Raw genomic sequence first — 144,179 nt, 5'->3', positions numbered from 1 at the left:
AGTAGATTTTTGGTGAATATGAGTCAGAGCAAGCTCGGCTAAATAGATTTTTGGTGACTATGACTCAATGGAAGCTTGCCTGAATAGATTTTTGGTGAATATGAGTCAGAGCAAGCTTGCCTAAGTAGATTTTTGGGGAATATGAGTCACAGCATGCTCGGCTAAGCAGATTTTTGGTGAATATGCGTCAAATCAAGCTCGACTAAGTAGATTTTTTGTGAATATGAGTCAGAGCAAGTTCGGCTAAGTAGATTTTTGGTGAATATGAGTCAGAGCAAGCTGGGGTAAGTATATTTTTTGTGAATATGAGTCAATGCAAGCTTGCCTGAGTAGATGTTCGGTGAATATAAGTCAGAGCAAGCTCAGCTCATAATATGTTTGGTGAATATGTGTCAGAACAAGCTCGGCTAAGTAGACTTTTGGTGAATATGACTCAGTGCATGGTCGCCAGAGTACATTTCTGGTTATTATGACTCCATACAAGCTCACCTGATTACAATTTTGATGAATATGAATCAGAGGAAGCTCGGCTAAGTATATTTTTGGTGAATTTGAGTCAAAGCAAGCTCAGCTGAGTAGAATTTTGGTGCATATGGCTCGGTTCAAGCTTGCCTAAGTATAGTTTTCATAAATATAAGTTAGAGTAAGCTCAGCTGAGTACAATTTTGGTGAATATGAGTCAGAGGAAGCTCCCCTCAGTGGAATTTTGAAGAATATGAGTCAAAGCTCGGCTAAGTAGATTTTTGGTGAATATGAGTCAGAGAACGCTCAGCTTAGCAGATTTTTGGTCAGTATGACTCAGAGCAAGCTCGGCTAAGTAGATTTTTGGTGAATAAGGCTCAGTGCAAGCACAGCTATGTAAATTTTTGGTAAATATGACTCAGTGCATGCTCGCTAGAGTAGAATTTTCATGAAAATGAGTCCGAGCAAGCTCACCTGAGCAGAATTTTGATCAATATGAGTCAGAGCAAGCTCGGCTAAGTAGATTTTTGGTGAATATGAGTCAGAGCATGCTCGACTAAACAGATTTTTGGTGAATCTGAGTCAGAGCAAGCTCGGCTTAGTATATTTTTGGTGAATATGAGTCAAAGCAAGCTCGGCTAAATAGATTTTTGGTGATTATGACTGAATGGAAGCTCACCTGAGTAGAATTGTGATGAATATGAGGCAGAGCAAGCTCGGCTAAGTAAATTTTTGGATAATATAAATCAGAGCAAGCTCAGCTGAGTAGACTTTTGGTGAATATGACTCGGTTCAAGCTCGCCTAAGTATAGTTTTCATGAATATAAGTCAGAGTAAGCTCACCTGAGTACAATTTTGGTGAATATGACTCAGAGGAAGCTCGCCTCAGTAGAATTGTGATGAATACGAGTCAAGCTCGGCTAAGTAGATTTGTGGTGAATATGAGTCAGAGAACGCTAAGCTTAGCAGATTTTTGGTCAATATGACTCAGTTCAAGCTCGCTTGAGTATAATTTTGATCAATATAAGTCAGAGCAAGCTCAGCTGAGTAGAATTTTAGTGAATATGAGTCAGAGCAAGCTCGCCTAAGCAGATTTTTGGTGATTATGACTCAATGCAAGCTTCCCTGAGTAGAATTTTGATGAATATCGGTCAGAGCAAGCTAGGCTGAGTATATTTTTGGTGAATATGAGTCAGAGCAAGCTCGGCTAAGTAGATTCTTGGTGAGTATGAGTCAAAGCAAGCTCGACTAAGTAGATTTTTGGTGAATATGGACCAGAGCAAGCTCGGCTAAGTTGATTTTTCGTGAATAAGGCTCAGTGCAAGCTTGCCTAAGTAGATTTTTGGTGAATATGAGTCAGAGCATGCTCGGCTACGCAGATTTTTGGTGAATATGAGTCAGAGAACGCTCAGCTTAGCAGATTTTTGGTGAATATGACTCAGTTCAAGCTCGCTTGAGTATAAATTTGATGAACATAAGTCAGAGCAAGCACAGCTGAGTAGAATTTTGGTGAATATTAGTCTGAGCAAGCTCGCCTAAGTAGATTTTCGGTTATTATGACTCAATGCAAGCTTGCCTGAGTAGAATTTTCATAAATATCAGCCAGAGCAAGCTAGGCTGAGTAGATGTTTGGTGAATATGAGTCAGAGCAAGCTCGGCTAAGTAGATTTTTGGTGAATATGAGTCAAAGCAAGCTCGACTAAGTAGATTTTTGGTGAATATGAGTCAGGGCAAGCTCGGCTAAGTAGATTTTCGGTGAATATGAGTCAGAACAAGCTCGGCTAAGTAGATTTTTGGTGAATATGAGTCAAAGCAAGCTCGACTAAGTAGATGTTTGGTGAATATGAGTCAGAGCAAGCTCGGCTAAGTAGATTTTTGGTGAATATGACTCAGTGCAAGCTCGCCAAAGTATAGTTTTCATAAATATAAGTTAGAGTAGGCTCAGATGAGTACAATTTTGGTGAATATGAGTCAGAGAACGCTCAGCTTAGCAGATTTTTGGTGAATATGACTCAGTTCAAGCTCTCTTGAGTATAATTTTGATGAATATAGGTCAGAGCAAGCTCAGCTGCGTAGATTTTTGGTGAATATGAGTCAGAGCAAGCTCGCCTAAGTAGATTTATGGTGATTATGACTCAATGCAAGCTTGCCTGAGTAGAATTTTGATGAATATGAGTCAGAGCAAGCTCGGCTAAGTAGATATTTGGTGAATAAGGCTCAGTACAAGCATGGCTATGTAAATTTTTGGTAAATATGACTCAGTGCATGCTCGCTAGTGTCGAATTTTCAAGAAAATGAGTCCGAGCAAGCTCACCTGAGCAGAATTTTGATGAATAGGAGTCAGAGCAAGCTCGGCTAAGTAGATTTTTGGTGAATATGAGTCAGAGCATGCTCGACTAAACACATTTTTGGTGAATATGAGTCAGAGCAAGCTCGGCTATGTATATTTTTGGTGAATATGTGTCAGAACAAGCTCGGCTAAGCAGATTTTTGGTGAATATGAGTCAGAACAAGCTCGGTTACAAAGATTATTGGTGAATATGACTCTGTGTTTGCTTTCCAGGGTAGATTTTTCGTGAATTTGAGTCAAAGCAAGCTTGACTAAGTAGATTTTTCGTGAGTATGAGTGAGAGCAAGCTTGGCTAAGTAGATTTTTGGAGAATATGAGTCAGAGCAAGCTCGGCTAAGTAGATTTTTTATGAGTATGGCTCAGTGCACGCTTGACTGAGTAGAATTTTGGTGAATGAGTCAGAGCAAGCTCGGCTATGTAGATTTTTGTTGAATATGACTCAGTGCAAGCTCGCCTGAGTAGAATTTGAATGAATAAGAGTCAGGGCAAGCTCGGCTAAGTAGATTTTTGGTGAATACGACTCAGTGCAAGCTCGCCTAAGTAGAATTTTGATTAATATATCTAGCAGCAAGCTCAGCTGAGTAGAACTTTGGTGAATATGAGTCAGAGCAAGCTCGGCTAAGTAGATTTTTCGTGAATATGACTCAATGCAAGCTTGCCTGTGTAGAGTTTTGATGAATATGAGTCAGAGCAAGCTCGGCTAAGTAGATTTTTGGTGAATATGAGTGAGAGCAAGCTCGGCTAAGTAGATTTTTGGTGACTATGACTCAGTGAAAGCTCACGAGAGTAGTATTTTGATGAATGTGTCAGCGCAAGCTCGGCTAAGTAGAATTTTGACGAATATGAGTCAGAGCAAATTCGGCTATGTAGATTTTTGGTGAATATGAGTCAATGCAAGCTGGATTAAGTAGATTTTTGGTGAATATGATTCAATGCAAACTTGCCTGAGTAGAATTTTGGTGAATATTAGTCAGAGGAAGCTCGGCTATGTAGATTTTTGGGGAATATGACTCAATGCAAGCTTGACTGATTAGAATTTTGATGCGTATGAGTCAGAACAAGCTCAGCGAAGTAGATTGTTGGTGAATATGACTCAGTGCAAGCTCGCCTGAGTAGAATTTTGATGAATATAAGACACAGCAAGCTCAGCTGAGTACAATTTTGGTGAATATGAGTCAGAGCAAGCTCGGGTAAGAACTAAAAAAAGAACTTCATAGTTATTTTTTTCCTTTTGCAATTTGCAAGACTTTTGATAGCCTAAATTCAAAATGCACTACTTATAGTTACTAGTATTTTAAATGCTTTGTTCCTAATGCAACAATACTAATATCGGTGCAACGTTTGCCGAGAAAAGCGATTTCTGCGCGTCCACGTATTTCGATACAGAAACTCCCGAGCTTTAAGTTTCCTCAAGCTTAAACCTGAAAAGATATGCTCAAGTCGTGTACGTAACTTAGACTTGTTTCAAGCACCAGCCAAACACCTGTTCAGTTTTTTAAACATTTTTCTTTATTTCAAAACTCAGTTGCGTATGCCATGTCTTTGGCGGAGTAGACAGGAAACAAGCCCAGATTCAAGGCTTGTGCAGCCCGTAGTACAGTTCAAGCCGCGCACCTTCTTTAATCATTCTCTTAACGGCATCCTCCGCCGTTATCGTAGCAGGGAGTAGAACTACCTCGCCCGACTCGTTGGCCGCATATATGCGGTACATTGGTAATCGCTGGTCATTACGATTCACGCTGTCTGGAGAAAGACGACGTCTGAGGTGCGAGGCGACATCCTGCATCGTGATCTGCGCCGTCATTCTCAAACGCAGCGTCGGGGACTCGGCATTTTCCAAGAAAGTGGGGAGGTGCGGCTTCAGCATCATCGTTATTACGTAGTCGCGCATACGGCGTGGCGCGAGGGCCGTGCTGGATGATTCGCAGTCAGCAGCGGCGGTAGGCATGGCGTCAGCATCGGCTGCTGATTTGCTTCTCGCGTCTCCAGGCGTCTGACCGGTGTCTGCGCAGTAATCCTTCGATTGAGTCGGCTCGCTACGTTGTGCCGAAGTCACGCGGCTTGCCTCTTCACTCGTATCTGTTGCATCGTGGTCAACCTGCGCCGGCGAAGCCGCGGACAAGGCGTTGGACGCGGACCGCCGCGCTATCCCGGCGAATGCGACGCTTGGAGGTGGCAGGGGACGTACACCTTCTCCGAGAACCTTGGCATCAACACGGCGAGCGCCAGTGTTCGGCTCCTGGGGCCCCTCGGCGCGTCGCGAGGTCAACCCGTAGTCCGATCCCTTACGAGCGACGCCGTCGGCACCTGCCGCGAACGCCTGTGATGCACGGCCTACCTGCCGAGGCTGCTGGAATACGTACAAACACCTTCGCTGTGCCGTTGGCGAAGTCAGTGGCGATACTTTCGGAACGTTTGCTTTCACTTCGACACAACCCGTGTTAGCCGTCGTCGGAGCCAAATCGTTCCCAATCGCCGTCGACATCGTCTCGCAGCGAGCCTTCTTAACGCAGTGCTTCTGGCCAACGTCACTGTCTTTGACGATGCTCTGCTCACATGCTTGCTTTGGAACACCGCGTTTCACGCCTTCGCGAAGCTGGCCGCCTTGCGAAGCAGTCGCGCGCTCGGCTGACGACGCGCCGTCTTCGTCGTAGTTGGGGAGAAGCGCGGCGATCATGGCATCCATGCGGTAGTCACGCCGCAGCGACCGCTTCGAGACGAGCTTACGACGACACGTCGGGCATTCCTTGTTGCACCTGCGCAGCGACGTGGTGATGCACTCCTCGCAAAAGCGGTGAAGGCAGTCCGTCGCCACAGTTTTCCTGAACAAGCCTAAGCAGATGGGGCACGTGAAATCCGGGACATAGCTTTCTTCGCCAACGATTACCTCCGTATCGTCTGTGACCAACTTGTGGGGGAGTCGTTGGAGTTCGTAAGCGCTCAGTTGCCAGTTCTTGCTCAAGTTCGAAGACGTCATCGCGAATACAAGGCGCAGTGCGTCCTTTGTACGTTGCAACAGCGTTTAGGCTCACAAATTCTTCTCTATTACGCGCAAACACAATGGCGTAGCGTTGCTGAGTTAGAGGGGGGTGATTTCTGGCGATTCTGCCGTAGTCGCAGCCGTAGCCAGAGCCTGTGGCTCTACAGAAACGAACCTGAAACTTGGCTACGGTGGCTAGATGGGTAGGTGTGCCGACCGAGCGTAGTTAGCACTTCTCCGCATCATGACGCAGAAGTGGCGCTGCGGACAGTAGAACGGCTGAGCTGCGCGCAACGTCGGCTGCGCTGTGTAGACGAGCAGCGTGTTTGATAGTATCGCTGCCTCGGCTCTAGCTTTGAAGTACGCGTTATACAATTTCGTTTCGAGCAGAGTAAGCAAAGCCAGAATGGGGAATTTGTTACTGTCGTCTACTCAGAAGACGCGATATGCTGAAGTAAATTTTCTAGCTTGGCGATTGGTCACATATATTTATTGGTACAAATGCGGCGCTCCAGCCCATTGCATTAAATACGTAGATACATTTTTTTCCATGCATAAAACAAAACTTCAGTGGTTTTTATACGGTATATGGAAACGTGTTTACGTGATATTTAGTGAGTTCTAAAGTTTCAATTTCGAGAAATCCAGCCATTGTGTTTATTGCTGCCTCAGTTGCGGTATTTAAATTGTTACTAGACGAATTGTGTTGGTAAGTGCATATGGTTCACTGTTTGGTTGCAATAAAAATAAAGCAATATGTCTTGGGCTAGATTCATGAATATATTTAAAATACAAGAAACGCTCTCATAACTTGACGCACCAACATAAATAGCCTAGCGCCAGCAAGGCCGCAACAACGTTGGTCCACCACATCACAACATTATTCACAGCACACGCCTCCGCTTCAGGTGATTCCTCTTCTCCCTGTTGCTTTCACGCGCCATGTTCTTGCCCTTGACAAGAAAGTAAAGGCGTATAATTGAATAGAACTACACAACATCGTTTGTGAGCTGTTTCTTGTGCCGCTCACAGCCGATCAAATTCGGAAGATTCAGCTGCAGAAAGAATGTAAAGTTGGCGATACTGTTCCTTCGTAACTCATTTAAACTGAAGCACAGCTTGAAGGCGTCTTCGAGCGATGCTACCAGATTTTTTTTAGTGCTTCAAAAGGGAGCAACAGCCCTGACCTACTCATTCTGTTGAATTCAGCAATGTCCCTGAGCAATCGGAGCACTTGGTTCTTTGCAGGAACTTCCTTGCTACATAGCCTGCTATATAGATTATAAGCCTAGAGTCACTTTTCTTTTCCCTGTAGCAGCGCAGCGTTAAATTCGAACGGAAATGACTATTCGGCATCGTACAGTATATGAATGACACTTGCGCGCGCGCGCGCGCGCGCACGCACACACACACACACACACACACACACACACACACACACACACACACACACACACATATATATATATATATATATATATATATATATATATATATATATATATAAAATATGATTTTGCTTGCTATGCATATTATTGCTGCGACTGAGAGTTTTATTTCCAGTATTCACTAATAAGTGTGTTTGTTACCGCAAACACGTGCGCTTATTCCGGTGGGGAGTTCTCACTTTTTCAATTATTGCATTTAGAATATTTGTTCTTTTTCCCTTACCTATATATATATATATATATATATATATATATATATATATATATGGCTATGTACCCTCTGATTTAATAACCTAGAAATACATTGGTCATTCTTCGCGCCACGCAGGTAATAAACCTGGTTTATTTCACTCTAATATTGTTTTCTTCGATCATTGTCCCTGATCAATATCCACCAACAAGAAGCGCGTGTAAAATGACACGGTATCAATAATAAAATTTTCTTACGTAGCCTTCATCGTGCCGAGATACCAGTTACTTTTAAAGGACAGTGGTAAAAACAGCAGTTCACCTGGCTAAAACTACATTTGGCACCGGCCGTCAAGAGGCATGGGAGCACCGAAGCAACTAAACCATTAAAAAATGTACTGCACAGAGGTTCTGCGAGAAAAACTGGGCGTCCGCCAGCGTCCGCGTAGCGAATGCGCGCTCGCTAGCAGACGACGCGCTTGACAACGACAGCAAAATTGAAGACGTCGTGTTGTATAATCTATGCCTCAAATATACATGTTTGGCAAAATGGTTTAAACATAAATTTGCAGTTGAAATAAAGCGCTATTTTAATAGCGTACTATGCGCATTCGGCCTCGGCGCCCGCAGAGAAAGTAGGTTGAATATGCCGCGGAGCGCGTCTCCGCCCCAATCCAGTTCGCTCGCAGCGCCCTCGCACTATTTTCCCACACGCGGCGCTTCAGCGGCAGAGCGCTGTTCGGCCCACTCGACCATTGTCTAGTACTCCCTACTCTAGAGGGAAAGCTGGGCCGAAAAGGAGGAACCAGTAGGGCGCCGCCATCTTGTCGGCGCCCTCTTGTAACGCGTCAATGTGGCCAGCGTAATTACTTTTGATAGATGAAAACAACTATAGTTCGCCTTATGTTGTGTCATAAAAAAAGAATACTTGATGGCTTTATGAAGGTGATGTGTGGATATTAAGATTACAGGAAGCGCTTGCTAACGTAATTTATGCAATTCACGATGTACTCATTCATTCAATAATGCGAGTTTCGGTTTGGGATATTTTTTATTTTTGTTTTCGGATGCGTGGTAGTTTCGTTATGGGTGTCTGTGGTTTCGTTTGGTATAGTTTAGCTCTGACATGTGATCGCGCGACGACATCGGTTGACGCGATGGCACCTTCGTAGCTTTTGTGCAAGACTAAAGCTCTAAATGGCTCTGGCATTTCCCTTCACACGTAGGTAAACGACTTGTTCAGAACATCACGCGAGTAGACAACTTTCGTGATTCATCGCAATCGTTCGAAAAGCATCACAGTACAGCATTTTTTCGTTTTACCTATTGCTCGTCAAGTGACACTTGCGACAGCAAACAGGGAAGCTTTAACAGCTATGCGGTATTTTCGCTAGTGCGTGACCGTTGAAAACCACATACCGCCGGAAATTTTAACAGGGTCATCCTTGGGTTGCGTAAATGCCAGCTGCACGGCCAACACCTCCCACACCCACGCGCCCACCGCTGCACACACACTACAAGTTATAGGTTGCCAGATTAAAACTGATTACTAGCGCCAAATCTAGCAAGCGTTTCAGGAGCGTTTCAGGAGCAACAATCAAAAGGTACATCCCAACTGAATGGATGGCGACAATCACCACCAAGCCCTTGTCCCGAAACACGAAGCCGGAGAAAAATGATGGCAGGAGAGAAGCCAAAGCTCAGGCGATTAATACCAAAATGCGGCGGTTGGAGGGAGTCCTATACGTGGATGCGTCCCTCGTCAAGGGCAGCAGCAGAGCAGCGGCGGTGGTAACCGACGGGGAACGGTTGATAAACAGCGCTGCAGTGAACACCAGAGAGTCAGCGACAGCAGAGGAAGTGGCCATAGCCCTGGCACTCGTCCAACCGGGCGCCAGGGTAGTGGTTACCGACTCCAAAAGAGCTTACGGCGGCTACCGGAAAGGGGTGATCTCCTCAGAGGCAGCCGCGGTATTAACGAAGAAAAGGGCACCGGAGCGAGCCGTAGAGCTCGTATGGGTGCCTGCCCACACAGAGGTAGCCGGCAACGTCCTAGCCGATTACCATGCCCGAGCGATGACCCTCCTGGCAGGGCAGGACGCCGACACCACCAACCCGGTGCTCACGTACAGAGAGATTACCTCCGAGTATGGGGAGGATCGGCGCACCTTTCCCGAGCCGCACCGCACCCTGAGCAGGGAACAACAAACACTCATCAGGCGCATTCAGGCGGGTTCACTTACCCACCCTGCCCTGATGAATAAATTCTACCCAGAAACCGAAGTGGACATTTGTACATTTTGCAAAAACAACACAGGCACCCTCGCACACATCCTGATGGAGTCCACTTCACTCAAATCCCCTATACCCCCCATCCCCCCTCCGTCCCCCACTACTCCACCCCATGAGCGATGGGAGACCTTACGGTCCAGCCCCGCCCTGTCGATCCAGCTCACGCTGGCGGCTAGGGGCCAGGAGCTGCTGGTAGTATATGGGTCCCGAAACCAGGGAACCACCCCGTCCGACGTCTGAGAAGACGCCGTCATTTGAGCTGAATAAATGTTTTTTTTCTCTCTCTCTCTTATTGAAAGAACAAAGTGCAGACGTTTTCAAAACTAAGTACAATGTCACTTTGCACGAGAAAAAAAAAAAAACCAAGCACAATAGGCACGGAGAAGTTATATACCTTAAACAATACAATTAAAATATAACAACCAAGAACAAAAAACAAAAACAAAAAAAACAAAAGCCGGCAGATCCCACGCCCTGCGGGAATCGGTGTTATGCGAAGCAGTGTGCCTACCAAGTTAACGAAACGACCATGAGAGCACCAAGACGTAGGCGGCTGTTTCATGACCTACGTGACACGCATGTCATGACATATCATTTATGTTCGTCATACACTCTTGTCATACTATGCCAATTTTTGTACATACCGAGGTAACGAAACGACCATGAGAGCACCAAGACGTAGGCGGATAGATAGGTACTCTCGAAGTGGTATATTATCGCGATAAAATGATTCGCATTTAAAAAGTATCTATGCACATCATGTCCGCTACAAGTCGGTACATACAATAACCAAAGAAACTACTAGACCAACCGTTGCTGCCACATTCACTAAATAATAATCATTAAAAAAACAGTTTGCACTACACAAACTACACAATTGCACCGTGTGACCCCGCACATATCTACAATAGGCGACGTGGTTTCTTGGTTCACGTCATATAGGTTTACTAGGGTTTGGTGCATAATTCATATATATATATATATATATATATATATATATATATATATATAACACAACCCACTACAGGGGTTGAATCGGGCGACAGTGGGTAAAAAAGGGAAGAATACTTAAATAAGCTTTTCCTATTTAAGAATGAGATATGAAATGAATTATAATCGTTAATATCAATTTTCATGACATATTATCTTAAAATTTGAAGTTAATATTTTTGTTTTCATGTAGGCTGGGTCCACAAACTGGAAATATTCATCCTTTTCTTCGTCTGTTGCGGTCCGAATATTGGGGATACTAGGAGCTTCGATAGAAATTTTCATCAGCGCGTCGACATGGGCCGGCGTCATGTGAGTGAGTGAGTGAGTGAAATAACTTTTATTACAGGTCCGGCGAGGACGCGAACTCGTCGCGCACCCGGCTAGTCCCACGTCGGGACCGGCAGGTCTAGCCCACCAGCCCGGTCGCGGGCACACCGGACAGCCAGGATTTGCTTGTCTAGAGCGGGGCTACGCAGAAGCGAGTCCCACTCATCCTTGCTGAACTTGGGGTATCTCGACCCGCACTCCCAGAGCATGTGTGCTAGAGTGGAGGTCTGCCAACAGGGTGGGCAGGCGTCGTCACGATATACGTCAGGGTAAACTTCGTGCAGAACGGCCAGACACGGATATGTGCCGGTCTGTAAAAGTCTAAGCGAAACAGCTTGCGCCCTATTCAATTTGGGGTGAGGGGGTGGAAAGACCCTTCTGGACATGTAGAAAAATTTTGTCACCTCGTTGTGAGTAGCGGGAGCATCCCTGTGGCCGTAGGGGGGAGGGGTGTCGGCTCTCCTTACAGAGGAAGCGCGGTCGGTGAGGTCGCGCGCAGCCTCGTGAGCAGACTCATTGAGGTTCGGGGGAGCACCCTCGACCGACCCTACGTGAGCGGGAAACCAGTGAATCGAATGATGCGTGAGAGCATCCGGATTGGAGACGCTAAGAAGACGAGCAGCCTGCTCGGCGATGCGACCCTTCTGAAAAGCCCTAACTGCCGTTTTGGAATCGCTGTAGATCTCAGACCCACGACCGTCTAGCAGGGCGAGGGCGATGGCGGCTTGCTCGGCGACTTCGGGGTCTGAAGTGCGAATTGAAGCGCTGTCATGTGACATCTATCTGATGTTAAGAGCCTGTCCATGGTGGAAAAGCTTCTTTCAACGGCTGCAATTCTTACGGGAAGGAGCAGCATCTTCATTGCAGCTGACCACAAAGCAGGGAACATTCTTTTTCTCTCGACCTCGCACGCAACAGTGCTTGCTGTGAATCCAGCTCTCCAGGATACCGCCTGCAAATTCTACTCATTCCCCAGTCTATTCGTTCGGAGCTTAACGATAACGAGAGCAATCTGTCACATTAAAAATTTTACGACTAAGCACAGGGATAGTGCTCGTACGGTACGCATTGTGCATACGAGTGCGTTGACATATACGTGGAAGAACAGAAAGACCAAACATGAATCTCGCATCTCATTCACGCGCAAGCGTCTACCGCGACCTGAAGGATTCTCCGCTCCCTGCAGGTCGCAGTGTAGCAGTGTCGTCTGCGCGCTGAACGTCAAAACTGGACCTCAAAATGAAGGCCACGTAGCGCCCACCTCCGCAAAGAGTAAATAATCTTTAAAGCGATTACCACACTGCATGGGTTAAGCGTAATTTTTTTCCAGGATGAGTGCCTGTCGCAAAGTGGGGAGGGGGGGGGGAGGGGTTGGTCGGGAATAATTTTTGAGGGGATGTCCAGATCCTCCTCTGGGGGTGTTGGGGAGGTGTTAGGGGTGTGTGTATAAATCCCTGTGTGAAAGTGTGCCCGATGCAATAAGTGACTCAATTCATTAAGGCTCTCTTTATTTTTGTTAAGGGTTTTCTTCCGTTGAACGTGCTTATGCTGCTCTAGTGTGAGCAGTACAAATGCGTGAGCTTTACAACGAAGTGTCCTGTATAATGAAAGGTTTAAGAGGTCCCGAGCGCTTCGTTATAAAGGCGTTTGACTGCACCTTGATTTACCTGTGTTCACCAGATGCATAAATTAAATTGTGGAGCCCCCATATCGCGAGTTTTATACTTACGAGCAAGCTTTAGCTCAGGGCCAACTGCGATTGTAACAACGGCTGGACCGATTTGAATTCAATTTGTCGGATGCAGAATTTTGATTTGTGGCCTGATACTATTTACAAAATTTTCGGAAGTCGTGGCAAGGTTAAGAAAGAATTGAGAAGTTTGCAAATCAATGCTCTGCATACAAACCAGATCGCCGTTCTGTCAACTGCACCTTTAGACCATATGAAGCGGACAAATATGATGTACGAATTCCCACCATACGGGATATTATTAAAATACTTTAGAGAGGGTCGCGAAAGTACTGTTCACAAATTAGCGGTATATTTAAGAGCACTATATAGTACTTCTGTTGTGTCCCCTTCAGAAGCCTATAATAGGCGCAATTTACATAACTGCTACATCATTATTATCAAGTTAGAGACCCAACAACTTGATTAGTAGTTTTTTTTTTACTTCTGCAATTTTGAAAACTTCATAAATTTTTGATAGCCTAAATTCAAAATGCACTACCTAGAGTTACTAGATTTTAAATGCTTGCTTTTAATGCAGCAATCCTAACTAAAATCGGTGCAGCGTTTGCAGAGAAAAGCGATTTCTGCTCGTCCACGTATTTAGATACAGAAACTACAGAGCTATAAGCTTCCTCAAGCTTAAACCTGAAAAAAAATTACTCCATCTCCCGCTAAAGGAAACCATGTGTGGATGCGAAGCGGGGGGGGGGGGGGTCAGCTTGAGCGGGAGATGGTTTCGCGGCAGCGGCCCGAGCGCTCATCGCGGCGCTGCACAGGAGAGAGAATAAGGCGCGCGCGCTCCGTCATTTTCATACCGCGGATCTACCGTGGCGCCCCTAGCGTAGTAGTATGCAGCTGTCGCACCCCCTGTCGAGCGCGCCGCTCCGGATTCCTAGAGGAGAGAAAGGAGGGAGCGTAGGAGAGGAAAGAGAGGGGGAGGGGACGCGCATGCGCTGTGAGGGTGTGGCACGCGGCGCCGCTCCGTAGAGTATTCCTAGAGAAGAGAAAGGGGGGAGAGTAGGGGAGGATATGGAGGGGGAGGGGAAGCGCATGCGCTGTGTGGGTGTGGGTACGCGGGCGCCGCTCTGTACAGGATTCCTAGAGGAGAGAAAGGGGGAGCGTAGGAGAGGAGAGAGAGGGGGAGGAGACGAGCATGCGCTGTGGGGGTGTGGGACGCGGGACGACAGAGCCGCCGGCAAGAAATGCTTCGCATTTAATATGCTCAGGTCGTGTACGTAACTTAGACTTGTTTCAAGCACCAGCCAAACACCTGTTCAGTTTTTTTATGTTTTTCTTTATTATAAAACTTAGTTGCGTATGCCATGTCTTTGGCGGAGTACATAAGAAACAAGGCCAGATTCAAGGCTTGTGCAGTGCATAGTACATTTCTAGCCGCGCACCGACTTTAATCATTCTCTTAACGGCATCCTCCGCCGTCATCGTATCAGGGAGTACAACTATCTCGCCCCACTCGTTGGTCGCGTATATGCGGTACATTGGTAATCGCTGGTCGTTACGATTCACGCTGTCAGGAGAAAGACGACGTCTGAGGTACGCGGCGACACACTGCATCGTGATGTGCGCCGTCATTCTCACACGCAGCGTCGGGGACTCGGCGTTTCCCAAGAAAGTGTCGAGGTGCGGCTTCAGCGTCATCGTTATTGAGTAGTCGTGGATACGCCGTGGCGCGAGGGCCGTGCTGGATGATTCGCGGTCAGCAGCGGCGGTAGGCATGGCGTCAGCATCGGCTGCTGATTTGCCTCTCGCGTCTCCGGGCGTCTGACCGGTGTCTGCGCAGAAATCCTTCGACTGAGTCGGCTCGCGGCTTGCCTCTTCACTCGTATCCGTTGCGTCGTGGTCAACCTGCGCCGGCGAAGCCGCGGACACGGCGTTGGACGCCGACCGCCGCGCTACCCCGGCGAATGCGACGCTTGGAGGTGGCAGGGGACGGACACCTTCTCCGAGAACCTTGGCATCAACACGGCGAGCGCCAGCGTTCGGCTCCTGGGGCCCCTCGGCGCGTCGCGAGGTCAACCCGTAGTCCGATCCCTTACGAGCGACGCCGTCTGCGCCCGCCGCGAACGCCTGTGATACACGGCCTACCTGCCGAGGCTGCTGGAATACGTACAAACACCTTCGCTGTGCCGTTGGTGAAGTCAGTGCCGATACTTGCGGAACGTTTGCTTTCACTTCGACACAACCCGCGTCAGCCGTCGTCGGAGCCAAATCGTTCCCAATCGCCGTCGAGATCGGCTCATCGCGAGCCTTCTTAACAGAACGCTTCGGGCCAACGTCACTGTCTTTGACGATGCTCTTCTCACATGCTTGCTTTAGAACACCGGGTTTCACGCCTTCGCGAAGCTGGGCGCCTTGCGAAGCAGTCGCGCGCTCGGCCGGTGACGCGCCGTCTTCGTCGTAGTTGGGGAGAAGCGCGGCTATCATGGCATCCATGCGGTAGTCACGCCGCAGCGACCGCTTCGAGACGAGCTTACGACGACACGTCGGGCATTCCTTGTTGCACCTGCGCAGCGACGTGGTGATGCACTCCTCGCAAAAGCGGTGAAGGCAATCCGTCGTCGCCACAGCTTTCCTGAACAAGCCGAAGCAGATGGGGCACGTGAAATCCGGGCCGTAGCGTTCCTCGCCAACGATTACCTCCGTATCGTCTGTGACCAATTTGTGGGGGAGTCGTTGGAGTTCGTAAGCGCTCAGTTGCCAGTTCTCGCTCCAGTTCGAAGACGTCATCGCGAATACAAGGCGCAGTGCGTCCTTTGCTCTTTGCAACAGCGTTTTGACTCAGGAATTCTTCGTGCTTACGCGCGAACACAATGGCGTAGCGTTGCTCAGTTTGAGGCGGTAAGGGGAGGAGGGTGATTTCTGTCGAATGTGCCGTAGTCGCAGCCGTAGCCAGAGCCTCTGGCTCTGCATAAACGAACCGGAAACTCGGCGTCTTGGCTTTGAATGTTGCTTTCGCACCGAACCAACCAAATTCGCCTCAGGAAATGCTAAAAGAGCTGTTATGCACACGCGTACAACGCCTCTGTGGACGCTGGTGTTTCGTGAAGACGAAATCACGAAATTCTTCGTCCAATAGCATGGACGACGGTATACGTCTAATGTGTTTGAGGATACCGTCTCTTATCACTTCGGAGCATGCTGCTTCCTCTAGCATTATACAATGTATGCAGCGCTGTTCGTAGGAATTCCAGTTCGGCTATCGTCTCGTTTCTTCCCGTCATGAGCTCTACACGAAACGATGGCAGATAACCGTTACAGTGGTACAAAATAGCAGCGCTGCGCTGTAATTTTGCCAGAGCTATTTTGCTGACTGGCCTACGTGTTATTATACTATTGCCACTTCAAAAGCAATCGGCGAATGGGAGTCCACGAACTGTGGCTGTTTTATTATGTTGCACCTATTCTTCCTTTAAAGGGGCCTTGAACCACCCATCTGGCTTGGTGAAATAACATAGTCCGCGGGTAGCCCATATATACGTATTATCGTTAATAACAGTTGCACTTGAAGAAACTTCGTCTGACCTCGAAGGATTGTTCACTGAAGTGACGGCCTTATTAGTATTAGCAACACCTCATCGTAAAAGACACTTCAATTTCATAGCCTGAGTTCCCTCGCACCGCCAAGAGACTGACGCCTCTCGGATGAGCCATGCGACAAGCCGATTCAGTTAAACACGTTATGGAGATAGGTGTTTTGTGCGTATTAGGTAATAGACATGAATGAAAAAGCCATCTAACGCCTTGTAAAATTTTTAATACACAAAGATACAGTCAAGAGATATTTTACTCACGAATGCTCAGTTGAGAAGATGACATAAGATATATAAAAAATTACACGATATATAATAATTTGTGAACACGACTTATGGCTAGAATTATTAGCGCAAAGCAATATGATTCCATAAGGCAATACTTTCATTACTTGTCAAAGACTGCGGGCGGTATAAAGGATTACAGAGTAATACATTATCAGGTGCAAAAGTAAAGAAACATATTAATAAATGCCTTGCCTTGAAGAAGACAAGTCCACTTGTCGAAACGTTGGCTCCTGCTCTCACCTTGTTCTCGTGTTACTCATTGCCGCAAGATAGCGGGATCTCATATACTGCTCCGGTGGCACATGTTATGCACGGCTTGGTGTGCTTTTTTTCTACAACCACGTTTCTTGCTCCCATCAGAAAGTATTCGTGGGCACAGCTGGGTGAGCTTGCGTCTCCAATCTTCGTCAGGTTGTGGTTGACGCGGTGCATAAAAGGCAAGACCTGAGGCCTTACTTTTCTCTGCGTTTCCTCGGCCCTTCTCCTGTGTTCGTCGCTGTTCAATTTCTGGAAAAGGGACTCGGCAACGGCAGCAATGAACACGCGGGGAAACCCAGATGATGCAAGTCCATGCAATTGATTTTGGAAGCTCGTCTGCATTGCGTGAGGACACGACCGTACAAGAGCGGACTCAAGGCAAAGTTTAGCCATGGCCTTCCTAACAGTCCAGGGATGCGCCGGCTCATATGGCAGCAATTCCTTTGTTCTCCGGGGCGAGTAAATTTAGCAGGCGTGACCTCCCTCTGCAAGGTGATGGTACCCACCGCGGTCGCGGCTATGGTGTTGTGCTGCTAAGCACGAGGTCGCGGGATAGAATTCCGGCCGCGGCAGCCGCATTTCAATGGGGGCGAAATGCAAAAACGACCGTGTCCCGTGCATTGGGGGCACGTTAAAGATCCCCTGGTGGTCAAAATTAATCCCGAGTACTACGGCGTACCTCATAATCGAATCGTTGTTTTGGCACGTAAAACCCCAGAATTCATTCAAGGTGATGTTGACATCTAAAAATTGCCAAGAATTGCGGGAAGGTAACTCGTGAGTGAGTGAGTGAGTGAGTGAGTGAGTGAGTGAGTGAGTGAGTGAGTGAGTGAGTGAGTGAGTGAGTGAGTGAGTGAGTGAGTGAGTGAGTGAGTGAGTGAAACAACTTTATTCGGTCCACAATAGACGCGAGTAAACTCAACGTCACCTGGCTAGGCCCACTCGGGGACCATCAGGTGAAACCTGACGGCCCTCTCGCGGGCCCTCTGGACTGCCAGGATTTGGGAGATTTGATCCTGGGCCTTAATGAGCTTCATCATTTCCTCTTGGGTGAAAGGGGGACCGGCATAGGTGCAGCCCCACAAGACATGCTCGAAGTCCACATAACCACCGCATAGGGGGCAGTCCGTGCTTGGGAACCGGTCGGGGTACATTGTGTGCAGTGCTGCAGGACTCGGGTAAGTGCTTGTTTGTAGAACTCTGAGAGTGGCTGCCTGGGCCCTGCACAGCGAGGAGTGCGGCAGAGGCAGGAGTCTTCTTGGTAGATAATTTTGTTTGCAGATCTCGTTGTACCAGCAGAGAGGCTCGGGTCGCCCAGGAGAGGACGCATTACCCGGCGCACGTTCAGTCAAACCTCGTGCAGCCGAGTGTGCCTACTCGTTGGGGTTGAGCGAGGCACCCTCAATCGTTCCAAGGTGCGCAGTGAACCAGGCCAATGAGTGGTGTTTGAGGTCTTTAGCATTTCGGATGATACGGAGGGCCTGGGGCGCCACCATTCCCATCTGAAATGCCCTGATAGCAGTCTTGGAGTCGGAATAAATCTTGTCATGTACACCGTACGTCCGTTAATGCAAGAGCAATGGCAACCTGTTCTGCAACGCTGGAACTAGAAGTGCGGATGGTAGCGCAGCTGATGACTTTGGAATCACAGTTGATTACCACTGAGGAGAAGGCGTGTCTTGAGCGTACGAAACAGCGTCTACGAAGCATGTTCGATTCTTGTCCAAGCGGGCACTGGCGAGAAGAGCTTTACACCTGGCTCGTCTTCGTCCTTCGTTGTAGGTCGGATGCATATTGCCTGGCATACAGTGTATGGAAATATTAGATCTTAAGTCGTTGGGCAGCTTCACAGCGTCGGGACCGACGAGCGTGGGGTTACGTCCCAGCATGCCTAGTATGGCTCGGCCCGCTGGGGTGCCAGAGGGTCTGACAAACTGAGAAAACTCTTGGGCTTCAACAATTTCTTCAACCGTGTTGTGGATTCCCAACTTGAGGAGGTTTTCTGTGTGCGTTCGGACGGGAAGGCCAAGGGCAAGCTTGAATACTCTTCTGATTAGGGCATTGAGCTTGTTGCCCTCTGATACGAGCCAGTTGTACATAGCCGCCGAATAAGCGAAGTGGTATAGCACGAATGCGTGGATAATCGGGATCAGATTGTCCTCCCTGATTCCGCGGTACCTGTCCGAGGACGCTTTCGGTCTTGAACCAAATGCGTTTGGCGGCGGCACCATTGACCCCGTTAGACTCGATAAACATTCCTATGACCCTGATAGTGTCCACCCGCGGAACTGGGGAGCCGTTACCAGCGAATAACGTAATGTGGCTCTCCGTTGCTGGCTTCCAGGACCGGTGAGAACCGCCTCTGGGCCTCTTCTAGAGTAAGAGCTCGGATTTAGCGGGCGAGCACCTTAGCCCGGTAGGGATGAGATACAGCTCCGTCACATCGATGGCCTCTTGCAAAGCACCCTCGACCTGACCCTCACATCCGCTGGGGCACCAGATGGTCATGTCGTCCGCGTAGATCGTGTAGTTAATGTTCGGGATCTTGTTCAAGCCCCTCGACCGGTTGATCATGGAGATGTTGAACAGCTTCGGGAAGGACACCACCCCCTGAGGCCCAAGCTGAATTTCGTGGGTCAAAAGCTCGTCAGTCTTGAGTCTAGTGGACCTCGAGGAAAGGAAGGAGCGCACGAAATTGTACGCCCGCTTTCCGACGTGAAGCTCTGTCAGGCTCTTGAGAATAAAGGCGTGCGATATGTTGTTGTAAAACCCATGCCCTTCCCGAGACGGCAAAAGGCCGCTAAAGCTTTGTCAACAATGGGCTGATATGAGGCAATGAATTGTTGCTTTAAAGAAATTGAAAATCATCAACATATATAAATACCTTGATTGACTGATTGTCCTCACAGCGTAGGTATTCACATCGCGCTTGTGATTCAAAGAACGGTGGTCTTAACAGGCTTCACATAGTGCTTACATAACGCTTTTTTCACGAAACCGATTTGTATGGGTCTTAATGCTGCAGGTTTTGCAGTTTCACTAAATACGTTCGTGCGAAGAACGTTGGAAACCATAGCAGTAAATTAATTTACAAGAACTAATTGCGATAAAGTGTATGGTGAAATTTAGAAAGCAGCAGGTACATAATCAGTCAGATCGATGGTAGGAAGGCGTACATTTCGAAGCAGCTGGGCTCGTTCATGCGAATCTGAATGCACCGCTTCCGTTTCTCACTGCTTTCGCATAAACCACTACCGTACGAAGCTTTTAAGCGAACCAAAGAGCGGAAGCATGGTACTTGACCTGCCCAAACATCACGCGATTGTCATCGCCATGTTAACAGCATACGACCAAGGGTGTATCGAATAATTTTGTTCTTCTTTGACGAGCACCGAGAAGTTCAAAATTTGTAGGTATATTACGGTCCAAGTGCCGTAATTTTTTATGCTAAGACAATCAGGTTAGCAACGTTTTTTTAAATCATTCTGAAATCGCAACTGTGCAGCCTAAAGGTAAACATAGTATTTCCGTTTGATTCTTCCGTTGTCATTTGAAACAAAATTTAATTATGGGTTTTCACATGCCAAAACCACGATTTGATTATGATGCACATTGTAGTGGCTGTTGTGCAGATATATTAGTAAAATAACCCTATGCACCCTGCCGGTAAGGTTACCGTTTATTCCTCACAAGCACGGACACTACGAAAGCTGCACGGACGACCAGCTGGCAAGACAAGAACGGCGTGGATTGCGGATTACGCTCAGTTCAGCCACGCATAGCCGACAAAGCAGTCAAGTCAAGGCTGCCTCCCCTGGCCTGAATTTACTTACACGCACAAACTGATTATGCATTGATAATATATGTTCAGACAGGTGACCTATGAGTGAAAATTTTAACACAGTTTTGGTGCTGGGTATGCAAATAAAGAAATATAATGCTGATTATTTGCTTTTGTAATTTAGCCGCTTTATAGCCGACAGAATACAGACCTCAAGACGTTTGCACTTTCGGCCTGAAAGATTTTAGCTCAATCGCATGCATTAGATTGATTTATATTTTTTAATTAGTTTCGAAGTGTTTACATCGCAGTGCGTAGTGTAGCCTGTACCACTGTCAGGTCCAGGACACCCAAACGGCGCAGGCTCTATTTAGATCCATTCTTTGATGGGGAGGAGCTGCCGAGATCAACGCAGTACAGGGCGTGTCGCCCCGTGGAAAACACCCGCGAAGTGCAAAGCGTGATGTCGGACGCTGTTCATCATCGTAAAAACTTTATTATATAGACTGAGGAGTTTGGAGCACGCAAGCTCCAGGGCCCCCGCACGACCCCACGGCACTCAAGCGTATATGTTTGTCCGGTCCATAACGCTGGCAGCCCGGTCAGTAGCCATGGTCTGCACGACCGGGTCTCCGGAGCGGAGCAGGGTCTCCCAGTCCTCCCAAGTCTTCGGGTGCTATAGGCCCCGCGGGGGAGGATCCGCCGGGCAATGAGAAAGGAGATGGACAGCAGAAGCGCGAGGTTCCGGACAGAGAGTACAGGCTGAAGTGAGGAAAAGTGGGTGTTAATGAGAAAGAATAAGAGGAGAGGGGAGAGTGTGTGTCTGTAATTGGCACCAAAGGGTTGCTTGTCGATTGCTAAGGGATTCGTGCGGTGGAGGGTACAGCTGACGCGCTGCCTTGGAGGCATGCGTCAGCTCGTTGAAAGTGTGCGCGCGCTCCTTCATGAATCCCGGATCGGAGGCCGCAAGATTCTGGTTTAAAGATCCTCGGGCTAAGAGGTCTGTGGCCTCGTTTCCAGGATTCCCGCAGTGCGCGGGCACCCAAATCAGCTCCACATGATGGGGCGGGGGCGCAGCGGGCGAGTCCAGTATGCAAAAAGCAGGAACGTGGACTCGGCCTCATGCAAAATTTAGGATTGCAGTTTTGGAATCTGATAAAACATGCGCTGTTCCTGCTGCAGACGAACCCGATGGGAATTCACCAGTTCGCGTGTATGACTGGTCACAGGGGGAAGTCGACGAATGCGTCGATGAGGAACGCCTTGTACAGAACGCAAATGAAGATCGTGAAGGTGAAGCTGACGACTTCGGCTCTGATTTCACAGCAGGAGAAATCGTGACCCTAGTAAAGGAATTTGCGGTGAACTTTGATCCACCGCGCACACAAGTAGAACACTTAATGAAGCTAGTGATTTTTTTACTGAAAGGAAATGATCTTCCAGACACAATATTCCTTTTTAAGAAGTTTGCTGGGTTCTCAACTGAAAGCATGGTCTGTCACTTCGGCTGTCTTGAATGCAGCTGCCTTCTTGGCGAATGTGACGCAGACCTCAAAAAAGGGAAAGAAGTGGATGCAACCTGTGGGCAATGCAACCAGCTGTATACCGGAACCGCCTTAAGGCGCAAGGAAGTTTCATTGTCAGTCTTCCCATGGGGCCGCAGCTTGCTTCAATTCTATCATCTGAAGGAATTTCCATGTTACTGAAAAAATCTTTAGATGTACTGTCACTTAGTTCAGAGGCCGCCTGCATGACAGACGTTACAGAGGGAAGTTTCTATCGGCAGCAACGCAGAGATCTCGGTATCGGTGCTATGGGCTTGACCATGACGATAAGCTCCGATTAAAGTCCGGTTTTCAACTCGTCGAAGTTCTTAATACGGTCCGTTCAGCCAATAATTAATGAGTTGCCTCCAGGATTGTAGTAGTAAAATGTTACATTTGCCACGCTGTGGTACGGCCAGTGTCATCCAGATATGACATCGGTGCTGGAGGCATTTGGCAAGCAGATGGACTCGCTTGCTGACACTGGGATCAAGTGGACGTGTGATGGCGAGACCGTTAACTCAAAAGTGAGTAACCATTCCACTTGTTTTAGTAATTTCCTTATAGAAAACATAAAAGCACGTTATCTGTTCCTCCACACAATTCCACAACCAAAATATGAAGAAAAAAGCTATTTAAACAGTGTAAAGGAAAATAAAAATTCAAACTTCTTGTTACACTAGCTTTGTTTTTATTTTTGGAAACGCCATTCGTGTAATCTAATTTTGAATGCTATATAACACGTCAAAAACTAACCGACCTAGAAAATCACTTTTTTTAAGGTCTGTTGCCTGATTAAATTCTAATTCTTTTTTTAAGTTAGGTTATTCCAATGAATAATGTTATTGCTATCAAAAGACCAGTTGTCAACACATAAGCTCTTGAGCCAAGTGTAGTACCAGTGTCACACGGCCGCTTGAGATCGCAATTGAGCCCGATTTGGATCGAAATTCTGAACTGCAATTGGCATCCTTCCGCAGCTTGCACAAAGGAGCCAATTTGGACCGAAAAATTATATCCCGAACGCGCTTGATCACGATCGAAAGTGCACCCTTTGACAACCATATAACGCAGTCCCATTTTTACATACAGACCTTACTTTCCTTTTTTTTTGTCTTTACCGGTCTATTGTTTCACTGGCACGGCTGATGCCCCTGCCAGCACTCCAATGCAGAACACAGTCCAGTATAATGGGTACTTTGTGTGTGGCTGGTGTTTGCACCCTGACAACTGCATTGAAGGTAAGCAAACTCACTTGTAGACGAAAACATCTAGCTAACTACATTTTATCTATGTATGGGCTTTATCATCACTATTTTGCAACTGTAATTTGGTTTGTACATTCTTCTTACATGCTTTACACAAAGTTGTGTTTCAAGCATTCTTCTTGCAAATTTTGCCTCAAGAAAAGGTCAAACAAGCCAGCTTTTTTTTTATTTGTACAATTTTTTGAAAGCTTACCCCCGCATTCAGAAATGCAACTTAAATTGAAACCCATGTTTGACTTGATTTAAATGACGCTTGGCGTGAACGTGCCCAAGAGGCTCATTGCGTTTCATCCGGCGCGTTCGCGATAGGCGTCATATAGATCAAGTCAAGCATCAGCTTCGAGTTAAGATGCATTTATGCATACGGGGGTTAATGTGAACTTCACATAAGCATGCACTGATGCAGTTGTTGGGAGTGCCACACGTATGGCGGAATAGTAATACAAGTTGGAATATTGATTATTCATCGGAGCAAATGTTTCTTTGCATTCACTCCTGAGTTCTGAACTTGATGTGTTTCTTTCATACTTACTTGGCAGGAACAGTCAAGTATCCTGTCAACGCCACAGCTCGGCCTGACAGGACTAAAGAAGGGATGATTAAAGACATTGCTGAAACGCACAGAAGTGGAGTGAATGTTCGGGGAGTGAAGGGGCAGTCCCCTTTGATTAATTTTGGGGGATTCGATGTTGTGTGAAGCTTCAGCCCTGATTGCATGCACTGTGTATTGTTTGGTGTGACCCGTCAGTTTATGGAGTTGTGGTCATCTGGTGTTGGGGTTTCATATTACACCGAATCACCACATTGCATTAGCAAAATTGATGAAAGGCCATGTGCCATAAAGACACGTCAGTGTGTCACACGCCCGCCGAGATCTGTTCTACTGAGAAAGTTTTGGAAGGCGAGTGAGTGGCAGGAGTGGCTTTTATATTTATGCCTTGTGTGTGTTTATGGGATGTTGCCAGGCAACTACAACAAGCACTTCAGCCTGCTGGTAAAAGCAATGTATACCTCCTACTTGAAGATACTCTCAGCCGAAGGCATAAGTCAGAGCACGAAATGCCTCGGGCAATTTGTTCTTAAAGTTCAATTACTTTATTCCAAAAGGGAAATGACATCAAATGTGCATTTATTGCTTCACCTTGCAAAAAGTGCTATAATGCAAGAGCCACATTGGGCACACTCTTGCTTTGTTTTTGAGGTGGAAATAGGCAAGATTAAGAAGTTCATTGCTTCTGTAAAGGGGGTGCCTCATCAAGCGATGAGCAGAGTGCTAATGGCTAACAAAGTTGGTGCACACAAGGCAGCTGCAAGTCGCCAAGTTAAATACTTTTTGTGCTGTGATTTGAGCAAGAAAGAGTTACTAGCCCTTTTGGGCAAACCAAGGCCCGTCAGCGTGCCTTTCGTAGATTAATTTAGGCACAAGCCCCCCAGCAGATCATTGGCCCTGTTGAGGAACATGACAGAGTTTGCATCTCTGGGCACGTGTTCCACAGCGAATAATATCAGAGGCCTGACAGAACTGACTGAACAGCTGAAAGACTGCCAGACATTATCATCATCATCAGCAGCAGCAGCAGCAACAGGCAGTAGCCTATTTTTATGTCCACTGCAGGACCAAGGCCTCTCCCTGCGACCTCCAATTACTCCCTGTCTTGCGCTAGCGTATTCCAACTTGCGCCTGCAAATTTCCTAACTTCCTCACTCCACCTGGTTTTCTGCCGTCCTCTACTGCGCTTAACTTTTCTTGGTACCCATTCTGTAACTCTAATGGTCCACCGGTTATCCATCCTACGCACTACATGGCCTGCCCAGCTCCATTTTTTTCTCTGAATGTCCATTAGAATATCGGCTATCCCAGTTTTCTCTCTGATCCACACCGCTCTCTTCCTGTCTCTTAAAGTTTGGCCTAACATTTTTCGTTCCATCGTTCTTTGTGCGGTCCTTAACTTGTTCTCGAGCTTCTTTGTTAACCTCCAAGTTTCTGCCCCATACGTTAGCAGCGGTAGAAGGCAATGATTGCACACTTTTCTGCCAGATGTAGAGACTGCCAGACAGTATGCATGCGAAGATACAGCATATTGTCTCAGGGAGGTGCAGCGACAGAAAGAGAATTTACTTTGTATCGAAGAGCTATGTTGGTTGTCTGTTTTGGCACAACACACATTTCAAGTGTTCAAAAGTGGGTGGCAGAGAAGGTCATAGAGATTGACAGTAAAGCAGCTACATGCCTTTGGGTTGAATGTGATGGAAGGCAATTTTTTTTGCTATCTCGTCAGTCGTTTCCAGTAATAAATTTTGTACTTAACTTTTGTGTACGTTTTGCTTTTTATGAAATAATTTTATAGGCGCCTTGCAATACTTTTTCTTCATAAGTGTGAACACACTAGAGTAAGTGCGATGTATTTTCATTATTATATTACTGCGCACATTTTTGAATAGAAGACTAAAAATAATGTGATATATATCCTCCTGACTTCCGGGTTGGATTTAGGTTCACAAATTTTCCCGAAACTTTCAAGATATGATGTGTAGACAACAACGATGAAAGTGACGCTTATTATTTTAGTAATGTCCATGGTTTTAGTATGGTATGATGTCCAATATATTGGACACTGGAACTTTATCATGTAAATTGTGTAGTGGGCTTGCAGCAACGCAAAGCTATTTTACAGAAGAAAATTGTTACCAATGCTGGAAGAACCATTTAATTATCAACATTTTACAAATATCGAATAAAATATGAAGAAAAGTGGGACCTAATTTCTGGCCCTAACTGGGCACAGAAGAGCCCGCGGAATCAGCGATAGTGTCATCGTCGCTGTCCGACGAGTCGAGGTCTGACGAGCTGCCCTGGAGTATCTGCTCTATCGTGTCATCCGACACACGAGGCCTGTCCCCTGAACAAAAAAGGAGGCACTTTATCCATGCACACCATAAAAGAAAATTGGGTACAGTGCCCTTGGTAAACTCGGCGTTAATTCAGTTCTACTCAACGTGAAAGCTGGGGAAGTGCGAAGCAGTGATTCACCGGTGTTTGCCTTGTGTTTTCTTTGTGTTTATCCTGTGTTTATCTTGTGTTTAGCAATCCATCATTCGTTTTAACACCTGTGCTAAGGCACAACTAGTGGGAAACCGTCACGCACATGGAGCCAAAGCCTTTGCTGCGCGTGGCCACGATGACATGCAATCAAATTATATGATTTTAATGAATTTCACGAGTTTATTCTAATTATTGGGCTTAATGCTTGATTATTCTGATTCATGTTAGTTTATTTTGAACCGGTTTTGATCAATTCTGCACTTGTTTTGACTGTGTTCTTGCACGTGACCACGACATGACACGCAGACAGCTCGGGCTCCTTGCGTGCTTCGCACTTCAAAGACAAGCAAGCACAAAGAAACGTTGCGTTACACCGAAATGAACGCGCGTTCAACGTACTGCACGTGGCATCCGTACATTCGAAATGACGGTCTTGAGTGCCCGTGTCCAATTTGTTGGACATGCAATATCAAATGACTAGCAGAAAAAAGCGAGCGTACGCGCAACTAAAAATTTCCGTTCAGCATACTCCCTGTATCATTACCTTTACAGTTAATCATAAATAAGACGGTAAAACGGTCAAACAATACCATGAACAACACTTACTTCTCCGGTGGTCGCAGTAGAAGGCCGCTCCGCTGAACGCCGCCATGTTGCCTCGTTTATTTCCGGATCTGTTGGCGCAACTTTGACAAAACTTCATAGATGGCACTAGTAGGTGTCCAAAATATTGGACAACTGGTGTTTACGGGGGAAAATACGCTGAGGACGGCATTGTGATGGAGTATTTGATGTCCAATATATTGGACAAATCTCCATAGCTGGAAGTCAGGAGGATATATATATATATATATATATATATATATATATATATATATATATATATATATATATATATATATATATAAGGAGCGCAGTGTTGACTTTGCTCATTCCTCAACACATTTTCCTCAATTGGGGCGATGCTCGTGGCAGTAGCCTTTCATACTTTTTTTTTCTTTCTTGTATTGCAACCCTTCAAGGTTGGCACTTGGCAAACGTGCTGAAGAGTGACAAAGGAACGGGGACAAGGTGGTTGAGACGCGTTAACAACCTTCCATTTAGCTATAAAAATTGAAGGGGTGCGCACGTTTGCACTGAGTAAATTTTTTTGCAATTAGTCGTTAATGCTTAGTTTGTATTAGGCGGCCTAGAGTGGTGTGTTTACAGGCTGACTGTGAGGCTTAGAACGTTTTATGCCATGCTTAGGAAATGCGTTGCAATTTATGCACTTCCACTCTTTCACCTCGAGTGTGCCACTGCAGCATGAAACTTCAACACTAAGAAACTTAATAACTGGAAGTTATTCAGAACCAATGACCGCGCTTTGTTACTACCTTCTGCCACTCTGACATCAGTGTCACAGTAGTAAAAAATGTTTTATCGTGAGGACTATTTCAAAGGCCACTGTACACTTTCCAGGCCAACTCTTCGATCAAATGTTGAGTGAAAATACAGAATTTACAGTTGTGCTATATTTTCTCTTCCTAGAACTTACATTCTGTATTATTGTTTATTCCCTTTTTACTCCTTTGTATAATAGACTACTTTATTCTGCTCGATCATGTTTGCTTTGTGGGTATTTTGTATGGTTTCTGCATTAATAATATTATTTCGCATTGTTTGCTATTTCATGTATTATTGTTTGTTTCTTTTGTTCGTTTCGTGGCGGTGTAATGATTAGTTTTTCGACTACCTCACAGGTTGTCCCTTTACAGCCCTGTGCTCTGGGACCTCCTCCTGTATCTTCAATTGTAAAACACATATTAGTAGCTCAATAAAACATGATTCTGATTCTGAAAAGCAAGCATATCTCAAGCCGTCCACGTGCATTTCACACTCATGTCAGTGCTGTACTTTCTAAAGATAGTGCTTTTTCTTCTCTCATAGGCTAAACAAATGGAAAAACTTCCCGAAGCGATGCTTGTGTCCATGATAATGTTTTCCCTGAAGCTTTGAGAAACCTCGCACTGCAACCAGTGGCATGAATATCTTTCTTTCCTTCTTTCTTTATTTGTTTCCATTGTTAAACCAAACAATGGCGGGTGCCAAGATAAAAACTTCAGTGAGGCAGCTTGAGGTGCCCTTAGCCGTGGAACACCCTTTAAAACTATTTCCATCATCTTTGTTACCTACTTATATTTTTTTGTAAGTGGTTGTTCTTTGGTATATTATGTTTGCATTGAGCAAAATGTGTTTTGATGGTCTGTTTCTCATGTATGAGCAGTATTTAGGTACCGTTTCTTTCGCATTGTATATTTTTGTATGGCTTTAATCATGTAACCCCTGCTGATGTGCCTTGAGATAAATGAATAAACTATTAGATGAATAAACATTTTATGCTATCATCTAACACGTCACGTACGTTTTTTCTTTCACATATTAAATAGAGAGCCTGAAGCGTTCAATCTCAATGTGCAGACTGCTTCCAATAAACCTCACAAAATTATGTAAGGAAACAGTTTCTCCAAAGAAGTAAACGAGTTGCTAGTTATGAATTGTGCATATCGTACAAAACAAAGATGTGGTGGCACACGTACAAGAACAGACAAAATTACATGTCTTGACAGAGGGCTGGCCCCTTCAGAAATTTGACAGATACCTTGTCTTCGATCAAACTAAAGATATTTGCGCCTGTACTGCTATTCTACTTGCTCCCACAGAATCGAAAGTGCATGCATATATATACAGCGATGACAATGTATGCTGGTTAGCAAATATTAGATACATTTCACACCCTCTTGTTTCGCAATAAAATAATGTGCACTTTTTCTTAATTCGAATATGCTAAAATCACTCAATGACAACTTCCGTAGAGCATGTATCAGTTCCATCTAGATGTATGTGAAGTACTACTTTCATTATAGGAACAACTACTATCCATTCCGAGGTTCATTAATTTGCTCAATAAATTGTTTTCCAGCTACGTCCTGCTCAATAGGTTCATAAAACCATGCTCCAATATGTTTCTACCGAGTTTCCCGCTGGAAAGCACTGTTCCGGTTGCTTTCAATTGTGTACAACAGTAGCCCTCTGTCTACAAAATGAATTTACAGGTTAGCTGCGTCATGTAAACTGGAGATACGATACGCCCAGTTGGCTCCCAACTAAGACCATTAATGGCCCATCTGCATGGTCTGTTGGGACCTGTTGCCCACCTGAAAATTTTGTGACCAGTTGATGTCCAACTCGAACCAGTTTGTTTCTACTCTTTCCTTTCTACCCTATTTTACTCTTTCTATTCCCCCTTTCCCTCCCCCCTAGTGCAGGGTAGCAAACCGGACGCTCTTCTGGTTGACCTCCCTGCCTTTCCTCTCCTTGCTCTCTATCTTGTTTCTACTCTGCCTCCAACTGGAACCAGTTGCTGGCCAACTGGTCTGTACCTGTAAATATCTTGACAATTGGCTCCGAGATGGAACCAGTTGGTTTCCACTGTCTCCAACTGGAACCACTTGCTTCCCAGTAGGCGCCCAGAAGAGACCAGTTGATTACCAGATGGAACCACTTCATACCAGTTGTAACTACTTAAGTTCCCAGTTCAGGATTTTCACTTGGGACAGCGCCTTCGTATATCCTAAATCGCGCAGTAACAAGCATGGCCGGCTTCGCTGCAAGCTCTCTCTCGAAGTAGGCCTACGACACCGAACTGCACTCCGTCGACGACTTCCAAGGCCTACGTGGATAGGCTTCATTTGGGTGAGTGATGTTTTTGCTGTGTAGGCCGGTTTATACTCAATTGTCACGCTTTTAACGTTGCTACTTGACTAAGAATGGATCTTCTGTTGAGTTCGGTCGTCAACATGTAGTGTCAAGATATTGTTTGCGGTGCGACTGTTTGATTTCCTGTAGCTTGAAAAATTACACTGAGGAACGTTACATTGTAAAGAAAAGATGCGAATCATCAGCATATAGCACTTATGGCATAAACAGAAACTAGCAACAGAGTGACATGCAATATTATACGCATTGCGGGAGACCTGAATATCACCAGTGATCTCTAGTTGCCGCAGAGATTCGATTTCATGAAACGGATCCAGTTCGCGAGCGACAGTCAGCGTGATTAACTTGAAGACTGCACCAGATACGCGTGCTTTTCTTAAACCTGAGAACGAGCTTACGCAAGCTATATAAACACTGGCTATTTGCTCTCCCAGCGCTATATTGCCGAGATCCCCGCAAGTTTCTCGCGGTGGTTGAGCGGTCCTGGCACTCGACTGCTGAACACTGGTCACGGGTTTTATTGTCGCAGGCGGCATTCCGATGGTTGCAGAATTCACAAAGCCTTCTCTGTCTTTGCTTTGAGTGAACTTTAGACCCAGGTTTCTAAGATTATTTGGGAGCCAGTACTACGGCGCGTCTCGTAGATGGTTTAGGTGAATTGCTTTGGGAGGCCACACCAGGGCGATGCTTAAACGAAGCCGATAAAGTCTCGTATAGTCGGCTTGTAGGGTCGGACAGCAGACGCCGGGTATACGCAAACGCTAGTAGGTCGCGTCGGCGAAAGTTCGACCACAACCCGCTTGGCAAGTTGCATCTGAACGCTAGGGCAAATGAGAATTAACAAAAGCCGTACGTGAGCTAGGCACTTATGACACATACAACCTGGCAGTTAGTATACACGATGGCCATGAGTTCACTGCTGGTTCGACATGCACCCCTTCTCGCTCGCAGTCGGACATGTCACCACTACAGTGGGCGGAGCTGACGATGACAGCGACGCCGAAGAGTCGAGTCCCGCAAGTGGTGACGAGGAGGAACAGAGCGGGGACTTCGCTGTCCCGCCGAGAGTCCTCGTCACCGTGCCTTCCGAACCACCGTCCACACTCTCTACAATTGGCACCTCGAAATATTAATGGTGGAACACGAGGATCTGCGTTTGCTGTTCAACCATCTATTGGTTGCCAGAAATGCAGATGTGTTCCATAGGCCTCTATAGGCCGCTCGACGCATCTTGCACGGACTGAAACATTAATAAGGGCTGTGGGGGCAGGTATAAGCTTCCATTGCTGCATGCTCGAAGTTATTATTTTTCCTATTTACTTTTTCTTTAGTATTCTTGTGTATTTTTTCGCGGGAGCTTTCGGCGTTGCTGCAGGCAGTCTATGTGTGAAGGCTTCTCTGCTGTGTAAAGCGGAGAGTGGATCGCCAGCATGGCCGCATGGGCTTTCGTTTCAATATTTATCTATTTTGTCGGTCTCAATTTTGTAAACTGTCAGTATAGATAGCTCGTGATGTACTCTCATGTCTTTAATAGGAAAGAGAAAGGCGCCAACTTACAAGCCAAAGCAAACCACCTGACTTAGAAAACGACGCAAAAAGATATAGAAAGGAACGAAGATGGAGTACATAACAGCGCAAGCAGCATGAGTACGCAAAGCATTTGGGTACGCAAAGATGGTTGGTTGTGCTATTTTTAAAACTCCCTAGTCTATCCAATTCTTATTAGCTCCTCAATAACGCGATGCATGGTGTTCTTACTTGCTATCGAATCCTTTCGCGCTTTTTGAAATATCGCTGTCTTACTTATTTATTGATATACAAGTCCACTTGTCGAAACGTTGGCTCCTGCTCTCACCTTGTTCTCGTGTTACTCATCGCCTTGAATCGCCATCTCCCGCATTCCCCATTGTTATCTTGCGGCAAGACATATATCGGTCAGACTGGGCGATGCGTAGGTGAGCGTTCGCGGGAGCATGAGCTGTCACTAAAAGACAAAGGCGGAGCACATTTGCCTAAGCACCGCAACTCGCATCAGTGCGAGCCACGACTGGACAAGATACGGATTCCTGAATAGCAGGGACACCATGGCACGTGAATTGTTAGAGGCGTTTCACATTAAAGAGCGAGATTCTTCATGTGTTAGCGACACTTCAGTTTTACTCTTGTATGCAGAAAAGGTTTTTAACGCGAAAGCGTTAAGGGCCCCGTGTCGCAGAAAGTCCGGCGTCGGTGTCAGCGTCGGCGCCGGCGGAGTTTCCGGGAGCGAAAATTTCCGTATATATAAAGTATATGCCACGCCTTGCTATGTGACATGAGGTATGTGCGGGTTGTATTGCCAGATAATACTACCACTAAAGTTGCTCATACCTTGTCTTACATACTTGACAAAGTTATTCCTCGGAATTTTAAAAATGACAATCCACAAACAAATTTCACGAAACAAAACACCAACAGCACATCCTTTTTACGTCAAAACCTTCTCCGCCTGAAATATTAAAAGCGCGAAACAATCTCAGAAACATGAAAATGATGTAATTCTTTTTTTACTTGGCTGTTCACTACCTCCGGGATCGGCCCACGCAAGAAGCCACGTTTCTACCCGAAAGCTCGTGCATATAGCGTTTACTGCCAGCGTTTCCCAGTAAACATCACGGTTACATAAGCTGCAGTCGCCGGGAAGCGTGAGAAGCAGTCAGGGATCTTTGAGTGCTATCGCATTCCACTCTTAAAGGCGAAGCTTAAGCGTCCTCCAAAGTTTTTGATAGCCGGCTGTGATTGGGGTGTTGCGCGAATGAAGCTATTCGGTTGTTGCGCATTCGCTTGCGTATATATACAGGGTTGTTTCAACGAACACTTTCAAAAATGTTTAAAGGTTGTCTGTGGCAGAAGCACAATTCTAGTTCATGAGCTGGTCTACTCGAAGAAGCAGACATTACTTGTACAAAAAAATTGAAATGCATGATGTACTAATTAACAAAAGTTCACTAATTAAGTTTTAAACTAAATACCTTATGACCTATATTGCAATTTATAAATTCTAGCCATGAAGTCCGCAAGGCGGATCCACTTAGAATGAATTCTCAGGATGACACCTGCTTCGAGATATTAATTCCCGAACTTTTTCGAGAAATGCATTTGCGTTCCAGTTACTTTTGTGCTTCAACGCATAAAATGACGTTTTATTAAGTAACTGGTACGCCAATGCATTTCTCCGCTAAGCTTGGGAATTATTTCTCGAAACTGCAGTCATCTTGAGAATTCGTTCCAAGCGAATCCGCCTTGCGAACTGCCAGACTAGAATTCCCCGGGTCATAAGGTAATTAGTTAACTCTATTTGTGCACTTTTCTTAATAAGTCGATTATGCATTTCAATTATTTGTGCAAGTAATGTCGGCCTCTTCGAGTAGACCAGCTAATGAACTAGAATTGTGCTATCTGCCACAGGCAACCTTTAAAATTTTTTAGTGTTCACTGAAACGCCCTGCAATATTGGATGTAATACAAAATAGAATAAACAGTCGAAAGCTGGCGCTCCCCTAACTTGTCCCCTTCCGTCCTTCCTTGTTTGCGCTAAGCGACCATAATTTTCTTTTGGTCTACTGAGCAATATTAGGCCTGCCCACTCTGCTTTATGACGTCATGCTACATGGACCGAAATTCCCATTGCCAAGCCCGGCGTGGCGAAAGCGGTGACGTCAAAATCAACGCGGCTTACTCGGGAGCATCCCCATTAGATTCTATGACAGTCGGGCAAGGTAGAATGACGTCACGGATCGAAGTGCCCAGGCCTTGTGCTATCTAGGAGGCGTCTTAATGTCTCCGACATGACGTATCCGACTTCACCGGCCGCTGCCTGGTACCCTGGAAGCACCGAACTCGTCGACGGATCTAAGACTGATCAGGCAACTACCGTAGTAAGGGAAGAGGAGTAGCTTTTCCTGCGCCATCGCGGCTTATAGTATTTAAGCCATCTTGAGAAAGCGTTTGGCAAGCAGATCTTTCACGGGTAAGTGACTGCGCTCGTGAAATGTAGCGTGTGCAGTTTTGTCAAGTGCAGTTAGCATAAGCATTGTCTGCTTTCGCTCGTGACATGGCATGGTTTCGAGACAAGTCGTCCCGACTGCATGCAATGCTAAAAACACAACACACAACATTCGCCATGGTAAAACAGAAATTAGCTAAAACATAAGCAAACTTAAACAGCAATCATACAACAGCAACTATTTACAAGGGCAAGCTCTGTCGTCCCTTTTTCACACAGGGAAATAAATGCAATCACTGGCACTATACTGCACCAAACACTTCACTGCATCCACACGGCGTCAGACACATACAGCTTAGTCTGAAGCACGAGGTTGTTCAATCTCGGCAATTGGCCTCAGGTAGGGCTTCAATTTCTCCACATGCACAATGACCGTTCCCATGTTATCGGCGAGTTCAATCTCGTAGTTCCCGGGAGACAGTCTGTTCACTACCTTGTGAGGGCCGTTGTAACATGTGGTCGATTTAACACCTGAGGGTGGAGCCTTAAGAAGCACTACGTTGTCCTCTTTCGAACACAACGTCTTTTCGGTGCTTGTTGAAGTAGTCCTGTTTTTCTTGTGCCAGTCTGATGTACGCCGCCACAAGTTCTCTAGCTTTTTGCAATCTTTCGCTCACTACCCCCCCCCCCCCCCCTCATAACTGGAATCTTTCAGTTCTTCAAGTTCTCGGCGGCTGTAAACAACGTCTAGTGGAAGCACTGTATCTCTACCATAAACTAAGAAGAATGGAGTTGGGCAACATATGGGAGTACATCAGCCCACTTTTCTCCTCCGGCGTTAGTCATGGCAATCATCTGCTTGGTAGTCTTGTTAGCCCTTTCGCACAAGCAATTTGCTGCAGGATGATATGCGGTTGTGGAAGCATGTGTGATGCCACGATGTTTGAGGTAAGCTTCAGTATAGCGTGCCATCATTTGAGTACAGCGGTCTGTAATAAACATGGCCGGGCATCCATGCTTCAAGACAATTCTGCGCTCAATGAACTTTTGAACGGTCGTGACTTCTGTATTCCTCAAGGGTTTTGCCTCAACAAACTTAGTGAGGTAGTTGATGACTACGATGATATATTTATATCCTCTAGAGTTTTTGAATGGTCCTATACTATGGCCATACCAACTGTATGAAAACGGCTGTGCACTTATGTTGGTTGTAGTAATCCATAAGGCAGCGATGTCGACATCTTCATCCTCTGACAAAGGTCGCAGTGACTGACATACCGTTTGACATCCGTATAGAGCTTTGGCCAGTAGTACTTGAACCTCAGTGCTTCGAATGTTCTTCTGATGCCCATGTGGCCACCGTACCTTCCTTTATGCATTTCTCGAAGTGCCTCAGCCTGTCGTTGAGAATGAAGGCAGAGGAGAAATCGACTGCTGACCGCACGTTGATCTCTCCTGTACAACACCTCATTGTGCATCAAAAATTTCTTTTGGGCACGTTTCTGTTGCTTCTTTGTGACTAATGCATCATTAAGCAGATCCAGGACTTTAACGCAAAATGCGCGCTGACACTGTTCTTCACCCATGCTGCCACAGTATCGCAGTGGTGGATAGGATACAGCAAGGATTTGGCCTTTCTCTGGAACAATGGGAGGTGTCCTTGAAATGCAATCTGGTGCGCTGTACAGAATTCCTGATTTGTAGGTGACGTCAAAGTCGAACTCCTGCAAAATCAGCAACCAACGCTGAAGACGTTGGTTACCTTCCTCTGTAGTGCAAAATCCAGCAAAGGGTGTGGTGGTCACTGACAACTTGAAGTTTGAGGTTTATGAAGTATGATCGCAACTGTTCTAATGCTTATTTCACAGAAAGGGCTTCCAGTTCGAAGAATAATTGACCTCTGCGCCTTTAAGTGCCCTGCTCAGGTATAACACTGGGTGATATAGTCGCTCTTCATCTTATTGCAGCAACAGACCTCCTAAGCCGACACGAGATGCGTCTGTGTGTACTTGCACCCTAAATTCTGGCTTCTCCGAGAATAGCTTGAGGACAGGCGGCTGAAAGCGCACTTTAATGTCTCAAAGGCCACTTGCTGATCCTCTTCCCAGGAAAAAGCAGAATTCTTCTTTAGGAGGGATCGTTGAGGTGCAGCGGTAACGCTATAGTTAGGGATAAACTTCCTTAAGTATGACGTAAGCCCTATGAATGACTGGAGATCCTGCACGGTTCAAGGAGGCCGGAACATCTGAACAGCTGCCAGTTTTGTTGGATCAGGACTTACACCATCTTTTGTGACAACATGTCCAAGGTAATTAACAGCAGTGCAGAAGAAGAAACACTTCTGTGGTTTGAACTTCAAAGATGCTTTCTGGAACCTTGAAAAGATGTCCCTCAGACACGTGCGAAACATGGTCTTCAAATGTCTGACTGAATACTACGCAATCATACATGTAGACAAGGGCATTGTCATACTTAATTCCGTCAATGATTGTATCGAATGATCGTTGACAGGTGAAAGGAGCACCTTAAGGCCAAACGGCATCCGTAGAAATTCGTAGAGACCTCAAGGTGTAACAAAAGCCCTCTTCTGTATGTCATTTGGATGCATGGCTGTCTGATAAAAACCAGACACCAAGTACATTACAGAAAAGTACTTGCTTCCGGTGAGCGCCTGCAGGGCATCTTCAATCCTTGGAAAAGGGTAAACAATATCTTCAGTCACTGCGTTGAGTCGCCGATAATCGACGCACATGCGTGTTGTCCCGTCTTTCTTCGTTACTAGGACCAGCGGTGAAGCCCAAGGACTCCGAGAAGGTAGGACTATCTTGGCATCGATGAGGTCCTTGATCAGACTCTTGACGAGGTCACGTTGCGCAGGAGACAATCTGCCAGGTCGTTGGGAGATCACACAATCTTTGTCTCTGGACATGCGATGCCAGTCCACTGGAACTAATTCCGTGATAAAGCAGGTAGTGCTTGCTCCCTAATGAGTTGGCCTTTTTGTAACATCTGAGGAACAGGCACGGTAAAGCTTTGCGAACCCCAGTCGATGATGGCTCTTGAGGCCCGTAGGAAGTTGTCGCCTAGAAGCACTCCGTCATGAGATAACCGCTTAACCACGAGAAATCATGCTGCAATGTTTGGCCGTCGACTGTTACAATAGTTTTGACTTGACCCAAGTTTTCCAAGTGATGGCCGCTTGCTCCTACCAAACGCAGGAACGAAGGCCCAATGGTTAGCTTGAGTCTCTCAACCAGTGGCGCAGTAATCAAACTTTTCACGCACCTGAGTCCAAGATGCCTTTAAACGTTTGTCCGTTGATGATGACAGGAACGGAAAAAATACCCGCTTCTGTAGAACAAGACACCTGCTCAATCATGGATGACACTGTGTGACAAAATGTCCGCTTCTAGAGCAGCTCAAGCACAGTTTACGAATCCTGCAGGTATTCTCTTTGGATCTGTTAAAAACACGCGGTGAACACGCGGATGACTCGGAAGCGGCTACACGTTTACATGTTCCCTTTGAGGCAGGTTTTTTTTTTTTTTGTGGTAGCTGATTCTCTGAGGAACCGCTCGACTCTACGCTCTCCATGCGCTGACGATTTCGCATAGACTTCCGAGACGAACGCTTTCCCAAAACGGGGTGTGCCGCGGTCTGAAGTGTGGGAGGTTCAACCGCAACCAGAACTTTAACGTTTTCCTCGGAATTGCTGATCTTGTCTAAGCGCGGAAAAGAGTCTATCATGTCATCCAGTTTCTCAAAATTCTTGTCTGAAAGCGTAGTCTTGTCTGAAAGCGTAGCCATGATGATCTGACACTTCTCCTTTTGCAATACTGGATAATTGCATTGTTCCATAAGGTCCAACTTGCGGTATGCGAAGTCTGTACTTGACTCTCCAGCTCGTTGTGTAGCCCCGAACATTCGCTGCTTGGAGGTTACATTAAATCTATGTTGTAACGGCGACGGAACGCTGCCTTCACATCAGCTCGAGTAGCGATAGTGGCAACGTGGTGGCACATCCATGTGAAATCCTTAGCTGGGAGCCTGGAGATAATGAAGGCTATCGCGACCTAGCCGTTCATGAACGCTGAAGGTTCTGAACCAAAAATCAACTTGATGAAACCAGGCGATGACATCTTTCCCAAGATGCGATAAGGAGCTAGCCGCGAAACTTGGAAGTCTATCGCGAGCATCTTCACCCGAGCCGTTAGAGATGCATGAAGTAGCTTCGTCTTTAGCTTTGTCAGGTTGCTTTCCCGATCCGCGTAGAGGATTTATCGATGCAGCGCTCGTCTCCGTACTCTTGCAGAATTAGGCTTCCGAGTCCTCAAGCGTTTTCGACTCCAAGCGCTCGACGCGTTCCCCAATCGGAGCGAGTAAGTTGCAATAGAAGTCGTGACTTGCCTGCAACTGCTGGTCAAGAGGTGGCTATGGTGCGTCGACTTCTTTGGCAGTGTCATGTCCCTCCGAAAACATTATTTTCAGACCTTCCGATTCGCGCCGGAGCTGATTCACTTCGGTCCTTAGGGCACCTGCTTCGGGCACAGCTGCCCTGTAGGCTTCCACCCAGGCGGCGTCATCAAACTGTTCGAACACATCGATGGAACACTGGGCGGTCGCCATGTTAGGTATACGGAGCCGACGCTGTCAGTGGTTCGACCAAAGGAGCGCGTAGCGAGCGACGTCCCCACATAAAAAAGGAATAAACGTCTTCGTATACAGCTCACTCTGAGCCGTTGGGCGCCAAGTGTGACGTGCCGTTGTGGCAGTCCCTTCCTGGTCTCCACTTTGTCTGGATGCGTATTGCGCCGCCCCGCAACCCATAGGAACTGACGGCCACAACGGCACGTCACAACGCCTAAACAACTGTTGCCTGATTAACAATAAATACATTTCAGTATCAGGGCCTTCAACCACACTGTCCTAACTTGTCTAAGATTGATGCATTTATTGAATATTGTTTGTTGCCTAGATAAATGGGTTACAAGTGGTTATTATATATAACATGTTTGTTGAGAATTAGAATCAGTTTATTCAAGAGAAAATCGGAGATAATTACATGATTAGTTTATACAGAACGAGGTCCCGTAGTTGGAAAGTGAAATGGGACCTCTTCTATGGTTGCTGAGACAAAAAATATTGCTCAACTGGTTCAAAGAGCACACACATTACCGAAAGATGGGGTGGGGTGATGCTGAGACACAAATTTCCGATCTTACAGGTGAACAAATCCGCTATTCTTGTTGATATAGGAGAAAGCGTTGTGGATTTTTGCAAGGCCGTAAATCGGAAGAGACACTCGTTGCCTGAAGCTTATCCTGCTAGAACAAGCCAGCTTGGTGCGTCTGATGCTGGTTTACAACAGCCTCACTTGCTGGGGAAACCACATAATGGAGCAGGTACAAGCCGAAAACTGCACCCTGCACCAATAAAAAAAATTATGAGTTGGCTATTAATTAATAATGATGCTAGCTCGTCTGTATCAAAAATAGTGCTACATTGACCTCGTTGGTACATATCATAAATAGCTTAAGAGCGGTTGAGACAGTACAAAAGGAAAGAACGGCCGCTCTATTCATCTGTTCCTCAGTTACGCATTTATAAGTATGCTGAAAGCTGCACTTCGTGCTATACAAAGCCAGTGGGATGAATCATTATTGCCCGAAAGACGCTTTCTCTCAAGCTTAACAAGACATTGGTGCATAGTTGATATTGTGCCTAGGCCATATGTGAGGCGAGCAATATGACGAGCTCAGCCACATCTTGAGATTTAGAATAGGCGTCAGCCGTAAAGTGCTAACAGTACACGGGTGTGCGAATATTCAAAATTTGCACTAAGAATACTTTTTTTGCTATTTGAGTGGTGGCCTCCAGTACAACCAAGAATAAGAAAGAGCACACAATACATGCATTTGATCGGACCTTGTCTTATCAGTTCCTTATACCCTGGACAAGCAGCTTAAATTCACGAATTTGATCTTGGAAAAGCAATACCAGGGTTTGACAAAATTTAGGCCAAGCAAACGAAAAAGGCAGGGAGAGTGGCTAACCGGTCCTTACCTTGATGTTCATGTTGCAGATTGACCGAATGGTCCTGGAGAGGCTTAAGGCACACCGCAAGAAAGTCTTGACAAGAACCAGACGAGCCTCAGGAGCTTGCGGCTCTTGAGGGCTCCCCAAGCAGGGACAGCGCCCCGCAGGGAAGCCTGCCAGTAGTATTGTACAGTAAGGGTCCTGTCAGTATTGTACAGTAAGTGGCCTATAGCGGCAAAGTGCCAGCAGGCGTGATCTTAAACATCCAGGCATTGAACGTGCGAGAGAAATGTGTATACAGTGAAATCCGATTCAAATGAACAAGCTTGTGCAGCGCTAAAGCAGTTCATTATATCAGGAAAATTGCTATACCGAAACTCGCTCATAATTACCATTTTTGTGATGCAGTCGCTATATGCATATCTGTTATCTCTAGCGAAAGCAGAACGCATGGAAGGAATCCACCAATCGAAAACTAAACTACGCGTACTAGGCAGTAATTTATTCACACGCCTATCACACACACACACACACACACACACACACACACACACACACACACACACACACACACACACACACACACACACACACACACACACACACACACACACACACACCACACACACACACACACACACACACACACACACACACACACACACACACACACACACACACACACACACACACACACACACACACACACACACACACACACACACACACACACACACACACACACACACACACACACAAACAATTTAACTCCCTCGGGCGTTGTGTTGCCCGCATGCAAGTGGATTTATGGCGGTAGCAGCGGACGCTCCGAGCTGAATATATCCAATGTCCACCTTGTTATGAAGAATTTAATATACATCAGTATTGGGGTAGTAAGTTTAGCGCGTCAAATTTGGAGGATATTTCGCTTTATCCCGGTTCTTTACATTCGGTCATACCTGCCTTGGCGCCCTAGGAAAGAAACCCGTTGCCGCTGGCAGCCGCTGGCGGCCCATGCCCGTAACAAATAAATGGTGCGGATAGGAGTGCATGAATACATTGTAAACGTTGACTGAAAAGTTAGGAACTATGCAGCGTATAGATAAAAGAAGGCCTGGAGTTGCTTTTATGTTTGTACATTTTCAGTGCACAAATGCAACGTGCACGACACCCATGGTTATCAACATTTAGGCCACATGATAGTCCTTATGCGTAGTGAAAAAGTACCCCGGCCACCACCTACCCCTCAAAACGCAGAAGACCACATGCTTGCTCGGCTATTGTGCCAACCATCTCTGAACACCACATAGAATGACATGATAAGTATACCCGCAAAGAAAGAGCGTGCTAAATTATTTAGGCCTAGGCTACAGACTTGTAAAGAAGCAAAGCTGCAGCATAGGCATTAAACTCAATGCAGCATAGAATCGGCATATGCCATAATTGGACTAAGCTCTAAGGAGGGCAACCAATAGATAGCGTTTCTGCATCAAGCTTGGTCATCCCCAAAGCTTCTAAAAAGAAATTCCAGTGAAAGGACATTAAGCATATTACCAAATTAGCATAGCTAACAATCATTTTCAATAAATAGAGCAGTTCAGCGCCTCTTCAAGAAGCTTTTCCTAACTTGGCTCTATCGTCAGCAGCACCACACAATTTTGCAATGCCACAAGTTAGTGGTGTGCAAACACTTCACAGGTTGCAAGGAATAAAATCCAGGTTTCAGAGGGCCGAGGCTTCACCTAGAGTGGCGTTCTAGGAATCCCGGGGAGGTGCACGCCTCCGGCACCCGTGCGCTTGAGGAAGGCGGCCTCCGAAGCGGAGCCAAATACACCGCCTACCAGATGCCGTGTTGGATAAGAATGTGGCACATGCTGCTGTTTGTTGTTGTTGCCTGAAGGAGCACAGCCGCGTGGTAGAGAAGCAATAATGGTGGCTGGGAATAATTCTGGGCTTGCGGTGGCGCGTGCTGCTGCCAGCAGGTCTTGTAGGAAACCTCTATGTACTGGCATAGGAGCTAGCGCGGCACGGGAAAGCTGGGTGAGTGGTGCGTACTGCTGCGAGCTGGCAAACGTTTGCACGTTGAGGAGCCTTGTACCCGTAGTACATCCTAGAGAGGGGCAATTTAGCAACAAAAGAGAAACAGAATCCCTCTATTTCAGCAGCCCTATTTAAGAAAATACCGCCGGTTTGGGAAATACTCTTTCGAAAGCCTCACCAATCTCAAGACAGGCATATATGACGAAGAATGCATATTAGGTTTACGCTTAAAACTGACTGTAATGAACTTCTATGTAATTATTGATGTAACGAATCTTTTTACTTTTAATAAGTCCACGCCCATCGAATGCCATCTATTTTACACTCAGTATATTCAAGCGTGTTCCAACCTGACATGAATTTAAACAAATTTTACCACTGCCCAAAAGGAACATTGAGACATTCTACAGAAACTATTATAAGCTCCAATGGTGGTGTCTGGAAACAGCACACATGGCACCTTGACCAAATGAACTTGGTTAGGGTGCCTAACCTAATCAATGGAATCACCAACATACCTAAATGTTCTTAATGCAACCACATCCAAAAGAGAATGAAGCCCACGGTCTACATTACTGAAAAATATTCCACTAAGCACAGGTGCAACTTTCGACCTGATACACACTCCTGAATTTTCTTTGTAAACCCCATCTCTCCAGCACTCGAAGATAAGTAAACAGCTCTACAAAGGCTCTTACAGAGACAGAACACTTTTCCAGGAACTTTTAATCGTTATCATTCTGTAAGCAGTTTCTCACGGATGCCAGTGATTACCATGTCAGCCAATCAGATTATGTATGACATGCATGTCAATGATTACTTTACTGCTAATGTTTCAAAAGTTCGGTTTCATTGTAGTGCTTGTCACAAGTAATTTTACGCTTATTTAGTCGTGTGTTTTCAATAAATTTATGTGTTGATACTACGGCCCTTTCTCAGTCTTTTCCTTTATTCGTCCAGGGCAGTTTCCACCCAATAGTTTCGAGTAAGTGCAAAACATGCACACCAGATGGCAGCACGTACGACTTAACATCACCTGCAAAATTGAGGGTGCTGCAAAAAATCACAGAAATTACTCGGTACAACGCTGGAATGCCAAGATATTCACTCAACGAGACCCGTATGGAGTGTCCACCTGCCAAAAGCGTTAGGATTAAAAAAAAGTTAACTAGTCAGCAGCCGAGAAAAGTAAGAGACGATCAGAGTATTGGTGGAAAAAAAGCATGGAAGGCATTGATAGAACTGGAGTCATAGCAAGCGTAGGTAATTGTACAATATAGTGACAGAAACTTAAATATTAAAGTTAAGAACGATATCAGGTACGCAAGAGGCTATATATAGCGATAACTATAGTAATGGTTGCATAAATCAAGCAGAAAAGGCGACTATTTGTCCGCGCCCCAAAAGCGATGCCAACAAACATCATTGCCTCTTCCTTGTGAGAAAGGCGATTTGATATTTAAAGAAGTTTGGTGCAGGCTTACGCAGATCTGATGTTACAAAACCTTAGCTATTTCATATTTTCCACTATACATTTCTATGCAGTAGAGCACTTAACAAAATATGTGACTTACGCCTATGCAACTTAAATATATGTGGCAGTGGCATACACAATATATGTGTGCTAAAAACTTCCATGTAACAATTTCATTCAATTACTATACAAGAGCTCAAACGCAATACAGGGTGCAGAAAATGCATGTAACATGCCATATCACAGGATATTTGTACTCGGAAGTAAATCGCTCTCGGAGATGTTGATTATTACACGATTAAGCACAAATATACACTCACTGCAGACTTCTGAATCAACTGCTAGACGAAGTAGAATTCCTGAAAAATTCAGAGCCCTTCCCCTGTAGAGAAAATGGGGTTAAGCCAATCTTGGTGGCTACACGACACTGACACAGGCGTTCCCAATATTTCTCAAACTGTGGGACAAAATACATGGGCGTTCCAGTTACTTTTGTGCTTCAATGTATATATAAAATAGCATTTTCGTAAAAAAGTGCACTTTTACGGCGAGTTTGATGGCGCATGTCTCCAAACTGGTGTCATTCTGGAAATTCATTCCTGACAAGCTCACCGGCTACAATTCGTAAATTGCAGTATATGTCGTAAATTAATTATCTAAGAACTTAATTAGTGAATTTTTGTTAATTGGTTGAATATGCGTTTCGATTTCTCGTGCTACTAATGTCCGCCTCATCGAATAACCTAGCTCAATGATACGAATTATGCTACCTGCCATAGGCGATTTCTAAAAAGTCCGTAAAACTTAAAAATGATCACCCTGCATATTGCATAAGAATGCACTTTGGATAGGGTGAAAGTGATCGCAACTGTACGGCGTCGCCGTTAGTCGTATAGGATTTCATTTCCCGCATACTAAGGCTTCGGTTCACATGTAATCCTAAATGGTCGATGGACCTATATTTCTTTTTCTTTCATTGATGTTACTTCAACATAAAACATTCAGCCATTAGCGTTGTGTCCTGCGTCCCTCCTTTCCTATTCCGGTGGTATTTATTGCATGATTGAGTATGAAGCGACTCCTGACTTTAACGAGAAACATCGTAGCCAAGTCGTAGGCGTTTTGATTTAATTATGAGCGTTCAGATGAATGATGTCTTTCTCGAAGTTCTTCTTCCATGTCGAAGGATGGAAAGTGTTAAGAGTGGGGGCCCTTAAAATTGGATTCATAGTTGGAGGGCGCAGTTATTCTTCCCACAAATTTCGCACTCTTCCAACGACGAGCACATTATCGTATTGCTGTTATCTGTTTCTTTCCGTATCAAAATGCGCGAAGACAATATTATGCGCATCTGTCATGGTAAAGCCTTCCAGTTCGTCATGTTGCCCTTTAAGATCAGTGGCGAAGCACAGAACCATTTCGTGGCTCTGTAATGAGAGAGTACTCGGTAACCTGAGTAGTGCAGAATGAAATATGTGTAAAAGCGTAGGCATATCGAATACAATAGTCTATTGCTTTTTCGCCATGAAAGGTGAGTTCGCAGTCATATCACGCATGTTTAGACCACAAATAACTACACCAGGACATATGTGAAACCTATGAACGGCTACGTCCAGAAGTTTTGCGGAATGGGTCGGGAAGCGTACGGGCTCGCCTAAGCTGCCACAGCACGGTTCACATTGACGGGTTCGGGCCATGTGAAGTTCGTCACCAGTCGATGAAGCTGTTCGCACTTGAACGCTCGTCTGAAGGTTGCTACGGAGGGCAAGGCCAAGTTACAGATGGCTGTCTGAAGAGGGAGCGAATAAAAACTTCTAGGGGTGTGTGAATAGTGATTTTTGAGACCGAATCGAATTTTCAGAAACGAATCGAATCAAATATCGAATTCTTTTCAAATAGTTTGCGAATAACGAGTAGCTGTTATCACAATTAACATAACACAATCTTCACATTCCAATATTCTTAAATTAAGCAAATTTCTGTCACTACATAGTACGCTATGAAGCATTGCTTATTAAAAACACAAATGGGGCATTAGGAGCAAACAAGTAGTTCCTTCACATGCACAATGTTCTTCAGAGAGTGCGAATTATCGCTGTACAGCCTGTAAAGTCTGGCTAGCTAAGTGATGCAGCCTGCTCCCCTACCCGTGTTCTCATGTTCCATGTCTGTATATACCCACCGAGGGGGGGGGGGGGGGGGTCGAGAAGTTACCATACTATTGCTCCAATTTTACGTTGATTTGGGCGCAGCTGACGTTTAGAAATATGCGAAAGGTGTTGGGAAAATATTCGATTTACGAATACTGTATTCGATTCGAACACCGAATCGAATGGGACACTATTCGATTCTTTATTCGAAAATTTCGAATATTCGCATCCAAAGAAAGCATTTGAAAGATTTAGCTTTACATTTAGTGTGCTTCCCGCTCAGACTAGTGTATTCATCACGGTGTGGTAGGCACACAGATGATCAGCATGAACGCCAATATGCGAGCGCGCAGTGCTGATATGCCAGCTCCCTCAGGGGTTGCAGACTCAAGCTTCATATCTTTCTTTAGATGACCATGAAGTCAGAACGATGCCCCGGTTCCTACAGAGCCGATTTCGCGGAGCGCGACGGTGCCTCCACTTACCTTCGTATGTTTGCAGCCAAACAATATTCTAGGCCAAACTATATAGCCAAGCGCACTGCACGTGTCTGGAGACCGTGTAACCTTTGCATGCGAGGGCCGCAAGGAAGGTTAGTTGCCACTACTCGACGAATTAAATGGTGTAGTGTTGTGGCAAACACACCTGAAAGCTTCAGTTGCAGCTGAGTTTGGTAGCCTCGTTGCATGGCGGCTGAAATATGCCGCGACTCAGGCTGAAACATTCCGCAACTTGGGGTTCAGAAACACAGGCAACGCACAAAGCACACTAATATAAACAGATACATATCAAATTTTCACTCAACGAGAACGAAAAGATGCATAGAAAGGCAGGGAGGTTAACCAGAGGTAGTTCCGGTTGGCTACCCTGCACGGGGGAAAGGAGTCGGAGAATAAAAAGAGAGCGTGGAAGGGGAGAGGAAGGTAGACAAGCACAAACAATCCGCGTGCGCTATAAGGCGGTAGGGGGCGGCGTTCTTAGAGTCTATCGTGAAGGCCCGTACACCGCAGGAACCTTAGTAAGGCGAGTAAGGCCTTCAACGCGGATGTTCTTTCGGAGCACTAACCTAAAGCATTTACTTCTGATAGTGGACGGTTGTCCAATTGGTCCAGCACTCTGCACAGCACTTGTCTCTCGGCCTCAGAGATGTCGTGAATGCACACAGACATAAGGCAGTTTACAGCTTCTCATTTCAGTTTTTTTATTAACGAGCGTAACTTAAGTAAAATCCCGCCAATTTACGGATATTAATAGTTTAACAGCCGCAACATACAGTAAAACATACGCAACATGTAAAAAAAATATTTGAAAGCAACAGTGACCACAAATAGATTCGCAGGGCATCGTGCAAGTGCTACACTCTTCCAAAAATCTATACAACCGGGTTAGGGTTTGCCTTACCGACAGTTACAATCATCGCCAATCCTTTGTGCGCTTCCTTTATTCAACACACCACACCGCGGCTACTTTCCTGTCAATAACGCTTGAGTACGCTGACAGGCTCGTGGCGTTCCTGACAGCAAAGTACCAGACGCGCAGCCTTAAAGGAAGTACGCGCAAAATTGATGACAATTACCGTTTTTGGGCAACGTAAGCCTCGAAGGGTGTAAAAAAATGGTGTAAAGCAGAACGAGCATCACTGAAACTGCACTGCCACCACCAAGCAGTCGTCGCGAACGAGCTTCTTTTTGTTCACTTGCTTCCAGCCGATCCTCTCGGAGAGTATTCCCTTCTGCGGCGCATGCGCGCGAGGCCTTTTGAAGCAATCGGCGTCCTGTTCCGGACGTACCTTGACAGGCACACTGACATCTTTGCCCGTGTTCTCGATGTCGACGATTCTAAGCGACACCTGCTTGGCAAACGGCCACGGCACAAGATCGTCTTCGTTTCCGGCGCACAGGGTGAAAAGCAAGCAGACGCTAGAAATTTTGCCCCGTTTCGTCTCGAACTTGCAGGCCAGATTGAACGCGTAGCCGCCCAGCGTACCAGGTTGCGTGAACGGTTTCACCAGCACGACATCTGTGCCATCGTACTTGCAAGTAACCGCAGAGCCTGCGTGAGCGAAGGGCGTGAGATACATATAAGCTTACCGCTTGAGACACATGACAAGTAACGTTTTTACACCATAGAGCATAAGTTTTCCAAGATTGCGTTGATGTGCCGACATGTATTCCCCGAGTTTTAGAAACTACTACAGGCACCTCGAATGTAAAATGATGCCACTTGGTATGAAGCTCAGGAAACGTTCATAAGATATTTTTAATTTGATAGTAAGTCGAGCATCAAGGGTGCATTTCTACATTGTCGTGAAGTCGTGAAAAGAGCAAAATTTGCTGACGTCGTGGAGCGATAAAGCTAGGTGCGATGGCGTTGCTCATAAAAATGCAAACAAGATAGGCACACAAGATAGGGTGTGCTGCGCGCATTTCTATTGGCTGCGCCCCCGTGTGGCATACCGCAGCAATTGCAGGAACGCAACAATATCAGCGTGTCATGGCGTCACGTTCTGAAACCGAAACTATAGTTCCCAGAAATAAGTATTACAGTAAATTAATTGCAGTGCCTTGACGCTTGCCACTGTGTTTTCAAAGGTTCAGACGGTTTGGACCTTTATTTACCACAACTATAGAAATGACTTCACGCTAGCCTTTCTTTAACGTTCTAACACAATGCCACATAATCATTGTGTTTAGTGCGTAGCTTCAGCAACGGCGCAGTACGAATGAGAACATATATACTCGCCTAGTCCCAAATAGCAGCACGTTGCACGTGGCAAACTCTCAATTGAATCCGGCTGTCGCCTTGTCACGTCGAAGCTGCTCACCGAGTCGGTTTCTTGTTGGAGTACGGAAGCCTCGGCGTTTGTTCTGGAGGGTTCAGACGACGGCTTACTCGATCCCTCTTGCATATCTCCCGATGCTGTGGCAAAGACGCGTGTTGCTTGATCCGCGTAGAATTTCAAACTGCAGCTGCTCCTATAGCACAGATAGAGCAAGCGCAAAAACACGTTACAACGCTGGTAACAAAATAACGACGTTAATGGACTGGGCCACTAAAAAGCCACAATAGTACGTCGATTAAGAATGAAAATGTATTTAGCAGCGCGTTATGCACGTTTAGTAGCGCGTTAATGTCCTACACTCACCACGACTGCGCAAGCGCGAAGTTCAATGGACTTTTGATATTTGCAAGTTTCCGTGATTTCGTAACATGGTTTCGATCCTAATTGTTCCGCGCCATTTCATCACCGTCGTGAGCAAGAAATAAAGGGTAAAATCAGCATTCGCTTACTCTTATCTGCGGACAAAGTATCACCAATGTTTTGTCGTTATAAAGCGTAGCGGTTTGTCTTGACGCTGTCACGACTGAAAATGGCTTCGCCAAGCTGCAAAAGTGTTTTGAATTTCTACTCGTATTTACCACCTAGCGCTATAGTATTTGTTAGTGTTGATTTGTCACTGATTTGTTTCGTCTCGTCTTGGCTTCGTGTTGCGCAAATATGACAGCCCAGTTTCGAACGCTCCCAACGTTGGAACGCACCGCATACGGGTAAACCTGTCGGATCGTAGCGGCTAAAACTATAGCCCGGTAAACCGCGCGCATGCGTATAATTGTGGCACCCGATATCGCTAGGCCAGTAACGCTATTCTAATTCATCAAAAACGCATTTCCTTCATTTAGAGAGAGGAAGGCTATTACATAAATAAAGCGAAGGAATTTTGCGCCGGTACGTTATTGTGACGCCACGCATTTCCACGTGCTTTCACGTGTATCGGATACTCTGGCGCCAGAAATAGTTCGCAAAATTTCTTAAACTTATATTGCGCTTCGTACGCAGCAGGCGACGATGTAATTCGATTAGACATTAACTCTCATACGCTTATGCCGCAAAATATAATGTCATCAATGGATGGCGCCGCAGATGCCAACCCGTTTACCACCTAAAAGAGCGGAGTGACACGTTCCTGCGATCAGAGGTCACAGCGTATCATGCGAAAACATGGTACGCCGCATACCGGAAGCGCCAATGTGCACAAATAATGCGAAAATTTACGCAACCTTGGGGTCGACACGTTGTAGTTGTAATACAAATGAAGTAGTTCTTCCGCAGAAGCGCGTCACAAATCAGAAAGGACGGCACTACGAAGCGCGCGGAGTGAGACGTCCACGATCGCGCTACTTGCGTAGCGTCCGCAGCGTTTCCTGCTAAGTATGAAACGAAATTTAATTTTTGTTTCTCGTAGAATGCAGCCTTCCTTTGCAGATAACCGATGAGACCCTAAGCAGACGCTGTCAAGATCTAAGGCATCGCGTCGATCGGATTCGAGAGCGTAAGGACGGCGGGCCCACCCATATTTGTCTTTCGTCTTCGTCTTCTCTGGATTTATACCAGTGCTCCTGCTACACCAAGAGTGGAAGCGTTGCTATGTGAAAAGCGAAAATTGGGAATAAATTAATATTTAATACTAATGTTATTTGATAATATTATTATTTCATGAAGATTTAGCGACACACTGTGCGAAACGATGCGAATCTGGTGCTTTCAGCGAGGACACCATAAGTAGGAAAAAAGGTAGCTACGTGCGGCTTTACAAGCAATCATTGTCGACTTGGTCCGATCACCGATATATAAGGAAGTGCCCGACAACACGGCGTTTTTTTTTTTTATGTGTAACTTATTCACCAGACTTCGGGGCGACTTCCCAACTGCAGGTGCTCGGCCAGACATATGTCAGTTGTGAGAAAGTTGGTCACTGCAGATATGTGGTACCGGGTTCAAGGAACCTCTGATACCAACTTGCAGCACTGGCTATGTCCACTATAAGGTATGTACCACACTCTTCAGAGAATCTCTTTGAGGCCAAATTGGATAGCTGAGCATGTGCAACTGCGTATGCGGCGCATTTTAATGATCTCAGTTCTATCGTTTCACGCCAGCGCTTCTGTGCCGCTTTTCAACGAATTTCTTTGACGCAAACTGGAGCCACTGGGTATGAGAGAGCGGGTATGCTGCCGATCTTCAATGACAAAGAGAAAGTCATTTAAATATACCCCGTGTTGGGATGAGTCGAACCCGCGTCCTGTATGTTCAGACAGTCTAGCTTGTTTGTATATTCACACACTCTCCATGCGGGGTCTTCGCCCCATGCGGCGCAGCGTACGTGTCCGATGGGATGCACGAGAGATCGAGCAGCCCGGTTGCATACACGCCTCATGAATGACGCTTTCCGGCGGTTGCAATACGATGTGTCGATGCATTGCTTCAATTCTAATCGCACTGACCTCGACATTAATCGTGAGATAAGTTCTGTCGTATTTTTTTTATGCTAGACCAATATATGGAAGAGCAATGCATTTCCCGAAATAGTTCGAGCGCCTATTTCTCGAAACTCATTCGGATCAGAGAATTTCAGCTAGAGTTTTTTTTTTTTTTTTTTGTGTTCACATGTGCTGGCCGACTTCAATTTTGCGATTACAACATGCCCTGCCACTAATAAAGGATACATAAATAATGCTAAAATTTATATTTGAAATTATCGCGTACATTAAGACGTCCGCCGCAATTGTGAAGTTGGGTCAGTAACAAAAAAAAAAAAAGTCGCAGTTTCGCCCGAAAGGCGAAGCATCCGATTGCGATAGCAAATTAGCAGAGAGCCATACGCATTAAGCATAGTAGTTTTATCGACCGTATCAACTTGCAACCTTCGCTTGCTGACTAAATTACCAAGCATGGTGTCAGCGCGCACAGCAAACATGCACACTTCACACTCGATGACCGCGGACACTTGCTGTCAAAACGCTGACGTGAGGAAACGCGGCGGCAGCAGCGAGCGAAGTGACCTTCGTGTTGTCTATCGCTTCAACGCAAACTGAGCGTCGAGAACACAGCACGTACAAAGCTACGAACCGCCGACGCCCATAGACGCAGATCACTCTCAAGATACGGCCGCGTAACCGCGGCAGCCGCCACATACGCAGTTGCAGCCGTTGTAGAATGCCGCCCCCTCCCCTTCCCTCCCCTCGATCCCTCGCAACGTTGGGTGCCCCGCACGCAAGGGAAGACGATTCTTGCCCGCTTTCCTCCATTTCGCGCGGGGTAGATTGAGCCGCGATTGTCGGCTCCTCTCGCACCCTTTCACTTCACTCGCACATGCAGCGCAGGGCGCACGACGACGGTGTTATCGCCCTTAGACTTTCTACGGAACCTCACGGCGACGACGACGGCAAAGATGCGCCTGGAGTGTCTATATAATTGCTTTCGCAATAAAATCTGCAGATCCCACGCGCTGTGGGAATCTGTTTAGGCGAAGCTTTTCGGCGGTGTTTGTGAAGAATGCGGTTCCACATCGCTCAACATAAACATATTGTCACGGGACTATTCCTCAAGAGGAGCGTCGATGAAGAAGACGTTTTAGATCTAGCGCGCTCTCGCCCATATGGTTCAGCGCTTCATCGCCTTGTAAATATATTGTAAATACGTTTTACTGTTGTGTCTGCCTCCCCGTAACAATATTGCGCTCGGTCATGCAGATGCCATGCATGACGACATTGGAATGACGCCCCATGACGACCATGGGGCGTCATGGTCGTCAAAGGGTAAAACGGGACGTCACAGGGTAAAGACAACGGCCTGACGTCGAAATTCCTTTCAGTATATAATAACCCAGGCTTTCGGCAAGAGATATTCGGAAAAACAGCAACTATAGCAGTAGCAGCAGCCGGAAATTAGAAGAGCTACAGGTAAAGAAACCTTCGTTTGAAAATTTGTTTCTATCCAACATTTTAAGAAGGATCGTGATAAGTTTGCGCTTAACAAATGGGGACAAAGAAAGATACACAAGCGCGAGCGCTTTCTAGCAACTGCAGCATGGTTTTATTTTTTTCGGTAACATCAGACTTAAATACCACACGAAAAAAAAAAAAATAAAACATTGTTAGAAAGCACTCGTGCTTGTGTATCTTTCTTTGTCCCCGTTTGTTCAGCGCATAATTTCACGATGAATCGATTCCAACTAGGCCGGCTCGCAGTGATTTTAGGAAGGTCGTCGCAGAAGCGCAGTATATCTGCGTAGTATACTATAGTGCGAGCGGACTTACAAAACCACTGTTGACCGAGTATTCCTGCAGCGGGCGAAGAAACAATCGTGATCACTGCGAAAATCGATACTCACCTATAAGTGACCCGCTGCGAGTGACCCAAATAATGCGGATGATCCAAGTGTCACCACAAATACTTGGAATTCACGTTCAAAAAGCACGTTCAGCAGCAACCAGGAATGAAAGTGCGGTCAGCGTGGTAGCGATCGCGAGCTCCTCGTGGGAGTTTTCAATGCACGCACGGTTGGCACTACAAACGCTGACGCTTTGCACGGTACGACCCATGCGTTTGGCGGTTTATCTCGGGCAATCACCCCCGGGGTCACTATGGGAACAAGCAAGCATTGTCCCGCGTAGCCGAGATAACGTAAGACAGACAAGGATCGAGAGTGGAAGGAGCTGGAAGGTGTCTAAGGGGGAAGATAAGGCTTTGACAATGCGCGCTCTTCGGTAGACGCTGTTTAGAACATTAGAGCTAAACAAGGCAAATGCCTCGGGACAGCGCTAGCATTTTGTAACTAGCAGACCCGTCTGCATCAAGGCAACAATTAGCACTTATTCCTGGCAGACTGTGTTCCCCGGTCTCAAATGTGGGTTGACGTCATTTGATATCTACAGTCAATTCACGCCTCCCCCTCCTTCTCCTTTAGGTCTAAGCATGAGCTCGAAAAACGGTTCTGCTTGCAAATGAAGTAATATGACGCTCAGCACAATAATATGGCGCAATAAGTGAAATTCTGAAATGCTCGCAATTATAGTTGGGTTCGACGAAAAGTAGGAATTTGAAAAACAAATACTGATTATATATTTAAAAGGTAATTACGATTGTATATTTCAAGTGGTACAGAAAGAGAAGTGTGGATTATATAAATAAGTTCTGACGTTTTCTTCTTTGTGATGTGTATCCGCTGCAGTGGTTTAACGACTATGGTGTTGCGCTGCGATCAAGTCCCGGACGCGGCGGCCGCATTTCGATAGGGCAGAAATGCAAAACCGCCCGTGTCCCATGCTATGGGAGCACGTTAAAAATCTCCTGGTGGTCAAAATTAATCCGAAGTCCCCCATTATACGGTGTGCCCCATAATCAAAAATCGTGGATTTGACACGTAAAATTCCAGAATTCAATTGCATTCTTCGTAATGTGCCCATCATTTCTGTATGAGAAGAATGCACGTTGTCGAAATCGATAGGTACATGGGCAGACTTTAACGCTCTCAGAATCCTCGTGTCCAAGTAGGCTAAATTTATTTAGCTAAAATGCAGCTTTAGGAATCTTTTATTCGAAGCTGTTGAGCCATAGGCTTGTTCTAATCCTTTTCTTTTTATACTGTTCGGTAAAATGTGTTCCTGTTCGGCACGACGGCCACGTTGTCCGTCGTGCTTCGGCTCGTTTTACGACGGTAGTGGTTACGTTTAATATTTCACTAAAACCCTCGAGAGTGAATGGGACAAACGAGTCCCACTTTTTGAAAAAGCCGTAAACGTGTGAGTGGGACTATCCGTCCCACTTTTTAAAGCTAAGCGGCTTGTTGTATGGAAGTGATATTAGTTGTAAACTAGTTCCAATCATCTATTTTATTCATGCCAAACGAAAGCTTTCAAGAGATTTGTTTCACGCGAGAAGTAGTCAAAGATAATTTTGCACCGAGACACAAAGACAGTCAGTGTCACATATTCACCCCACTTTTTGAAAGACCACTTCGTGTAATTGGCACAAACACGTCCCACTTTTTTAGGAGCTTCGTGTAGAGAAACGAAATTTGTTGTAAACTATTTCCAAGTACATCATTTACGCATACCACGCAAAAAAAAAATAAAGAATAGTTCTCTAAAAAAACTAAGCGGCGTTCTACCAAGGGTTAAATCTGGGTGGCGACAAATGCTCAACTAGCGTCTGTAAGCTAATTACGTGCTATCAAATTAAAATCAAGCACTCTGCCTGTCTGCCTTATCTCGTATAGTCACCTATGCCAGTGACGACCCCCCCCCCCCCCCTCCATTTCTTCCCTGCATTTCCCCCATCAATACTCAAAACGTTTCTTGCTTATCTAAACCGCTGACCAATAAACGCCGCTCCCATCAGCTTTGAACCCATGTACTTCTAGAACTTCTGGCTGAATGTCTTGACCTTCTATTGCAATGTGCTGAGTCGTCAACGGTTTTTCTTTTTTTTTTTTCCGCAGCAGACACAAGTCTCACCCTGATGCGGATATTTGTTCCAGATTGTTTTCGTCCTCAGGTAGCCAGCTCGTGCCTCAAAAAGCGAGGCACTTCCCGTGAATTTATCGTATCACATTATTTTCCAGATTTTTAAAGCGAAGCGTTATAGGCTTACTAGTGTCTGTGGTGGTGGTGGCGGTGGCGGTGTCACGCTTAAAATTGGGCCGATCCGGGCGATACTACAGAAAAGGTCTAAGTTCAATGGCACATACCAGGGACAAAAAAGAGAGAAAGAAAGGGAAAGGAACAACGAGAGAGAGAGAGAGAAAGAAAGAGAGAGTGTGAGTGAAAGAGAGAGAGACAGAAATAAGGAGAGAGGGAGAGAAAAATAGAGAGAAATAAATAAATAAAGAGAGATAGATAGAGAGAGTGAAATAGAGAGACAGAAAGGAAGTCACCACGAAGGTCAGAGAAAGAAAGAGAATGGAAGAAAGAGATAGAGAAAGAAAGAGAGAGGGAGAGAAATAGTGAGATAAGAAAAGATAGATAACGAGAGAAGGAGAGAAACAAAGAGAGAGGGAAAGAGAGAAAGAGAGAGAGAGAACGAAAATCACCACGAAGGTCAGATACACACACGACAAGCTTCACTTACCCCCATTTTCAGATAGGGGAAGGGCTGGTGATTTTTTGCTCGCAGAATTTGGTTTCTATAGACCTTTTTATTTCGATTAGCGTTCTTGTGCGATTAAAACCATGGCCGGTATTTTGTAGCGATGCCTTTCCGATGCTAATGACTTTTCGCGCTTGGTCAGTGGTCAGAGCGACGGTATACGCTCACATTATCAACGGGATCAGCCGGCCGTGAGCGGTGGATGATAAGACTAGTATAGAATAAAGCATAAGGCATCGCTACAAAATACCGGCCCATATTGTGGTATATGTATCTACTGTATCTACTGTAGTCGAATACAACTTAAGTCTGCAGTGAAGCCCCGCCCACGCCCTAATAACCGCCAGCCACTGTTCCTCCGCGAGGCTGCAAATAGTTGGTATACTTCAAACTTTGCCTGTTACCGAAATAAGGCGGTAACCACAAAAATAAAATTATAGGCGCGTAATTTTATACGTTTTCACTCGTCTATTATAGCGGAACTTGCAGTGCAGGTACGACAAGTACAGTCGTATCAAGTACGACGCCATTTTGAAAAGGTCGCATGGCGACAATTTTGTTTGCTTCTGTTATTGGCTGGCCGAGTAACACAACCCCGCGCGGTCCATGTGGCTTTGTTGCCAACTGCTGTTTTATTGCGATAGCAATTATATGGACACTTCAACCGGATTTCTGCCGTCGCCGTGAGGTTCCCTATAGATAAAATCTTCACCGCGCGCCGTATGCCCGAGCGGAAGCGTGCGGGGACGCGCGCTATCACGGAGAACGAACGCACTCAAGCACCCACGCGCAAGCAAGGAAGCGGGAAGCCAGCGCCGGAGGAAGCGCGGGGGGGGGGAGGGGGGCGCACTTCTACTCTGCCAACAACCGCGCTCGTCGCTCGCTCGCCCGCACCGTCTCCTATCTCCACACGGCTCTGACCTTTATGCGCCGTGCATTCGCCGCTCAGTTTCCGTTGAAGCGATAGACCGCACGTACCTTCGCCCGCGGCGGCGTATGCGCTTGCTGCCAGCGTTTTGACAGTCGTTGTCTCCAGTCATTCAGTGTGATCTATTCATGTTTGTTTGTGCGCGCTCACACCACGCTTGTTCATTCAGTTAGTAATAGTCGGGCCACATTTTCCAACGCACGCAACACATGCAATGCTGCCTGGATCGGCCGTGCAGCACTACAGGTGTGTCCCTTCGCACGCGCTGCCCACGGGAAGCGCTTCTCATCAACACCACCGTTTCACACGCGCCTTCTCGTGGTCATCGAGTTTCTCTTCATGTCGGTCTACTTACGCCACAGCACACCTGCTTACTTAATCAGCTCATGTCTACTACAATTCATATTGCTACCAATAGTCAATCAATAGCCGCTCACCTTACTTCGTATGACATTGCTGTGTTGCTATCGCATTCACTGCTTCGCCCTTAGGGCGAAACTGTGACATTTTTTATTAGTTGTATTCTACTATAGCTTTTTTCCCGATACGCATCAATGAGAAAAAATCCCTAAGAATTTTTCCGGTGCGGCGCCGAGTGAACCCGCGTCACGGGGGCTCCTCAAGCACAGCGGCCTGACGCTTTAGCGTAGCGTAATGAATGCTCGCGTGCAGCGAGGTGACAGTTTATATCTCAAGCATCCCACGCACCGGCTCACTACACATCTCTGAGTCCACGCGCGGACTTCGCGGCGGCGCCGCTAGATGGCGCAGCGTGTCCAGTGGGAAGCGAGAGAACTTGGATGCAGTGTATACATGCTTTGAAGGTAACAATAATGCTAATCACACTGATGCCGACATTCATCATGAGATATTGGTTCTGCGTAAGTAAATGCCACGTAGCTGGACGGAACCAATGTAATTAACCAATAATCTTAATTAATCAACCATTAACCATTATTACAATTAAATGAAAAGTGTCAAGGAGAAAATTGTAGAGCAGCTTGAAAAACTCCCGATACAGCTTTCTGTTGCTCAATACGTGCTACATAACTGTTTTTCCGAGCGTGAAAGAAGCCCGCGAATACACGCAAAATTGCCGCGCCACTGGCCGCTCGAGGCACTTTGAGCGTATTCGCGGGTTTCTTTCACGATCGGAAAAAAGTCGCAGTTCCGCCCGAAAGGCGAAGCATCAATTGCGATAGCAAATTAGTAGAGAGCTATACGGAGTAGGGATAGTAGTTTTATCAGCTGTATAAACTTGGACACATTCGCTTACTAACTGAATTAACAAGCGTCGTGTCAGCGCGCACAAGCAAACAGATCCCACTCGATTACCGTACACAACCGCTGTCAAAACGCTGGCGTGAGCAAGCGCGCCAGAAACAGAAACTGAACGGTGAAAGCGCAGCGCATACGAAGGTAGGAGCCGTGTTGCAGATCGCTCTCATGATACGGTGTGCGCGTCCGCCCGCAGCCGCGCAAAGTACAAGTACGCACTTGCTCGCAGAGCAGAAGCCGCACCCCTCCCTCCCGCGCTGCCTTTCCGCTTTCCTCCTTTCGCCTGCAAGATTCCAGTTCCCCTAGCACCCAGTCGCAATTAAGATACGCATTTGGTAGCGCAGCACAACGTCGCCCCCCCTCCCATCCCCCACGGCCTTTCGCGCAACGGAAGACGTCGCGTTTGCTCTGAAAGCGCGCGACCCTCGCGTGCTTTCACGCGCTCATATACAGCGCGCGGAGACGAGTTTATCGCCCTTAGACTTTATGGGGCTCCTGCGTTGCCCAGGGGGCGCTGCGAAAATGGTGCTAAAGAGCGCCCTCTGTCCGAAACTGGGTAGTACCAAGCTCGGTCGTCTGCTTCGGAAAGCACGCTTACAATATGGACCCGCAACTTTCGGTTGTGTTGTACCACGGCCTGCAGCGAATATCGGGCGCCGAAGATTTTTGCAGGGGTGCCACGCTGCATTAAGGCAAGAAATTATGCAACGACGAATACGAATACGTGTACGCCGTTCAAGAAATAAGCGGCGAAGTTTTAGCGCAGTGTCAATCGAAAGCGAAGCGAGTCACGCACGAAGTTGTACTTCAGGTAAGGTTTGCACGCTGCTAGATTCAGGCGCACAAACGCGAGGAAATGCTTGCTATAAATGAATTCAAAGCAGCGATTAGCAGACATCATGTTTACGGAACTGCTCAAGCGCACGACGGTACGCGCCGCGACGGCAGCGGTCTTTCGACATGCCGCGAAACGGCGGGCCTCCTGCAATCTTTGTTGACTGCATGCCGCTAGACAAGTAATTATGCCTGCGCTGTAGTAGCGGCCATCTATTCCTTTAGCAACTGATAAATAACTGATGCAATGCATATGAGCTCGCAGTAACGTACGTGCGAATCGCGCTGCAGCGCGAGTTCGGGCGCTGCTCGCTTGATGTAGCTTTTAATGACAGCGATCGAACATCGATGTGCTGTAATCAATACTGCCTTGCTGCGCTGCCTCAACGTAGTGACTTGGGGTCAAGGATGAGCACATTTAACTCTCAAACCTCTGCTGCTCGTAGTGGGGTAGTGAAGTTATCCATCGCGCCTGACTCTCCGCTTCGCGAGGCCTTGAAGGAAAACGGTTGAATCTGATGTTGGGAATCAGGCCTTCTTGCTCGTGGCAGCTCACGACGCAGCAGTAGTGACGGTGACGCTTTTTCGAGGCTGAGCTAGGTCTCTCCTGATCGGCGTTGCCGATTCATTCTGCTTCCAGCATTACGTCCCAGCGGTCCTGAATTTCCATTTTCCATTTCCAGTCCATTTTCGTTCAACTATAGGCTGCGGCCTGCTCGCCGCGTGGTCGGCGTGGTCTGTGAGAAGTGACGAACCTTTTCGCACTCGAAACAGGTCAGAAAAAAAATGCGAATCGACGCAAAACTCGGGCTCGAAACGTGCTTCGCCACAGCCAGGGCTCAGTAATACCCAAGCTGGTACTACCCAGATGACGTTTTTCGCGGCCACCAGGTGCCGCCACTATACCTCAAACTCCAGCGCAAGACGCCCATACAGAACTTCACGGCGATGTTAGAAATACCCTTGGAGTGTCCATATATTCGATAAAACACTTTTATGTAGCACGTATTGAGCAACAGAAAGCTGTATCGGCAGTGTTTGAAGCTGCTCTGCAATTTACTCATTGACTTTTCATGTAATTATAATGTTGATTAATTGTTGATAAATTAAGACTATGGAATTAGGCGGAATCCAAAAAATAATCTGAGTATCTTCAAGCAACGGCAAACAATATTACCTAGGTTATGTCCAGTTACGAGGCATTTGCTTACTAGCTTTTAAGGTTTGGCCCAAGCTACGCGGGACACCCGGTATATATTGGCTGATGCCGTGAACGGGAGTTTGGCCATCGTGTGGAATAGCCCACTTTCAAGTATTTCGCATATTATCCATTTGAATGACACAATGGCATCTTGTCGTTAGGTTATAAAAAGTACACGGAAACCTGAATTAGTAAAATTTAGTATGCGGCGGCGCATAAAAAGCTTGAAAATTGAGTTAAATGGAGTCCACTTTCAGCCGGCCGCTGAAACTAAGGTGACCCATTTAATATCACTCTAAAGAGGAATACTAAATCAGCCTATAGTGATAAAACATTATCTAAAAATCACATTTTCGTTGATTCAGCGGAAAGAGCTAGGTTCGCTGTTAGAAGTAAAAATGAGAACTAAACTTTTCTTTTTTTGGTCCTCCAATCGTTATATCGACAAAGTATAAACTAGGCCCGCGAGCAGCTCGCCGTCAAGATCTATGATGTTTAGGTCACGGTACGGTCTCGCGCCGCCCGGTCGCCGAGGTCACGGTCGCGGGTCAGTGGAGGAGAGGTCAGTGGAGGAGAAAATCATCCCGAACCACCCCGACCACACAGGCCCTCCGCGTGGCGCAGTGTTAGTGAACAAAACTGAATTCCTCAAAGTAAAATCCAGGGTAAATACACCTGCATGGTAGCGAAGCTTCCATAGAAGTCGTATCATACGTTCAAAACATGGCGGTTCATCGGCGATGGTGATGATGTGGCTTGCCCCTTTGTATCGGGGGGAGCAAGTTTTGCACTCTAGCCGTTACGTCACAGCAAAAATAATAATCATCATCATCAGCCTATATTTAAGCCCACTGCAGGACGAAGGCCTCTCCCTGCGATCTCCAATTACCCCTGTCTTGCGATAGCGTATGCCAACTTGCGCCTGCCAATTTCCTAACTTCATCATCCCACCTGATTTTCTGCCGTCCTCGACTGCGCTTCCCTTCTCTTGGTATCCATTCTGTAACCCTAATGGTCCATCGGTTATCCATCCTACGCATTACATGGCCTGCCTAGCTCCATTTCTTCCGCTTAATGTCAACTAGAATATCGGCTATCCCCGTTTGTTCTCTGATCCATACCGCTCTCTTCCTGTCTCTTAACGTTACTCCTAAGATTTTTCGTTCCATCGCTCTTTGCGCGGTCCTTAACTTGTTCTCGAGCTTTTTTGTTAACCTCCAAGTTTCTGCCCCATATGTTAGCACCGGTAGAATGCAATGATTGTACACTTTTCTTTTCAATGACAGTGGTAAGCTCCCAGTCAGGATTTGGCAATGCCTGCCGTATGCACTCCAACCCAATTTTATTCTTCTGCAAATTTCTTTCTCATGATCAGGGTCCCCTGTGAGTAATTGACCTAGATAAACGTACTCCTGCACAGACTCTAGAGGCTGGCTGGCGATCCTGAATTCTTGTTCCCTTACCAGGCTATTGAACATTATCTTTGTCTTCTGCATATTCATCTTCAACCCAATTCTTACACTTTCTCGATTAAGGTCCTCAATCATTTGTTGTAATTGGTCTCCATTGTTGCTGTAGCACAATGTCATCTGCAAACCGAAGGTTGCTTAGATATTCGCCGTTGATCCTCACGCCTAAGCCGTCCCACTCTCAGAGCTTGAATACTTCTTCTAAGCATGCAGTGAATAGCATTGGAGAGATTGTGTCTCCATGCCTCACCCCTTTCTTGGTAGGTATCTTCCTACTTTTCTTGTGGAGAACCAAGGTAGCTGTGGAATCCTTGTAGATATTTGCTAAGATATTCACGCATGCCTCCTGTACCCCTTGGTTATGCAATGCCCATATTACTGCTGGCATCTACTAATAACTAAATAATACTAAACTACTATACTAATACTACTAAAATAACTACTAAAATAATAGCAAGGGGCAACACGATGATGGTGATTTATTGGCATCCCCTTTGAAACGCGGCAGCGACATATAGTCACCTAGCCTGCTTGATTTAATCAGGTGTACTATACATGTTCTTTATCTAGTATTTTTGTATACCTCATTATTCTTTTTCTTTTTCAAAATTTACCTTGTACCGCTACCTATAAATTTAAGAGATCAGGTCGTATCCATCTTTTCCCTGCTTTTTTTTTCCACCAGTACTCTAATCGACTCTTGCTTATCTATACGGCTGATCTGTTGATGCTTCCTTCAACTTTAAACCCAAGCGCTTCTGGGAGTTGCACGTTACCTACGGTTCTCGCTGGGTGTATCCCGTCGCATTCCATTAGGATGTGCTGAGTGGTCTCTGGATCTTTACTGCAGCATACACATGCCTCATCTCGTTCCGAATATTTGCTCCGGCATGTTTTTGTCCTTAGGCAACCGGCTCGAGCCTCAAATAGCAAGGCACTGCCCTTTGTGTTAGCGTACAGATTTTCCCTTCTAATTTCTTCTCCTTCTTGTAAATCTGCATTGTCCTTTTTGTTTCCATTCTTTGCACCCCATTCACCGTCTCTACTTCTCTCTCTGATGACTCCTGGTTGACACAGTTCATGGGGCTTATCGCCATCTCTGTGAGGAGGGAGCACTTCCAGCGGGAAAAAAAAAATAATTTGACGTCATATCCGTTAAAAACAGAAGTGACGTGATTTCGTTCTTAAAAGCGCCAAATTTGTTTTCGGAGGCCTGCCATTAGAGTTGTACATTCAAATGCCCCGCCATTCGACGCGATGAGCGTTTCGAGCTTTCAGCGCGGAAAGCGATGCAGGAAAAGTTCAGCCGTACGGCCGGGTGTCAAAATGGCACCCTTCCATGATCGGATGAGACTACTGCTGCTTCTCCTTCTCTTCCCTTCCTCACATCTTTATCCCCCACTTACCCTTCCCTGACGTTGCGCCGTACCCCCTATTGGGCAGCAGAAATAGGCGTCATTTTCCTTGATAAACCACTACTACTACCCTTGCTCAGAACATACTTTGTTTGGAGGCCGACGAACGCTTTGGGCGTAGAGTGCGCGTCCTTTCGTCGGACGCCAAGCCCGTCGGCCAGCGCTGTCCCACGAAAACAACTAAAGTGAACAATTATCTGGCGGTCGCAACTGACTACTTTTACTGAACAGGCTAAAAAACAATGAAACTACACGCGTCAGCAAATTCAGAGAAACTTCTACAAGCAAGGCAACGCAACATGTGAGGGGGCGCATTTTAACAGGTGAACTTTACGAGCGCCCCTTTCTGCCCGCTTCAAGAGCTGAACTAGCCACCGTAGCTGAGCCGCTATTAGAGTGTACTAGATCTAGAGCCGCTATTCTGGACATTTCGCCATTTTCTTCGAGGCGTGACGTAGGCGCGACGCTTACAAAATGGCGCTGGTGGCCCCGTTTTGCTTTCGTAACGATTAGAGTGTACTAGAATATGGTCGAGTGGGACGAGCGGCTGGGGCGGCGCATGCTTTGCAGTGAGGCGCCCGACGTGGAAAAATACTGGGGCGGCGCTGCGGTCGAACTGGATTGGGCTGCATCAAGGTCGCGCCGTTGGAAACTGCTGGCGATACAGCTCGGCAGGGTCATTCGTAGTACTTCGCGCGCTGGTATTTGCGTTCAGACCGATAAAATGGGGTTCATAATTGCATATGGCATGTATTTATGCCTTAAGAATAAATTCCTTTCCTTTCTCTTCTTTATTTTTTATTATTTTTAATGCCGCTTGGTGATTGCGCGTGCATTGCGGCCGCAGTGTCGGCTTTCATTTTACTATGTTATTGTACGGTTCCCTTTGGAGAAAAAATGTTTTTGTCGTTCTTCAAGCAACATGTATGTCTCGTGTGTATTGTTGCGCATATAGTTTTCCATCAGTAGGTCTTGCGAAACGCACACGAAGCAACATATGTAACGTTCCTGCTTGCCGCTTCAAACACGTAAAGCATATCTGCCCCATCCGGCGCCTTGTACTCAGATTTACTGGAAGCATTGGTATAGATAAAAAAAAATAGGAGTAAACTGCAGTGCAACATTCCATTCAAGTGTCCGCATTCTCGCGTAACAGAATGTGGAGTAATTGGTACGGGGTCATTTACTGCAGTCGGACCTTGAGCGCCGAAAACGGTTTTAGTTAGCCATTCTATATGCTAATCTTTGGCCGTAAGCCGTACGTGGATTTTTTTTTCAGTCGATTCTTCAAAAAATAAAATAAAGCCTGCGCGGTAGCCTAATTAGTGCCTATATCGTGGATACGGCGTTGCGCTGCTAATTCTGGAGCTCGCGGGTTCAATCCAGGTCGCGGAATTCCATGGGAACGAATTGGAATAGACTCGTGGTACTTCTATTTAGGTGCGCGTTAAAGAACCCCAGGTGGCAAAAACTATAGCGGTTGCCTCATAATCATATCGTGGTTTTGCCACGTAAAACCCAAGAATTTGCTTATATTAAAAAAAAAGAAAAAAGCAGGTGGCTGCGTTCTTCGGCCTATTTCTGGGGGTGTAAACAACATAAATTATTCTAGAGTCTGATTTCCGAGAAAAACATGTTACGCTTATCCTATATTTCATGCGTAATTGTAATGCCGTTCCCAAATGTATGACCGCTCAACTCTGTAGCGTTCAGTTATCTGATGCACTATCATAACGACTATAATAAACAATTAAAGGAACGGCATACCTCACACAGAGGTAGAGATATGTGCAGATCTGTTGCGTTCGTTGAAGAAGATAAGTGTGGTACCACATGGGGCACTCAGTTTTAATGGGTTGCAAACATGATGAGACTGTCAGCAATTCTTGTCTGACTCAAGTTAGCAGATTTACAGGCTGCCCCAAAACGGGGCGTTTATATAGAGCTAGGAACTTGTTAAGCAGGACTTATTAACACCCGTCCGTTAATTCTCTCAGGAACTGCGCCTCTGCGCAACAGCCACGACTATCCGACAGCAAAATTATTCGGAATAACAGTCCTCACTTGCATGCAGTCACTCACCTTTGAGACTTCAATAGTGCTGTTATGCATTACATTAGAACGGAAATGACTATTCCGCGTCGTACATCATAATAATAACACTTGCACACACACACACACACACACACACACACACACACACACACACACACACACACACACACACACACACACACACACACACACACACACACACACACACACACACACACACACACACACACACACACGCACACACGCACGCACGCACGCACGCACGCACGCACGCACGCACGCACGCACGCACGCACGCACGCACGCACGCATATATATACAGGGTGTTTCAGCGAACACTTTCAAAATTTATTTAAGGTTACCTGTGGCAGATAGCCCGATTCTAGTTAAAGAGCTGGTCTACTGGAAGAAGCGGGCATTACTTGCAAAAAACATTGAAATGCATAATCGACTAATTACCAAAAATTGACTAGTTTTTAACTAATTACCTGATGGCCCATATTGCAATTTACAAATTGTAGTCGTGGAGTTCGCAAAGCGGATCCACTTGGAATTAATTATCAGGATAACACCAGTTTCGAGATATTAATTCCCAAACTTTGCGCAGAAATGCATTGGCGTTCCAGCTAGTTTTGTGCATCAATGCGTAAATCGACGTTTTGTTAAAAACTTAACTGGAACACCAATGCATTTCTCCGCAAAGTTCGGGAATGAATATCTCGAAACTGGTGTCATTCTGAGAATTCGTTCTAAGTGGATCCTCCTTGCGAACTCCACGGCTACAATTTGTAAATTGCAATGTGGGCCATCAGGTAATTAGTCGATGATGCATTGCAATTTTTTGTGCAAGTAATGTCCGCCTCTTCAAGTAGACCAGCTCATGAACTAGAATTGTGCTCTCTGCCACAGGCAACCTTTCAGAATTTTCGAAAGTGTTCGCTGAAACACCCTATATATATATATATATATATATATATATATATATATATATATATATATATGGTTTTGCCTGCCATGAATATTATTTCTGCGAATGAGAGTTTTATTTCCAGTATTTACTAATAAGTGTGTTTGTTTCTGCAAACACGTGCGCTTATTCCGGTCGGGAGTTCTCACTTTCTCAATTACTGCATTTAGAATTTTTGTTATTTTCCCCTTATATATATATATATATATATATATATATATATATATATATATATATATATATATATATATATATATATATACCCTTTGAGTTCATTACCTAGAAATACATTGGTCATTCTTCGCGCCACGCAGTAATAAACCTGGTTTATTTCACTGTAATATTGTTTTCTTCGATCCTTGTCCCTGATCAATATCCACCAACAAGAAGCGCGTGTAAAATGACACGATATCAATAATAAAAGTTTCTTACGTAGCCTTCATGGTGCGGAGATACCAGTTACTTTTAGAGGACAGTGGTAAAAACAGCAGTTCACCTGGCTAAAACTACATTTGGCACCGGCCGTCAAGAGTCATGGGCGCACCGAAGCAACTAAACATTAAAAAAATGTACTGTACAGAGGTTCTGCGAGAAAAACTGGGCGTCCGTCAGCGTCCGCGTAGCGAACGCGCGCTCGCTAGCAGACGACGCGCTTGACAACGACAGCAAAATTGAAGACGTCGCGTTGTATAATCCCTGCCTCAAATATACATGTTTGACAAAATGGTGTAAACATAAAGTTGCAGTTGAAATAAAGCACTATTTTATGAGCGTACTATGCGCAAACGGCCTCGGCGCCCGCAGCGAAATTACGTTGAATATGCCGCGGAGCGCGTCTCCGCCCCAATCCAGTTCGCTCGCAGCGCCCTCGCACTATTTTTCCACACGCGGCGCCTCAGCGGCAGAGCGCCGTTCGGCCCACTCGACCATTGTCTAGTACACTCTAGTAACGATACGCAAATATGACGTTTCGCCTAAGAAACTGTAATGCAGGCATTGAACCTAGCATTCTTGATAAAGGAAAACAGTTTTCCTCCCCAGTAAAAATAAAGCCGCTAGCTCAAAGCGTACGATTATTCCATCAAAATCGTTTCTCGCTTCCGTCGTCTGCATACGCGCAGGCTGTCGTCTGCTTCATTAGATAGGATGCATGTCCTCGTGAAACTGAATGAGTCATCGTATATCGGCACCCACGCGCTTGCTTTCTACCTTGAGACAACACACGCGACCTACCAGTGATGATGAGCGCACGCTCTAGGCCGCGTTATCGCTATCTCGTGATCCGCAAGTGACTCAGCCCGACTCGTCTGGCTGAGAAGCGGCCGAATATCATCGATAGCGTTGCGCGCGCCACAGGTATCCGCTTGCGCAACGCAAGCGCCGGCACTGCCATCTCTTGTGCACTTCGCTGCTTACTCGCACCGCGAAAGGAAACTTCACGGCGCCGTCTTGCGTACATTTCTTTTAGTAAATTAAAAAGTCACTGTTGTCATAGCCTTTGATGAAGCGAAAGGTCATCAAGGAATTGAAAATTCTTAATCTATTCTTTAGGTGTATGCTTTTTATGATTATGAAGATATGAGAAATACAGTAAAAGCATGATTTTAATCAACAGAAATAATCAAATAACAAATAGCAATAGAAATAAGCAAATAAAAATTATTTGTAAATTACCAATGGCACATACAATTTTCTTTAATTATATGCCGTAAAATTGAATGAACACTTTCAGAATTTTCCCTACGATCTGATGATTATCACACTGCGAACCTTTAGTTCTATTTATTCCCCCAAAGGAATAACAAATGTATTTTTTTAGAACATCATTTATTCGTTTCTATCCTGACGAAAAACACTTCCAAAGAAAATACTGTCACTTACTGCCGTCAGCGTAACATTTCTAGTTAACTTTCATAATGATGTATTTAAGTCTGTACAGAATTTGCAAGAATATACATGCCCAAAACTCGTGGGCCAGGAAATATGCATTACAGTAGCATTGGAGGAACATGCTTGTCTATATACAAACACAATGTTCAGTCAAACACTTTAGGAAGCCATGAGCATCACTTGAATCTCTTGCATACTTTGTACTCTCCGATATATATATGGCTGATGAAACACTCGTCAGCACATCTTACACATGCTTCAGAGAACAAAAAATCTACTCCAGTGGCTACGATCAGAAGGTTGTCGCACAGCAAAAGAGGGCTGAAAAGAATACAACAGTTTTGCAACTACAGCACCTTCAAAGGCCAATTTCTAGCAGTCACAAATAAGTCCATGACTTCAGCTTAGGTCACACAGGTACTATAACCAGCTTGCAGCTAGCCATAATTAAAGTTAGCTAAAGTTGATACTGGCTTATCACAATCTTTATTGCAGGTTTATAGTAAATTTCAGAAGACTATTTTATAAAGGGAAGGAAAATGTTAAAGTCATCAGCTAAAGAAGCTTGATTTATAATGCAGAGCAGACGGCCTTCCTGTAGTCAGTGACACCAGCAAAGCAAGGTAAGCCAGTCTGCTTTTTCTGAAGGGGAACTAAGATGGAGATGGCCAAATGTAGTCGAATCAGCAGCTTGTCTCCCTCGAATTCAACAGTAGATCTTGTTTACTACAATAATCACCACAATTTGTAGCAAAAGAAGAGGTATCGACAATGTCCAATAATTACATTTGAGTTAGTGCACAATTGCCTAAGAACTTGCAGCTTGCAAAAATTTCCAGCCATTTCGCAGAGCCAGTTGGTTATCATGATAATTCAAGGCAGTAACAGACAATGACCTAAAGATACACTGTATCCTTTCATAAAATCTTTCTTCCTGAATTAACAGACTTTCTCGGTTTTATTCAAGGCACTACAGGTGGCAAGACAATGCACAGTTGGAATTTTACCTGCATAGAGAGTCAAAGACTGCAGATGCTTAACGCATGCAAATTAGTGCCAAAGTGCAAACTGCACGGCACTAATTCATGGCATTATGGTCAGCTAAAAGCAATTGCTCATGAGGATATTATTTTTGTGGGTCACCTCCTGCATGGCTCAAGTGTCACTTTGGTGGTGGAAGTCGTCCCAAATGCCCGAAAGCACACACTCATCAGGCACAGCTACAGCCTAAGCTGTGCATAGAGTAACAAATATTTGTAATTATTCACCAGGAAAAAAGAAAAAAACAAGCACTTGGCATAAGCTAACACAAGTTGCCAGACACGTGAGCAGTGTGACATCTTAGGTGCTTCTCATTTAAGTGACCCTTGTTTTCCCCTCCCTTTTGTCAGCAAAGTAAAAAGCAGAAGGCATGTTGCATTCTGTAAAATTAAAACCGCGATCACTGTTTTTGAAACTGCTTAATGCTGTTGCTAAAATAAAAGAGATTGTCATGCTAACAAGATTCCTCAACAGATGAAGCATTGATCATATCACTGATTCTGGAGCTTCCTGAATGGACATTTGTGTGGCTGCTAAATGTTCGTAAACTGCCTCACCAAGCTGCTATTCAACGAGATCGAAAGAAAGAGCTGAGTGACAAGGCAGTATGCATACGAACAACATACTGTTGACATCATCAAAGATTTGCAACTAAAGATATACTTCACAAGTACACCAGTGTGTGATACCTGCATGCAAGGTGCTTCAAGACAAAGACATTCAAATTAATTTTTGTGGCACATCACTGCGTCAGTTGCTAAAGCATGTCTTATTAAAAATGACTCGTGCTTACGCTAATCAATTTGGCTCAACACACTGCTTCAGTGAAATTATATTAAATCAGCCATCAATAAGATCCTTCACAAAGTCAATGAAACATTCAATTCCAGCTCTAACTCGAATGACATAATCACCAAGGCTACTTGTGCCTTTTCTATCACAATGGTAATGTTCACTTTCCCATGAAGGCTCTCAAATGATGAGAAGGCTGTCCAACCACCACAGTAAGATGCACCAATCCTGCTACCAACCTCCTATAAAATACCCAATTCAGAAACAACATTGTGCCAAATCCAGTGCTTGAGCTTCCAAATGTAAAGCAACATCCCACGGATAAAAAGAAGCATTAAGAAAATTCAACTGTAGCCCTAAGAGAGCAACACATTTACATAAGTACAAAACCACTGCAATGAAGCCCATGGTAAACAATAATCATAGTGCCATGCCTTTTATTCAGGCCTTAGCCCTTCAGGACGTGCCGGTGATATGACCTTCTATATCACTTGTGGCTAAACAAGAAGCCATTCACTGAAATATCTTGGAACTTGCAGTTTTTAAAAACTAAGAAAAAAGGAAAAGCATGGTGCATAACAAATAGCACAGCCAATATCTTTGTTCTTCGGTCATCGTGAATGATGAAGCACCAGTTTTGGTGACAACACCTAGACTCAAAGAATTGGAAGTCCCATTATTTCACCTAATTACAGGCGATAACATCAGCTAGCAAAGATAGTCAATAAAGAACATATACAGAGGTGGATACGAAAAAGAAACAAGGTCGCTGGCTGCCATGCTCAGTCTTCCAAACTGGTGAGCCATGGGCACTTGGCATGACCAATGGGACCCTGTGGATTGTAGCTGCTCTACTGACTAGCGGGACATCTTCTTGTGACCCCCTTCAAATGCCAACCTGGACTGGTGAGCTGCAAGGTAGAAAGAAGAGAAAACAATGTGAATGGACACAAAACGGGCTATTTTGCATAGCTAAACTATCTGCTGTCTTCAACAATTGATAACTGAATGATAACTTGACTAAAATACAATTTTTCTTGCTTTTGCTTTCATCCGAGTGATTTCAGAGAGGTGTCTGCCTTTACACTGTCCAGAGCTTGCACCACCTTTGTGAACAAGCTGGGTAGCAGTGGGAATTTGCATTTTTGTGTTAGTACACCCAGATAACGAACCATTATAATTGTCTGTTTGCATGACAACAGTTCACAATACAAGGTCTGACAATTAAGTTTCTGAACTTGACATCATGTGGCACGGAGAGGTGGGACCCCCCATACAAGCAGTATACTGAACAAAAGTGTAGTAGTGAGCGAGTTGGGACACATTCAATATTACAGTGCAAAATAGGTATAGACATGGAAAAGTAGCGATGACATGTGTGCCGTTTTTCAATGAAAGAGTTGTTGAAAAGTTGTGAGCCAGGCATCTATTGCTCAAACTAAGCAGGAGTTTGCTTACCTAGATAACACGCAACTATGCCTTGCCCTTAGTCACTCCTGATTTTGTTACCTTTTTTTTTTTTGCAAGTGCAATTAAGTGATTTATTTTTCTTCACGAGAAAAAGCATGGTCTCACCTTGTCTCCTGTGTATTTTGTACTTTCTATTTGTGATCCTGTATGTTTAACCGTCGTAAAATTATGTGAAGAGCTCTGTAAGATTTCATAACCTAGGTATTGCAATCTCATGGCAGTGACTGAGGTGCAGCATTGAGGCGTCAATCAACAACACGACATGACACTTTAAAGATGATTGCTGCGCATTGTTGTCTGCACTTGTGTATGCGCACTGCCGTGAAAATTTCTAAACATTCAATTTCTTGTGACAAACAGCGAAATATGAGGGATGTTGGTGGAGCTATATGTTGTGCATTCCACGAAGAAAAGCACCACAACAGATTAAAAATTTTACAGAAGGGTGAAAATGGGTGATTGATGAAGTAAAGCCCGACCCACATGGAGCGATTTTCTAGCAAAAAACTGGTGAACGGCCGCGCGCGGCGTCCACCCGGCGGCCGGCGGCTGTTCGCTCGGCGGCCGGCCGCGAACAGCCGCCGATCAAGGTACGCTAGATATTGTTCGCCGGCAACCCACTGCTTGCCGGACTTGGCGAGTGGCGCAGACCAATCAGGGCGCGGTCGCGTCCGACTTCCAGCCGCCGCATTTGACTCGGCTAGCCAAAAGAACATGGCGACAAATGCTGTGCGCATCGCGTACAATGATCGGCTGATCATAGCCGTCCAGGCACGACTAATATTATGGAATTGTAGTCACCCTGAATACAAGAACTCTTCGAAAAAGATCGTTGTGGGGTAGGAAGTTGACGTGGAGATTGGTAGTGACCCTGAAGGTGGGCCAACAATAATCACCACTCCTTGTTGACATGTGCTTTTTGTTTCCGATTCACTGTTTCATTGGTTGTTCGCAAACAAGCATTTTTATAATTTGTTTTCGTTTGCTTGAAGTTACCTGTCGCTCTCCACCCCCCCCCCCCTTTTTTTGTTTCGGCGATCGACTTGAAGCTGGGCTAGATGGCGCGTAGCTTATGAGAGCAAACAATAGAGCAGAAATGACGTGCGCAGAAGCCGAGAATGACACAGGACCCGCGCACACTGTCTTGTGAGCGTCCTGTGTCATTTCGTGCGCCTCTTTTCTGTGCCTATGTTTCTTTGAAAAGCAATGGCAGCAGGTGCCTTTTTTTTCTAAGGTCAAAGCGGCGACGGCAGCCGCTTGTTTTTCGCCGCATGTGGGTGCAGCACGGCGGTGGCATGCTGGCGACCGTGCGAAGTTGATCGTGAAAGTTCGCTCCATGTAGGCCGGGCTTAAGGGCACATCATGAGAGTGCACCCTGCATACACTGCCTGAACGGATCTGTTCAGTCAGGAAACAAACGATTTTGTAAGACCTTTACCCAAAGACTAAAGTTTTGAAAGAAATACACTTAGATGGCACTCAGGACTTAAGGCAAATATTATGAAAGCTCTGGAGGCGATACCATAAAAATGTTCCAAAATTGTTTAAAGAAGTCGATCAGGCACTAGGCATTGATTAATAACTTCTGAAGAGGAGTACTTTGATGGTGGCCACAGCATTATTCAGCAGTAAGGTATACAGAATATTTTCTAGGATAACTTGCAAAACTTTGAGGTTTTCACAGTGCACTCAACAAGTATGCAGCTGCTATCTTTCTGGTGTCCATGGGCGCAATCAGAGCTCTTTCTTCATTTCATGTTCTGTTCAGTTGCTGCAACGTCACAAAGTGGCAGTATGCAAAAATTTTTGAGAACGGGAGGGTTATAGCTGCCAATCGGCAAGCAGTGAACCCCTCCATAGCTGCAGCCGCCATTTGTATCCAATCCAATCCACCAGATGTGCCATGCAAAGCCAGTTTTGTAGCGAGCGGCTGACTGCTCGAACTTCACAACTCTCGCTGCGTTCTGCTTCTAGCAGACGACGTGCTCGTAATCAAAATGATTGACAGGAGCGCGTTGTCATTTTGACGTCACAAAAAACAAGGAACTCCCAAAACATTTGTCGTCCAGGCGGTTCACCGCTTGACGATTGGCTGCTCTTTTCCCCCTGTTGTCACAAATTTTCCTTACTGCCACTTTAAGACGTTGCAGCAAATGAACAGAATGTGAAATGAACAAAGATCTCCTATCACGTCCCATGTTCTTGAAAGGGAGCTTGCCTCTTTAAGGTATCTGCAATCTCCCAGCTTGTGTTCAATTTTTGGTGGCACAAATACAATTATTGCAAGATAACATGCTACTACATGAGCATCACAGCCCACAGCTGTTACCTAACAGCTGTGGTGGTATAATGAATAAGACAAAATAAACTGCGAGTTTAATGCTAGCTTCAATGCAGTTAAAAAAATAACTGGAGTTCCAATGCCAAACGATGGGCAATGAGCAATGTCATAGAGAGGGGCCTTTCCTAAGTAACAAAGATTAGTTAGGTGAGGCTCTGTTGTGTTTAATGTATGAAGAAGTCGACCAATACAATCATGGTTTTTCTTTTCAGCCCTGATGGCAATGCAGACCTCAAGAAAGCAGTGGCTCACCACTGCCCTATTATTATGTGCTTGGTACAATAAAAGACTATAATAAGTAAGAAATAGGACAAAGATTATGATGCCACCCTGTAATCCATGTGAGTAGCACACAAACTGCTTCCCAGAAGCATAGTCGATTCGCGGTGAACATCTAAAGAACCAAGTAGAGCCCATGGTTCTAGATTACAGATAGTTATGTTCACAAAATGAAAAAAAAAATACAGTCATTAATCTGTGTTGACATTAGATGTGACACAAAGAATAATCTCGCAGAAGGCTGCACATGTACTCCGAGGCATAACCAATCTGCGGAATTACACAAATAAATTCTAATGGTAGCTCACTTTTATAACTAACTGCACATATATGCCAATGCAGCTATATACATCACTGCAAAATAAGCCTCATCAGGCAAATTCAGTTGTAAAGTAAACAAAGTTCTAGGCAAATCTACAAGATTGGGGAAATTTTGTGAAATAAAAGCTTGCAAGAAGTTCATCAAGCGGATATTGTAAAAATGTACCACACTGAGGATGACTTCATAGCTGAATAGAAAGCACAAGGCAGCAAATCATCAAATATTAAATGTATTACAAGGACAAGGAAACACACTAACACTGCAAACATGGTGACTAACAGTAATACATATTACACATGATCAGTATCCCGATGTGGTAAAAGGCTCTACTATGTGTTTGCAGAGGCTAGGGTCATTCAATATTCTCAATAACGGAATGCAGCCAAGTTAGCACCAATTAAGTGAAGAAGCGCCAGTGAAGAGACCATTTACAGTACTGCTGTGATGACGAGGAAGGGCAGAGGGATGAGGCTGGTGCAGTCGACAAAGTGAATGCAGCTGCAAGGTGACCCGCCATCAAAGCGGTGAGGCATAACCAATGGACTGACTTTCGTTTATCTTGCTGCTCTCAAACAAAAATAACTCATAATAGTAAAAATCACCACTCGTAATTAAAAAAATGAAATGGGGGCCTGCACTATGCACATAACTAATTGCAGGGGTGAGCTATCGAAAAACAATTTAAATATTGTTTTTTCGACTAAACAGACATATTTTCTTAAATATACGAACAGCAGCAAATCATAAATGAGAGCCAGAATTTGAAACGCTGACATAAGGGACTCGAAATCTTGAGCAGGGTCAAATAACAATAATAGCAGGTTCTATTCAATGAGTCAGATGGTTGGTGAAGTTTCTATCTTTTCTGCATCTAAGAATACACGTCGGCTCAGCTAATTTGGTGCAAGATTGTGCATTTCCATTGTTCATTGAAACAATGCTTGTCATGCACCACACTTAACGAAAGTAGCATTCACTTCACATTTGAAGTAATAAGGAATGATCACAATCGACTAAGTTTTCACAATAAGTGAAACAGGCACAACCGCCACCTCTAGCTGGCACACCTCTCCCCCATTTTCCCAACCACCCAAGTTACCGCATGGCCTCAGAGATATGCAGCACCATCTCGGAGGCTATCGTATTCATGGCCTTACACCACCGTTCTGCACGCTTATAGTTTGGGCATATCGTTGCAATCAGCCGTCTGAAATTAACGTAATATTTTTTTCAATCACGACGCGGAACGTTATGGAAGCCTGCGAACACAGTGGCGCTGATGCAAAAGCCGGCGATGAGGAAGTTGCAAAGTACGACGGCAAATTTATTGATGCTTAAAAACGCAAGCAAAGCAGCACAAGGATTAAGAAGCATTATTTTAAACTTTAATTAAAACGATAACGGAAAAGATAGGAAGACAGCAATGACATAGAACCAAAACGCAACGAGAGAAACGAAACTGGAACTAAAACTCTTGACACGAATGCAGCGCCACCTACTTCCTGCCGTAGCCGTGTTGTTTTCCGGTCGACTCGCAGTCGCTCGCTCACGCACGCGGGGCAGGACTTCCGACGCTTTCAAACGCTTCCAATTTGTTTTGTTGTCGTCAACTGACCGTCAAAAACAAGGGAGCGGAGCCAACGAGGGAAAGCTATTTCTCCACCCGCACACCATGGGCGACGCGGACAGCGGAGAGCTCGGCGTTCCGACGACGCAGAAGCCGTCGAAGAAGCCACCGCGCTCGACGGCGCCCGTTGTGGTGCCCAAGAACGCGTACGACGTGCAGCGGCTGAAGCTCGAGCGACTCATGGAGCACCCTGAGCGTCCCATAATCATCCCGGAGCCCGCAAGGCCGCGGGCGCCGCACGAGGCACCCGAGTTCGTGCGCAACGTGATGGGCTCGAGCGCGGGCGCCGGCTCAGGGCGAGTTTCACGTTTACCGTCACCTGCGTCGCAAGGAATACGCGCGCCAGAAGTACATCGATCAACGCGCCCACGAGGACCAGCTCGACGTGGACTTCCGCGAACGCGTCGAGCGCAACCGCCGCGAAGCCGAGGCGCGAACGGCCAAGAAACGGGCCAAGCGGCAGCGCAGGAAGCAGAAGCTCAAGGAGCGCCGGACCTCGGGCAAGGCATCCGCCGGCAGCGGTGGGCAGGAGGGCGAAGACGACAGTTCCGAAGAAGACGAGGAAGATGATGATGCAACGAAAAGGTCAGAGGCAGCATTAGGCGAGCCGTGTTTTCAGGCAACAACAACAGACGCAACGCTCTCAACTGCTGAGCCGACGGAAAGCTCAGTTTGCGACCACGACGAAGTGACTCGGACGACGGGCAAAGAGTCTGCTGGCAGCGGTGAGCAAGCCGGCAAAAACGACAGTTCCTCTGACGAGGAGGAGGAAAGTGCCCAGACGTTGAAGGCGGCCACAACGACACTTCCAACTGCAGAGCCTACGGAAAACGCCGCAGCAGCAGCGGATGACCCCGGGCGCGAAGGCAGCGACGAGGCGACACCCGACAAAGACGAGTGCGCAGCGACAATTGCACCTGCTCCCGGCGATGCCGACCAAAAGGTGGACTAAGTGCCAGCATTAAATCTGCACTCGGGCAGCAACTGGCTCTTCGTCGAACCAGGTCACCCAGCAGAGACCTAAAATAAGAGTCATCCCAAAGCCAAGGCTTCGGGTCCACTCCGGATAAAGAACTTGTGACATACAACGGTGACTGCATCAGAGTTCTTCCAAAAAGTTGGTCTTCAGTGCCACACACTCTCTCGTGTAACGTTTTGCAAGTGTGAGTGGTGTCTTTTTTTTTTTTTAAGTTGTGTGCATAACGAACACATGTCCCACGAAATGCATTGTTTTGCTATAAAGTTGAAGTAGCTGTTGCAACCAAGCGACTCTCTTCTGCTGTTCACCCACACAATGCTCTAACATTTGGCACGCACTAGGCAAGCTTCAAAAGCTTTAACTTGGTGCCACTGCCAATGGCTGGTGCATTTAGCAGAGCCTGTACACGTGGTAATAGGAGTGCTTGTGTGATAGCTGTTGTATCCAACACTTGCATGTAAGGCAAGTCTGCGGGAATGCATGAAATTAGACGCAACACGTATACTAGTGGTACGACGTCTTGCACTATACTATGCATCACTGTACCGTGTACAAGTTAAGTTACAGGCACACTTTTCTATGCAACATCCATAGCTCTCACTAAGCTATTGTCTTGGCAGGACAGGGAACATTATTAAATTAAAACCTATGCAAGGAGCATAGGTCGGCACACTCACGAGTTCACCGGCTCATGCATGCTCTACACTCATTTCACAGGCATGAGATATAGCATAAGTGAGTGGACATGGGTATGAATGTGAGCCGGTGCCAGTAAGTGTGAATGGAAGTGATTATGAAAGCGAGCGACTGTTGGAGAGTCTGAGTGGGCGCCAGCAGGAACACGAGCGAGTGCCAACCTGAGTGAGTCATTATCCACTTATTCTGCCAACCTGTGGCAAAGAGCTTGCCATGGCTGTCTTTTAAAGGGCAAGTGAAGAGCGAAGTAATTTGAGCTGTATTATTAAACTATGTGTCTACAATGCCAAGAAAACCTCGCTTACTATGAGAGGATGTTTGGCAAGCCAGAAGAAATAAATGGGAAAACAAAAGGCGGGTGGCAACGTCTGCTCAGGCAATTTGCACTCTTGGGATACTTCATGAACTTTCTGGTATCTATGTTAGTGTTCCAACCACTTCCCCACCCACTCGGCTCACTGGGTAGTCTATAGAGCACAAGTGGGTTCAAAACCAACTCTCAGACCAACTTGGGTCACTGAGTATTCACCGCTCTTCAATGAAGCTCTTTGATGCCAAATTAGGCCACTAAAGGGACACTAAGAGCAAATGTTAAGTCAAGCTAAAGTGATAGATTAGCGCTGGAGGATGTCTAAGGCATCAATATGATCGTGAACAGAGCCTTAGTAATCGAGAAATTGAGGTAAATGCAGGACATGATTAGAGACTTCCCCGGGACATTCAAGTACTTTCCCGATGACGAAGGCACTCCTCATTTAAATTCTGTCACTGGTACTCAACTACTCGTTATAAGAACATCAATGTACTATCGTGAGCAATATGAGCTCGAACACGGGAGCGCGTGGAAAATAGCCTCGAAACCTAGATAGCGTCATACGTGGATGGCGCTGCCGAAACCGGATGGGAAAGGAGGGGGGCTCTTCCACTAACTGTTGGCACCCCCGCTTCGCTAGCGTACAAAAAAAAAAAAAAAAAAAATGATAAAAGAGGCGTATCCGAACGCTCAGCCAACACCGCCTAGATTTAATACAAGCATGACCTGTGCATTATGGCAGTCTGCGTCACAGCCGATATCTCAGCAGCTGCATAGCCTGATGGGTCATTTGATGTAGCTGAGCGCGTTGATGTGAATTGATATCACCGCTAGCGGCCAGTGACATGCTACAAGCTATCGTTTTGCAGCAATGATATCGAGGCGGGAGTGTGAACAGCCAGCGGAAGCGCGGCGCCCTTTCCAATTTGTTTCCAAAAGCGTACTATAAGACGACAGAAAATGCTCCTTGTTCAGTTCTATTTTATTTTTAGAAAAAAGAAGTCGTTGACATTACCCGTGGCAACGACGCGGGCGGTTGAAAGGTTGTTTTTGCTTGACTCTGCGCTGCCTGCGCTTTTACGTTTCAGTAGTTTCGTTATCGCGTAGTGTGCTGCACTACTGTTGCTGGCTCGTGAAACTCACACAAACTGCAAGTAGCATAGAATTCCAGTTCCATGTGATGTCGCAGATGCTCAAATGATCAATGCCACTTGACCAAAAGCAGCTGCAGCGGTGAATCCACTCCTCTGTCTTGGTTCGGTTTCTCCATGGCAGCGCATTTGCGTTTTGTGAAAAAAAATGTACCGCCGTCTGTTGGATACCGTTTTACTCACCGACGGCAGCAAAGGGCAGTCATGATGTATGCAATGTTACCACTCCCCGCTCAGGGGTGGGAGAATTTAATTGCGCTAAAGGTATGTGAACCATAAGATGCAATTTTCTCATAAACTAAGTCTTTTCTTGACACAAAATAAGCGCTGTGAGGTTTCTGGAATAGTATTGTAGCAGTCCATGTCGACTTAGTATTTGCCTTTAGTGTCCCTTTATAGTGACACGTCATCTGGGCAGCTGCGCACTCCTCGCTTCCTGGTAACGAGGCAGCTCACACAGTAGCTTGAGGACTTACTTGCTGAGCAAGTGAGCCAGCCCAGCCAGGGTCCAGACGAGATCGCATAATCAGAAGAAATTATCAATCACTATCGGCTGGGACGGGCCCGGTATCCCCCGGCTCCCCTAGAATTAACTAAGACACAGGCAATGGCATGGAGACTCCCTTAGACCAACATGTATCCGAACCCAATGTCCTGCAGCCTGTGTTATCCCAGAAATTACACACGATTATTTAAATTGGGCAACAATAGAGCGGACCTATATGCACAGATTGGATGTCAATGTGCACAATGGCATCGTACGCAGGCTAGGCAGGACTGCAGCAGTTGCTGCCCAAAGCAAGCCACGTATAGTTATGATACCTGAAGAGCAACGTGAATACAATGAGCGCGAAAGGAACAGCAATGCCAGTATGGACGAATGCGTCATGTTCAGGCTTGGCAGGACCCAGTTCATGGCTGCAGTCACATTAGTCTATCGGATCAGGTGATACCACAGCTTCACTGGCCAACTACCTTCACAGCGTGGATTGGAGTCCGCTTTCTTCAGTGTTGGGAGGCCATAGTATCAGTACTGTGGTATTGTTCTCCGCTGCCAGATGCACATTATAGGCTAGGTGACTATTTGTCACCACCCCGTTTCAAAGGGTATGCTAATAAATCATCATCATGATCCTCATCGTGACGAGATTTCTTCATTATTGTTCCCCCAGTGGCACTCTTTAGTCATTGTGCCTACGGCAACCTGGCCAATGGCCGTCATGTTTGTAGAATGGCGTGCGAGTGACTGATGCATGGCATGCAATTGTTCCTACATTTATTCCAGCAGGCAAAGTGACAAGTGGCGACAGTGCTTCTAGCCTGGCTGAGAGCGAGAGTGCGTTCTTAATGCCCACGGCTTCCCAATCGGAGCTACCGAAGGTTCGTAGTAGTGACTGTGATGTGTGAATGAAAATGACTCTATTAGGGATGGAAGTGGTCAAGGAATATTTGGAGCAGCAAATTTGGCACTTTAGAGAGGGTTTGGAGCACGAATTCTCCTGTTTCGGAGCAGTAAATACGCGTCTTGGAGCAGCTTGCTCAAGGTCAATATGTGTGAAACACAGACAGATGAAGAAAAGGTGTTCCTTATTTGACTTTGCAGAACACTATTACGTCGCGGCAAATCGGTTCTGCGAAAGGCCGCGAGGTGAGCAAAATTCATGACGGATAAAATTTCTTATCCACCCGACTGTAGCATGAAGCTACAGAAACAACCAGATGTGCCAACAAAATGTGGCAAAGAAAAAAATGTAACCAAAGGCTTTCTGTGAACAGCGCCTGCTATACATTGATAGGCTTTTGGTAATTCTAGCCAGTTTAGTTTTTCATTGTGAACAAGCTAAGTTTAATGAGCTAACATTTATTACCTTACTATTCAATGACGTGCCAGTGCAAAGGTTGTGGAATACGTCGAGAAATGACCGATAACAGTGTATATGGCAATCTATGTCTTGTGTGGTCTTCTTTTCTCACAAAAACAAACAGCAAAAAAACAAGAAAATGCATGCGAAACTAATTTTGCACGATAAACGCCTTGCAGGTCAGTGACGAACCCTCCGTAGCGCAGATATTTTATCTGTGTGCTCGAGGGGCGCAGGGAAGTGAAGGTTGGCGGATGCAGTGCAAGAGTGAACAAGACTCGACATCAAACTTAGGCCTGGTCAACGCGCTAGCTACACGCATACATGCTTACTGTTCCACTCCGCAGACCTTTGTTTCTGTGAAGCTTCACTTACCGAGAGAACAATATACATCAGGCCACAGTCGGTGTATTTAAATGCATAATGACGTTCCCCTTCGCCGGCCTCTTCAATGGCGCTCTGTGGCTTTGTCACATCTCTGCAGGGCGCGGTCGCCTGAAACTTGTTCAATAAAGCAATATGATTCCTATAAAGTCACAACCAGCATATGTATTTTTCCACATAAACTGCTGATGGGCTAGCCATAGGTCGTGATGTGCGTGAAGTGTACTGCCAGTCATCACCTGTGCATTCTTGCAGTGCAGTGAGAATGCATGGATTTATTTTTTGACAAGTTGGCAAAAGTAGCGCTACTGGCCTCACAGTCTAACTTGCAGAGTTTGTTATGAACTCCTTTCAATGCTAGAGCAAATAACTCGAACAAAATGAGTTTGGCAACGTTACTGTGATGATTTACACCGCGACTGGATCTGTTGCTCGGATCACCATGGCACGCGCACTTCCACGCAGCCCGGCCTGGTTGCACGCCGAAATAGAGTAATGTAAACAAGAGAGGAAAATCTGCCCTGACAAGGTGATGGATCAAGCACAACTTCCAGCATCACTTAGCTTCACAAAGAGTGACGTCAGGGCCTCTCCTTAGTTTTTCCTTCCTCCATGTGTGGGCTTGTTCACGGTTCTGCCATAGGCACCATAATGAAAAATGGGAACCGACGGTCTGTGCACAGGACGATGGTTTATTAAAAATTTCGGATTCGATCTGTGCAAGTTGCGTTGTGAACATTGTAGCCACGAATGCAATTTCGGGGGTTTGCATTTTCGTTCAAACTTTTCATTACGACCACCATTTCGCCGCTAAGGTTGTCTAAATACCAAACTTTAGATCCTTGGCTTGCTTTCTGCTGCGCCAAAAACCTGAGTTTGGATGGTGTGGCCATGCAGAAAATAGTATAGCTTGAGTGCAAATTTCCGTGACGATTGCGGATGCGATTGGGTATTTGTGACCAAGAAGTGTCATGAAAGCAAGCAGATTGTTTGTCAGCGTGCCGCACTATCACTCCGGTAACCGAACGTGGTGCACATGCAATATAGATTTAGAACGTCACGTACACAGCATTCGCCCAGTAATCAACGCAGCTGTACCAATAGTGCGCGAAAGCGAGTGCTAAAATGTGTAACCAAACTGGTGAGCTACACGCTAAGCAAACTGCCCGATCTTATTCATTTAGCGCAGCTTTCCTTCCTGACTGCCTGTTGGAATGAGCGCCAATTCAAACTGTCTTTAGCTGGTACGCATATAAGCAAACGCGTAACACTTATATAAAACATTTTTCATTTTCTTGCGGCCTACTTACAATTATGCCACCAAACACATCCACACTCCAAGCACACCGACATTGAAACGTATAGCTTAGGTCTGGATTCCAGCGTTTGGCGCTAGCCAACGCATGTCTATAATATACTAGACGCTTCTAGAACACTGTAGCATGTCTATAGCTGTGTGGTTGCCACTGAACACAGACATGCTGCTAAATTTCGCGACTTCATTTGAAATTAGTGTTTTGGCGCAGCTCGACGGTTTGGCGCAGCAGCATCCCTCCACTATATGACTATATGTGCATAATGATAAACATGAAAAGTGGTGGGGATTTCAAGAAAATTAAGGAAAGGGCAGGCAGTCTTTTGAGTGAAACTGCAGGCTTCATGCTGTGCATATAGGAACACCTGGTTCAGTTGGTTACCAGTAGGTATGTTTATTTACCACGTTCAAAAAGTGTTGTGCAGTCCTTTTAAGCACTTTCTCACTGTGCCATAAGAAATAGATAGATTTCATCAATAGCTTTTCCATGCGTTGTCAAATGCCAGAGAGGAGGAAAATTTATTTTAGAAAAGGCAGTGAAGTCACATGAGTTAGTATGCTGACCTGCTACTCTGAATGAGTTTGCTATATCTGTACTAGAAACGCCACTCAACGTGTAGCTTGAACACTGCAGTTTTCATTGCATTCGCAAACCACTGGTACCTTATGATGGAGTCTCAAGTAATAAAATGTTGCAGATCCCACACACTGTTGGAATCGACGTAAGTGAAGGTTTCTGCACTGTTTGTGTTCAGTGATGATATTTGGCTGTGATGTTGACGGTATACGACAGTCGTGAGGTGATGTTCAATTTTAGCTTGCATGCACCACTCGCGTTTGTCTACGTAGTATACAGAACGCACAGTGAGATGTGTTTGCCCGAGGCGTTATTGTGCACCACTACTCGTAGCCTGCGAGAACGTTAGCACTGACATTCCCTCACACAGCGCATCGAATCGTGGCTGAAGTGCTCATTTGCTGGACGGGTACTTGTGTATTGTCATCTTCACGCTGCGGTGCTTGAATGTGGTTTCGCATCTGCAGTGCTCTGCATGCACAAACTTGCGCGGTGTTTATTTTTCTGAAATAGTAGAAACGTGCGATACTCTATCTTGAATTGAAATTTGTACAGTTTGTCGGCAAGAGTTGACACGTCTACTGCTAGTTCTTTCTTTATTGAAGAGACCCTAAAACGAACCTTGCTTTCTGATGGTGCCTCTCCTTTTTCCGGCAATCATCCCAAGTATGCAAGCTGCCACGAGTGAAGAGTGGCAAGGTTGTGATGCACCTGTTTCGCCATGGCATTGAGTTTACGCACTCTCGGTGTTCCCTTTCTACCATTCTATCTCCCCTCTGGGAGGCTGTTGTGTGTGAGTACAAAGTGTTACGGGCCGACGTTTGGTAAACCTTCAACAGCGTCTGCTTGATAGCTTTCTTATACCCTCCACCATCCGGGCACTCTTCTCCTCTCCTGCCCCCACTGCAGGACAGAGCAAACCAGATGAAGTAGTGAGGGTGGGTGACCGTAGTGAAGGTTGGTGGTCGTAGCGGGCTGAACATCCTCAACGGGGGCGAGATGGTCGCAAGGCGGCACGGCAGGTTTCGAAGATAACTCAGACCCACGCGACGGACACGTTTGTTCATGTTGATGAGCGAGATTGTAAGGCACGTCGTTTCCCATGCGTTTGCATGTGGTCCGGGCATGGCCGCTCAAAGTTAATCGTAACAAAAGGTAAGCGCGGCAGCCTCTACGATGCTTTTGCGGAGGGCTCTTGCCTAATTACAGCCATCTAGAAGGCACCGTGTCGACGTCCATGAAGTTCTCTTTAGAAAGGTCTCATACACCCCTCTCCCGTGCCCCTGCCATGTACATTATACACATTCTCAACAACTTTTGGATGCGGTGCGCAAGATAGCAACAGATGAAAAGTCAAAGGAACAGGAAAAGAAGGCTTCAACAGCAGCTGTTGTCATAAATAAGCCTATATAATAAGTTGAACAAATTAAGAAGGGCACTATGGCCGATTCCTCGCAACCTTTCAAAGAGTGAGAGCACCGGCTAAAGGCCAACTGCAATGGAACCTAACCTGGTAACATATGAGTAATACGTGCTTCTGAAACAGCGTTGGCAAAGCTACAGGGCTGATAATTGTCCAATTTTTCAAGCGAAGCTTATATTGCATTACAGATTTCGGTGGCGGCGCAGTCACGCAAGAAAACAGAGTCGCTCACAGAGCGCGAGTCATTAGGAAAGATTCCAGCTGCGTAGGTGCGCGCTCACATGATGCGTTCAACCAATCAAAGCCGTTTCGCTTCCGCCGGGGAGGGAAAGAGTAGGAAAGGAGGTTGCGCGCGCTGCGCCGGCTTCGTTTCCATTCAGTGAAGTCTCGGAAAACGGATGCGGCAGCCGTGCATTGTGAGTACCCCTGAAGAACAGGCAGCTTTCAGCGAGCGCCGGCGAGAGCTTGCCCGTGAAAGGGCCCATCGTCGGCACGCTGATCCTACCGTTCAAGCCGCCCAAGCCGAGGCTATCCGACAGTGACGAGAAGACTTTGGTTTGACTTTATCTCGAGGCAAACTCCACAGACACGTGCAAACCTAACATCAACCAGAAATTTCCACAACATCAACCAGAAGTACGAAGACCGACCCACACACCTATAAAACATCTGCCTGGCAGACTTCGTCGCTCAATACCACTACGACGGAAGGGGGAGCCAGTACGTGGAAAGGACAAAGGAAAGCGTCATACGCTTTCGTCATTACTCCACCGACACACCTCTCGATTATAAAATAGAGCAGGTCCTCCTTTACGTACCATTACGTAGAGAAGTCGACCTTCCCGACCGGAACGCATTCGAGATACTTTATGAAGAACATCTTCAAGAAATTGTAGCTAAACTGCGGTTACCTGTGGGTTACTTAATCCTGACCAACGGGTCAGGTGCACCCAAGACAAGCTTCGCTTACCCCCGTTTTCTGGTAGGGAAAGGGTTGGTAAATTTTTTATTGGCAGCTTTTAAGTAGCACCTAAGCAGACAACGCGTGCACCTGGTGGTTAGCGGATATGACGGTAAGTCCCATCGTGACAACTCTTGAGATTTTTTCAGTGCACCGGTCATGCCGAGGAGCCGCGTGTTTAGAGTCATGCGTCACTTCTCGGGCGGCATTTTCTTAGTTTCAGTACCAATGCCCACTTTTGCAAGTATTTCGTGACGACTCTACTCATATTCTAAATGCAAAATTTTGCAGAGGCTGTTCCATATCTATGCTATCTGAAACTAGGCTTCTTACGTGACCCAAAGCTTTGTCGCAGTTGGCCTCTTGGAAGAATGTGTCATGCCGCGCAATTTTTCAGCAGTAAAGAATAGTAATAAAAGATTAAGTTAGAAGAAACTAAGAGGTGTCCAGTTATGAGCAAAAAGTGCTACATAATGGGAAATTAAAGTAGTCAGTTTTAATAAACATCGTCAAAATTTGAAAAGAGAGAAAGAATAAAAATTGTTGTATAAACTAAACAATAAATTTCAGTGAAGCATGATAATAACTAAGAAAAGAAGAGATTAGCAAGAAATGAGTTACAAGAAAAAAACATTAAGATGACAGCTCTGTTCTGACGTATTATCCAACCAAATCGCATTATCGGGAAAAGAAAAAAAAACATATTAACCCGAAAAATGTATTATGCAGAATCATATCAACGAGATTCCACTGTATCAAGCAGCAGTTTGCAACCCAATCCGGCAGCTGCCAGCTAGGCCCCTGTCTGGAAATAAGCTTGCTCATTCTTCAGCCTTTGGCTTAATACAAGAAGGCCTCTCAGCAGGTCCGACCCTACTAAACAAACAAGCATAGCATATACATGATGTGCTGATGATCGTGTCTTCAAAGTATTGCAGCACTACGCACAGCAATAACAGCTGAAATTTTAAACTAGATGCCATGCGCCTTCCCTCTAATGGAAGCTCTCAGCCGTGACTCTCAGCCAGAGAGTCACGGTCATATGCACAAATGCCTCCTTGCAGTATAGTACCAGGAAAGTCACTTTCTTCTATCTCCTCCAATAATGAACGGACATGAAAAATTATTTTGGTAAAATGGTCCTCAGATGGTGTTTTATAGCTTCCAGTGTATAACAAAATTTGCAATGGGGCCTGATGAGGAGAGGTATCACTTGATTGCTTATACAGTAGACTTCCATTATTGCGACTGCATTTAATTCAATTTTTTGGTTAATTCAATATCGACCGTTGCCCATATATCTTATTGACCAAAATATTTGTTAATTTGATCGTGAAATTGGCCTTTGCCGGATAACTCGAACTTGGGTGGTCAACATGCACGTGCCTGACTCCTATACAATAGCAGCAATGTCCGCCTAGACGGCGCTCAGGCTACAATGAATACATTGGACACATACCTACCATCGTAAACAGCTATCTTTTACATGCCAAAGGAAGATTTGAAAGCAAAAATGGTAGCTCACAATGAGCTAATTACAGTCCTTACCCCATTCTAAAGCATGCATTTTGATGCAAATGCATCAAATGGCTCATTGAGTGAAAAAGCCGGCGTCTGTAGTCAGCAGCAGCGAAACAGCACCTACAGTCCCAGTGGCTGCAATGCCATGCCATGAGCGTGCCTCAACAAATTCTCACTGGCTGCGACACCACGTCACGAACGCGCCTCGACGGAGCAGAGTGGGCGAAAGAAAACACCTTCTGCTGCGTTAGCGTGCCAGGTGTTGTGTGAGGGGAGAGGGAACTGCCGCGACGCCACGTCACCCTCGCTCTCGCAAGCTGGCGCACGGAGCGCGAGCCAGCACCGCTGACTGCTGCTGCTTGAAGGGCCGCTCGAGGGAGCACTCAGCGGCGTTCAATTGGACATTAATGATTTCACATTCACAGCAAGAAGTGCATAGGTGCCCTCTGTTTTTTTTTGTTCCAAGACAATTCTTCCGAAAGCGCCTGCACAGTGCAATCTGATACAAAACCAAGACCGGTATAACGTAAAACTGTTCCAATCTGTTTTTATTCGAAATCCGCCATCAGCCTACCTTGGTAGGCCAAACTGCGTGGCCTCCACCCATATCAGCTGGGCCTGAGCCATTCTGACCTATCACAGAGGGTTAATGCCGGATTTGGAATAAAAACAGATTGGAATAGTTCTACGCTATACTGGCACAAAAACAAAACTGTTTTCGCTGCAGCCTACCGCCAGAGCCAGCCTAGACAATGTAATTGCCATCGCAATCACAAGATGGCGACCGTGGATGGTGATAGAATACCTCCTCACCTAGCATGACAATGACGATGCGCCGCTTTTAGTCTGGTTATGAAAGCAAATTCAAATGATAAGTTATTTTACATATTAAGCAGAGTAACAAGTCACATAAAAAGTTCTTGGCATTCCAGAGAATTGCATGCAGTACAGTTTTCTACTAAAATTACCTGACACTGTGATCATTCACCTATCTGGAAATGATGGCTAGTGCATGGATTTGTCTGGTCTTTGCACTTGCGGCTTCAGACGTCCTGGTGGCTTTATTTACTATATCAATCAATCAATCAATCAAAAGATTTTATTTCCAACATAATACAGTATAGACCACTTATAACGTAACCGCTTATAGTGCAGGACCGGATATAGTGCGGTCTTTTCAGACTCCCGTTAATTTTGCCATAGCACTTCGTGTATACACGTATTGCTCATAGTGCAGTTGCAGGAAACGAAATACCGGTTACAGTTCGGCTGCCTGGGAGTAAGGAAGTCAGCGAAGACAGCGAACTCTCCCCTCAAACGGGCGCCCCAAGGAGTGCTCGAGGAAGAAAGAGAGACGAAGTGGAGGAGAAGGGCACGCGGTGCGAACGAACAGCCAGTGAGGCTGAAACCGGAATCTTGAGTGCGAGTAGTGAAATATCACGGCAAGTATAGCGAGCGAGGGCCATGAAACTGCAAACGCCGGCACAGCACGGTGAAGGGCGCACGCAGAGACCTTGGAATGTGAGGGAGGAGGGCGGCAGGGAAGCGGATTTCGCCTCTGCAACTCCGCCGCTTCGGTGGCTCCCCTCGCCCTCCCTCATAGCTCCCTCACTGTCAACGTGCGCGCCTGCCGCCGTGCAGGTGCTACCGCTCCAGCCGGCCCGGCGTCAGCTCCCCGAAGTTTCATTTTCTACCGTAGCATTTGCCGGCATGGGCAGTTTCGTTGGCCAGCCTGGGACAGCGCCGCTGCTTCCCTCTGCGCCGTAGCCGCAGCGTGCAAGGTCAACACGTGACTAGAAAGTAGAGGAAGCATAAAGGAGAAAGAAGGGTTCACTGCCATCTTATACGCGTGGCTACGGTAGCATGGCTGAGACGTCGGCACGTACACGCATGTTCCGGCGCAATGCAGAATCGGCGACCTTGCCATTTGAGAGAGGGTGAAATTTCCGCCGCATTTTTTTTCTTTTTTTTTTTGTTTTGTTCGCGCGCGACATTGAGGGGTCTCTCCTAAGCTTTTACTCTATGGCGGTGCCGGAGCAATGCCGGTCGGAGGCTTTTGGTTCGAATTAACGAGATTCGACTGTAAATTGAATGCAAACGTTCAAGCTGCATTCCTCAACTGTCGCATACGCGTGGCGGCTCGGTGCACATGTTTTGCATATGTGCGGGCCTTGAAAATTATTGCTTTGGTTATAGTGCGGATATTCGCGAGTCCGGCGACTTAAGTCATAAGCGGTCTACATTGTAGTTGGGGTTCACGACCGAAAAGCGACCAAATGCAGCTTGAAATGCAGCTTGAAGGGGGCCCGTACGCAAGGCAGCATACACAAAAATTTATTTGTATGCTTTTATTAGCCCAAATTTCAAAGCAATCCTACTTTTCTAAACAGAGATGGCAATAAGGCTCTGCACACATGCATAATCGCTACAAATTGTGGCGTTTATAATGCAACACTTTGTTGAACAGTTTGCAAAATCACAAAGCTGTTTTGAGGCCAGAAATACGAAGTTTAGGCAAATCCGTGTGCTGGTGCCATCATTCCCACGCTAGCTGAGCTGCCATGCTTGCAGCCCCTATGGACACAGGCGCCAAAGTTCCCTTAAGTAATTTTGTAGAACACTTTGTTGCATGCGTAATAGAATGAATTAGCAAAGTGATTAGTCGCGTGGGCTACCAACCTGTTTGCGATTGATGCAGAACTGTTTGATAAATGCCGAATATCAAACACACTATGGAATGTGTGGAGGATGACATGTGATTCTTCACAGACAGCAATAAAGTGCTGTTTGGGAGTGACGATGATAGAACACAAAGTAAATAAATTTACTATCTGTGAAGGTTAAGTTCCCTGGTTATGCCTTTTCTTTATTGCCAGAATCAAAGGCATGCTACGTTTTTCTTGCTAAAAAAAAGGTGCACGTGTGATGTGTTTTGTTGTCACTGATCTCGGGGGCGTGCGGGTGTTATGAGAGATGGAGAGGGAAGAGGCATGGCAACACAGCAAACAGATTTTATTTACACGCGAACTCAAAACAAAAAGCCTCAAACCGAAAATCAAGCTACACACTGAACTAAAAGACAATGAATAAATAAATGCCAACAAATGTACAACCTAATGAACACACTAAAATACACACTAAACATGTCCTTAACTACGCCTACACTAATTCTGGGCGTTTCCCACGCGAACGCCTGGCAACTCTGGTCTACTGCGAGAATGTATCGTCCTTACTCAGTTCGCCCTCGTCGCTCGTATTCTCCCGTCGAGAATCTCGTTGGGCCTTTCTTGAAGTCGTTGCTTTTCGCCGACTGTCGCATAGTCGTGGCTGCCTTGCAGTAGGTACGTTCACCCGCTCATCTTCGGAGCCTGTTTGACCCGGTCGCTGTTGCTGACGTGGCCTGGGAGAGGTGACGGGTTAGGCCTAGCGACGTCCTCGGCCGCTGCTTCCGTCTCGCTCCTTTCCCGAGTGCCGACGTGGCGTTCCGGGGATCATCGAGCGTGCCGGTCTGCCTTGGAAGAGGGGTCCTTTCTGGGGTGCCCGGTCCTGCCGTGAGAGGCTGCAGCCGGTCCAGGAGCCTCACTCGAACTTTCCGAGGTCGACGGCCACACCATGGACGGCCAACGTCACGGACTCGGCCAGACCCCCAAGTCTCCCGTCGCCAGAGCGGTGCTGGCGATGCGACCTTCCTGGCCCGGAGCCACGTCGATAATGCTCAGACAATGCCGTTTCTCCTTCGATCACGCCTCGGGTCACGCGCCTCGCGCGCTCGCGCCGTTCAGAACGCTCCGCTCACATCGTCCTTGTCTTCTTTTATGGCGCCGCCGGCGTCTTACTCATGACATGGCTCCCCTTTTTAAGAGTTTTTTCTGAAAAAACTGCCTCCTCTTGACCTTCTTTTTGGCGGCGAACTTGACTTTCGTTGTGGCTTGAGTGCTCTTCTGTGCGTCGTCTTCGCTTGCCACTCATCACCACACTTCGCTGCACTGTCGCGCACGTTTCACCATTTGTTCTGTTTACACAACACTGCACTCAATTGTTCGTAATGTTCATTGTCCCAAACACTCTATATGAATAAACTTGCTATATACACACATTTGTAAGAGCTGACAATTCCATTGTCCGAAGGCATTCCTAAATAATATTCCTTTAGTACCCTACCGGTTATACCTGATCATTTTTTCCGCCTTTTCCTAAGCTCCCACGCTTCTCTACGCCCAGCCTGCCTCCTTCCCTTTCTTGCTCTGGCACATTTCTCGTGCAGCTTGGAATGCCTGTGCTTTAGCTCTAGCTTCCTTTTCTTTCTTACACCTGCATATCGCTCGTACTGCTTGGAATGGCTCTGCCTTAACTCTGGCCTCTTAATCCTTTTCCTTGACGTCCGCCTCTTCTCATGCATCTGCGTTTTAACACGCCGTTTTCTTTCCCATCTACTGGGAGTTTTCTTTCTACCTTCATGCTTTGCGCGTTTTAGGCGACTAGCGCATCTATCCTCCCTCTCATTTCCCTCTGAGGTTGGCTGACTTATCGATTCTGATGCTTGGCTATCCTTGGAATCGTTTTCCATTACAAACCCCATGTCGTTACGAGGTGAAGCTACTTCTTTCGTTACCGCTCTCTGCTCCTCGCTTACGCCAATCTCTATCGGAATCTCGCCCATCCTCATATCACTGTCTTTCTTAATCAAGGGTTCTGTAGTCGAGGGCTTCTCCTCTGGGTCGTCACGGGCGCTATCTACTCTGCCAACGTCTTCTGACAAATTTCTGCTGTCCGCCAGCTCTGCTACACTAGCGGGCCTACTCTCAATCTTAAGCTCAGCCTCACGCTCTCTCCTTTCCGATGCCTGAGCTTTCTCTTGTAGCATCTTTATCTCTTTCTCTAGGCGTTGTTTTCTTTCCTCATAAGCTTTCTTAACTGCAGCAAGTTCTGCTAATCGAGCGGCCTCTACGCGTTTCCTTTCATCCTCAATTAGTTTGAGGCCCTGCTCCTTGCTGAGCTTCTGCTTGCGAATAGCGGCCGATATCGCCTCCCAATCCATCTCTGCACCTCCCGAGTATCAGTGACTGGGCTGGATAGAATCCGGGAACGGATCCTGGCAAGCTCGCCAATTGTGATGTGTTTTGTTGTCACTGATCTCGGAGGCGTGCGGGTGTTATGAAAGATGGAGAGGGAAGACGCATGGCGACACAGCAAACAGATTTTATTTACACGCGAACTCAAAACAAAAAGCCTCAAACCGAAAATCAAGCTACACACTGAACTAAAAGACAATGAATAAATAAATGCCAACAAATGTACAACCTAATGAACACACTAAAATACACACTAAACATGTCCTTAACTACGCCTACACTAATTCTGGGCGTTTCCCACGCGAACGCCTGGCAACTCTGGTCTACTGCGAGAATGTATCGTCAGGCCCCGGAAACTCTCGAGTTCACCAAATGGCCACAGAGGGCGAAAAATCAACCGCGGCGCGTTCCAGCATAAGCGCGCAAGTGGAGCTACTGTAATTTGGTCGAATACTTTAGTTTGTATTTTTTCTGCTAGGGGCGCTCAACACGACTCAATATCTGAGCAATTAAAGTACATATAATAACCGACAGACACAGTTACAGTGTCATTTTTTTACAAAATAAGCAGTCTATTGTTTTTATTGGACTTCTGTTATTAAAGTCCGTGCTTTGTTACTTGAATAAAGGTTTTGAGGCCTCACTGACATGTGATCAGCGGCAGCCCACTGGTATCGATTGCAGTCCGTGCTGTTTATCGATTCAAATTGTACGGCGGTTATATTTGCGAACGGGGTGGTCGTTTCCTTTGAGCAGCATCACGCAGGTTCATTTTAATTAGATATAAATAATACCTCAGCCAGTTTATGCGTCCAACATTCGATAGCGGCCACCAAGCGAACGTGTTTAAAGACGGTGAACTTTATCAGCTGCGGCGTTTCACTGGCGGCTGCATGCACGGCTTCCGCCGTTTGTGATCTGCCGCGTCTGCCCGCGTTGCGTCTGGTTGCTCGAAAAAACGTGCTGGCCAGCACGAAAATTCATCGCTGGAACCGAGCACAGTCTGCTTGAAGACTACCCACGAAAGCGGATTAACCTTGCAGCCCCTGGGCTTGTGCGCCGGTGAGTAAAAAAAGCAGTGTTTCGCATTTTCAACTTTGAATTTCTTTGCGTGCGAGGCGGATAAAGCAGATTCCTGTCGTCATTTCCTAAAAGTAGAAAATAGTAATAATTATAAAGTTATTGCCCTTCCAAAGCAATTCAAACGAAGCTCTTGCTACTTTGCCAAGTTGCTAAAATTGCTAACATGAGTACAGCATAAATAATAAAGTTTTGGCTGTTTCTGCATAAATGATACACCGCGATAAATTCACTGCACATTAGTGACAAGTGTACTTCCGGTGATACAGTTAGATTAACTGCATTTGAGACATAATAAGATGACTGAGTTTATTACTAGTATCCGGCAGAAACAATTGTAATCTAATCGAGACTTGACCAAGCACAGCCCACACAAGGACACCACTGAAAGAAATGCACACTCAAAACAGTGTTGTGTGTGTGTGTTTGTGCGTTTTTCTGTCATGGAGCGTTTCGTGCACTGTTCTCTGTCATACGTGAATCACAAACTCACGCACACTTCCACCATAGTAATTTAGGCTCTTTTTTCTTTCGACTCCAGCCTCCAAGACGCTGCTCATATTTGGACTCTATTGTCTCTGGACATAGAAGTCAACCGTGAACGTGTCTCCACTGGAAGTAACATCAAGGGCCAGAATCCTCACAGGGTATGTTTCTGAACACTTCAACTAGAACCGTGATTTTTCTTCATTTATGGAACTGACTTTCGTTTCACCATTTTTTGCTTGCATGTGTGTCATGGCTTTGTCATTTCTCTTTTCAGGAAGACGGACAAAAGAGAGATTATTGGTCTGCAAGCTGCCCACGCTAAGCCACAAGATGCTCAACTGTCACCACAATGACAACAGGTCCTCTTGAACTACGTGCCTCACTATGAAATGTTTGGAATTTTACCAGATAGAGAGGTGTGAGCCCTATTAGGAAAACAGCAGTCTACAGTTCTGTATCATACGGAGCGGGAATGAGAAATTTGACATACAAGCTTAGTTGCTTTTAAGGGCGCTTTATGACAATCGGAGAAGTAACATGTTGAGTCCCAACTTGTTTCTTTTGCAGTCATTATAGCCATGACGACCAGAACAGAAACAATGTAGCAAGCCTACTTGCTAATGCACAAACTCTGTCATCTGCTATTTGCAAATCAATTTGACGGGCATTAGTACCACGAAGTATCACATGCTCCCTCACAACGATAATTTGTTACATGACAATGCAAAGAATATTAAAATGATCAAAAGCGCTTAATGCAATTTTAAGGAAATGACACTTCATGTTGACTGAAACTCATTTTATTTTTTGCTTAAAGTACCCTCAGGGCCACAGGCATTAAAGAGGGGAGTGGTTACAAAGTAGTAGAGTAAAACAAACAAGTGCAGTGAGTTCTTGTAACATAATGATTCTCCTGATTATACAATGTTAGCTAATGTTTTGCAAAAAAGTTTGTTATCTGTGATGGCTACGATACTTGGTGGTTCCATTTCTGAGATGTACGGGGCATGAAAGAAAGACTTCGTGTTACATGAATCAATTCCTACCTTACTGCGATGATCGACGCAGTTTGAAATGCACTGATGCAATGTGTTATGTGTTATGAGAGCAATGAGACATTGCAGCTCGAGCTTATCTTGCTGACAGTACATTTTTGCCGAGCAATTTTTTGTGTTCCTTTCTTTAATCTAGCTGAAATCGTCGAACGCAGAGAATGTAAAAGGTCAAGCAGCATTGTACGCAATCCAAGTACGAGGGCAGCTCAGCAGAAATATCACTGTCTGAACCTTCGTTCTCCCTGCTTTACGGCACGCCGAACACGATGAGAAAACTTCGCTCGATTTCAGCTTTGGCTCCCAATAAATAGATGGTTATCTGTGTTTCTGTGTTGTAAACTCAGTGACGGACAACATTAAGTCCACCTGAGCTGTACGAAAATTGTGATCACGTACTGCCTCATTCACCATTGACAATAAACAATGTGAGCTTACTTGTTTGAAGTGTTTTATTGCCAGTTTAGGCCTCTCGGTCACCTGGCGACATAATGAAGATATCTGTAGTCATGTTAGAGTACAGTACACACGAATACCTCCCCGAAAGCGGTAACCAAACGCCCCAAAGCAGCGAGCGAGCAGCGCGACCAGCCCTACGAACCGCTACCGTAGCGGCCATATTGCTCACTACATAATGATGAGGATATTAGTTTCGATTTTGCCAGCGCCATCTCTCGGTCGCATACTTTAGTTCACAACGCCACCGCTACGCTTATTTTCGTTGCACTGTGGAAGGTACAGTTTCCCTTCTCTAAGTTTGTATGGGTGTTCTGTGGTATCGTCCTTACTCAGTTCGCCCTCGTCGCTCGTATTCTCCTGTCGAGAATCTCGTTGGGCCTTTCTTGAAGTCGTTGCTTTTCGCCGACTGTCGCATAGTCGTGGCTGCCTTGCAGTAGGTACGTTCACCCGCTCATCTTCGGAGCCTGTTTGACCCGGTCGCTGTTGCTGACGTGGCCTGGGAGAGGTGACGGGTTAGGCCTAGCGACGTCCTCGGCCGCTGCTTCCGTCTCGCTCCTTTCCCGAGTGCCGACGTGGCGTTCCGGGGATCATCGAGCGTGCCGGTCTGCCTTGGAAGAGGGGTCCTTTCTGGGGTGCCCGGTCCTGCCGTGAGAGGCTGCAGCCGGTCCAGGAGCCTCACTCGAACTTTCCGAGGTCGACGGCCACACCATGGACGGCCAACGTCACGGACTCGGCCAGACCCCCAAGTCTCCCGTCGCCAGAGCGGTGCTGGCGATGCGACCTTCCTGGCCCGGAGCCACGTCGATAATGCTCAGACAATGCCGTTTCTCCTTCGATCACGCCTCGGGTCACGCGCCTCGCGCGCTCGCGCCGTTCAGAACGCTCCGCTCACATCGTCCTTGTCTTCTTTTATGGCGCCGCCGGCGTCTTACTCATGACAGCACGTTAAATTTCTACTTTGCTCAGGAGCTCTAATGTCGTTTCTACATAAGTTTTCTACTTGGAACCCACACAAGGCGGATAAGCGTATGATTCGAAAACGCATTCAAATCGGGCAAATACTGCCAAATGAATCAGCGATGCGTGTCTGCATCTTTTCTGCCTCTTGTTTAATTCGACCCGCCAGATAGTTCGACCAATTTCATTGGTTCCGTCAGGCTCGACGTATGTCGATGTATAAAAGTGATCTAAAAATTTTGGATAAATCTTTCAGACGCCTACTTAAGAATCACTCTGCACATGCAGCCTGACCTTTCTTTGTGTCTTTTATTATTTGACACAATTGTTATCGCTATCTTATGCAAACGACATCAATCATAACTACAGTGTACTAGAATGTTTTACAGTGGGTCGAGCGGACGCGCATTCTATTGCGCGTCGTATACCCTCTTTGGAAGAAAGTAGCGGCGGCGCTGTCATCGCCCGCACTTGAAGCGAGTGTGCGCTGCTTCTGCGTCTGCACATTGTTTTTCTATGTCGTCATCGCGGAACGTCGCTTCTTTCGCGCCTTTTTCTGCGTTAATGTTTATGATGCCACCCAAGCGGCAGTTAAACCACTGTTACGTGCCAGGCTGCGCAACTGGCTAGGCAAGATCGGCCCAGGAGCGCAAGTTATCGCTTTTTAAGGCTCCGAAAGGTGAACACCAAAGGCTTCCTCATATTGGCAAAGCCTTTAGCGCAATTCAAAAAAGACAGGAACGTGACAGAGACACAGGATATTGGCAAAGCCTTTAGTGCAATTAAAAAAAGACAAGGAGGTGACAGAGACACAGGATAGCGCTTTCCTGTGTCGCTGTCATGTCCCTGTCTTTCTTTAATTGCGCTAAAGGCTTTGCCAATACAGTCGAATCTCGATAATTCGAACTCGAAGGGGCCCGAAAATTTGTTCGAATTAAAAGAAGTTCGAATGAACGGAAGGACGCATTTTTGAGGTATTCGAGCACCATAGCAAGATGAACGAACGGTGCGAGTCGTGAAATTTCGCGGTGCGCAAGCGCATAGCGAGTTGCACCCACGCCGGCCAACGCTCGGTTCCCGATAACAGCAGAAAACGAAACTTCAGGGAGTGGACGACGGCGCGCGCGCGCGCGCGCGGAGACCGTCGAAGGTGAGGGGGGAGGGCGGCAGGAAAGTGGATTTGGCCTCAGCAACTCCGCCGCTTAGGTGGCTCCCCTCGCCCTCTCTCTCAACTCCCTCGCAGCTCCCTCACCTTCGACTGTCTCAGTGCGTGCCCGCTGGCACCGCCGGTACAGCTGGTTCGGCGCAGATTAGCCTCCTTGAAGACTGAAGTTTCATTTTCTGCCGTTATCAGGAAGTGAGCGTTTGCCGGCGTGGGTGCCGACGCCGCCGGTCCAGCCGGCCCGGCGCCAGCTTAAGGTACGGTCGCGCGTCTCGCCGTGCGGCAGCGCGATAAGATCTCCCGCGCTCTTCGAATGCGTGAGCAACACCGCGAGCGCTCGTTGTTTCATGCGAGAGAGGACGATCGCCGATTGAAAAATGAAAACCCGGCGCGGACCGGTGGTGGTCCGGTTGTGATGGCTCCGTGACATCACCCTCGTCGCTCTTGATTGGTTCTTCATCTCGTGGCACGCGGCATTTGCTGCAGAAATGGGTCTCGAACCCATTTTGCGCGGCACGCCGCAAGACCCCCGATTCCTGCTGCTTTTTCCGCGCGGCGTGACACGTTGCCGCGCGTTTTTGCCGCTAGCGTGGCCGTACCCTAAAGGCCGCTCCCTGAAGTTTCGTTTTCTGCTGTTATCGGGAAGCGAGCATTTGCTGGTGTGGGCAGTTCGTTGGCCGGACTGGGCCTCCGCCGCTGCATGAAGGGGTCTCTCCTAAGCTTTTGCTCTATGGCGGTGTCGGAGCAATGCCGGTCGGAGGCGCCGCCACGTTATTCGGCGCACTGCTGAGAGCATTCTTGGTCCGCGGTATGTTCGAATTAACCGTCGCAAATGCTTTCGCGTTCGAATTACCAAGCGCTTTCGCCCACTGAAATACACATAACTTTGACGGGACCAGAGCGTCAGTTAGAATAAACTGGCAGTTCAAATTAAGCGTGTTTGAATTAACGAGATTTGATGTATGAGGAAACCATACCAACTAGCCCAAGAATCAGCCTTGTTTGGCAGCGAAATCTCCACAGGCTTGACAAGCGGCTGGACCCTGATTGAGCTGTTTGTGAACTGCACTTCGAGCCGCATTTTATCTTGAGGCGTTATGTCCACATGATCAATGAAACTGAAGTTACAATTCCAAGGGGGACCCCAACGCTTGCTCCACTTTTATATTAAAGGGTAAACAAGTCTCACCCGCCGTGGTTCCTCAGTGGTTAGGGTGTTGGGCTGCTGAGCACGAGGTCAGGCAATCGAATCCTGGCCAAGGCGGCCGCATTTCAATAGGGGCGAACTTGGATTTAGGTGTACTTGGATTTAGGTGCACGTTAAAGAACCAAAGGTGCATGGTCCAAATTAATCCGGAGTTCCCCCCTACGGCGTGTCTCATAATCAGATGGTCGTTTTGGCACGTATAACCCCATATACTATTATTAGTAAACAAGTCTCGTGATGTAGCGCGGAGAAAGTCACACCAACACTTAAAGCTTAGTCGCTTACGAGGGTAATTATACCAAGCCGTTGGACAGTGGTCGACTGAAAAGCGAGCATATTGTGTAAATAAAAGTGCATTGGTGCACTATATCACAACTTTGTTGTTTATTAATTGTTCATAACTCTACCAGCAAATACACGGAAAGTGCCTTGAGCGGCCAGTCACGCGGCAATTTTGTGTGTGTTCGCGTGCTTCTATCACGCTGGAAAAATACTTTTATGTAGCACGTATTGAGCAACATAAACCTGTCTCTGGAGTTTCTCGTGTTGCTCTTCAATCTTCTCATTGACACTTTTCATCTCATTGTAATATTTGAGAAGTTGATTAATTAAGACTAACTGTAATTAGGTGGAATGCGAAAGAAAAAGTAATCTGGGTATCTCCAGGCGACGACAAACAAGATTACATTGGTTCTGTCCGCTACGTGGCATCTGCATATCTTTAAATCTTGGTACATGATAGTTCGGACACCCTGCATATTGCAGTCGGCTATCCAGCTCAGCTGCTCTCGAAAATCGCGGTAAGCGTTCGCAAATACTCATGTTATGTTTTGCACGTTCGTAGAAAAAACAGTGTCCATAATAAGCCTGGAAAACTGCAACGAATACCACTGCGAAATGTGAAGTATTTCGGCTATGTCTCTATATACCAGACGATTCCACAACTACAACATGCGCAAGTGACAGTATTTGAATTTTTCCATATGCATAACGAAGCTGCAAAGAATAAAAACCAGAAGCAAGAACATTTGTCCCTTGCTCGTCATGCATTACTTCGTGGCGGCAAACTTCACCCGCCGAAAACGCCGGACGAAGTGGTTGTCCTAACAACGTGACGGCCGAAAGCTGACACGCTTTCAGTGCGGCCAACTACAGCGCCGCCGCATGTTTCTTCCCCTCAAGGCCCTCTCCAGCGGAAGCGGTTGCGCCACTAGAAGATATTCTAGTTCACTATATCATAACTGTGTCACGCCGTGTGGAACATAATACCACTTTATGTATGAAATATTGTGGGCTACAACGTATGTTAAATTTTCATTTGTGACAGGGGTCTTATTGAGCATAATAATGCACTACCTAATGCTGTAACTGCTTCGCAGATGGGTCAACAACCTCCAGCTCTTTTAGCTGATGGGTATAGTGAATCAAAACCAACTTAGCTGTTAGTCCAGCGCCTTATGTCTCTTGTGTCATCCTTATGCCTGTTCTATGTTATGCAGACTTCAGATTTGAACTGGGAATTTCACTCACGTTTGTAGAACTCGCCAATTGGATTGACGCCTTGGGGCAGGAGGGCGTGAACACGGGCCAGCACCGTAGCACCTTCGCTGAGACGTGCGTCAGCATTCCACAGTTGCACTATGTCATCCTTCTCTCTTACACACACAGACACCCCGCATATGTCGTCTCCTGCATAGACAGGCCAGAGCATGTAAGACTTAGGCCAGTTAAATTTTTGTTTGTGCCTTTTTCACTGCATATATCGTCACTGCTCATTGTGTAACACTGTATCTGCTTCCCTCACCTCCCTCAGGTCAGATTCACCAACCACACTCAAACTCAACCTGACTTCTTACCTCATAAAATTTTAAAAATGATAAAACTGTGCTGTTTTACATGCCAAAACCACAACGTGATTTTGTGACAAACTGTACTGGGGAACTCCGGATTAATTTTGACCACCTGAGGTTACTTAATATGCACCTAAATCTAAGTAGACGAGCTCTTAACATTTTGCTCCCATGAAAATGCAGCCAGCACAGATGGAATCGAACCCACGACTTCAGGCTCAGCAGTGCAACACTGTAGCCACTGGGCTATGGTGGCAGGTTACTTGGCCTTAGTTCAACTTCAAAAGAGTGCTAACACATATTTCTGAAGTTGCTGAAACTCTACTACACATTTCTTGCACATCAAAAGGTGACACTTAACAGGTATATAAAGATTGAGGAACACTTTTGAGATATAGTATTTTAATCACACTTCAACCTTGTTATAACGAGATAGGATATAATAAAATAATGGATATAACGAAGTAAATGCAATATCCCTTGAAATCCCCGTAAAGATCTATATATATTTAAAACATCATTTTAACGTAGTAAAATTGTTCTGTCAGATGGATATAACGAACTAGATTATTCTCCGAATACTAAAATCACCTATCGTTGTGCAGCAACCACATCGTTTCCTGGCAGGTTGCACACTCGTTGGGCGCGGCAGTTCAAAATTCTCTCATCGAATACACCATTGAGCAACACTTATCTTTCTCACCGCTGTGTACACGGTGGCCGCACACAAGCCGCACTTATTGCACCGCTCTTTTGCTGCGGCACCCTCTGAGATTACGAATCTCAGAGGCCCCACGTAGCTGCGCCGCACCTTACATCAATAATGATGCTTGCACACGGCATGCTAAAACTAGTGCCTTCACTACTCTCTTTCACTGTAGCGTGCCACCCTGGCTGATGCAGCTAGGCCTGACCTTCAAGACTGCGTGAAATTGGCACGAGCCGGCCAAGCCAAACTGCCCCCTTCACACAGTGGAACCACAGCAGCCGCGGGCCACGAGAGGACAGCGGATCAGATAGTTTCACTTTCACATGCCGAACACATCCACACATACGGCCGACAATGTTTCTGGCACTTTGCCAAGCTGTGTCGGCCGTATACTTCGATGGGTTTGCGAAGTCTGGCAAAAGTGAAACTATCTCTGAAAGTCCCTGAGGTCGCCTGAGAATATCGCCCCAGCTGCGTGGTTGGCGCACCATATTGTCTTCCATGTGCTGCTCGAAAATGACGGACTTCGTTTGCATCGCAGCGAGCTAGCTACTCCCTTCAACCACGTCGCAGTTTCGCCAGTTTCACGACAATACGAGGTGTGTTAGAAAAGTATCCGACCTTTGGCCGAAGAAAAAAAACTGGCATAACTGGAGTGTTGGAAACCTAATCACCCTCAAAGTAGTCTCCTTAGGGCTCCACATACTTCTCCCAGCGGTGCTGCCATTGTTAGAAGCATTCCAAGAAGGCCTCTTTCGGAATAGAGTTTAGCTCAGCTGTCGTTGCAGCCATAATGTCCTTGTCTGAAATCGTGCTCCTTTCAATGGCCTCTTGATTTTGGGATACGGCCAGATGTCGCAGGGGGCCATATCAGGAGAGTAAGGAGCCTGTTGAACTACAGGAGTCTGGTTTTTCGCCGAAAAAGTCTGAATCAAGTACGAGGAATGTGCAGGAGCATTGTTGTGATGCATGTGCCAATTTCCTGTTAACCACAACTCCTGTGTCTAGCGCCGCACAGCATCACGTAGGCGACGGAGAACATCCCTCCATAGTACTCTGGTGATTGTTTGACCCTGTGGTGCGTACTCGTGGTGTACCACACCGCAGGAGTCGAAGAAAGCAGTCATCATCACTTTGACTTGGCGGGCCTTCTTTGGTCTGGGTGACGACTGGGATTTGGTTTCCGGGTCGTACCCGTACACCCAAGACTTGTCACCAGTGATCATGAGTCGGGGTTACTGTTTGTGGAATCCAGCATGTCCTGTGAGACTTCAACACGAATTTGCTTTTGCACCACCGTGAGCAGCTTCGGCACGAATTTCGCCGCAACTCTCTTCATGGCCAAATCTTCGGTCATAATAGAATGTGCAGAAAAAGTGCTGATGCCCACCTCTTCCGCAATTTCTCGGATAGTCACACGACAGTCCCGCATCACCACAGCGTTCACTTCGGCAATGACCTGGTCATTTCGGCATGTTGATGGCCGACTGGAGCGTGGCTCGCTCTCCACCAATATGCAGCCGTCTTTAAACCGGTTCTACCACTCCTTAATCTGTGTGCTGCTCATAGCATTGTCACTGAAAGCTGTCTGAGTCTTCCGAATGGTTTCCACTTGTCTGTCGCCCAGTTTCTGGCAAAATTTCATGCAGTAGCGCTGCTCCAGTCACTCCGCCATTTTCCTTGCAATAAAAAAAAAAAAGACGACGAGAGCACTGCGCACTACCTCACTCAAACGCTGTGTCCCAGCGACTGAAGCTATCGGCAGGCGGGAAAAAATTTGCGCATTCACACGAAGGTTCAAGGTGGCTGATGCAAGCGTGCTTGTTTCATATCCATCAGGTGGTCGCAAAAAAAATAAGGTCGGATACTTTCCTAACAGACCTCGTATGAGCGAGCCAAGAGGAAAGCGGAAGCGAAAGGCCATCACACTGGAACAGAAGGACGCTATAGCAAAGGTTGTCACGTCAGGTGCCAAAAAGTCACCTGTTATACATGCTACAGATTCTTTTGCTGTTGTTTTATTAAAATTTATCACATAGGTGGCAGAGCTGTAGTCTTCTTTGCATGTTTTAAGGTGTGCACACCATTGAGCATACATACACTCGAACCTCGTTATAACGAAGTTGAACGAGAGCCAAAACTACTTCACTTTATCTGTTACTTCGTTACATCTATTATTGCCATGTTCTGTAATATATGGCCAATGGGGTGCACAAATGTAAACATGGAAATAAGAAGACAGCTTTGCAGCCCGCGGAACCACTCCACGGCCATGTATGCGATGAAACTTGAATAAAATAACAAAAGAATCTTCGGCGTATGCAGCACGCGACTTAGCACCTGACGTGACAGCCCTTAGAGAGCTGCCTTCTGTTCCATTGTGATGGTCTTTCATGTCAGCTTTCCCCTTAGCTCGTCGTGGTCGAGCAACATGTGGCACACAACACAGTGTTCCGCTGTGTGATCGAGGACGCAAGCGAACTTCAGCACGCCGGCTCGGCCAGCTTGTGGCCTCCGAGATTGCACCGATGCCAGTGCAACCTCGGAGGCCACTCTCAGCTGCCAGCCTGCGCAGCACACCGCATGGAGAGGGAGAAGTGAATGCACGGCCTGGGCGTGACCCATGAGGATGCACCGGGGAGGTCTCTGAGGCCAGGCTCAGCTGCAAGTCCTTGCACGGCGCAGTGCACTGTAGAGGAAGAAGTTAATGCACTAATCTTTAGCACCATGGAAAGTAGCCGCGCAGCATGGCGCAACTTGCGTGTGGCCCCCAAGATTGTACCGAGGAGATCTCAGAGTCACACCCAGCTGCGCCTGCCTGGGCGCTGCATGGCGCGGTTCGCGCAGCCAGGCACGCGCAAGAGAATGAGGTCACTGGAGAAGTGTGACAGTGAGCTGCGGCCTGTGCACTAGTGTGCAGCTACGCGCGGACGGCGCTAGGAAAGACCAGTGTTGCTCGATGTATTCCATGCGGCAGTGTTGAACTGCCTCGTCAAACGAGTGCCGAACCCGCAGAAAGCGATGCACTCGGCGTGCAATGGTGGGGTATTTTTTGGTTTCGAAGATGAATTGAGTTTGTTATATCCATTGGCAGAACAATGTCACTTCGTTAAATCAAGAATTTAAATACATGGATCTCTACGGGGCTTTCAAGGGGAATTTCATTTACTTTGTTATATCCCATTTTGTTATAACGAGGTTCGAGTGTTTCGAAGATGAATTTAGTTTGTTATATCCATTGGCAGAAGAATTTCACTTCGTTAAATCAAGAATTTAAATACATGGATCTCTATGGGGATTTCAAGGGGAATTTCATTTACTTCGTTATATCCATTATTTCATTATATCCCATTTCGTTATAACGAGGTTCAAGTGTAGTACTGCAGTAAAGGGCAATAGCCTCTACAACGAAGTAATTGATATAACAAAGTAATTTCGGCTTCCCCTTCGACTTCGTTATAAAAACGTTCGAGTGTATATACTGAAGTTGGTCTTGAAATGCCAGACCTGGTGCCCTTGACGTTATTGTGAAGTCATGACATAGAGAAACATTTTCTGGCATTAATTACCAGCATGATAATCATGCTCATAAAAACATAAACAAGGAGTGCTGCGTGAATTTTTTTTGGCTGCGCTAGTGTGTCATGTTTTCATGTTTCATCCACCATCCTGGTTAGGATGGTTATCGTAAAGAAGCAGTGGTTAATAGAAAAAAAGCACAGTACTAAATTACTTAGGACGCTCTGATACTTGGCAGTATTTCTTCTAGGGTTTAGAGGGTTTCCACCTCCATTTATCGAAAATGAATGACACATCGAAAATGTCATGTTTGCACTGCTTCAATGTCAAGTAAAAACTTCACTTTGTTAGTCTGCGGTCACATTATCAAAGTTGAATGTACTTGGTTCTTTGTGCTTTTCACGCACAAACCTACGCAGACATGATCAGATACCTTATATATGGATCACTCCAAGCCATCAAATTACGGCACATTAAACATGCATCATGAAAAGACTTGTTCAGCAGGATGTTTCTACTGTGAAATATCCTATTTCAAGGTGCCTTATAGCTAAGTGCTCTTGATTGAATGTAAACACATTTCAAAGGTGTTAAACTTTTCAGAAAACTCAGACTTGCTTAATACTGGCGGCTCATTAGTTCAGAAGGAGCACATATGTGTTCCTTAACTCCTTAACAGCCATGACAAATTTTTACAAGTGCAGAATTCTAGTTGTGACCTGCATATTTTGCAGGCATTTCTTTCTAAAATATATGACAGTTTAGACTTCCATTATTTCAACTCCGGTTAATTAGAATTTTCTGTTAATTTGATTTTGACCGAAAGTCTCTGCCGGCGCCCATGCATTTCTATGGGCCTAAACTTTCGTTATTTTGATCCTAAAATTGGCCTTTGCTGGTCAATTTGAACTTGTCCAGTCAGCTCTAAAAGGATTTTCAAGCAACAACCATAGCTCGCAACGACTGATTGTTGTATTTATTCTACTCTAATGCGTGCCTTCTTTTTTTCAAGAAAATTGGGCCAAACATTGCCTATGGAGTGCAACGGAACACGAAACTAAAAACACATTTGCAGCGTTTGTATGCTTTACTGCATAACAGCAATGTATTGTGGCAAAGCTATCTTCAGAAAACCACCCACTATTGTGCAACACCATATTAGATTCTTGGCCGTTTTTCTTGCTAGAAAATCGGGTGTGAGTTACATTGATGCTTTGTTTAGGAGCTTTGTTATTTCAACGTTAATTTTCGACATTGGACACCCAGAAAGTGGGTGCACATTTGATTCGGGGGCTTGTTAGCTTTGGGCAAATACTGCCATGTGAATCAGCCGTGTATATTGGTGTTTTTTCTGCATCTTGTTTAATCTGACCCGCCGGATAATCCCATCAATTTTATCGGTCCCACCAGGGTCGAATTAATAGAAGTCGACTGTACCATGAATGTTTATTGCATTTTTAACGACCTTGGTTTAAAAAAAAGCAAAAATCTTCTTTATTATGTATTATTATTATTTTATATTCTTTATTTGTCAAATTACAAGAATCGGCACATATACACGTGCCAAAATTGCGGAAAGTTCATGATGAGTTAACTCGTCATCAGCAGTTAAGGGGTTAATAGTTCAAAAATCCAGTTATAGATGTGTGTACCCAAAAATGTGCGTACCCAGAAACATGTCTATGCATATTACAGGTGGATTCATCTTGCACTAGGCAGCCAGAAAATGTTTAAGTCATCAACTAAACCACTTGACACAAGGCAAAAGGAGCAGGAAAGGAATTGAACAGTTAATTCTCACCTGGCCGCACATCTTCTGCGAACTGTTCTCCGATGGCAGCCAATATAAGCTCCTTCCATACCACTGGCTGCAACAAGAGGCATGCATTTATGTCTTAAGTCACACATCTACTGTTTATTAGGCACTCATTTACAAACAATGCAAGAACGTAGCAAATGCCTGTTTTTGTAAAAATAGATATACAGTAGAGTAAAACCTTGTTAACTTGACACTCGCTACTAGGAAAACTGCATAATTCAAACATCTTCTGGTCCTGGCAGGCGTATACATTATTTCATGCAATCAAACTCTCGTTCATTTGGACATATCTGGCTGCACATCAGTTAATTCAGACAACTCTCGGAGCGCGATGAGTGCAGAGCGCCACAAATGAGCAACGCAACAAAGCAAGAACGGCACTAGCGTCCAACCGAAACAAAGCTGCTGAGTCCACATCGCCATAGTCATCATTGGAGATCATTTGTGCATGAAAGCAACAACGGAGTGCCTCGTCCTGATTTCTGCCTTTAAAGGGCGCCTAAATCACCCAAAGGTCGAAATTTAGTTGTGGTGTCACAGCTGTGCACGAGTCTACAACGAACACATAGCCGCGAGAATTTTTCGAAATGGTGCCGTAATAGCGGAATTACAGGCGTTTGATGATCGAAATGTCACCCTCGCTCGTTTTGCTCTTTCCGTCGCTATGCTCCGTTCGTCGGCTGGTCTCTCCTCCTTGCAGAGTGCTTCTCCAAATGTCACGTGACATACGTCATTGCCAATGTGCTTTTCAAAACACTGTCCACTTCCGGTTAAGGCACGTCCATGCTAGCGGCGAACTGGCCTCCAGTGCCATAGAGTGTCTGCCGCGCGAGAGGTGTCCGAAGTAGATGGCAGTTCGGCCGCCGCACTACCATAGAGAAATTGCACCGCCTGCCGCAAGACTGACGGGCCAATCGACGAGCGCGAAGCTGCCCGCCTCTGCCACCGGTGTCGCAAACAGCGGCTGCAGCTTCTATACCAAGCAAAATGGTTTCCGCTAGATAAAGTGATACCTAAATTGTACATTTTATGAAAAACAATATCCACTGTCAAACATTAAACACGAACGAGAGCTCCGATACTTGTCGAGCTCAGCTGCAGTGCACGGCTACCCACAGCAGACGACTGGCTCAGCTATGCTCACATCGCATCCGATGGCGCTGCTAATATAAGCATATTTTCTTCTTTGTGTACAATTATTGCGAAGAGCAACAACAACGGTAAGAAAATAGTGCAGCTTGTGAGCGTCGGTAATGCATTCCGAAATGCCGTCTCCTTTAGCTTTGAAGTGAACCTGAAAAGGCCTAGCAACGATACCGGCTCCGTCGAGCTAACAGCAGCGGTGAGGATACCGCATAAATGGGTCCCAGTCTCATCCTCTCTAAGGTCAAGAAATCTCACCGTTCGTGAGCAAAACCGCCGTCGAACGGCGGCCCGCGAATGGCAAATGACATTCGGTGAGTTATCGTGCCAGTAACATGGATGGGCCTTAGCCGCAACTTCGCGCTTCTCGGCTACCCGCTGTTGCTGCCGTGCTCATTCGAAGTGTGCCACTGTGGACCCTGTGTTGTGCGCACGTTTTGAAGGGCCAATACTGTCGCACTATGTTTGCACGGCTAATCAGACCGATAAGCACAACTGTGTTGCCATTTGGCACTTGCGTTGCGGGCTGTAATTACTGATTTGCAAGTGTGCACAAGCGACCAACACGACGAGGAAGAGCAGGGAGCGTGCATACCTGCTAGCAGACTAGCCGGAAGTCGTAGGTTCTTGTTCAACCAATCGACATCATCACCCCTGGTGACATCACCAGATGCGCCCTGGTGACGTCACGACGACCGCTGGGGATACCGGAAAGGCTCGGAGAGGAGCACGGCATTTTTTTTTTTTTTGTGGCGCGCCTGCAGAGCGTAGCGCTGCAGTGTTTGGCATTGTTGATCGTGATGGCATTCTGAACTAAAGCGCGTGTTTACTTGAAATGTTAAAAAAATAGTGGAGGTGGTTCAGGGGCCCTTTCAAACTTTATTGTTGTGTTTGCCGCTGCGCATACCACTGCATGGGCCGCGTGCCTTCATAACTATGCAGTCGCCATCCATGATCATGTCGATAGCAACCGCGATTTCGTTTCACAGCGGTTGCGGCAAACAGTAGTTTCGTGCTGACTGAGTGCAAAGCTGTCGAGGATGAAGAGCACTGGCTATATTGTGATGGACGGCCAATGTGTTGGCAACCTGCTCACTCACAAAAAAAGTAATCAGCATATGCGCATGGTAGTGAAAAGTGTGTATAAGATGAAGACGCAGCCCTCAACCGCGCTGAGAAGAAATTTGCGAGGCCTTCGCTGCTGCGAGAGCCAACCAATCACGAGATGACGAGACTTGCAGATTCCGCACTGCCTTTAAGCAAAATAGAAGCAGAGTTTGCCGATTCATGCAGCAAATAAAAGCGTGTTGACATAGTAAGCATTTGTTTATTGTTTTCTCGATAACCTAGCTAATTCAACATTTGGTTAACTCAGACATTCTTTTGTTCCTGTGAAATCTGAACTAACGAGGTTTTACTGTAGAACCATGTTCGTAGTATTCAAGAAAAAACAAACTAACTGGCAAAGATTCAAACTCGCTAAAAAATATAGCTGACTCGAGCTGGTGGGCTTCGCCAGAATATCATTCCGCCAGAGTGAAACATGCTCCTGATTTCACACAGCCTGCAGCAGGGAACGACGATGCGTTTGGGTCATCACCTTTTAAAAGCATGCAGTGACACATAGATGAAGGCTTATCGCAACAGGGTTGGTGGCGGTAGCTGTAAATGCAGCGTGCGATGACCCGCGAGGAGAGAGAGAGAAATAACATTTATTAGCACCGAACTATTATTAGCAGGAACTAAAGGCCGAGTCCGAGTGTCCTGATAGGCTCATGCCTCCTGGCCCAGCACGTTCTTGACGTGCCGCACCAGAAGCGGCCACCATAGTTTTTCAAACCTTCTGGGGGGGAGTGGTGCACCCGCGAGGAAATTTGCTGGTATTGCAATAGAAAACAGAGTGCATGCTGGTGTTTTCACATGACAAGGGCGGGTGAGTACTGCGGGGAAGCTGCTGTTGTGGGCAGCTACTGTTCTACTGTTCACACGTCTTGTACCTTTTCTTGTTTACATGGGATCTAGCAGCGGGAAAATGTATGATATGATCGTAGTTTGGCAATGTAACGAACGTTAGTGCTGAAAGATCATGTTTTCCAGGAACGTAACAACCGGCAAAAAAGAAGCATAACTCTATTGGGTAACTTTTTGGGTTCTTGATCGCGAACATTGGCACTGGAATATCGTACAAGACGGGATCGTATCAACGCGGTTCTACTGTATATCCGACACTCAAATTGAATGAGCTAAACTCCCACTGTTGCCTTTAATACTACCATGTGAGTTTCATTCAGTTTCGCTCATTCACTTTCGCCAGGCTGCTAGGTTTCTGCTGTTGCGTGAAAATGCACTTGTGGTGCCTCATAATGCTTCATTCTTAAATGTTGTCAGTCCTTTCCGAAAAACATGAACCTCGTGTCTCGTTGAAATCACACTAATACATGAATGTGACATGTTCGGGAATTTACCTTGTTGCTGTGAGCACAGTCACAAGATTCGGTGAATGCTAGTATACAAGCGGCTAAATGCTAGGCAGCAACTTTCGATTTGATAACCACCAAATGCCCTTTTTGCCATCGTCCCTGTCGAACCCCCCCCCCCCTATGACAAATTCATGGACACTTCAACAAATGGACTGTTCACAGTGTATTCCCAGTTTCTACCTGCCCGTGTGCTGTCACACCCACATGACAATACCACTAAAGACGAATGCACTGATCGATCTACTTTCTAGGGTGAAAGAGCACATCATGTTTCATAAACGTGTCAGCAATAAAGACAAAACAAGTCCTATGACTGTCTGCACATCACAGCTGCCACACATGCAGCATCAGACACTCATTACAGGTTAATGAGAGCAAATGAGCCGTTAAGTTGCAAGGATCTCCAAAGTAATTCAATCCATAGCCTCGCATTGGGTTATGTACTGGGGGTTTGACATCTGTTTGACATGCCCGCAGTTTGACATCTGCATGAATTATGGCTCAATGCAAAGGAAAGATTAACCCTTTGTCGACAAGTGTTGCCTACAGGCAAGATACCAGAAAAAAATTATTTCTTTTGCTGAGTTTAGATATTGATAACGAAGTTTCTTGCTACATGCCTTCAGCCAACATTAAATGACGGGCAGCAAGTGTCATTCGTTGTTTTAGAGCAGGAACACAGAACAAGGAAGAACTTTGCACACGACTCGCTTTCTTTTGAAAGCACAATCAGAAAAGACAGACGGATGCAACATCTCCGTCTGCAGTGGTGTCACACACATGATGTAATGCAAATGAAATGTACACCTATCATTCACACATGATGAGAGCTGTCTGCACAAATTCCAAACGTGTCCATAGGTAGCTTGGCGTGAAGCCCACGTATAATTTTCTGCCAGGTGTTTCCCGCATTTTGCTGAAAACCTTCTGGCGAAATATTTGTTTTTTTTATTTATTATGCTTATTATCAATGTGTTTTGCACATTTAGGTAGAAAATAAACATTTTTTTTTTCGGGTATTGATATGTGCTGTCAGGGGTGACAGGGCTTTCAGTACATATCTAGAATGGCACTGAGGGACACATTTTGGTTGGATCAAAGAACTTCGTACTGGTGAAGAAAAAAAACTCTACCAAAAATTGTGCAAGCGCTGCAAATATTACGTTCAATCAAAAAGATCTGTAAAGTCATCCTGTGCATAACCTGACACTGGACATCATCTGGTGCAAAAGTTATTCTTGAGAAGATCTTGCCTCTTTTCTTGGTGATTGGCGAATGAATGCAACCAAAATTCTGAGGTAGCAGGCACAGCAATGCTTACCGTGTGCTTCTTGTGGCATCGGATGCGCCAGGTGCCCCCACGCTGGTTTTCCGGGTCCTCCCAAAGGGGCCGCCGCTGTCCCCGCATCAGGTGGTACGTGTGTCGCATGCCGAGCTCACACACATCTGGAATGTGGTGCAGCACTGCCCAGAAACCCTGCACAGTCACACCAGGTTAAAACACGAAAGCGAATTAGGCTGGTTAGAAGCACGTTTCTCACCCTCTGTTTGAAAGCACGCAGTTTGTCACACTAGCCGAAGGCACACTAGTACCTTTGTTTAGCACTAGCTTTCGTAATGCTGCTTTCTTCAACAATATGATAAAATCGGGAAGTGTGGCGACTGCTGCCCATTGCAGCAATTGAGCAGCTATGGTGTACAACTGCTGGCAAAATCTTTTGGGTTTTGCACCTAGTCACAGAAAGCAAATCTCTGATCGGTACTAATGTTGTAAAAATGGTGAAGTGCCAAAATTCAAATGCACATCGGAGAACCTACGAAATAAAAAAGTTACTTCAATGTTGCCATTTAAAACGACACCACTTATGATATGTAACTTTTAGACATGAAGATCAATACATTAATGACTATGGCTGCACAGCATGCCTATATGAAAATTGTGGACTAGCCGAAGAGGAACGCTTGGCTAGCTGTTTCAGAAAAAGCACGACGTCGCAAGCTGTTGAGACGGCAAACAAGAGAGAAACACACAGGGCACAATGTTCACTCATGGTAATGTGTCTTTAGTGTATAGCATAATAGTTCACCATGTCATTAGCACTGGTTGCAATGTATACATTGTGACAGCGCAGATCAAGCACAACACAACAATTGCCCCCTTGCCTGCTTTTGATGCGAAAGCGTCAAATGGCCCATTGAGTGAAAAAGCCGGCGTCTGTAGCAGCGAAACGGCACCTAAATTCCCACTGGTTGTGAGCCAGGTCACAAGCACACCTGACGCAGAAGAGTGGGTGAAAGGGCACACCTGCTGGCTGCACTAGCATGCCAGGTGTTGTGCGAAGGGAGCCCACATTACCCTCACTCTCGGAAGCCAGCGTGCAGTCCGTATCTCTCTCTCCCCACTGGGCTTAGCTACTGCAAGTGCCTGCCGGCCTTGGTGCCCCGCTGCTGCTTCCTCGGCCTCTAGTCGCGCAGGACGTGAGTGGAATGCGGTGTTGGCACCGAAGGCTGCTGCTGCTGCTTGTTGGCTCGGGCAGCACGTACTGCTATGGTACATTACTCACAGCGCAAAACTTAAGACCGCTTAGCGGTGTTCAATTGGACATTGCATTTACAACTCATAAGAAGTGCTTAGGTGTTCTCGGATTATTTCATATGCTTGCCTGCATGCTGACGCAATGGAAAGAAAATGTCAACTGAGCTTGTTTAGTAGCTTAAGTCAGCATTCCTGAAAATGGCATCACAGATGCTATGAGAGGTCTCATGAGTGGCACAGTACAATAGAAGCAATAAAACCAAGACTCGTTGGCTGATCAGGTTTCTCACTTTGAAGGCACACCATAACCCCGAAAGAGACTGATCGAGAGAATGATTGAGTTTTGTATGGCAGCTGCACCTGCACCACGAAGTACTAACTGCTAACGTTGATTGGATTTTCAGATCTCGAGTTACAAATGAATTATTATGACCAACTGACTGTTTGAATGAGTACTAAGTGGACTCGCATGTCCCACAGCTTAACCAGCACTATGAGACGTACTGTAGTATGGAGCTTTACTTTTTTTTTAGATCATGAGATGCTCTTGTGCCAACACCTTGGCACATGGTAATTTTAGCAGTCTGCTTTCATCAGAACACAGCTACTACAGCTGGGGACGGAATATGCAGCTGTAGGCACTGGACAAGTTGGGCTGCCAGTTGCTGAGATGCCATGAGAGGTCATAAACACAATGGCTGCTCCCAGTCACTCCATTCACAGAATCTCTATCCCCTTGAGTCTCCCTCATTTCATTTGTGTTATTTAAATGGGTTGAAGTCTATATGATAGGCATTCTCAACTGTAAATGGCAGTTTACTGATATCCTCAACAAGAAAAGCACATAATTGCTGCATTCTGCACGTGATTTACAGGACTTGAACGTGGCCAATAAGAAAGAAGCCTGGGAGGAAGCTAAAGACAGGGCTATGAGCAATGAAACAGAAAATGATAAGCGTAATGTTAATGGATGTAAAGATGGCTGCATGGATTAGGGAGTAAATGGGGTAGCTTAGATTGCACTTGACATTCAAAAGAATAATTAGAGTTGGGCAGTTCGTGCAGTGCATAGAGTGGATAGCCAGTGGTCCAGTAGAGTAATAGAATGGGTGGCAACAGAAGGGAAATGCAGTCAAGGATGACAGATGACTAAGTGTTGTAATGACATTCGGGAATTGGCAGGCATGAGTTGGAATCAGCTGACAGAAGATATAGGTAACTGGAGATCGCTGGAACATATCTTTTTCAATGGACATTTATGGACTGACAGTGATTTATTCTGTAGCTTATTTCCTGTCATAGAACAATTATCTAGCCGACGAAATTAACCTGTGTAGCCTAAGCAGGCCAGCTGGGATAGAAGTGTTATTACTAGTATGCATCCCAACAAGCCTTGAGCAAGGGCTTCAAATGCATTGTGCACGATTTTGTGTGTATACTTCTTACTCGAATAAAAAAGTACTACTAAAGAGCACGAGCTTTCTTTCTTTTTGCACAGTTAAATCTCAAGAAGGATGTCGACAATAGTACTAGCATTTGAGAAACATGCCTTCCAGCTAAAAAATAAACAGCAGTAAACGGTGAATCAAATAAGTGAGGTCCAGCTGCACAAAAGATGTAAAACACCTCACTGGCAAATGGGGCATCAGGCTTGACTGTTTCCCTAGCAAACATTTTTCCAACAAATGATGCCCATTTAAACAAAAATGACCATTCATTTCGCCTAAGGAGGTCTGTGTGATAAATAAAGAAAGAATAAACTGCAAAAATGATTCATTTGAAAGCACCACACTTGGAAGAGTTATACTTCATAATGTAAGGTCATATCTCGTAACGATTCATTTTTATTTTCTGCTCTTTCTGCCCCTTGTATTTGTCTAGCACAAAGCTACTCCGAAGCGATAGCTTGGATTGGCCACTCGGCAGGATGAATGATAAGAAGGATGGTTTGCCGGGCGAGTTGGTAATGCATTCTCAAGGCGAGTAGCACGAAAAAAGACTGAACATGAAGGCAAGGGAGACGGAGACAGAGATTGACACACACAGTAGCGCTGAGTCCATCTTACTTGCCTTCGTATGCAGTATTTTTCCGTGCTGCTCACTTCAAGAGCGAATGATAAGGCATTAACAAGATTGGAGGAAATTAAATGTTATAAAAATGCAGTTCCTGAAATGTTTTTTCAGGCACTGCTTAGTTCGGTCAACAATTACAAAACCGAGCGTTATTCTGCGACTTGTGTGTCCTTGCTAAACATTTGGACTGACATTGAAAATGTTCATTAGCTCAATACAGCACAATCGCATACGGATGAGCTCACCTCGCCCTTGAGAAGAAGAGGGCACAGCCTTATGCTCATTTGCTTTGTCAATGAGGAGCTCGTAGGTGGAAACATAAAAATGCACCTTCACAAAGAAAAATATATATAAATTCTGGGGTCGTACATGCCAAAACCATGATCTGAATTTTGAGCACCCAGGGCTCTTTAATGTGCACATAAATCTAAGCACACAAGTGCTCTTGCATTGTGCCCTCATCAATATGCGATCACTGTGGCCAGGATCAAATCCACGACCTTGAGCTCAGCAGCGCGATGCCATAGCCACTGAGCTAATGTGACAAGGTCGCTTCCTTCACTATTATTTTATTTAATTTTTTTAAACAGCAAGACTTTTCGAGCTTTCAAGGTTATCTGCATATTTTACATTCATTCAGGCCCTTAGGATGGAACAAATGAAACAAAATAAAATAACTGGTTCCAATCTTCTCCAAGGGGCCATTGACAACACAAGTAGAAAACTGAACGAGTTGGTATGCATTCACGATGTAGTTTGTGCAGCGCTCAAAATTGGATGAAGAAGGTACACACAGGACATGCGCTGTGAAAAGAGCTCTGTGTACAAGAAATAAACTGCGTTAAGATAGAAAACTAAGCGTGTTTTCTCGCATGTCCTGTGTGTACCTTCTTGCGCTTCGTCTATATGTGAGTGCCGCACAAACTACATTATGATGACACAAGTGTTTTTTGCTCCTAAGCTCCAGACACAATTGAGCAAAATACACCTGCAAATAAGTCACAGGTGAAAACTACACACGCACGAAACACTGTCATCATGAATAGTAAGGGTGCGGGCCCCCCATGCTATGGAAGCCATGCTATACTTCCATTCTTCGAAGGGCGCAAGGTAATGCACTTATGCAGATGAGATAGCACAAAAAGCAATAGATGCAGAAAGCAGCAAAAGAAAACATCTAAAGGAACGAAGCCCTACATGACATACTACAACTTCATATACATCTGTCATGTGTGCATAGTTCTCACACAATTTTGCAGCACATACCTGGATGATGCAATACCAAGCTGACCCTTCTGAAGCTGCTGACAATGTAAGGCACAGCAACCAAATTTCTGATTTGTGGCAACACATCAATCGGCAGTCAATCCAGACTAAGGAAGTCATAGGGCCCCTTGAAGGACACTTTCATTGAAGCTATCATGAAGCCCCCTCTCTCCTCCCAGTACTTCCTCGTTATTCCGTTTGAAAAGTCAAGCAGATAACCGAGAAGGGAAACCTCACACAAATCTTTGTCAGCCTACCTGCACAGTGTTCACAGTGTAGATTTTCTTGAGACTGGCCGTGTACTCTGCAGCTGAGATACCTCGCCCCTCTATTCTGCAACACAAAACAGGAATGCGCATTCCATTTTCAATTCAATATAACGCAATTCAACATGTCAGCAAACAAGTCAGCAAACAAGCACATATACTGCACTTATAAACCACTCAAGAGGTAGGGTAAGCTAAAGCAAGCACATGCCTGATCAAGCAAGTACTTTTGCAGAATATAACAGCCCGATTAACAATAACTGACTGAAATCTGTTGCGCCACTAAGAGTTTCTTAGGTCTGAACATGCTATACTATTCATTGTAAGAGGGTTCTTTGTCAAGTTATAACTGGCCCGTACCCGTCTGAGCCAACAACAGCCCTTGTAATGACATACAGAGACTAGGCTGGAAACCGAAAGGGAGTGCAGCTAGGAGTACAGATTGGCGGAAGGATGTTTTGAGCATGACGACAATGCGGACCATGCATTAGGTTATACGGGTAGTCCAAGTCGTTTGTGCACTGCCAACTTTCCAAGCGCAAGTGGCCACTGCCATCAAGATACTTCAAGTTATTGAACGCTTATTTTGCGAAGATTTCAAACTGATAGCCGAACTTTAATGATGGACCATTTTTACTGTGTATGGATCTGCATGACGTTTCATTTTTCTTATGTAAAATTAATTCTTATGCGAAGTGAACGACCTTAGACTTGACAGGTTGCCCAGAGGTTTTGAAAAACCACCACCAGTCAAACGTGGTTAAAAAATCACCTGAGTTGCCCTTCAACATTGCTCTGTCACCAACCATGGTAGCTTAGTCGCTACGATGTTGCGCTGCTGAGCTCAAGGTCGTGGAGAAGAGTGATGGCTTGGGCTAGTTCGTAATTCATGGTAGAAACGTCGTACAGCACAAAGGACATGGGCTGAGAGAGACGACCCACACCGCGCTGACTTCCAACAATATTTCATTGCCATTGCCACATCATGTGTGTATATATACATGAGGGGGCATGCACGGAAAATGAAAGGCAGAAAAACAGGGTGCTCTAACAGCTAGTCATTTGTGACGTGAAAAAAAAAAAAAAAAAAACGCACATTGCTATCACCATCTGTTCAGATACATGACTTCACTAGGTGTCAGCGCGATAGAGGGGGGCACTAATGCCAAACTGCCCATATTTCTGCCGAAATCTGCTTCTATTATTTCCCACGTGAGCTGTAAGCTTTGTCTCACCAAAACTTCCGTATTTTCAAAAAGGGGCACGCAGCTGCAATCCCGGCAATAGATGCCCAAGTGGCCTTGTCCTGTGTTGTGAACGTTGTTGCAGTGCTCCCTTAAGCGATCATTCAAGCACCTGCCGGTCTGTCCAACATATTTACTGCCGCATAACAGGGGAATCTGGTAAACCACACTAGTTGCGCTTGTCACAAAACGTTTTCTGTGCTCAACAGAGCAAAAAATCTGATGCAATGTAGGCACACTGATGCGTTTACAGAGCCAGCTTTTCCGGAGCTAAGAAAACCACAGTGATTCCTGCGTGCTGCCCAATCTTCTTTAGATGATGGAAGACAACATGAACATACGGGAGCACTGCAAACCAGTGCCTTTCATCAGGCTGGCACCGCGACTGAGCGAGCTCGTCACATTTGGTCGCCTTTCTTGTGCTGGATACCCTATGGCCTTAATTTCTGCCATAGAACAGCTTCTTAAGCGCACTACAACAACGCTCAAAACACAGGACAAGGCCACTTGGGCATCCATTGCCGGGATTGCGGCTGCGTGCCCCTCTTTGAAAATATGGAAGTTTTGGTGAGACAAAGCTTACAGCTCACGCGGGAAATAATAGAAGCAGATTTCATCAGAAACCTGGGTAGTTTGGTGTTAGTTCCCCCTCTATCGTGCTGACACGTAGTGAAGTCATGTATCTGAACAGATAGTGATAGTAATGTGTGTTTTTTTCACGTCACAAATGACTGGCTGTTAGAACACTCCTTTTGTCTGCCTTTCATTTTCTACGCATTCGCCCTCATGTATATGTACACGATTTCACAATGGCAATAAAATACTGTTGGAATTCAGCGCAGTGTGTGTCGTCACCATCAGGGGCCGTATTCTGAAACGTTCGCCTAGGCGAAATCAGCGTGTGCGCTGATTGGCTGGTTGAGCTAAATTGAATGACGTCAGGCTCAACCACCCAATAAGCTCATCCAATTTTGCTAAAACAGCCAATCGGCGCACGCCTGAAAGCGAAAAAAGAAATTTCGCCTAGGCGAACGTTTCAGAATACGGCCCCAGCCCCTGACCCTTGCACTGTACGACATTTCTACGAAGGTCGTGGATTCGATCCCCACCATATTTCGTGGGGGTTAAATGCAAGAATGCTCGTGTAGGATTTAGGTGCGAGTTAAGGAATGCCAGAGGGGTTGAAAATTAATCTGAAATCGTACACTATGGTGTGCCCCATAATCAGATTGAGGTTTCTCTGGCACATAAAACTCTAGAATTTAACATTGCTCCATAGTGCGTCTTTGATGGTCCTCGTGGTTAGTGTGCCAACATCGCTTGCATATTTAATCGGCAGTCCTCCTGACTGTCACTTCCCAGACAACCTTGTTTTGGTGTGCTACGTGCATCAAATTTATCAATTAGGTCTCCAACTACACTGCATGCAGATTCTCCCAGATCGCTTGTTTGCTAAAATATATATATTTTTTGTGTGTGTGCATGTGTGTATTTTTCGAGCCCACACAAAATTATTCGTGGTTCGAGTGCACGGAATTTTCCTTACTTTCACCGGGTTCCATGTTGTCTTTCCCACTTTCTCAAGGGTCTAACGTACAGTAGTCGTACCAAGAATTCTAATAATATTGTTATGCTTAAGGTTGAACTGGCTTTATTAAAAGGATGAGTTTGATGGTGAAGAAAAGATGGCGTACTCCATAGGCTGCGTCAGCTAACATCTTCCTCTTCTCTTTGCCCGGCTCATGCTGTAGCAATATATTAACAGATGTCAAACATGTCAAATAAGTACAATCACATCAGAGCCAGGGCGTGTACGGAGAAAACATGCATAGGGCTTAGTCGACTCTGACACTAACGGGAACTCCATACAGTCGGGCATCCCATTTTTGCAATATTCGAATACTAGATAGTGTGTTGCACAAATACTGAAGGTGAGATATCCCCTCCTTCCTAATCGCGACACGGGATGATCAATGACGCTAATTAACATGCCTTGGTAACCCCCGTTCTTTTAAATTATTGTGTTCTTCATACAAACACAAGGATGAGGATGGTAAAACACTAATTTTAGGTTGAGTTTTTTTTTTTTTTTTGCAGATGTAAAAATTTTGTAATTTCATCGCACAGTAATATTCTTTTAACATAATTTGCAAGGCACAATCTAAAAAGGCGTTGAATTGCGAGTGCGGTAAATTTGTGTCGGCGAAGCAGTACTTTTGAGTGACAAAGCGAGGGCCGCTTTTAACAAACAAACAAAACAATTAGCCTGCCCTTCATCACTTAACTGGCGTAATCAGTACTCGTCGAGTAGGCAAGCGCAATGATAACGAAATTATAACCATTTTTTTTAATTTATATTTTAGTACATAAGCGAACATTAAATCCCAAAATTAATGCCTCACACTCGGCGAAATGCGCGCACGAACTGTTACAGAAGAGCCGCAGAAGCGCTGGAACAATGAAACCTCGCAGCGATGCGCTATTCGGCATGAAGCATGGACCGCAGCTGTCGGAAGTCAAGAGAATGCGTGAAAACAACTCATACGACAAGGAAACAAACGAGAACCGTATACATTACACATCCAATCAATCCCACCCTGGAGCGCTGACAACGCAATACAAACGCGCAACAACACAATTATCCCGTTCTTTACCGCGGGCTCAACAATGCTTGCCGTCGCTTCGGAAGAAAGCTCGTTCGCGCACCTCTAAGTTAACAAAACGGTGAAGGTGACGCCCTCGCCGAGAAATGCGCGATCGAATTTTATCTTCAACCCACGTCGCAACCACGCAAGAAATTCTCCGCGCGGATCGGCCACTGCCCTCGGCGGCGCTTAGGACCGCGTCGGTTGCGTTGTATCATGTGGTTGTAAACACACAATCGCTCACTGCAGCCGCAATGCCCCTCCTTCCTAAACTGCTTGCTCACGCGCGCAAGACACTTTGAACGTTGGCGGCGTACGCTCGCGCTCGGATTCTGTTCGACAAGGGAAATTACTCACTTGTCGAGCCAGAAGGTCCACTCGGTTTGCAGCGGGACGCCTTCGGCACCGTCATCCGGTATTGCTGCTGGCTTAACGTCGCAGCGGTCATCAACGGATCGGCGACTGTCGGTCTCCGCGTCTGCCATTTTGCGCAGAGCCGCCAAAGCAGACGCACGTGACGTGAAAACGAGAAGGCCGACCCTCGCCTTCTTCCAAGAAACTCGCGTAGTTTCGGTTTCGTTTTACTAAACTGCTTTGGGTGGTGAGAAGGATGGTTGGATAGATGGGCACTAACTGACATAAGGGACCGTGACGCCGTAACCAGTTAAGCTGCCAGGATATTATATATATATATATATATATATATATATATTGAAGGGCATAATATACATATTTATGCCCTTCAATGGGCCTGTAAGTTATTTTGAATAATGAATATATATATATATATATATATATATATATATATATATAGGCATACATTCGATGTAACTGCAGCTGTGAGGACAGAGCACAGGAACATTTGACTCAGGTCGGCACTAGACACTCTGATGTTGAGAACAACGGTGAAACCGTGCCTGCACGACATAGGCGATGAAGGAGGATGACCGCTGCAGGTTAGCGTTTAGATGTTGGGACCGTTTAATAACGGTGTCGCACACCCACTTTTGATAGAGTGACCTACTTTTGATCGCGATTGAGGCCGATGCTTGACCGCGATTGGCTGCCTTCCACAGCTTGAGCAAATGGGCTAATCAAGACCTAGAAATTCGATCCCGATCAGGATGGAACGCTCACCGTGTGACACCCGTATTAATCATACTTTATTCTTCAGCGGGTGCAAGGAACAACACGTCAGTAAAAGCATCTCGCGTGAATAAAAAGCAACCATGAAAGTATCATCATCAAAACTTCAAGCTGAGATGAGTGTGGCGCCATGGTGTGGCGTGGCCGCGTGCGTCTAAATGTCGTACAAAAATCCCTCACGTGACCAGATCCTAGGCACCTAGGGACACGATCATTTAGGGACTTTTGAGAAGGCGCGATGGTGGCGCCAAGTGACGACGGCATGGGATGGCGTGTTCGTTCTCGGCGTGATCGTTCTCTGGCCCGCGCCGACCGCGCGTTGTTCAACATTGCGTGTGTGATTGTGCTTGCGTTGCTTGTGTATTGGTTGTAGGTTCTGTGTTACTTGGCGGAAAGCCGTGAGTAGTGCTTGTGTGGCAGTGCGGCTTTGGCCTCGGTGAGCTCTGGCAATACAGAACCTGCGTTGTGTGATCCGTGTTCCTTGACAATGCGGAGGTGGTGACGATTGAAATGTCGAAGTGGCGTAGCGCCTCGGCAGTGCAGTTCAGCGAACCGCGTCCGCCTTTGCATAACGGACGTCGAGAGACGTGCTGCTCTCTACAAGTCATAAAAATGTGACTGCGTCGACCGCCCACGGTTCAGCGCTGAATGTGTGGTTCAAGTACTGTGCTTGAAACGAATGGCGCAGCTGTGGTGGCAGAACGCCATGAGGCCTCAGTTCGTGCTCTGTGCTTGAAACGAGTGGTGCAGCTGTGGTGGCAGACCGCCGTGAAATCCGTGCTGTGCAGACGCTCGAAATATCCAATTCACGTCGGCGTCTTGGCAACGGCCAGTTCGCGAACCGGCGCCCTGGAGCGGCGCCTCTGTGCCCGCCCTATTCGGTAGCATCGACGCAATAATATTTACGTAACCAGTCCTTGCTTGACAGACGCCGATGGCGAAGGTGCTGCGATATGCTGCCGGCCAGCTTTGCAGTTTTTCTCACATTAAAAACATTTAGCATATATACATGCCTAGCATGTGTTATAAGACAATGTCTACCATGAGACGATTGTCAGGAGTGCCCCAGTACTGCTCCCAATCTGGCACACGACCTCCTCTATCACCTTACCTCCTCCTCTAGCACCTTACCTTCGCCAAGGCGAAGGTAAGGTGCTGTTAAAGGATAGCGGCCGGTAATAGCATGTATGTCATTCCCAGCAATATTGTCAAAACAGTAGTCTGTATGACTAAAGAGGATGCGTTCATTGTAATCGTTCGATGCTCGCGGCTTTACTACTCCGAGCAACACCAAGCCAAAGTCTCGAAAGGTGCTGAAAGTTTGAGCTTGAACCAATAAGATGTACTTCCTGACACATCTGTTCATTTCACATTGCGTGAAGTGTGTTCCTTCTGCATGAGCATTTTGCTTAGTTCAACTGAACTACACATGGATGTGTTTTCTGAAGTAGTGGGGTTTAACTTTGAATTTATGGTTTATGAGGGACACTGCAGTGAAGGGTCCTCCTGATGGAGGTGCAGCAAAGTATTCCTGAAAAGGGAACCAGGTAAATTCCAATCGTCTGAAATGCTCACGATTGAATTCATTGCAATGAAAAAAAAAAAAAAAAGATGCCGGGAACTAATTAGCCTTAGCATAATTGATCTCGTAACTCGGTACGAATAATTGCATTGAAAATCCGAACTCGGTAACCCGAGACGCAGAGGGTGTGGCGGAGTGTGCAGTGAGAAATTAAAATTTGCACATTGGAGTTTCTGCACTCCTCTGTATATCAAACGGGGGGTGGGGAGTAAATCGCCCGCCCGCAAAACTTGCCAAAATATTCAACTTAGTTCTGTGACGAATCATGCAAGACTTCTTCGCCATGGAGACCTTCAAATGGCATGCCGCAGAGAGTAAATAAAAGTGCGATAAAAATTTTTACATGTAAGCTAGGGCGAGATCCCGTGAGAACCACTTGCTGTGCACCGCAGCGCTTCGATTGCTATTCTCATCCCGCATATCTACTGTATTAGCGAAGATGCCGTGATGGTGGACGCGTGGAATTGAATGCGTATTTACGCAGAGCGACAGTAGCAACTGTTTTTACGGTGCGTACACAAAACCGTGCTTGGGAACAGTCGGCAGTGCTGAGCTAGGTCGATGTAGTCGCAAGCCGTCAAGGTGTCTACTACACATTTTGGCCTCGTCAGGGCACATTAATTGAACAGAGAACCATTTTTAACAAAGTTTTGCAAGTACTTAAATAAAAGAAAACGAAAACACAAGGCACGGCACACTGTACTGACTAACAACGCGGTCGCCGTTCCGAAGTGTTTCGACCATTTCTAGTTGTGGCGTCGTCTGCTATGGGGGTAAGTAGTGGCGGCATTTTTGGCAACTGCCCGAGCACGTGACTTTCAAAAGTGGAGTCACGAGCTGCCGTAGAGAGGGCCGGTATGAGCAGGTCGCCAATTTATAGAGGAGGTCGTGATCTGGCATTCCACGCTTTGCATGCCCTCAGTAATCATGATGACAATGTGGGCCCATTTTCTTCAAAGTGAGTTGCTATTCTGTTTGCAAAATGGGGAGGCTAGCTAAGCTGGTCTGTTCTTTGTGTTTTGTCAATTTGATGACAAATTATTGGCAATGTTATTTTAAGGTGCTTTTAAAAGATGTTAAGCCTACCAAAAAATTGCACCAGTGGCAGTGTTCTTTGGTGGTGACAGAAAAGTGAAACTGCAGACGACCAAGTTGGTCATGCCCGCATTTTTGCAAAATTTAAGAGCAATGTCGGCACCCACAACCTTACAACTGTGATTGAGCCATGGATGGCCACATGCTTTCTGCACAAATTATAGGCCCTTACGCAACATCAGTGAAGAGCCAACAGACCAACGTACTGTGTTCCCTTCAACCTAGGCAGTCTACAGTTCATTGTTGTCGCAACAACTGATCGCCCCGCAAATTCACAGCCTGTGCCTTCTGCTGCTACTACGGTCAACTCGTCACCCGTGCACAACACTTCTAGTTGCCCTAGTGGTAGTGCCGTTGCTTCTAAATATTGAGTAACCACACATTGTAGGCTACAAGGGCATTGTTGCACTGCATCTCATCTCCATGTGTGTTGTGTTGCTGTTTGCATACATGTCCTTGTTTGATAAGTGCTCTGAATTTTTTTCACTGCTGCAATGTCTTGACTGCACTGTGGCAGTGTTGTATGTACTATCGATTAACCTCCATATACACAAGTGCTTTGATCATCAATCTTCAAAAATGCAACCTTCATGCTGCTCCTTCCTTCACAAGAAAGCTTGCATATTAAACATTATTCTTGCCCCAACTAGAATTGGTAGGTTCAATTTGGTCACCTCACCAGACATATCTAATCCGCATTCTTGAGTATAGCCAAAACTGTGCTGCACGTTTAATCGCCAGGGATTGCAACCAATATTTGAGCGTATCTAACATTATGTTGTCATTGTCACTACCATCCTTGGAATCATGCCAGAATGTAGTGTCGCTTTGTCTGCTACATAAAATCATTCATAGTGAGCAGTCGTCCACCTTGCCTCTTGTTTGTCCATCCCACACATCTAGGTGCTTGCACAATCGCCTTAGCGTCCAGCACATTTTTGGTCGAACTAATGCCTTTGACTTGTGTGCTTTGCCACGTGCCATTAGGCATTGGAATGGTCTTCTCGATAACATTGCTGACATTAACAATACTGTAACCTTCAGACAAAAAATCAGTATGTTTGGGTAGTGTTCAAGTGGTTTCTATTTCTGGTGTATGTAACTTTTTTTATGTAATTTTGCAATCGTACTATTCACTGTATAACCCAGCTTTCTAATGGTAGAATTTTACTTCACGATTTTATAATTTGTTATCTTTAATTTATTGCGTTGATCTTGTGTCGCTGTTTATATTTCTAACGTTGTATAACTTTTTCGCTCCTTTGTTATGCGATGCCCTCCCCCCTCCACGCAATACTCCTTCTGGAGCCTGTGACGTAGATGAATACATAAACCAGATGGCACTACTGTTTCTTGTGAAATCAAAATTGTGTATATTGTTGTGGTTTTACCAATAGAAGCTCTAAATCGTAAATTGTTCTCCTGCAATGCCGGCAACGTATCCATAACAGGCCAGTTGTGTATATTGCCTAGAATTATCGTTCTTAGACCCTGAAAAGTGTGGAATATCCTATCTTCCTGTCTGTCCGGGTCTTTATCCATTTTTCCGTAAACTTGGGTCACTGGGTAATCCTAAAGTCCCTTGATCTTGAAAGTAGCGACACTCTCCTCCGCGCGCGCTTTCCTCCTCAATTCTCCTCGCCCGCCGGCTGCGCCCGCTGCGCACGGCACGCTATTGCGCCTGGGCTCCCGCGGACGGGCCGCAGAATTCGATGGAGGCGCATTATTTTGGGCCAGTTGCGCGCCCCAGTGGCGTAGAATATTTTGAAAAATGGTGATAACAGCATGGAGAATGCTGAAGGCCACGTTTATGATGAGGTTGGTTTCATCTTAAACCCGTATGAATGACACACACTGATGTAAAAGGAGCTTTGAGGCGAGTTCTATACTCCAGTTATTTTTTCTGCCACATGATACGTAGCTTTACTTTTTGCATCTGATCTAGTATTGCTTGTGGCAGATCGCTCTATGTTTGGCACTTTTTCTTGTATGTGCACGCATGTGCACCGCAGGTATTATATTCAGTGTGCCTTCTTATAATGAATTACTGGCGAGAGAATCGTCCGTCCATACGTTTGTCTCAATGTCAAAGTAGCTTTTGCGCTGTGGTTTCTGCATTGAATAGGACGGTTGCACAATTTCAGTGCGATGAAGCGGTGCCGGCAGCCACTCATCACCCACAATAACAGAAGCTGAGGAAAGGTATTTACAGATTATTTTTTAGGCGTCGGTGTCAATGAAGCTTAAAAAAATACTCGGTATACCTATGGGAGAAGGCATTCTATATTTTTAGGCAAAATATACGCCTCTGGAAAAGGTATTTTGATAGTTCACACCAACATACCGTTAAATTATGTAGTAGGATAGTTAAAATTGTGATTTTGATTAGACATCAGAAAAACATTTATCACACAAAAAACAAAAAGAATGGTCAGTAAGAAACGTTATTTGACAAGATACAGATAACGTAGAAGAGTATCATATAATATTCAGAATGAGAAACAATGCTAGTGCACAAATATGCCATGCAGTACGGATGGCAGCTGAGAAAAAGACATGCCCAAGAAAACAACAGTATTAACATTACGCCATGGCACAAACCTACACCGTTTAATACATGATAAAGCAGTATCAGTGCGGCCGAAAGTTGACGGGCAATTCGTTCTTGCGCTAAGAGCTTGTCCTTTCCAAAAAGCGGCTCTGTTGCGATCAAAACGACACTCCTGGTGCAAGAGATACCACGTTTTCTTTTGAGCCGAGCCACTATTTGCAAAGAATATGCCATGCGCGAACGCTCAGGAGATTCGTTTCATACTGGGCGCGCATGCTCAATCGAGTCCTTAATTTTAGGAGCTGTATAGTTGGATACAGCCCAAGAACGAAGGGGCAAACACCCCTCAAAGCGTGTCTTCCAACCAAGGCTATCGACCGTTTGTCATGACGTCCTGCTTAATCCACTAGCGTGACATCGCCGTTGGCTGGTACGAGCTTCTTCGAAATGCCATTAACCGCAACATCATTACTATTGGCCGCTGCCACTTACCGGATTGAAGGTCAATGAGTAAAAAGTTTTGAGTTCTGTCCGAGTGTAGTTCATGAAAAGCGCAAGTGACATTTACTAAATAGCTGTATATATTGACACGTATACATGGTTATCTTTCATCGGTGGCCGCTTTCCACCGGCTAACAAATGTTAAACGTTATCGCTCGGCGCAGGACGCGCCTGTATCAGAAGTTTCTAGAACGTTATCGATGCTTCTTTTCGTTGCCTGTTTTCACCAACGCTTATGTTATCTGATTGTGTGACCAACGCGAATTGTCTAGAACTTTCTGGAAGACACGCGGGCATCAGGGATTAATCTGGAACCTTCGATGACTCAGGTATAAAAGCCGACGCATCTCGCCGCTGATCAGATTTTCGACGATCGCCGACTGTGCTCGCCGCTATCGTTGTGCTTTGAGTGTACCTTGCTTTTGTGGGCACAGGTTCGCCCAAAAAACAACCAGTTTCGTCGTACACAGTTTTACGACTGTTTTCCTCAGCGTCACTACTACGTGACAATATGCAGTGAACATTGGTGAGCTTGGCTTCATATGCCACACAAAAAGCTGGCTTAACTGGTATAAGTGGCGTAGCGAGTCTGACGCTTGACTGCTAAGCAAATTCAAGAACTGAAAAAGATCACCAGGTGTCCTTAGCTATCGCCTAAGAGACTCGAATTCGAGTCTTGTAAAATCTACTGTAATTCACCTCAATCCACAGTAATCCACCTTCACTCACCTTATTCGACCTTAACCCACTCTAACCCTCCTTAATACACCTTGATAGAAGTTAATGCACCTCAATGCACTCTAATCGTCCTTAATCCACATTATTCAACCTTAAACCACCCTAATCCTCCTTAATACACTTTAATCGACCTTAATCCATCTTAATCTTCCTTCATGCACGTTAATCGACGTTAATCCACCCTAATCCTCCTTATTATATCTTGATCCACCCTAATCAAGCTTAATCCTCCTTAATCGACCCTAGCCCTCCTTATTTAACCTTAATCCCCCTTAATCAACTTTAAACACCTTAATACAATCGTTAATCAGTCATGAATTTAGTTTGCTAATCATTAATAATTTATTATACATGGCTGGACATGATTTGACTCGCTTCTGGCCTTCATTATTAGGTCACGTTACTTTCTGTACCTCAAACGCTCAACTTGAAACATATCCAACTAAGGGTCTCGCCTTAAAATGTGGACTAGCTGGCGCTCATCACCTGCAATACCACGGGTATACTTGCCACTATTTTTGGGGGCCCAGCATTCATTGTATTTGTGACTGACACACACATCGAAGTAAGCTGTAAAGAGCTCCTCTACAAGCTGCTATTTCGATTTTCAGTAAAACAGGCAACGGATCCTAATCACGGAAAGTGCGATCGAGAGGCTGTATCTTCGGGTACATCTGTTCAGTGGAAAGCAGAATCTATGTGCTGCATTTCCGATTGAATAAGAGTTGACTACGTGCGAGGTGGAGTCCAAGCAAAATACTCAGCATTCTGAGGAGAACCCCATTTTTATGCAACGTACAAATTGCCGCAGCAAAAACGCGAATGAGCAGGCCGGAAGAATTGAAAAAAAAAGCAGCATTAGGGGATGCTTTGATATGAGCACTAAGAAAGGCGCCTTACCTCGCAAACAATACTGTTCCTTGTCGGAACAAAGTTCTTTCGGCCAATGTTGTGCAGCCACTGCTTCTTGCGCAAGCCATCACTCTTTCCTTGCGGTATCGTAAAAACTGCATAGCCATCATCACACTTCTTGCTGCAGTTATATGCGCAGCAGCGCGGCATAGCGCCAGCAGACAGTGCTCGAAACAGCATGCAATGTTAGCGCGCGACGTTCTCTATACGCCGAGCCAGCCGAGCTGAGGCGCAAAATGGCGCGAACGAAAAAGCAAAACACAAGCAAAACGCAAGCTCGGCTCGTTTCTAAGCGCAACGGCAGGGAGACCAATCATCGTGCAGGAAAACGCGCCCAAGGCCGTCTGTCGCGGAGGGTACTCGCTAGGGGCGAGGAGGAGGCGAGGAGGTCGCGCGCCGGCGGCAAAGTACAAAGAGTGGCGGTACTTTCCTACATCAAGGGACTTTAGGTAATCCATGGTATAAGGGGTAGAGCACTGGGGCTGTTGTGCTGAGGACACCCAGTTTGAAACAAAAATAGGTCACGAGGTATGGGCCGGGCCGCTCATCAATGACAAAAAAAAATTTCTTAGGTGCTGGGCAGATTCGAATCGAATGTCAAGCACCGACTTAGCGGCAACCCTGCTAACAGGCGTAGCATGTCCAGAGGGACTCGTGAGAGAGGAGCCCAGCTCATACATGACTGATCTCTGTGGTGGCAATACAATGTCTCTACATTGTTTCAATGCTATCGTATTAGCATCGGCATCATCGTGAAATGGGTTGTGCCAGAATTTTTCTTTCTAAATTTATTCGCCTGTACCTATGTGCCACAGCTGAGCTTCTATCTCAACATTAGTCGATCTCAACTGAAGTAATGTATATATAGCCTTAGCTATAATTTCTAATGAGCATGACTGATTCTCACCAAGAGTTACAGCCACTTCAATTCCTTCACAATCTGCACCTGCATTATCAAATATGTTATAGTGAAGTGAGTCTGCCACAACTGAGGATCGAACATGTTTTCAGTTTCAAGCAAACCATGCCAGTCATTTTCATGAAAGTGGCATTACAGAATTCATAGGCATTCAATTGCACAATGCATGCTTATAGGCAATTTTATATTCAGTTCATGGCAGTTGCCATCTTGGGCTGTCGTAATCAAAATTTTGTGCATAGTGACGTCAAGTTTACTTAATCCTGGAATGTTAAAAACACCTGTGCACTGACTCTAGGTTGTTACAGCCAGAAAAATGGGTATGTGAGCAGCCATGGTGAGGGCGCCCCAAAGCTCCAGTAAATATGATGCCTGCATGCGCTCCCCCCCCTCCCCCCCTTTCACCATTCAGTGCAGAGTAGGGAAAACTGCGTCATTTGCAACTGAACAGAAGTTACAAAAAAAGAGTTCCATAGAAAAATTTACTTTATTTTTCATTAATTGTACATAATGACGGAAGTCTGCAGTCAGGCATTCCGCTCACTAAGGCACATGGAAACAAAACAGGAAAACAAAAATGAGTAGCTCATAAAAAATTAAGCCCTCGAACATGCAATATACATCCATCACCTGTGCACCATCAGCCCGATTACAACTTTTCTATTACTGTGCAAATATAGCTGTAGCCATTTCCCTTTGCACACTCAACTTCTTTCAGTGGTTTATGGGTTCAATTTATTAGATATCTTTAGTGGCACACCTAATTTCCTTTTTTTTTTTTTGAGAAGCTCAATCACTACATACCTGTGATGCTTTGTTTCCCAAGCACCAAATAATGCCAGCAACCTCATCACGTTATCATGGCAATCTCTTAAAAGTCACAATTTTATTTGGTCGTTTTGACAAGATTGCCAAGCTGATTAAACATGAATTGCACTGAATCCTTCCATATAATCTCAACTCTTTCCTTGATCGGCACCAGTATATCAAGCTTTAAGTTGACAACTTGAAGCATCACTTTCATATTCTTCAGGATAGGTAGGTTATCTTTATGTTTGCTTGGTTGTTACACATTATTGATGGCAAGCGCCATGAACACTTCCAGATTTTGCGAGAACTTTCATTTTTCAACTTCTATTTCATCAGTGACTCCACCACACCTACCGGTGTGATAGTTTTCTTTGCATGCAAGGAGTATGTTATACTTTCACAAGCATCATCCAAATGTGGTTCACGTTCAAGGCATTCACCAGACATGGTAAAGCAACATTTGGCGGCAGTTGCAGCAAATAGAGCAATGTAACAGTCGAAAAAGCAACCAACCTGTGATTGTACAGCAAAATCCCATTTTTGCAGCTACTCTGACGCCATTGCTGTAATATAATATGTAGAAAACAGACAGCCTAAGCTAATGATCAAAGAACTGCTCAGTGACAACAGAAATTCAGACATGTGATCAAACAACCGCTCAGTGATCCACAGATCCAGACGTGATGCTGCAGCAACTGTGGAATTCCTTTAACGTGTTTTCACAGTACACCCATGTGCACAAGAAATCTAACACTATAGGGTATACCATTTGGGCAGCTGCTTTGGTGCTGCTACCACTGCCAAAGTCCTGCACCCCTCAGTCAGTCAATGGGCACTGAAAGTACTGGATTTGCATGTAAGTAACATAACCACAAATATGATGCAACGAGCGGCTTTTGGTCTCTCCTAAAGAAAAATTTAATGTGATTATATGTGTCACGAACCCGAATATAATGCGAGGCGCGTCCTGAGGCTGGAAATTTCAAGGAAAAAAAGGCAATATCTGTGAAAGTGAGCCATCAGGTATAGGGTGTGCTTCTACATTGAGCTTATTCCAATGACAAAGTTCAGTGAGGCACCTGACACAGCCACCAACTCCACACCCCCTCACCACACATTCGTGCTGAGCCCCAACCCACACGATGGACTCCCATGTCTCATGTGAGCAGTGAGTGATAATCTTAACATACAGCTTGTTTGAAAGCAGAACCAAACATAAGAGTTCTGCAAACGCCACATTCGAGTTGAGGCTATATTCACAGCATAGCTGCAGTGCACGCTTGCTTGCTGTAGAGACTACCATCATAATAAACATGCACGGCATTGTTGACATTGTAGCATCGCCTCAGCGGGTTAAGATACGATTTGTTGCCCTTTTTGCACAAAAGCACGCGTCTATATTGTGCGAAATTAGGGCACCACAGCTGCACCACTCGTTTCAAGCACAGTACTCAAACCACACATTCAGCGCTGAACAGTGGGCGGTCGACGCAGTCACATTTTTGTGACTTGTAGAGAGCAGCACATCCCTCGACGTCCGTTATGCAAAGGCGGACACGGCGACGCCACATCGCGGTTCGCTGAACTGCGCTGCCGAGGCGCTACGCCACTTCGACATTTCAATCGTCACCACCTCCGCATTGTCAAGGAACACGGATCACACAACGCAGGTTCTGTATTGCCAGAGCTCACCGAGGCCAAAGCCGCACTGCCACACAAGCACTACTCACGGCTTTCCGCCAAGTAACACAGAACCTACAACCAATACACAAGCAACGCAAGCACAATCACACACGCAATGTTGAACAACGCGCGGTCGGCGCGGGCCAGAGAACGATCACGCCGAGAACGAACACGCCATCCCATGCCGTCGTCACTTGGCGCCACCATCGCGCCTTCTCAAAAGTCCCTAAATGATCGTGTCCCTAGGTGCCTAGTATCTGGTCACGTGAGGGATTTTTGTACGACATTTAGACGCACGCGGCGTGGCCACGACCTGGGCGTACACCAAATCAGGGGGTACAGGGTGACATGGGATGGACGTCATTCGAGGGCAGGGAAGCCAGCAGCAAGATAGAATTTGAGGAGCGATTGAGAGAGATGGCAGAAAAGCGGTGGGCAAGGAGAGTTTTCAGTTATTTGTACATGAGGAATGTTGATACAAAATGGAGGAAGCTGACCAGAAAACTGTCAATCAAATATTTGGACTGCAGGAGGGGTGCAAACCAGGAAACAGCGGTTAAGAAAAAGGTTAAGGAAACAGAGAGGGGTCTGTGGAAAACAGGGATGCAGACGAAATCAGCACTGGGCACATACCGAACTTTCAAGCAAGAAATTGCCAAAGAAAATATCTACGATAATTCTAGGGGAAGCTCTTTGTTGTTTGAAGCCAGGACGGGAGTATTGCGGACTAAGATGTACCGAGTCAAGTACCAAGGTATAGACACGTTGTGCTGTGCGTGTGGAGAAGAAGAGGAAACGGCTGAACACCTCGTACTTTTCTGTAAGGGGCTTAACCCTACAGTGCAAGGCAACGGGGCTGATTTTTTCAAAGCATTGGGGTTTAGGGACAGTGAAGGCAAAATAGACTTTAAGCGGGTAGAAATAACCAAACAGAGGTTATCTGATTGGTGGATAAAATTAAGGCAGGGGTGAAATTTCACCCACCACAAAGTACAAATTATGTTAATAGCCATGGCTAGGTGGCGTATGCCACCGCCCGATTTAAAGGGTTCAGCCTCATCCATCCATCCATCCATCCATCGTGGCCACGCCCAGGACTCGAGAGAGTGAAGCCGAACAGGACGGTCGTGGTAGGGTGGCTAGAAGGGGAGGTGTGAATACCGGCGGCGCTTTCCTGCAGGCGCGCGTGACCCTTTTGCGCACCGATGCCACCAGGGGAAATATGGCGCTACCGCTCGCGACGCGGGAAGCATAGCCGCGCCGGCCTGCCGGCCTCGCCTCGCCGTCAGTTTTGGTCTCGTCGCCTGTTTTGTGGTGTTTCTCGCGATACATAGCGTGTTGCACAGCGTCGTCGTGGCATTGCCAATTGCCATCCTAGTATTATTCACGAGGCCTTTCACGCTAGCTCAATCTGATCACCACCGCCTTTTCTTCTTTTTTTTTTCTGTTTCCTTAGGTTTATCGTTCGTGACTTCATTAATGGAACTGCAGTCTTGATACCACGTCACATTCCTGCCCTCTCAGAAGATGCCGTGCCCACAGTACTATCGAACTTGCCAAACTACATTAGAAGGACTCTGACGAAAGAAAGAAAAAGAAGAGATGTCTCCTACGCTCCACGGGTCCCAGGTTCGGCACGCAAACCACTCCGGTATAGGCAGTTCCGCCTACTATGACCCTGTATGCCTGGACTACATATTCGACTCTCTGAGTACGAATAAAGTATTATTATTATTATTATCTTACAAGAGAAGCGGCGCTTGTCTATTGACAAGACGGGGGAATACATGCCCACCGGCAGACGTGGAGGCTGTAAATATACAGCGGGATGGAATGCCCAGTCCAGTCGCAGTAGAATTGTTCATTATCGAGCTTAAGCGACCTTTGGAACTGTGGTCACTGCAAAAGTTTAAACAAAACATTGCTCGTTACTGGACTGCAGAGTTTGCATTGAACGAAATGCTGCGCCTGTTGTGTTAACCAAAATGGTAGTGTTCTTCATTGGAGAAGGACTTGCCAGGGCCGCTATTTTGTAGCGATGACTTTAAAGTAATAATGCCTTTTCGCGCTTATCGCGCTTTGTCAGTGGTTAGAGCGACGGTCCGCTCGCGTTATCAACGGGATCAGCCGGCCGTGAGCGGTGGATGATAAGACTATTCCAAAATAAGTCATAAGACATCGCTACAAAATCGCGGCCCAGCTGTAGCATCTACTTGGCTGGGCAGCTTCACAACGAAACCTTTGTGGAATCTAAAGAACAAACAGAAGGGACCTTGGGGGCCTTTTATATCTACCAGTCTATCAGAACCATTCTGCAAGCTGGTCAATTAATGCCCTTATTGAAAACAAACTCACTCGTTTAATTGCATGCCAAAGCTGTGGCAAAGTTTATGCAGTTGATCAATTGGTGATGTGCCAAAAATTGGTTGCCTAGAGCATTCTGCTGCCCTGACAGCATCAGTTGTATGTTTTTATTGCGTAACAAGGATTCATTTTTTGCTTAAAGGTGTCATTCAGCAGGGCACTGAGAATGAACTAAAAGCACCGAAATATTGCGTGTTGTAGATCAAATTTTCACATAGTTGTTTTCCTCACTTAAATAAACTATTTTATGACCAGATCTGTTGCTGTCTGAAATCATAGTAAATTGCTTATTTGAGCGTCGAAAGGACATGCTACACGTCTTCAAGCGCTGGCACAAAGTGGTTTGTACGTCGAGAAGTAATCGGGTAATGACTGCAGTTCGTACAGACTGCAGTAATCACCCTATGCGTGCCGTACGTACGGCACGCATAGGGTGATTACTGCTGACCTCGACGACGACGGTCGCATTTTGAGGGAGTCGAAATGCAAGGCACCTGTGTGCCGTAAGGTGTGAGTGCGCGTTAAAGAACCCGAAGTGGTCGAAATTATTCCAGAGCCCCCAGCCCCTATGATCCTGATCCGGAGGACAAAAAAAAAAAAAAAAAGGAAAAAGAAAAAAAAAACGCGTTTGAATCTATCGACGCAATGCGAACTGGGCCCGTAAAATCTCACAGGAGTAGTGATGTGGGCTGATAAACGTTGATTTCATGGATAAAGACGTATATTCCATGACGCTCGCAGACAACGCGCGATACCCGAGGCTGGCGATGCGCTCATTTCGGATGCGTGCCTTCCCGCGCCTCGGTCAACAGCGCCGCCCTGCGGCATCGGTGCGCTGAGGGGTCACGCTTGCGCCGCCGGTATTCACACCTCCCCTTCTAGCCACCCTAGTCGTGGCCGAGTGGAGCTCAGCGCAGCAGGAGCAGTGAATAAGTTCAATTTTTGTTTTTTCTTATTTGGTTGATAGAAGTGTTAGGGTACCCGAGCTATCTATATATTGTTTTTCATGCTTTTTTAGTTTCTTGGTTAGTTTGGTAGGACGTTAGTAGGTAGCGAATAGTTCAATTTGTTTAATTTTTTTTTTTGGAAGCGGGTTGTGGCGCACGTGTTGCATGGTGAAAGCAGTGTAAAGCGGCAGTTTTAAACCGCGTTAGGGAAGCTAGCGGAGGTAGCCGGATAGCGAGTTTGCCGTACGGCTTACCGTGGGGCCTTGCTCAGGTATTTTATTGGGCTTTCTCGATAGGTGGACGGGTGGACAATGGCGCGGCAGGCTAGGAAGGACAGGGGTGATGACGAGCTGGTGCAGTGCGAGGAGTGCAAACGTTGGTGTTATTTGGACGAGACGCACTTCGCCAGTTTAGCCGACGCTGAGGAGGCTAGCTTCGCGTGCAGGTCGTGTGAAGGATTTAAGGGAGCTGTGCGGCGGATGGAAGGGGAATGGGCAGCCAGTGTGGAAGAGCTCAAAGGGGAGCTGAAGGTGGAGCGAGAGCGGCGAATTGAGCTCGAAACTCGGATCGGCGAGTTGCTTCACAGGGAGGGGGCCGAGGCCGTCCTGGTAAAGCGAATAGCTGGCGAGCTACAAGAAGAACGGGAAAAGCGGGCCGTGCTGGAAGAGCGGGTGGAGGCGCTAATGGTACAGGCGGGCGGCGGGGACAGCGCGGAGACTCAGGCAGAGGCATGCCATGAGAGCAGGGAGGGACGCCTAGGGGCCGTTGAACAGCAGGCAAGAGCCGGGTGCAACACGGCGGTTCCACAACTCTACAGCGAGGTAGTGCGGCAGGCTTCGGGTGGGAAGGGACGAACGGCAGGGAGCACATCGTCACGTGTCAGTGGCGCAGGGCGGGTGGAGAACCAGCTAGCGCGAACTGGGGCTGCATTCTGAAACGTTCGCCTAGGCGAAATTTCTTTTTTCGCTTTCAGGCGTGCGCCGATTGGCCGTTTTAGCAAAATTAGATGAGCTGATTGGGTGGTTGAGCCCGACGTCATTCAATTTGCTCAACCAGCCAATCAGCGCGCATGCTGATTTCGCCTAGGCGAAATTTCGCCTAGGCGAACGTTTCAGAATACGGCCCCTGGAGGACGACAATCGCAGGCGGGAGGCAAACGTGTAGAGCGAAGGGTCCTAGTGGTGGGGGACTCCAACGTAGCTAGGGTTAAGGAGGGCGTCCTTACAACAGTGAAGGCAGACGAGCGGGTGAGGGTGGAGGCCCAGTCAGGGAAGTGCATGGTTGACGCAATGGCAAAAGCTCAGAAGGTGGTATTGGACAACCTCGAGCATGAACATCTGGTCGTTATCCATGCTGGTCTCAACGATGTGCTGAAGGGAAGGAGCCAGAACCTAAACGGACAGTTAGAGGTTGGGTTGCGTAAACTCAGAGAAACCTCTGCGAAAGTGCATGTGACCATATGCACAATCCCACATGTCCGGGGCCAGGCTAGTGCGATGGAATGGAGGGTGCTTGAGGCTAACCGGGTCATTTGGGTGAACTTGTCTGTGGCGCGAAATGCATTTTGTGAAAAGGGACAGAAGAGAAGAGACAGTGAAGCGCCAAACTACCAACTGTTTAATGACAGCGTCAGAGCATACAGAAACAAAGTTAACTTCCGCGCGTGCGCAGAGAGCCAAGGTATGACATGGAACTACATGGTCATGATAACATTTTATCAAGAAAGCACCTTTCTGCAGAATACAATGCGATGGATGTGTCACTAACACAATCAGACCCTTTCTTTTTAATAAAGTAAGCTTCCAACAACTCCCTCGAAGTTTTGTCGCAACTCCCTCGAAGTTTTGTCTGTCGAAGGGAGTTGTTGGAAGCTTACTTTATTAAAAAGAAAGGGTCTGATTGTGTTAGTGACACATCCATCACATTGTATTCTGCAGAAAGGTGCTTTCTTGATAAAATGTTATCATGACCATGTAGTTCCATGTCATACCTTGGCTCTCTGCGCACGCGCGGAAGTTAACTTTGTTTCTGTATGCTCTGACGCTGTCATTAAACAGTTGGTAGTTTGGCGCTTCACTGTCTCTTCTCTTCTGTCCCTTTTCACAAAATGCATTTCGCGCCACAGACAAGTTCACCTAGGAAATATCAGCACCAACTTGCCCAAGAAGAAGTTCTTTTGGGTCATTTGGGGTCTGAGCAGACCACTTGGGTACGGTGTAATGGAGGTAAACCGGGAAGTGTACGAGTCTGGCTCCCAGCCTTTTGCACAGGATGGCATTCACTACAGTGGTGCCACGGGCGGGAGCGTAGGTAGTAGGATAGGGCGCCAAGCTACGGCTTTTTTGGGGGGACCCAGAGCCCTATGACCACCAGTGTAGACGAAGACGGACCCAGAGAGGCTCCAAGATTCAAGAAACGTAGAATCGGTAGAAGAAATAGACGTAAGCACCAGGGGCAAGGTCATTCTGACATAGGTTACATTAACATGCAAGGTGGCAGGAATAGGCTGAAGTGGGAGGAGATAGACGAGCAACTAAGGCAAGAAAAGCTGATGGTATACGGGTTTGTGGAGACACATCTTAGGGACATGGAGCAACCTCCCTGTAATCCTGACTATGCATGGGAATATTGCAATAGAACAGAGGGCAGCAGAAAAGGGGGTGGAATTGGTGCATTCATTCATAAAAGTATGAACTGGGAAAGGGTCAAACAGGAATGCAAGGAGCATTTATGGCTAAAAGGGAAAGTTGCAGGAGAGCAGACACTCCTTGGCTTTGTATACCTGTGGACAGGAGCAAATGCCAAAGAGGAAAACAAAAAAATGCTGGAATGCATATCAAGTGACATTAATGAGCTAGGAGAAGGGTGCGAGATTATTATACTAGGAGATATGAACGCACACATAGAAGACATGGACGGGTACACAGACTCAACAGGCAACATGATGCTGGATATGTGTGAAATGCATGACTTAGTTGTATGCAACAGTACTGAGAAGTGTGAAGGGCACATAACATGGGAGGTAGGGAGCCTGCAGTCGACGATAGATTATGCACTAATGTCACATAGGATGCACGATAGGCTAAATGTAATGAGCATAGATGAATATGGCTCCAGAAGTCTAGGTAGTGATCACAAACGTATTAAGGTGAGTTTTAGAAGGGAAATGAAAGTAGGTAGGAGGCAAGATGGACAACCAGGTGGGATATTTTACTCGGAAAAGCAGCTTGAAATAGCAACCCAGCAAATTGAGGAAGTAATTTCAGAGGATACAAAAACAGAATGGACATATGCAAATTTAACAGGTACTATTTGAGCTAGAGCTTACTAAGGTACGAGTCAGGACAAAAGGGAACAGAAGACGTAAACCCAAGAGCTGGTGGGATGAGGAGGTTAAGAAGGCCATAGAGAAACGCCAGGAAGCATCCAGGGAACACAGATATTCAAAGCAGAGGGGTGAACCAGAAGCTGATGTAGGCAGAAAATGGAACAACTTCTTAAACTGTAGAAGGGAAGCATCCAATTTGATCAATGAGAAGATCAGAAGAAAGGGGAGCCAATGGTTGTCAGAAGTAAACAAAAAGGATAGAAAAGCAGCGAAGAAATTTTGGAAACATCTCAACTCCTTGAGTAATAAGACTAGCCTAGAGCAGAGGTTTATAGTTACAGCTCAAGGTGTTCGACTAGAGGGAGATGAGGCAATGGAACATATAAGAACAATGATGACAGAAAAATTTAAAGAACGAAACATAGCATGTGCTCAATCAGGTGAGGATGGACTAGTCAGTGCAGTGGCTCCACTGGCACACAGTGAGTGGGAAAGGGCAGAGAAGAGGGTTCCTAGTAGCACGTCGACAGGTCCTGATGGCATCCCAATTATGTTGATAAAGACATTGGGCCCAAAATCTAAGAAAGCATTAAGAGAGACAGTGAGCAAAATGATAATGGACGGTAAAGCCCCTGACGGGTGGAGACTGAGCAGGATGAGCATGATATATAAGGGAAAGGGGGACAAAGCCGACATAAACAACTACCGTCCCATAACAGTGACGTCAGTGGTTTACAGGGTGGTGATGCAGATTATAAAGGACAGACTGCAGGCATGGGTGGAGAGCGAGGAGGTGCTGGGGGAACTACAAAATGGGTTCCGAAAACAAAGAAGGTTAGAAGATAATCTGTTCTCATTGACACAATGTATTGAAATAGCAGAAAAGGAACACAGGCCCCTATGGCTTGCCTTTCTGGATATCAAGGGAGCCTATGACAGTGTAATCCAAAAGGATTTGTGGGACATACTGGGCACTCTAGAGGTGGAAGATGGAGTAAGAAATCTTTTAAAAGATATCTATAAAAGTAACAGGGTGCTTATAAAATGGGAAAACAAGGTATCTGGGCCTATAGAGATACAGCAGGGGCTTAGGCAGGGGTGCCCTCTGTCACCTCTGTTGTTCATGCTGTATTTACAAGGATTAGAGAAAAAATTAGAGAGGAGCGGACTTGGCTTCAACCTTTCCTATTTCAAGCAGGGAGAATGGATTAAACAGTCATTACCAGGACTGATGTATGCAGATGACATTGTACTTATGGCTGACAGCAAGGAAGACTTGCAGAGATTAATGGACATCTGTGGTAAAGAGGGAGATAGCTTAGGTTTGAAGTTTAGTAAAGAAAAATCGGCAGTCATGACTTTTAATGATAATCAGGGCAGCGAGCATAGGATACAGGAGGTTACGCTGGAGGTGCTGGATAAGTACAAATATCTTGGAGTGTGGATAAACAATGGGGCTGAGTACCTAACGGAACATGAAAAATATGTGACGGCTAAAGGTAGCAGAAATGCAGCTGTGATGAAAAATAGGGCACTGTGGAATTACAATAGGTACGAAGTGGTGAGAGGGATTTGGAAAGGGGTGATGGTCCCTAGTTTGACTTTCGGCAATGCGGTCCTGTGCATGAGATCAGAGGTTCGAGCAAGGTTGGAAGTTAAGCAGCGAGGGGTAGGTAGACTGGCTCTGGGAGCACACAGAAATACACCAAATCAGGGGGTACAGGGTGACATGGGATGGACGTCATTCGAGGGCAGGGAAGCCAGCAGCAAGATAGAATTTGAGGAGCGATTGAGAGAAATGGCAGAAAAGCGGTGGGCAAGGAGAGTTTTCAGTTATTTGTACATGAGGAATGTTGATACAAAATGGAGGAAGCTGACCAGAAAACTGTCAATCAAATATTTGGACTGCAGGAGGGGTGCAAACCAGGAAACAGTGGTTAAGAAAAAGGTTAAGGAAACAGAGAGGGGTCTGTGGAAAGCAGGGATGCAGACGAAATCAGCACTGGGCACATACCGAACTTTCAAGCAAGAAATTGCCAAAGAAAATATCTACGATAATTCTAGGGGAAGCTCTTTGTTGTTTGAAGCCAGGACGGGAGTATTGCGGACTAAGATGTACCGAGTCAAGTACCAAGATATAGACACGTTGTGCTGTGCGTGTGGAGAAGAGGAAACGGCTGAACACCTCATACTTTTCTGTAAGGGGCTTAACCCTACAGTGCAAGGCAACGGGGCTGATTTTTTCAAAGCATTGGGGTTTAGGGACAGTGAAGGCAAAATAGACTTTAAGCGGGTAGAGATAACCAAACAGAGGTTATCTGATTGGTGGATAAAATTAAGGCAGGGGTGAAATTTCACCCACCACAAAGTACAAATTATGTTGATAGCCATGGCTAGGTGGCGTATGCCACCGCCCGATTTAAAGGGTTCAGCCTCATCCATCCATCCATCCATCCGTGGCGCGAGTAACTGAAGTCAGTTTAAAAATCAGTTCAAGCCAATGTAACAACGTGATAAGCCGGAGGTGTTGGATAAGCACGGCGGCGCTGCGCTGGTTGTATCAAATGTGCGAAAATGCATGATTTCGTGTCTTCGGTAGAAAAGGCATGCTACATGTGGCTAACTACACAATTGCACAGAGAAGAGGAACTGGCAGCCAAGCAATCTCCCTTTGACAGCTGGTTTTCGTCGCACAACAGAAAGGCGAGCACGTGTTGTACGTCGCAGCGGCCGGCCATTCGAGTGCCTCGCCGAATGTGAGTGTTGCTTTTGTTTTGTTTTTCTTTCCCGTGAGAGAGCATGGCAGTGTCTATCCCTGTGTACAAAGGCATTGACGAAGGCAGGTATGACAACTAGCATAAATTGAGCAACGACTGGCAAGTTTAGTGTTATTACCAATGGTAGCAGAGGAAGGAGACATAGGACCGGTGTCGGGCAGTTCTAGCTCGGGGGCTCCTACCAGATACATGGGGATGGAATAATCGCTTTCCTCGGCAACCGCTGCACCGAATTTGAACTTTCTGTCGTGATTGGCCCATTTGCGCTAGCTGCAGTTCCTTAGGAAGCTAGTCGCACTCGAGAATATTGACCCGGGCCGGGCTCGATTGCGATCAAAAGTGGCTGTGTGGTACCGGTTCACACTTCATAATAATAATAATAATAATAATAATAATAATTGTTATTTGCACTAAAAAAAAATTGCCCCCACCTCCCCGAACGGAATCGTGAGGAAATGCGAATGCATTTCTTGCGCCGAGAGTACACGGCGTAGTAATTTTAATGGCGTAAATTAATGACGAGACGAGGATTTGTACCGTAACCATTTATTTACACATTCATCAGCACCTGTTTGTGTTGTCATTGTACCTGACGGCCATAATCACAGCCTTGTGGTCGCTAAAGTGTACAGTCAAAGGGTCTTTGAGAAGCATGCGCACGTCACAGTTTCGGCTAAAGGCGGCGAGATCAATGCAACTTCCGTGAATGGTAGTCGGACACTTGTCGGACTGGCGGAGGCACACTGCATAGAGTACTTTGCCCGCATGTACAGTCAACCACAAAAGTTTGCGGACCACGCGAGCGCGTGGCCAAGAGCCTCTTCAGCGCTACGTTGAAGACGCATCCCTCCTTAAATCTATGGCCTGTCTATTTTCGCACTGTGCGCAAATATTTTCTACCTATCTCTTTCAACGTGACGCGCTCTTTGTTAGCCAGGGCTACTTGCTTATATTTTGAGAGCAGAATATCAGTACAAGTAATCAGACAGCGTATTCTTCGGCTGTTATCAGTTCTATTTTCGCGTAGCCACGCTGTTTTTTTTTTTTTTCGTGAGTGCGTGAGTGAGCGGTGAGGCAGCCATGGGACACAGATGCTTAGTCAGTAGGCAGAATTTTTCCGTTCCTCCCCCATCGCTAAGTGACAGTAGCGGCCGAGATTTGATCGCCTGCGCCCAGGTTTTGCTGCGCAAAGCCCGAACCACCGCGCTGCTATAGTGGTTACATTTAGAAAAATAAGAAATAATCGGGTGCGATGACTCTTTTTATAACCCTTTGCGACACGGCGTCCTCGTTTGGGGACTCGAACTTCGGAGGCGCGTCCCATGCCACGTGTTTCTTCAAATGACCTAAAACTCAGTGTGCACATTCGTGTCCGCTTCCTGATGGGACAACTAGCGGTCAGTTAACTTCATTGTCCTGCGTATTGCTGCAGATGGTCACTTTGCTGGAGACACTACCATGTTAGACAATCGTTCGACGTGCCGCGTTCCAAGACCAACGCCAAGAGTATTTTTTTTCTCCGGTCGACACGAATACAACCGAAAAAGCAAGTGTGCATGCGTTTCGGGCCTAATAGTTGATTCTTTTTATGCAAGCATTGAAGCTGACGGATTTCAGAATAATTAGATAATGAGTTATACGCTAATTAATTTTTTTTACTGAAACTCGCACAAAACAGCACATTGCTTCGTCTTCTTTCTTGGAATGTAATAGTGAGCGTCTTGAAATGATGCCATGCGCATTTGACGCATTTGCAGACAGTGCATCATAATTCGTGTCTGAAGGGGATGAATTTATTCACAAGACATTTACAGAAGTGTCATGAAACATAGGTCTCTCAATGATCTAGTAGGAAGTGAAATGTCCGCCGTTTTCTAGCACCTTATTGATGCGTGTGGGCATCGACTCATACAAAGATTCAGTAATCTCCGGTCGACCGCGCAGGCTTTCCCATTCTTGTGCGATCGCTTGCCACAGCGTATCGGCCGTGCGGCCGCGGTTGGCTCGTGTGGACAGCCGTTTCTTCAACATGCCCCAGACATTTTCTAAGGGATTCAAGTCGGCGCCACATGGAGGCCACTCAAGCTGGCAAACAGCATGTTCTTCTAGCAATGACTGGACGATACGTGCTTTATGGATCGGGCTGCGGTCGTGTTGAAAAAAATAGCAGCCGTCGCTGAAGGGACCGTCCAGCGCATACGGAACGAGGTGTCTAGTGATGACGTCGCAGTACCGTGACGCAGTGAAGGGCCCTTCCAGACGCACAAGGGGACCAAGGCCATCTTTGCTGATTGCTCCCCACACGCTCACGGAACACCGTCCACTGGATAGAACACTCTGTGTGTAATTAGGCAGATATCTGCAAGAAATAGCATACAATTGGGTTCCAGCGGCGCGTCTAAAAATGTGATTCCTCTTGCGTATGAACTTTATAATGCTGTTATAGAGTTGCAATAGAAAACGTGCAAACATCATTAGATAGTACTGAAAGACCCACTGGCAGCTTTTAATTAGCTTCAGAGTAAGTAGTACTATGAAACAATCGTTAATGTTTTCAACATAATACCACTACAGAAAAATCTCGTAATGTCCAAAAGCTCATTTTACGTGAAACATGTTGTGATGCAGAATTAGCTTCGTGAATTAACTGCCAATACACTGTAAACACACCTGCAGTTTAGTGGACGCCAAACCCGCTTCCGTTGGTCCCAGCGCGTGGAAAAAGTTGACGCGTCGCTAAAGATGACATCGCCCCATTTCTCTGTTGTCCAATCTTTCATTGCTGTAGCGAACATGAGTCGTTCTTGTAGCTGGCTGTCTGAGAGGCAGGGCTTC

General features: G+C 46.0%; 4 protein-coding genes, 1 long non-coding RNA gene and 1 pseudogene across 5 annotated transcripts in view; 3 read left to right on the top strand and 3 right to left on the bottom strand.

Annotated features, from left to right (window-relative positions):
- The window catches only part of LOC119431639 (uncharacterized), a 241,777-nt gene extending 225,873 nt beyond the window's left edge, over positions 1-15,904 (bottom strand). Inside the window, exon 1 of the mRNA XM_037699119.2 lies at positions 14,742-15,904. Coding sequence (XP_037555047.2) covers positions 14,742-15,518 — 777 coding nt within the window. The 5' untranslated portion in view covers positions 15,519-15,904. The remainder of the gene's footprint in view (positions 1-14,741) is intronic.
- An 8,067-nt stretch (positions 15,905-23,971) lies between these two features.
- LOC119431638 (uncharacterized) lies at positions 23,972-25,672 on the top strand (annotated as a pseudogene).
- A 21,237-nt stretch (positions 25,673-46,909) lies between these two features.
- On the bottom strand, positions 46,910-53,341 carry LOC119466124 (uncharacterized). The gene is made up of 3 exons (XM_049657855.1): positions 53,117-53,341; positions 48,687-48,863; positions 46,910-47,996 (listed from the first exon to the last, which is right to left on the bottom strand). Exons 2-3 carry the CDS (start codon positions 48,850-48,852, stop codon positions 47,581-47,583), a joined length of 582 nt encoding a protein of 193 aa, XP_049513812.1. The 5' UTR covers positions 48,853-48,863; positions 53,117-53,341; the 3' UTR covers positions 46,910-47,580.
- Positions 53,342-67,605: 14,264 nt separating this feature from the next.
- LOC119466123 (eukaryotic translation initiation factor 4E type 3) lies at positions 67,606-120,504 on the bottom strand. Its single transcript, XM_037726611.2, has 6 exons — positions 120,349-120,504; positions 116,094-116,169; positions 111,283-111,438; positions 106,321-106,387; positions 99,972-100,130; positions 67,606-70,653 (listed from the first exon to the last, which is right to left on the bottom strand). Exons 1-6 carry the CDS (start codon positions 120,474-120,476, stop codon positions 70,601-70,603), a joined length of 639 nt encoding a protein of 212 aa, XP_037582539.1. The 5' UTR covers positions 120,477-120,504; the 3' UTR covers positions 67,606-70,600.
- Positions 75,668-77,047, top strand: LOC119466122 (PRKR-interacting protein 1 homolog). Its single transcript, XM_037726610.2, is given in 2 exon segments — positions 75,668-76,075; positions 76,077-77,047. Coding segments are annotated over 2 exon segments (906 nt in total). The 5' UTR covers positions 75,668-75,826; the 3' UTR covers positions 76,734-77,047.
- Positions 120,505-123,320: 2,816 nt separating the features above from the next.
- Positions 123,321-129,834, top strand: LOC125940591 (uncharacterized). The gene is made up of 2 exons (XR_007463776.1): positions 123,321-125,380; positions 128,966-129,834. It is a non-coding gene; the product is annotated as an uncharacterized LOC125940591 (long non-coding RNA).
- Positions 129,835-144,179: the final 14,345 nt, after the last annotated feature.

This window comes from Dermacentor silvarum, chromosome 10 (assembly GCF_013339745.2).
Source record: "Dermacentor silvarum isolate Dsil-2018 chromosome 10, BIME_Dsil_1.4, whole genome shotgun sequence".
Lineage (NCBI taxonomy): Eukaryota > Metazoa > Arthropoda > Arachnida > Ixodida > Ixodidae > Dermacentor > Dermacentor silvarum.
The sequence above is the reverse complement of the archived record's forward strand: the minus strand, read 5'-3'. Positions and strand labels throughout refer to the sequence as shown.

What these genes read in the sequence shown, in the direction of transcription:
- LOC119466124 (XM_049657855.1), bottom strand. Translation starts at nt 48,852, where the DNA reads ATGCAAGAGGGATCGAGTAAGCCGTCGTCTGAACCCTCCAGAACAAAC. An exon ending in GTGCTGCTATTTGGGACTAG is followed by an intron (nt 47,997 to 48,686) that starts GCGAGTATATAT and finishes TCGCTCACGCAG; the next exon opens with GCTCTGCGGTTACTTGCAAG.
- LOC119466123 (XM_037726611.2), bottom strand. Translation starts at nt 120,476, where the DNA reads ATGGCAGACGCGGAGACCGACAGTCGCCGATCCGTTGATGACCGCTGC. An exon ending in ACACTGTGAACACTGTGCAG is followed by an intron (nt 111,439 to 116,093) that starts GTAGGCTGACAA and finishes GTGACTGTGCAG; the next exon opens with GGTTTCTGGGCAGTGCTGCA. An exon ending in CGCAGAAGATGTGCGGCCAG is followed by an intron (nt 100,131 to 106,320) that starts GTGAGAATTAAC and finishes CTGTCTATGCAG; the next exon opens with GAGACGACATATGCGGGGTG.